General features: G+C 38.8%; 3 protein-coding genes across 4 annotated transcripts; 1 reads left to right on the top strand and 2 right to left on the bottom strand.

The window, feature by feature from the left end:
• Positions 1-8011: 8011 nt before the first annotated feature.
• CCN2 (cellular communication network factor 2) lies at positions 8012-11409 on the top strand. Its single transcript, XM_053459477.1, has 5 exons — positions 8012-8258; positions 8538-8757; positions 8996-9247; positions 9520-9731; positions 10032-11409. The coding sequence occupies exons 1-5, from the start codon at positions 8208-8210 to the stop codon at positions 10326-10328; spliced, it is 1032 nt and encodes a 343-aa protein (XP_053315452.1). The 5' UTR covers positions 8012-8207; the 3' UTR covers positions 10329-11409.
• A 29443-nt stretch (positions 11410-40852) lies between these two features.
• Positions 40853-86949, bottom strand: ENPP1 (ectonucleotide pyrophosphatase/phosphodiesterase 1). Of its 2 annotated transcripts, XM_053459693.1 has the most exons (26): positions 86797-86949; positions 72852-72924; positions 69748-69864; positions 64103-64228; positions 63701-63764; positions 61718-61815; positions 61125-61204; positions 59408-59527; positions 57741-57850; positions 57202-57267; positions 55446-55518; positions 54270-54378; positions 53337-53471; positions 52989-53020; positions 52143-52270; positions 49859-49928; positions 47849-47936; positions 47567-47739; positions 47115-47166; positions 45894-46045; positions 45104-45239; positions 43466-43537; positions 42857-42989; positions 41830-41846; positions 41690-41714; positions 40883-41082 (listed from the first exon to the last, which is right to left on the bottom strand). In XM_053459693.1, the coding sequence occupies exons 1-26, from the start codon at positions 86929-86931 to the stop codon at positions 41022-41024; spliced, it is 2445 nt and encodes an 814-aa protein (XP_053315668.1). In that variant the 5' UTR covers positions 86932-86949; the 3' UTR covers positions 40883-41021. The 2 variants fall into 2 exon arrangements, with proteins under 2 accessions (XP_053315667.1, XP_053315668.1); XM_053459692.1 differs by having other exon boundaries at positions 40853-41082; positions 41690-41846.
• Positions 86950-96350: 9401 nt separating this feature from the next.
• ENPP3 (ectonucleotide pyrophosphatase/phosphodiesterase 3) lies at positions 96351-140846 on the bottom strand. The gene is made up of 25 exons (XM_053459251.1): positions 140602-140846; positions 129566-129662; positions 127841-127963; positions 127000-127125; positions 126299-126359; positions 124174-124271; positions 122652-122731; positions 120014-120133; positions 118989-119098; positions 117158-117223; positions 117004-117076; positions 116434-116542; positions 114845-114973; positions 114473-114504; positions 112648-112775; positions 111330-111396; positions 108869-108956; positions 107490-107656; positions 107345-107393; positions 107107-107261; positions 104477-104612; positions 103794-103871; positions 103108-103240; positions 98012-98168; positions 96351-96581 (listed from the first exon to the last, which is right to left on the bottom strand). Exons 1-25 carry the CDS (start codon positions 140680-140682, stop codon positions 96408-96410), a joined length of 2637 nt encoding a protein of 878 aa, XP_053315226.1. The 5' UTR covers positions 140683-140846; the 3' UTR covers positions 96351-96407.
• Between the last annotated feature and the right edge of the window lie 3333 nt (positions 140847-144179).

The following is a 144179-nucleotide window of genomic DNA, read 5'->3' as shown; positions in this document are numbered from 1 at the left end:
AATAATCAAAGAATGTTATATTTGTAATAGATAGATAGATAGATACTAGAGCTACTGTGTGTATATATATATATATATATATATATATATATATATATATATATATATATATATATATATATATATATATATATATACTGTGCCTTTTTTATGTATTCTTTTGGTCCCTTTCTGACCCTGAAAATGATGACAGACTTCTTCACATATCATCTCAGTCATTACATTATCATACAAACTGTGGAGGGAAGATGGAGGACCTCCACTACAGAAGGTACATAATAACAAAGGAATAAGTCCAAAGCACAGTCCCAATTTAGGCTTAAACAGGAGGCTAATTGAGGCAATTCAAATAAATGGGCAGGGAAAATAAGGTTTAGGAGCAATTCTGCAAGCCAAGAATCAGTATCCAAGAAACAAGTATGAAATTGGGCAGCTGAATATTTAACAGGAAAAATGAGTACTTGACAGCAGTTTACCATCACACAAAGTCTTGCTTATTTATTTCGCTACAAAGCTATATCTTTAACAGACAGACCGGACATTATATATATATATATATATATATATATATATATATATATATATATATATATTGTAATCTTAGAAGTAGCTACCGTGCTTTTCTGAGTCAATATTCTAAGCACATAATAAGAAGCAGACAAGCAAACGTGGAGTGATGGTTAGACTGTATCGCTCTCATAATTGAAGTATATGTGTTTTTGGTTTATTAGTAAAAATAAAAAATCTAACATAGCAAATTGGAGACTGTGGTTCATACTCATGTAACCGTCCCCATTTAGCCATATACATTAGTTCAAACATGTTTCTGTATAATGTTCTTTCCTCCATGTATACTGAAATGGATCATAAATGTCCCAGTTGAATTATGACTCTCAGTAGGTAGCAGCTGTTTTCCTGGGGATCCCACGTGGATGGTAAGATCATTTGTGTGTAAATACATACCCTACTTTTAGAAATTGGCAATGAAGGGATGACATCAGTGTTCCAAAATAGATCACTGTAAAGCACCCTTAACTACAAGTGGCCTGGGCTAGGATGCAAGTTGTGCCTCGTGGGAAAATGGTGTTATATAAAAACGGAGCTTCTGCTGCAGTTTACATTTACCTCACATGATAGCTTGTGACATCACATGGAAATATTGTGTGTACTTTCAGGGGTGGTTTCTGCCTGCTTTGTCCCTTGGCAAACAAGTGAGCCTTTTGCGATAATTCCCAAAAGAGCATTATCATCCTTTGTCCAGCATTATTTCTGCTATCCTGTTAAAATAGAAATGTCAGTAATTTAGAAAAAAAGGAATTCCTCGATTGAGTATGTACTGCACTACAGTTCTGTTCTGTGGAGGCAATCATAGATATTGTATTTTCTGGGAGACCTTTTACTTACCAACAATGCACTCCTTACAACGCGCAGCAGTGGGAGTTCAACCAAAATGTATTTCATAGAAAGTTATGCCGTAAACTTAAAACAAAATTCCTTGTTATTTGGTACAATTGGGTTGTATTTATATTAGCAATATAACTGTCAAGTACTTAGGGATAACTCACCAAAAGAATAAATAAATTATTGTGTACGTTATCGGAAAGCTTGGCAGAACATGAATTGGGGATTTCATATGATGCGCATTAAACCGGTCTATTGGTTCTTATCTATCAGCAGAATATACTGTATGCTTCTGTACTAGTCTGGTTAATGCATAATCAGCCGCATTTAGAAATGGTCATTAAAATAAAAAACACTGATTTATGGTCCCATTTTTAAAAACTTCTTATAAAAAAATAAGCACATTTCTCCATATTTGACTATGTGAAGGTGTCATGTAGTAAGTGAAAAGGGCATAAAAACGACTAATGTGGCTTTTACTTGTGAAAAAGATTAAATTTTTATAATCTGACAATTACCAGCTTTAAATGTTATGTCTATCGTGATCCTTTTAATGCATTACCATACATGGCTGCCTAGACATGAAAGGGATTAGCTACTGTTTGTCATATCAACAATTACATCATTTCCAAATATAAAAATATGGTTCATGGCCACTGACTTAACATGTTATAGATCACATATTTTTATATATTATAGCCAAAGTCATATCATAAACATTTTGCATAAATAGTGGGTTATGGAAGAATGAAAAACAGTATATGTGATTGGTATATTTGGTTAAAAAACATCTTTACACAAGTGTAAGGCAGATCGGGCACTTTTCCCTAGTCCTACATTTCACAGATCAGAATGCTAAATAAAACTGTGATAGTGTTGGATGAATCAAATAATGAAGACATATTTTATACATTTTAACTTCCCTGCCCTTACGTTATTCATTCACTTTTGTTAAAATGCTGATTGTTTAAGGCAGTCTCCGAGTGAATTGATTAGACATGCCAGCTGTGTCACCTTCTGACACAGATCTCAGCATCCCGTTTGACAAACCGTTAAAGTAAATCTCTTCAAACCAATCATACTTTACATACTCTATGATCTAATTGTGTATAATTGCATGTTACATGTAATGCTTAATAACATACTAATTCCTTCATTCCCGGAAAATGTATACCTCATTTCAATGCCATCTTTCGTGCTCTCATCTTGTAACATTAACATTATTTCAGTAGAGTGTGCATATGCAGTTTAGTATTACCATATTTCGAGCACAAATTTAATTCAGGTAGCTGTTTCAACTCTTCCCAGACAAATATGTTTACTCAATTGACTTGATTTCTCAAAAATAGATCTTGGAAAAACACTCCCTCTAGTGGCAGCTGCAAGGTAATGCTTCTGTTTTTGTGTGTTTCTATTGAGTTGGAGAAATGAGCTGCTAGTTTGTCTAGGTATGTTATCACAACTGAATATAACTCCAGTAAACAAAGCATATTGTAAGATTTGGTTATCCCATGGAAGCACGACTACAAACACACACATAACCAAACATACACATAAATGCACACATAAAAGTCATTTAACTGTACCACAATTATAGTTATTTAGTCCTGTTTAGAAATTCTTAGTGTAGTTTTACTAAGTGAGCTAAAGCTGAGATTAGTGTATTCATCAGAAATGAGACAATAATCTGTGGGGAATCCCCATGTTTAGAATTATGCTCTTACATGGAGTATGGTTTTCACACCTACTTTTCTCATTCCTATGTCAAAAACTAAAGGTCAACAGGTAGTATTTCTCGACAAGACGTAAAAATAATATAATCATATGACAGTTTGGAGATCGATCCACAGTTGTTACTTTTCTCAGACATGTGTAAGTATACAGGAAGCTCAAACCCTGGATAGTCTCAGCCTTGCATAATAAGACTAGGTTCCCCATCTGCGTCACCGATTGTTACATCATATCTTCATTAACAAATTACCAATTTTTCTCAGATTCCAGGGTCTGGCATAGTCATTCACATAGCCAATACATCAAGATGCTAGAATCTGGGGAATGCAAAATAAGAAAAGTGACTCAACTGATGTTTATTTAAGTCACATATGTAACAAACAGGTCATAGCCATGCAAAAAAAATATATACAGTATATTGTGTTCTTTTATTTTAATGTTAACAGGCACCTTTTGATTCATTAAGAAAATGTGTTTCTATTAATTGATATAAATTTATTTTAAGTCAGTGGACCCACAGTGACAGCATTGCCCTCAAGATTTGTAGGCCATGGGGCAAGAAGAATATGCAGGGCTCTTTATACTTGCAATCGCTACGGGCCTCTGAACTTTGGGATATGATGTCTTTTCTTAGTGCTCCACTTCATTCCGACCTGGGGAGATCAGAAGCATGGCAAACAACAGTAAATAACGGCACTGCTGCACCCTCCTAAATGCATGGCTTGGTATGGGAAACCTGCTTTACAAAGGGAGGCCCTGTGTAGTGGCACAGACTTTCACATAGGTGGGTGTCAACACATATCCATCTAAGTCAAGGTTAGGAAGTGTTGTTTTAGGATCCTCACATTTTTTAAACATTACAAAAAAGTTGGCCACCAATATTATAATGCATTTTTATTGAGCGTGTAATAGCTTATCTTAACACAGACCTAATAGAGATTGCACAGAGGCCACACAGAAACGCCAGACAAAACTCACACTGAGAACACTAAAATAAATTTGCAGGTAATAAAATGAAAAAATATGAACACGAACAGAATCCAGGATCATTTGGTTTATATGAATGTAGAATAAGAGAAACTTTTGATTGGTCAAATATAAAAACAAGCCTGGTACTTGTAAACACTACATGAAAAAAAACATTCCTTCGGTGGAAAGGCATTGGTTTTGGATTCCCACTTTATGACTAAATATGCTTCTGTGGCTTTTAGCATTCGGTGAGTCAGACAGAGTCTGGAATGGATAAACAGACTACAATCTATCTCATTTATTTGTTATAATATTCTGTACATAAATATAGTGAACATACTGATAACAGTAACCAAATAGTAATCTTGTATGAATAGTAGCTATTAGGTTGGCTTATTAAAATAACAGAATATTGTTGGAGTCACTATACCAAATCACAGAGAGCATCTGGTTTATAAGTAGTATGATGGCCTTCTTAGGCCATGGTAGATCAAATGCCAGTGTTTGACTGCTCCCTTTAAGATTGACAATTTTCAACAGCTTCCTTAAATGTACACATGTTTAAAAGATATCTTAAACAGACTGGCTACTTCATTCACAATTACTGTTTACCGAGTGAATACATTACGTAACGTCTTAAACTTTACTGTCTTGTCTAAACTGATTATAGCCAGAGGAAGGGGACCCTATCCCTGGCAATCTATTTCACAGATGGCCAAGCAAAATGCTTTTGTGGTGCGTTCTCGGAAATGACCGTTTCAATGGGGCTGCTTAGGAAATATAATATAACTTTCTTAGCAAAACAAAGGTTAAAAGTATTCTGTTGGCATCTTTTGTTCTAAAGCAGTTTTTTAAATGATTATTGCATCCACATTCTAGAACTAGTAATTAAAGTCAAGAATTTTGAAGGTCATAAGTTGAGGTTTCATAAAAGCCAAGGCTGACCAACCTAATGCCGTGAATTTTTAAAGACAGTAGAAACATACCTGTTTTTGTCCCTTTGTCCTGTTGTCCCAGCCTTTGTTCCGTGTTTCATGATATATACGTATATATATATGTATATGCTTCCTTATATACACTGCTTCTTTTCTAACCTATGTTTAACATAGTCTTTTTACTGTCCGAGTCCTGTATTTGTTCTGTTATTTGTTATAGGTTTATGGATGCCTAGATGCAGTGTCCCTGGAAATTTGTTTCAGCTATAGCTAATCTCATACAGGTCCTTTCTCTGGTCATGTAAGACATGTTGGGAACATATTGACATACGGTATTAAAATAATAATAATGTTATAATAATTTGATTACCTTTCTCACGATGTTGCACATATTTTGATAGGGGCTTTGTGCACTGTAATGTAAGAGTAAACTCTCCCCTCCTTTTGTGTTTCGTCTCATAGACATATCAAACGCAAACATATCTATATGTTTGGGAACACTGAAGAGAATCCCATCATTTTTGCACATGGAAGCAGCCTGCATGTTTTGGTTTAAGGAAAATATTAACTGCACGGATAATATCCCTCACTGCTGTATTTCTTTAGCAAACCACAGAGGAAATTATCGGGGGGGGAAAAGAGAGGGAAAAAGTGCTGGTTGAAAGGACACTGCACAAAGGAATAAAATGTAAGGAGATGCTCCAAGGGGTTAGGTTTATCAGAAACCTGGAATAAAACACATAATATGCTTCTAGACTTTTGTGAAAGTCTAAAGAGGGCTAGAAATAGTATCTACTTTGTGAATGTTTGGGCTATCACCGAGATAAATAGCACAGTGTGCAAATCTCCATATAGGGCCAGACTTCCTCTGTCTGTGGATTGCGTACAGTTTTTGGCTTAGGTTTAGCATTCCTTAGGTATTTTTCTCTGGGAGCGTTTGATTTCCGCTTTGAGGGCTGGCACAGACCTTCAAATTGCTCTAATAAGAAAATGTCTGTGACTGAAAGTCGAAAATGTGCAAGATTCTTTCTCTAAGTACACAAACACTTCGAGTCTAGCCACTTTCCTGTAGTTTGTCCAGTTTTTTCGGTACAGTATGTCTGATACATGATCAAATGACTCGGAAAAATCAGGGGGGAAAAAAAACTTTAAAGGGAAGGAATGCAGCATAACTCCACCTGTACATTTTACAAGACTCGACTAAACTGTTGCGATTGAAGGAGATGTAAACGTACTGTATATAGCTGTGTAAACAAAAGGGAGCTGCCAAGTTAGCAAAATTCCTCATTTTACCAGAAAAATATGTGCTGGTGAAGGAATTCATTATATAAACACCTGCATGAAAGTCAGGAACATTTTTACCTAGGTCTTCTCATATGAATTACATGAAAAAAAAAGAGGGATTAAGAAACTGATTTTTAGACAGACGCACCCAGACATTTTTGTAAAGAATACAAAAATACACCCCTAAGGATATAGCCAATGTAATAGGACAGTTCTGTACATGAACAGACAAAGGACGGTCGAAACAAAGTTACATGTTCCACATCTAAGTTATGATCACATAGTAATTACTGCCAGATAAAATACGCCTGTAGAAAATACCATTACACCCATTAGGAACAAGTACAGGGTGTTCCCCCGGCTATTTTTTTCCAAAAATGTACGCGCTGCAGATTGGACACATAGCACAGAACTTTGTGCAGCAAGGGGTTAATGCCGTAGCTACAATTCACCATGATGGTTATGAAAAAATGAACAACTGGTCTAGCATATGACCCTCAGGACCCCACCCACCATGTCCTCTCTATGTAGATAACCCATGTACAAGGCTTGCCCCCTCCTCGTCTTCAGAACACCTGTTTATCAAGCAATTAATGGCCTGCAGCTACGCACCAGGGACACCCCTCCGTGACCTTAATGACTCTAACAACTGGATGACATCATATCTATTAGCTAATATTATGCAAGCTTCTAAGTATGCTCATTGGCATTCTCCTCCACACATCTATTATCCTTCCCCTAAATGTATTTATAGAAAAGCACGTGTGTTCACATTTTTAACCGTTTCAGGACACACTCTGTCTGTGTAAAACCATGAAAACTCTCCTGCTAAGATAAAGCAATAAAATCCTGCAGTATTAAACAATTACAAATGAAAAGATTTGAATCAGAATTGTTGCAAACCAATAAATTAAATACAAATAAACATATGCAAAATATTTCTGGTCATCTTTTTCCATTGATCAAGTATTGGCTATACTGTAACTGTCTATAGTATGTATATATTGTGTACATACATATAGTTTACAATGGCAGCGTTGCATTTCTCTAATTTGTAGCAAAACATTAGACATGCACATATAATGGTATAATTATAATTCATTTTGCTTACTTAATGTGCATCTACAATATATATATATATATATATATATATATATATATATATATACACACACACATATATATATATATGTATAGATATAAAGATGTATATATATATGGTATATATATATATATATATATATATATATATATATAATTGACATGTATCTACTTCCCTCTATGAAGTTTTTGAAATATTTTCTACATTGTGGTTAAATAGCACAGCAAGGTGTGTTAACGCGATTATTGAAACATAAAAGTCATGTCTGGAACAGAGTTAGCCATGCGAAAACAAGTCTGAAACCTCCTTTTCATATAAAATTATAGAACCCAGTGTGGAAATCATAAAAAGCAAAGACCAAATCCTATTTGATGGTTAGGATAGAGCTCCTTTTTGTGCTATGGAGTGTGCCAGTTTTTTTCAGACAGTTGGAATGTGGAGTGTCAAGGGGTCAGGATCAATCCGGTGTGAGCTGATGGGGCAGGAAGGTTTGCAGGAATGTTAGGAATGTCTTGCTTGTGTAGGACTCCATTCAGCTCATTGGCGAGTCTCAGCAGCCAGCAGCGTATATAAGGAGAAGCATCGCCTTCCTCTCTTCACACAACAACTCTTCGAGAACTCAATACTGGAACAAAATACAGCAAAGTACTGGGGGAAAAGGAAGAGGCTTGAAACTCTCTGAACTAAAGCGATCTAAGGCAAAAAGTCTGAAGAAACCTCGAAACGAGATCTACGACAGAAGTATATTTTTTTCACTTCTTTTGAAAAGCACGAACAACCGAACAATGTCTGCAGGAAAAGTGACAGCTGTTCTTCTTTTTGCTTTACTCTGCTGGGTAAGTTCAACTGTCATTTCTTTCTAAGCAAATAATAGTTTATATCTGGGCTGCTTAAAAACATTAAAGACTGATATATGTTATGCGGTAGAAGAATTCTGAGCAGGAATGTGAATTATTACAGAAATGTGTAATCTGATGACTGCAAATATCTAGAATATCCAGCAAATTCTGTTGCTTTAAAAGCTGAGTGTGGATGAAACGGGAAAGGCAGTCAGGTTGGGATCTCACGAGTGTAGCATTTACCCGTCTAAATGAATTATGATCTTTTACTTGCAGGTATCTGATGCCCAGGAGTGCAGTGGGGAATGCCAATGCCCACACAAAGTCCCTGAGTGTGACCCTGGAGTCAGTCTGGTGCAAGATGGCTGTGGATGCTGCAAAGTCTGCGCCAAGCAGCTGGGTGAGCTGTGCACAGAAAAAGATGTCTGCGACCCACACAAAGGACTCTTTTGTGACTTTGGTTCCAGAGTCAACAGAAAAATTGGAGTCTGCACTGGTAAGTTTATGAGTTTCTTAATTACATCTTACAATGAGAGACCCCCCAGTATAATATATATATTCACAAAAAAAGTTATAAAAAGTAACTGATAACTCGGCAATATGTTAAAGCATTAGTCTCAAAATGAATTAATTGGTTAGGTTTACTTACGATAGCGATTACATGTCTAGTCTAACATTGTAAAAACTTGCCTTGGTATATTGAACTAAATGCCTGTTCTGTATTCTTTTTATAGCTAGAGAAGGTGCCCCTTGTGTGTTCGGAGGAACAGTGTACAGGAGTGGAGAGTCTTTCCAGAGCAGCTGCAAATACCAGTGCACTTGCCTGGATGGGGGAGTGGGATGTGTTCCTCTCTGTAGCATGGATGTTCGTCTGCCCAGTCCTGACTGCCCCTTGCCACGAAGGGTAAAACTGCCCGGCAAATGCTGTGAAGAATGGGTGTGTGACCAGCCAGTGGAGAAAACCATGGTCGGACCTGCTCTGCCTGGTAAGTTATTTCATAAATATTTTTGTGTATTGTAATATGATATTATAATAAACTAAATCCGTGCTGTAGTAATCATGACATGCAGTGCAGCAATAGACCAGAGTTGAACTTTTATTTAGTATATAAAGTCTGCAGATAATTAACCCTTTGAATACCAAGTGAGTGCTGCTTCTCATGACATAGAGTGTAAAGTACATTAGCTTAGCTCCACATTAGTGTGGTTTTCGTTTTGTGAATAGTGATCTAACGTGTTGTTGTATTTTCCTCCCCAGCTTTTAGAATGGAAGAAACCTATGGTCCTGATCCTTCCCTGATGCGTGCCAATTGTCTGGTGCAGACTACTGAGTGGAGTGCTTGCTCAAAGACATGCGGTATGGGAATCTCTACTAGAGTGACAAACGACAACGAGCACTGCAGACTGGAGAAGCAGAACAGACTCTGTATGGTCAGACCTTGTGAGGCTGATCTAGAGGAAAACATTAAGGTATGTAAAATTTGTACTCTAGAGGGGATTTTGCCTAGATTGGTACAGAATTAGATTTGAAAAGAAACAGGTTAGGGTGACAATTTATATTTAGACTTGGTAATTTAAATAATATGCACAGGACATTAGTATAAGTGATCTTATAAAGCTATACAAGTTGTATGTAGATCAATTATTTGTACAAATTTGAGGGCCCAAGAAAAAAGAATGAAAAGAAACTTATATACAATGTTTGTTGGACATATTAGTTCCACTCAAGTCAAAACTGAAAAATAACCCATATTTGATTTTCCATTACAGAAAGGAAAAAAATGCATCCGTACTCCTAAGATCTCCAAACCAGTCAAGTTCGAATTTTCCGGCTGCACCAGTGTGAAAACATATAGAGCCAAGTTTTGCGGGGTGTGCACCGATGGTCGTTGCTGCACTCCCCACAGAACAGCCACACTCCCAGTGGAATTCAAGTGCCCTGATGGTGAGGTCATGAAGAAGAAGATGATGTTCATTAAGACATGTGCATGCCACTACAACTGTCCCGGGGACAATGACATCTTCGAGTCAATGTACTACAGAAAGATGTACGGCGATATGGCATAAAGCAGCAGAACCACACTTTAAAGACTCAGTAACTTGAAATGACTTTGCATCTCATCCCTAAACATAATTCTATAGCACAAGAACATATTTAAGATTGTTTAAAGGAAAGTCTTTTTTTCTAAGACTTAAATGTTGATTGACCCCAGCCGTTGGTTTGAAGAAAGAGAGACGAACCAGACTGTCGCAGGTGTGCTGGGTGCAATGTAAAGTCACCATTAACACGACAGCCCTGTTTGTAAGCAGTATTCACTGAGTGTGGTGATATATGTTGCACCCAGACATGCAACTGGAAATTAAAAGCTCTTAATATTTCTATATTTAGTATATGATGAACTGGCACTAAGTCAGTGAAAGCTGGAGTTTATACTCTGGCTAGCTTAAGGTTCTAAAACTAATTGTCCTTTTGGATAAGTTCCTTTCTAGCAACCTCTAAGTACAGTTGGGTGTAATTGAAACTATGTCTGTTACAAGACTGGAAAGCATGCAATTATGTCTTTTGCATGCTGTGAGCGTTCTTTTTATTGTTATTGTACATAGTGTATATATATTTTTGTACAGTTATCTAAATTAACTTAAATTCATTGTGTTCCTGTTTTTATCATTTTTATAATGCTTTAATATTTTGATGTTAACCTGTTTTTTTATTATTATTATTATTATTATTATTATTGTAAGTTTCCCATGCTAATTTGAGCATTGGCTCAAAGCATGAAACAGATGGAAATAATGATCAGTTACACGGGTGACTGGTCAGTTGACTCCATGATTGTGCCGTATGTTGGTGGGATATAGGCTGTGTTGGTTGCACTGAAAAAGATTGTATTTCTTTAACCATTTGAGAGCAAAATGGGTGAGCATATCAACATGTAAGGCACTCAAAGGGTTATCCAGTGCTGAATTCACAGATAAATGGCAATTCTGAAACTGATCAAAATATTCACTCGACGCATTTGTTTCCTTCTTTGACTGTGCCTGTTTTCTGTTTTTCAACATTTTGTTATGTGTTGAGACGTGTGACCAAATGGTACATGTTTGCACTTTCCTAGATGAAAAAAATAAAATATTTTATTTTTTATACAAACCATCTGTGTTATTTTCTCTTTCTCCCTGGATGCGAGCATAGTCTAGACTTTAGCAGCAAATGTTTTCAAATTAAACACAGGCACGTTATTGCCGTACTTTCACAAATCATGAGCCCAGACTATCATTTACATATACACAATGTATCACTGTTAAAGACAGCTCAAATATGCAGACTAGTACAACATAGACTATATGCAGAGCTGTTGTAGGGGTGAATGTGTTTTTCAATAGCTTTCACTTACTACAAAAAAAACCTTACATTAACATATAATTTGTAAAGCCTTTAAGAATATACGACTCTGGAAGTCAGATGGTTAAATCTTTATACCACACCTAATAAAAAAATGTGCACAGCCACTGCACATTTACTCCATAAATCACTGTCCATTCATGTTGCGCAAGTCACAAGGGAATACAATCATGGCTCAGGTCGTTTTCAACCTATGAAAAAATGCAGCTATCCAGAAAAACATTTTTAATTGTCCTTTTTAAATTGACCAATTATGTAGGTTTTACGTAAAACCCACTTTAAATTTCATCCAGGTATTCCCCTGGTACTTACACAGTAATAAGGCCAAACATTACTTTTTCTTTACCTTTTTATTCACAGGGCTTTTCAGTGATGAGCAAAACCTGCTACTGTAGCTGTTTGTAAAAAGTAATAATGTCTATATTTTTTCCTTCTTCATGTATATTTATCCATTTTCCAGTCAGATAGCAAAGCAATAAACCCCTTAAAAATGACAGTACATTTAAAATTAAACCACATTAATAGTGGATTTTATCCCAGTATGCTTTTCATGTCCCATATTATGACATGACCTATGTATGTATATTCCATATTGACATAAATATATAGCAACTTTGGTTTGACAATTGGGTTTTTTCTTGCATATAATGTGCAATCGCTTTTCAAACATACTCAAATAGGGAAAACTGTCACCCACAATCTTGCTGCTGTCTGAATTTTCTCAGTCTCTGTCCTTCAAATGACATGCCCTTCTTTATTGCAACTAAACTTCTCTCTTCTTATACGTTCGTGTTGTTTACCATATCTTCAAGATTGCGAGCAGGGCTCTCTCCACCTAATGTATCGGTTTGTCTTAGTCTGTCAATTCTTGTCTTGTCATACCCCTTGAATTTATGTATTGTATTAAGCACTGCGTTGGTGCTATATAAATAAAAGATAATAATAATAATAATATTGCTGTGTTGATTAACTGAGAAAAATTTCAAAAAATGACAAGTATACCTCTTACCCACGCCTACAAAAGCCTATGCTCTTTCATCCAAGTGACAAACCCGGATGGGGTGGATGCTCATATTATTAGACAAGCCCAATATATCAATGTAGATAGATGAATAACTGGTTTGGGTTCATTTTCTTAAACAATCGCTTCTCCCATGCAATATCTGTCATCCATATACTCATAAATCATGTATAATCCAATGGGTCTGTCTTATAAATGCGTGCAGGTTTTTCTCTATTGATTTGTTAATATGGGTCTTAGCAACTCATAGGTAAAATGGTCAAGAGCTTACTTCTAAATCCCATTTAATAATATTACTTAATTGTAATGTGCAGAGAGAGAGAGAGAGAGAGAGAGAGAAAGGAGGGAATGGAAGTAACATTATGAGAGATTTGGAATTAGAATGAAAAATACAACTCTATGTATATTGCATGTATCATATATTTTATGGCGCTGCCATGAATGGCAGTGATTATCTGTCTCTTATTCAAGTGAAAGGGTGGTAAACATTCCAAGCTCATTTCAGGGTAGCAGTACAGTATTGGAAGATAAAATCACCAGTGTAGTTTTCCAACTAAAGATAAACAAATGTTGGCAATCTCTGGTGAAAAGTTAATTTCACAGTTACTGAATTTACAAAAATGCAATGACTACTACCAAAGCACCATCTAGTGGTAGATGTGTAAAAATGACCACTTTGCTAAAATAACAACCATTTTAAAATTCTATTACACAAAAAATGGTCAGTTGCTATTATTCTGTATAAGCACAGGCATGTAGCTTCTCCAAGATTTAATAATATCAATTAGTCTTAAATTTACAATATGTGGTAATGATTTTAATTTAGGAAATAATATTACAGTTACAATAAAACACATGAGGTGTAGGTGGCTGACTAACTAAGTGTGTGCATATACAATCCAAACTTAACCATGGCCCATCTTATTTTACCACTTGGTCCATGACCACTGCACATTTTCCTCCTAAGTACCACTGCACATAATAATGGCAATCAGGGAAGTGGGAAGAATCTGTGGCCAGTTTTTTTTCTATGAGTGTTCTAATATATATATATATTTTCGTTTTTTCTGCCACTTTAATCCTTGATCAATTTTTCCATTACAATGGAAAATATAAACGTAAGTGCTGACTGATGCCACCAACAACATTATGTTTGTCTCTCTGTCTCAAGCATGTGGCAAGGGTCTGGATCTAGGCTAACATTTTTACGCTCAGTGAAAGAGCACCAAAGTGTCTAAAAATAAAAAAGCTGATGTCATACTGTCCAAAAATATTATATGTTAAATTAGTTAATGAGTCATTAAACCAGCAATATTATCTTTTTTTTTTTTTACAATAAGTTATCTGGCCTTCTTCCTTCACACACCTTAGGTCAGAATTATGCAAATGATATGGGCACAAAGTTCTGTTGAGTTGGCCCTAGAATAGTTGTGTGATTAAAACTTTTTTCTCGGAGTTTTCTGTATAAGGCCCTTCTAGCACTGGCAAACTTGAAGGTGCACTATTGTACTGACTGTAATGTTTTGGGTCATCTTTAGTCAAAAATAAACAAATTGCCTGCATCTATAAGTGAACAGGCGAACATGACAGGGAGTGCCAGGGCTTTCCCTCTGGTTTTAAGTTAATGTTCTAAATGTTAGACTACGCATTTCCGTCATGGTTTTTTTGTGACTGCCAAGGAACAAGTCACAAGTTATTATGGAAGATTTCAAATATTCATATGGCACTATTTGGATTTGACCGAGTATCCTTTAGCCATTATCAGGTATTATGATTCACAATTAAGACAAGGTAGGGTGGGGTCAAGACCTTGGGATTCAATAGACACAGTAACTGAGACAGGATCAAATGTAGTTCAAAGGTGACAGCCAGGTCAGCAACGGGAATCGACTGGACAGCACCAAGCCAAACCAGTAGATAGAACCATAGTCACAGGAACAGGCTTATTCAGGAACCAACAGACCATTCAATAAACTAGCAGGATCAACTCACCAATGTATATTCCAACAGGGCAAGGAGGAAGTGCAGGTCAGCAGTGCAACCAGGAGCTCCCTTTAAAAATAGTGATGTCAGCACCTTGCAAAATGCATGAACGTTACTGAGATACACAAGGAAGGCCTGGATTGGGGCCTACTTGTGATGTGGAGAAACAAAGTCCCCCCTGGTAAGTGAGAGAGAAAAACTTGAAGTAGACAAAGTGCATGAACATTTACAGCAGCCATGCAGGAGCATTCCTCAGGCCTATACCAGATTGTATGTGCTCCTTTGTAGATTTTGGTCTCCAGTATAGCTTGGATCTCTTATTCATATTCTGCAGCTATGGAAACTGGTCCTCGACGTACAGAGGATTTTTTAGAAGGATACAGACTAGAGACTTAAAAAGAGATATATGGAACATTCTGGGAATCCACAGGTTCTTGGGTATGGCAAGTTCATAAGAAATGTGACTAATGCATCTAAAGATGTAGATAGTCAAACTCTGTCCCTGGGTAAGTAGGTAGGTGCAGGCAGTCTCATTCTGTCTGGCTTAGTTTTCTGCTTTCTGTCGGTGGGTTGTTAAGCAGATTGTTCAGTTGACCATAAGGAAAGTAGATGGTAAGGATGAGCATCAAGGGCAGGTTATAGGAGTTATAGGATGCAGCCTTTAAACACAGAAAAAGGAAGAGGAGTCTTGCAGAAAGCAAGCAAATTCTGCAAACTGAAAAAGCTCAGACCTGATGGTCAGTTGTCCTGATGGTCATTCATAAAAGCTAGAAAATATTGTATTTTTTTAGGGAGTGTTTTTTTTGAAGATCATAGTCAGTTCTTGGGCAAAAGGAAGCATTTGAAGGGGAACAAGATGTATTGTATGTCATTTTGATTGATGCAGGGTCATAACTTCTTCCTGTTCTGCTAAAGGAGAAACCATCTTCCGGCCAGTGGAGCGGGTGGGGCAGAAGTCTGGGCCTCCCAGATATGTTGGTGGAGTGGTGGTCACTGCTGAGATAATACGATCATGAGGAACAATGGGTTTTTCCTCTTAGTAATCATTCAGCAAAAGGGATGCCCTTTCTTTTTTTTTAACTGCCTGCCAGGGGTTTAAATTCTTAGCCTCACTGATGTGCTGCCAATTTTTATGGTGCATGAGTATAGTGACTGGTAGTAGGGGCCTCTCCAGCAAATACCTCCATTGTTCTAATGTCAAGATTATCACCAATCATTCACAAGTACCCACATCATAGTTTTTGCTGCTGGTGAAAACGTCTTTACGGATCCACAAGGATGTAAAGGTCCTTTATAACGTTGGCCCTAGGGCTGAAACAACTAATCGATAAAATCGATAATAATCGATAATGAAAATCGTTGTCAACGAATTTCATCATCGATTAATCGGATCGATTTTTATTGATTATAAAAAGAGTTTTTTTCAGAGCAAATGCTCTGAAAAACTCCTCTCCTTATATAATCCGATCTCAAACAGAGATCGGATTATAACACCGGAATCCAGATCCCCCGCTACGCTGCAGGGGACCTGGATTCCTCTCACTGTCGGCCGGTCTCTCACTTCCGTCTCTCTCCCCCTCCCATCTGCCTCCTCCCCCCTCCCATACATCACTCTGCCTCTCTACCCGGCACCGTTACTGACATGCACTTTCCCTGTAGCTTCATAGAAGCCTCAGTGTAAGTGAAGGGCAGTAACGGAGTCTGTCTGTGCGATGCAGACCCCCACCGGCTGACAGAGAATCATCCTCTCTGATAGCCGGTGAGGGTCTGCATCGCACAGACAGACTCCGTTACTGCCCTTCACTTACACTGTGGGTTCTATGAAGCTGCAATGAAAGTGCCTTCAGTAACGGAGCTGGGTAGAGAGGCAGAGCGGTGTATGGGAGGGGGGAGGAGTCAGAGGGGTGTATGGGAGCCACCCTCCAATACACCACTCGGGCTCCTCCCCCTCTCATACGCCACTCTGCCTCTCTACCCGGCTCCCTGGTGTCTTGTCAGAAACGGAGGTTCACAGGAGGCAGAGTGAAGTATGGGAGGGGGGAGGAGGCAAAGTGATGTATGGGAGGGGGAGGAGCCAACGTGATGTATGGGAGGGGAGGAGCCAGAGTGGTGTATAGGAGGAGGCAGAGTGGAGTATGGGAGGGGGAGGAGCCAAAGTGATGTATGGGAGGGGAGGAGGCAGAGTGGTATATGGGAGGGGGAGGAGGCAAAGTGATGTATGGGAGGGGAGGAGCCAAAGTGATGTATGGGCGGGGGAGGAGGCAGAGTGGTGTATGGGAGGGGGGAGGAGGCAGAGTGGCGTATGAGAGGGGGAGGAGCCAGAGTGGTGTATGGGAGGGGGAGGAGCCAGAGTGGTGTATGGGAGGGGAGGAACCAGAGTGGTGTATGGGAGGGGGAGGAGCCAGAGTGGTGTATGGGAGGGGGAGGGGCCAGAGTGGTGTATGGGTGAGTTATAGTGGTGTATGGGGGGTATTATGAATTTTTAGGGCATATAGGGGGTATAAGGCATATGGATATTAGGCATATCAGGGGGGCATAAACATATCTGGGGGTAAAAGGTATATCAGGGGGCTCAGTGGCATATAGGGGGTATCAGGGGGGCATAAAACAAATCTGGGGCTAAAAGGTATATCGGGGGCTCAGTTGCATATCACTGGCATATAAGGAGTATAAGGCATATCAGGGGCACAGTGGCATATCAGGGGGCACAGTGGCATATCAGGGGGCACAGTGGAATCTGGCATATAAGAGGTATAAGGCATATATGGGGGCAGAGTGGCAAGCTGGGGGTCAGATGTGCATAACTGGGGGCAGTTTGGTAAATAAAAAAATTTAAACAAGGCTTTTTTCTCAGTTTTTACTAAATATGAAAAATAGTTAACATATGAATTAATATTTACTAATAACTTTGTATTAAAACCTAGTTTGAGAAGCACTGTGTTTGGGTTCTTGTAGCTTTTATTATTATGTCAGTAAAATAAGAAGGCCATTGCAATAAAGAGATGAAAGTGTAAATTGTACGTTTTTTATTGCAATTTTTCTTCAATTTAAAATAATGTATTTTTTTATCCGATTAATCGATTAATCGACAAAATAATCGGCCAACTAATCGATTATTAAAATAATCGTTAGTTGCAGCCCTAGTTGGCCCCCAATTTTAGAAAAGTCAACATCAAGGATAAAATGTTGGCTGGGATCTTGATGAATAAGCATTGGAGAGGTAGAATGTAGAGTTAAGGCAATTACTCTATTGTTTTTGTTGTCCAGTTGTCACAATCCGGTATTTTTTTGTTCTGTTAGGGAAGCAACTGCAAAAGTCCTGCATAAATTTTCGATAATAATTGGCAAAACCTAGGAATCATTGCAATTATTTAAATCTATTAAAGGATGGTCTAGACATTTGTTGGTTTTATCTCGAGGCACTAAACATACCCAAAAAAAGTCATTCTAGGGAACTAAAAATATCAAATTTTTCTAGTTTAGCAAACAGTTCATTATCTTGTAGGCGATGTAACACATTTTGCACATGCTCACAATGGGAATGGAGGTCATCCAGATACACTATGATGAACCAATGTAGTCTCTGTGTCTGAAACAGTCATTAAGGAGCTCTTGGAAACAGTCCAAAGGACATAAAGGAATACTTGTAATGTCCAGTACGAGTATTAAATGCTGTATTCAACTCATCTCTCTGGTGTATTTTAACAAGGTTGTATACTCCCAAGAGATCCAAATATGCAAAACTTTAGGTCCATCAAACAACTCTGGAATTAGATGTAAAGGGTAAGTATATTTTATTGCAAAAAGTTTCAAACCCAAGTAGTTGATACAAGCACAAAAGGTGCTGTCCTTCTTAGTTATTAAGGTTTTCTCAGTTTTCCTTTATGCACTGTTCCATGGCAGCAGTTTCGGGTGTTTGCAAGCGATACAAGGGATATACTCTACCACCAGGAGACATAGTTTCACGTAGCAGGTCTATAGGGCATTCATACTACCGATGTTGGGGTAAATTATCTGCTTCCTTCTTGCTTAACACATCCACACGATGTACGATAGGGCTCAGGAACCTTTGATATATATCAGTAGACACTATGGCAACTGGTACTCTAGGTATGGAGCGAATACTGCTGTTGAGGCACTGCCGGCTCCAGGCAATTATTTATTTGATGCACCACTCAATGCGAGCCAGATTTAGCACAACACTATTGGAGAGGAAAGGGAATTAATAATAACCTGCCTAAATCAACCGGACAAAAATGGTAAGGCGTAATTTTTTTAAAATGGATGCAGCTTTGATTTAGAAATCCATGACACCCTGTCAGTTCTTCACTATGAGGTGGAGGTGATACTTGGAGAGACTGAATTGGGTCGCCTGGCAAAGGAGGTGCAGTCAGTACAGCCGGGTCTGCAATGTGAAACAGTACCATGCCTATATAGCAGATAGAACCATGGCCAAAGGAACACAGCAAGTCAGGAACCAATAAAGGGCTAAAAATACTCACCAAGGTACTCCAACAAAGTGCAATGAGGAAGCGTAAGCCAGCAGCTAAAATAGTGAAATCCGTCAGGAAACAGGGTCAATCCAGGGTCAAGGAATCCTTTTAAGAGATGGTGGTGTCAGGGAGTGACTGTCTAGCAGCATAGTCACATGACTGAACCACTTGAGGAAGGCCTAGGCCGGTCTTCAGGCGACTGCCAAGGAAGCTGCATGATTGTGTTCTCCCCAACCTGGCCTGCTCATCAGTGCGCACCCAGGCACCATCAGAGCTGGTCTGGGGTGGATGGAGTACCCCCATTGGGCACACGAGCATCCGCCACTCCCTCCTTCACATCATCTGAGTAATCCAGGCCTTCCTCAAGTGATTCAGTCATGTGACTATGCTGCTAGACGGTTGGGGTTATCACAATCCCCCTCCAACCAGCCCAACATTAGGGAGTCCGAGGTGTGTCAATTCAGACCTTGGCTTCCGTTCTCCCTAACCACTACATGCCGGCAAATGATGCAGAGTGTCGGGATATGATGTCACCCCGGCACGCTGCATCAATAGCCAGCGCATAGTGATGAGGGAGGACTAAAGCAGAGGCCTGGAGTGACAGCCCTTGCACTCCCACCACAGGATGGAAGATAGAAGATGATGGAAGACAGAAGATGAGAAAAGTAAGAGATGGGGAGAAAGGGGTGTAAGGGCTGTGTATATGTGAGTGTAAGCTGGTGTGTGTAAGAGCTGTGTATGTGTTTGTTTGTAAGCTGGTGTGTGCGTATGGGCAGCGTGTGTTTGTAAGCTGGTGTGTATGGGCAGTGTGTGTGTGTGTGCATATGGGCAGTGTGTGTATGGGCAGTGTTTGTGTGTGTATGGGCAATGTGTGTGTATGGGCATTGTGTGTGTGTATATATGGGCAGTGTTTGTAAGCTGGTATGTGTATGGACAGTGTATGTGTAAGGGCAGTGCATGTATTTGTATGTTTGTAAACTGGTGTATATGTATCTGTGTGTTTATGGGCAGTTGTGTGTAAGGGCAGTGTATGCATATATACGTGTTAATGGACAGGTGTGTGTAAAGGCAACGTGTATGTGTATCTGTGTGTTTATGGACTGGTGTGTATAAGGGCAGTGTAAATAAAACAACCTGTGTAAAAAAAAATAGCTGGGGGCACAATTTTGATTGTTGCCTCAGGTGTAAAAGGAGCTAGCCACGGCTCTGCCTATTATGTCTACACCAAATGCCTCACTAGTTCAGAAATTCTAACATCAACTATTATATAATGTAAGAAGGGAAGGGCAAACAAGATTTGATAAAATCTGGTCTGTTAAGTGCCAAGAAGTGTAGATATACACTCATGTCATGAATGATCCCTACTCAGCTCATTATATGGCCTTCAAATTAATGTCCTTTATTACTTCCAGATGTAAAAGGGAATTCATTCTAATAGTGTTATTTCTAATTGTGTTATTTCAATGAAGGTGAAAATATCCTTGAAATTTTGATAAATATCCTAAAACATACAAACATAAAAGACCGAAGTTAAGTCTTCAAACGTTTTCCTAAAAAATTAGCCACAATAAATTATTTAAAACTAAGGGATTTGAACGTATTATAGTTGCTCTTTACATACAAAGGAAAGGATTTCATAAAAATACTGGGATCCTGACCTACTACCAGGACTAATAAACTAGTAAAATCTTGTGCATTCCTTGTAACGGTTTTGTATTATTACAAATGCATTAATAATGTACTGTCAGCTAAAAAGTATTGGCAAAGGACATTCCGTGTTCCTATTGAACACACCCTTTCCTTTAATGTTATACATTTCTCATTTTATTACATGTTCTATTTGTTTTATAGGGTGATTGCTGTAAATGTGGTTGCTGTAAATGTGGCTTCCCATAAAAAATATCTCCACAAAAGCATAGCGGGTATCACAAAAATATATATTTGCTCTTATAACCTAAAAAGTTAAGTGTAATGAGGCATTACGTAACTATATTTCAGGCAATAGGCACTTTTATCCACAAGGCTATTAGATGGATGGCAAAAAAGGCTTTTCTGGTCTAGGCCGGCTAGCCCAGCTAGGCCAAGGATGGCAGATACAGAGGAGGTGCCACCCCCTGCCTCATTAACATTCCTGTAGCACCACTGCTCAATGGGACAGTCAAAAGGGAGATCACTGATCTTCCCAACCAGCCTACTAACATATCTACCAACATTTCAAGTGGCGAAGGAGGGGCACCTTTGTTTCAGGGGCTGTGGTTATGGGGCAGGGCTTTACTAGGACTTTTTTACGGCTATATGACCTGTAGTTGTAAAGCACTTGGAAGAAGAACAATTTTTTTTTTACATTATTTAATTTCTAAACATTTTTTGCTGTTTCTATATACCTTACCGTAAGGTATGCAGGGCTGATGACATAGCCTTCATAGTTTACTTACCATGTCGTATGCTGGCATTCAAAAGAACGATCAGGGCACGGAATGGGGCCGCTGGTGATGCAACCATGGCTTAGGTCTAGAGCTGTGCCAAAGGTTAATACACCACCGGACGGCATAAGACAATGGCATGGCTTCCATTTCTGTCTTTGATTTAGGATAAGACAGGGATCCCCAACTTGTAGTTTTTAAGCTACTCCTAAAAAGTCAATTTGAAGCAAGAGTGTGTTGTCTGTATCTATTCTGTCACACCTAACCTACAGAAAGAAAAAAAAGTAAAATGCATAAAGCATAAAAGAATAAATTAAGTGGCTCTCAAAATCGTTCAAATAAAGTGCTCATTAAAGTTAAGTTCAGCGTCACATCCTTAATGATATTAATTCATTAAATTTTTATTCTATACATTTATGAACAGATAATCAGCTGTTTAGGGTTTCCATGGTGTAAAGGCCCCACTTGGAGGAAGTGGGAGGTGTGACACTCAAGCTCCTAATAGTTTTATATGCATACCTGGGAAATTCCTAAAGCAGGTTATCTGGAGCTCTCCCTCTTGTGAGGAGATGGCTTCTGAAGGGACAAGACTATTCAAGCACAAGGATGGAGCTAGCTATGTAAGGGGTGTGATTAGTCAATCAATGGGCAGGGGTAGCAGTTGACAAGGGCAGGCCTAGACGCAGATAATATGATTTTGAATTGGGAGGGGAGCGATATTTGGCTAAACTCAGCTTCCCCGCCTCAGGAAAAGAGGTGGGGTGACATTTGAGACCAAGGAATGCAATGCATTAGACTCCAGGAGAAACCCAGAGAGTCCCCAGGTGTGGTTGTACACTATATCACCAAAAGTATGTGGACATTAGATATTTGCACAGAGAGCAAAACCACTTCGGATTACATTTTGCCAATCATAGATTTTCCAAATATTATAGAAATTAAAAGAAGGTTCTCCCATAGTTAGGGCAGTCAAAGGAGGTGAAGCAGCAGCAGTAGTAGTAGAGCACTGGGGCTTGCCAGGCAGAAACTGGCACATCATAGGCACATACAGCCCCGTGGAGCAGGACTGGATTTTCCCAATATTATATAACTTTTTTTAAAAAAAAAATTCCCCCAGAGTAAGGTAAGTCAAAGAGGTTCAGCAGCAGCAATAGTAGTAAAGTACTGGGCCTGGGCAGTCAGACACTGGGAGATGATAGGCCCATGCAGCCCTGTGGAGCAGGACTGAATTTCACCAATATTATAATGCCTGGTTTTGTCGCTCATATTTATTTATCAATGAAGAATAATATATGAAACGATAGAAAGACAATAAAAAAATTAGGCTAGTGGCATAAATGGGCAACTGTCTTAATTAACTAAACTCTACTCAAGAACGGGGGAAAATGTCTGCTGTAGTTCCTTTAATACACTACAGTACTCACTACAGCTTCTCCAATCCACCCCACAACAGTATATGGTATTTTCTGCACTAAAATAAACTATTAATTAACTTGCAGTATGGTAGGTGAGCAATGAGCACTAATCTCAGCCTCTGCTAAGCTAACTCTCACTGCCACTGTCTCACACTCCAACTCTTATCAGTATGTAACTGCTACTGACAAGTTAAAATTGCGTCAACACACATTTATATCTAATGCTTGTCCCTTCCACTTGTAAATGCTGGCCAGAGTGAAAAAAGTAGGGAAAAACTCAAATCAATTACAGCCATAACAATCAATGAGACCATACTCACTTTTTTGGCTGCTTCTACCTATCAGTTACTGATGTGTACCCTGCCAGACACATTCCCTCCAATTTTATTTCATCAAGGAGCGCCAAAACGGCTTGTAATGGCACCGTTATGGCGGCTACACGTGGTAACAAATCTAATGAGTCCAAACTAATTTTCGGTACTTTTGCAAGTTAGTTTCTTCAGAGATTGCCCTAATTTTTTTTGATTCGTACAAACTTTATTTACCTGTTTCGTATGTGTTTGTACGAATCCAAAAAAAACGGGGGCACTCTCCGAAGAAACTAACTAAAACTAAATGCAAAAGTGCCGAAAATTAGTTTGAAATTTGATTTGTTGCCACGTGTAGCCGCCATTACGGTGCCATTACAAGCCATTTTGGCGCTCCTTGATGAGGTAAAATGGGAGGGACTGTGTGTGGCAGGGTACACATCAATAACACTTATGCACTAATGCACTAGTCTAGTGGACATGGCTCCTAATTATTGAATGTAGGTGTTTCAGCCACACCTATTGCTAACACGTGTATAAAATCTGCTTCCATTGTAAGCAGAAGCATCTAGAAGTAACAACAGCTCAGCCACAAAGTGGTAGCACATAAAAATCATGGTCTGTGGCTGTTTTTCAGGGGTTTGGGCTAGGCTCCTCAGTTACAGTGACAGAAAATGTTAGTGGTACAGAACACAAAGATATTTTAGACAATTGCTTGCTTCCAACTTTGTGGTACCTGTTGTGGTACCTGTTCGGGGAATGCCCGTTTCAGCATGACTGTCGGGGGGGGGCATATAGGGGGTATAAGGCATATCAGGGGGGCAGATTGGCAAATAGGGGGGATAAGCCTATCTGGGGAGCAGAGTGACATATCAGGGAGGCAGAGTGGCATTTAGGAGAGTATAAGGCATATGTGGGGGCAAAGTAGCAAGCCATGGGGCAGATGTGCATAACTGGGGGGCAGGTTGGCAAATAAATTTAAATACAAACAAAAAATGCATTTTCTCAATCATAGTTTTTATTAAATATGAAAAAATTGTTTATATGTGAATTAATATTTACTAATAAAACTTTTTTCCTATAGGGTAGTCTTATATTTACACTTTTTCTTTTTGTCTAAATTAATACTCAAATTTTGGGGGGTCGTCTTATAATCAAGCAAATACGGTAATTTTTCAGATTTCTAGTTTTTTATAGTTGACATACAGTTTACAAATTTGTGAAATAAATATTCTTGCAAACATTCATTTTTGTGTAGGGGGTACCACATACTGGATCTGGATCTGCCCAAGGTGCCAAATACTCTAGGTGCACCCCAGAACAGTGGTGCCTGTTATAGTAGGACCAATGAGATGTTATGGTAACACCCTGAGACTAAAGACACATGGGGGTAGGTTTAAGTTTGGGAGGGGTGCCTTGACAGATTCATGGGGAGACTCCTTCTCTGCTTGCCCAGTACCCTCTTAGGTCTAAGTCATTCTGTGTTCAGTAGGGGGCACAGGGTGACCAGTAAACACAGTCTGGTCTGCCCTTATGAGACCTACTTCTACTAGCCAGTTATGGGGACTCTACATGGCCAGAAGCACTCTGTGCGCCTGACTGGGATAAACAAAGAGAGTCTGTGGAACTCCTGAGCGGATTGGAACTTTTCCACAACCCGCTGGAACTTTAACCAGATCACTCCGGATCACGGCGCTTTGTGGACAGTCAAGAGCTTTCGGGTCACACTTGGCTTGTGGAGGAGCTACACAGGGAACCCCAGGAATTGTACCTTTTTTTGGCGCAGGGTTCAATTGCCCTGGACCTCCTCATTGGGTGCTTCTCCATCTGCACCCGGTAAATCTTTAAAGAGGTGTCGTTCAGGACTCCAACGCCCAATTAGAGGTAAACCACTTGTGTCTCTATTGACAGCCATGACTACCACTATCAGCAGAAGCAGGCATTCCTGACTTCCTGCCGACTAATCGTATAAAATGGCATGAGGAATCGCAAGATCAGACATTCCCTTCCAGAAGGCGCCAACTAGAAGGTCACTGGTGCACTTGTGTACAGGAGAGACCCGACTGCTCCCCCTGCTGGCTGATCATTTGCATCTTGGAGACCTGCTAACTGTGTAATCAGTGCAGGGGAGATTGGAGGGAAGAGAGTATGGAAAAAGTAAAAATATGTTTTTAAGACATTTAAACAAAAATAAAAAAAATTGAAGAAATAAACAAACAATACAGTGAGCTCAGTGATGTCATTGTGACATAAATAAGATCTATGAGAACTCCCTAAAGAACTCTCTATCCATATTGGGCTGATAACAGTGCAAATTAATTAAACACATCAAATTAAAAAAGTCCTGACATCCCAGCGCTACATGTAAAAAAGTATGTACCACCATTTATTAGCCCCAAACCCAAGAAGTGTTAAAAATACTACCCTAAAAAGTTACCAAAAACAATCACCGCAATTCCCCGGTGACCTGGGATTGTGCTAGACTTACATTTTTCGTCATAGTTAAGTCGTTCTTAGGCGGCTTTAATATGATTGTTTGCCAAATCTGCTTTTCATGCCAACAGATCATAAGACATCTGCAGCTTACAAATTCAGTTACGATTATAACTGAGTTTTCTTCTTAGTGTTTTTGGGGTCTATTCTCTAAAAGCAGATTTTGGATTTCAACTCACTGACTTCACAATACTTCATGAGTCCAACCCCAGTGAGCTTTTGCTGCAGAAATAACTTGGATGGCTCTTTATAACACAAACCAGAACTGATTTGAATTCTTCCAGAGGATACCAATAATCAAATCATGGCAATCGTCCCATAATTGTTTTTAACTGTTATTGTTTTATCCTGTTCTATATAAAATGTATGAGTATATGTCAGGTCCGGATCTGGTACATCAGGGAAATGCCGGGTGGGCCACTGGCTAACAGAACCATACACTCACATTCCAGTGGATAATTGGGTGCTGCAGTATGTGGCCAGCAGCTGGATATGCCCAGTAGCACGCCATGTGAGCATATAAGCAGAGCTTGCAGCAGTGTGTTGGTTGAAGTAATGGTCGAATTCTCCTCAGAAAGAGTTTCCTTTAATTAGATCATGCGCATAATCGAGACAAGGCACACAACACACAAAAGTCGAAGCGTTGTCTAATTACACATTTGGATTACATGGTTTATATAACCTCTTATCTACTTCTAATAGCATGCATCATTATGATTGGTTACTTTTCAAGCAGGTTACACCTCTTTAAGCTGCATAATTAAGAATGGCCTAGACTTGACCCTTTGCACATATATATATAGAACAACATAGAGTAGGCGTGTTGGCGGGAACTCGTCCATATATCATAGACTAGACATTCCCTGCTTTCTTATGTCTTTGTCAGCAATAATATTTACGATAACATAAACATTTTTCTAACACAGTGCATACCCAGCCGTCCACTGCACTTATGCCATCAGACGGCCCCAGTCCGGCTCTGGTATATATGGGCCACAGCTGTTTCACAACACACAGGATATTGTACATGATGTACAAAATATTCAAAGGTGCCAATTATGTTGACTATAACTGTAGTTAAAGTAAACTGAAGTGTCTGTTCAACCAGTGAATTATGCAAAGCCAGCTTTGTATCATGAAATATCTTCGTAATTTCCCTCTTCTCCCGGTTGCCTCTACTTAAATCAGGAAAGATACAACTCATGCTTAATAGCACTAACATTGAAGTTAGTGGGAGCTGAGCTCTCAATGAAATCAATGATATTCAACTAGCATACATGTAGAATTACATGTGCTACCTGCTTTTAGGGATATGAGGCAGAAGTTTCACTTTGTAACTTCGTTAATTTAAGAATGCAGGCACTAATTTGCGTGCAGCAAAACACATGGAGTCCATGCAATCTATGCAATCTCATTCTTTGTTGTCATCTACAGTAAACAATATATTTGTATGCAATAGGTTAATAGTAGATAAAGTACCAAAAGTATTCTTCTATATAGTACCAATGTATTGGTACAGATTTGCAGATGCAGTTAGTCAATATAACTTTTGCATGTGTATGAACTGAAGAATCACAAAAAAAGATTGAATACTGCAGAACCTGGCCCATTACATTGCCACTTTTAGTTGGAACCTACAATATAATATTTGTGATGATTATTAAGAAGCTGGGGTTGTTGTGATGGAACTATCTGAAAGTCAGTCACGTATGAGTTTTTTTGACACGTACACATTTATATATATTTTTTAATTGAAAAAAATCAGACACATGAACACTTGTGGACCACTAACCCTGTGACCCTCTATCAACTGGACCAATCAATGCAAGACACTAATTTCAATGAGTTTATGGGATTAATTTGCAATTGTTATTGTATTAGGAATAATACATAACAGTTTACATACAGGGATCAGAAATTTCCAGGTTCTTCCTCCTGTCAAGCCCCCATAAATAAATAGGAGTACATCTCCTATGATCATCATTGTGGCTAGATTACATTCCTGTGGTATAATTATGACCCCCATCCTATGTGTGTGATGTAAAGTATCTACATGGGCTTTGTGTGAAATCCAACTGGATGTAGAACCATTTATATTTAATAGATTTACTAAGGGACTCTGGGTTTTTGAGGATAATATTTCGTTTTTGTTACTTATTTCACTATTGAGTTTAGCATATATTGGAGAAATGCAGTGAATGTTTTATGGTCATTTGTATTGTTGTTGCATTTGTATTATTATATAATGCAATGTAAGATTGCCCCTACTTAAATTTAGGTTGGGGGTGCTATCACTAACCAACCTACCAGCCATTTGCCTGCTACACCTGGCAGCCATTATGTACCAGTGTTCATCTCAGAAATGTCATGGAGTACTTTGGGAAAAGAAAATTAAATGTAATTATAAATATGTTGTTTGGTTTGGTTTAACAAATTTGTCCAAAAATCATAGTTCATTACTTGTTTACTCTGTGGCAAGATGAAGGTTTAATCTGTCACTATTATAGCAATGAGCAAGAAAACAATATAGGATTATTACACAGCAAGTAAGAAGTGTGAAGTGCTTAATGGTTTGCTTACGCATTTTGATGAAAGCAGCAACTGTATTAGGCTTGCTATTTGGCTGTCGAAAGGTTAAAACCAGCTCAGACACAGCTTAACTTGTTCTGTAAGACTGGTATGTACTGACGTAAACATCGAAGAAGCTATATAACACTAACCTGAAACTTAATTCAGAAATAATCACGTCAACCCATGGGCAGGAATAGCTAACACTGAATTGAAATCTTATGCGCATAACTCTTAAGCAGTAAAACAGGACATAATATAGTGACTGTTGACTTGAATGGGGTCCAAAGACGTAAATGGGGCTCATTCAAGTCAATAAAGGATTCAATGGATGGTTCCTTTCTTTTGGCTGGAGCCTGAAAAGTGACTTCAGTGTTGCCCATAGTTAGACAGATAAGGTGATAGACAGTGATCTTCTGATGCTCCCAAAGGTTTATAAAATTATTTTTAACCTCCTCGTTCCACCCAGAATGGGATGGGGGTGAGGGGAAGGGTCAGGATCCTGCCTCAAATAGCGTAATTATTTATCATTAAATCTTACTGAGTATCAGGTGCAGGTTATACTTGAGCCATATAAACCACTGATTTTACCACCCCTTCCCACTACCACACAGAGACAAGGAGAAGGGGCGATCATCAACCCACTTTTTTACTATGGCGTTCTAGGGATCTCCAGTTTAATTTGTTTAACAATTTATTAGTCAAGACATATTTATATGGAGGGAGGAACTAGGGGGTTTTGTATGCCCCATTTGCATTTTCTTGGGTTCCTACCAAAAGTTCCAACTTGCGTTGGCAACAGATCAATTTGACTGCAACAGATCAATTTGAGTGTATGAGAGCGCTTTTTGCAGGTGTGAGTTGGCTTTAGTTAATGATTTTGAGTTTTGTCCAACTTGTACAAATTTGCTGCTCCATACTCACTTTTTTTGCCATTCGCGTGAATTTCCTGTTTATTGAACAGACAAACCTAATTAAAAGATTTACAAAATGAATCATGTATCTTATTTACACAATTTATACTTATTCACTATTTATTTACACAATTTAAACATCTTTACTGTATTGTGACTTTTGGGGCTACAGAAAAATGCAAATCAATTATGCACAGCAAACATGACTGCTTAGGCCCAGAATCCTATTTCTCAACCCCTTCTCCCAACCACAATAAATAAACACAGGAGCCATCAATATTGGTAAGGGAGTTGGCCACAGCTTTATTAACTCCCCATGCCAGTACAGCCATAAAATGACACACTAACCAATAATAGCCCACCAGTTATTAGACCTAAGCCCAACAACCAGTTCTAAAACCATTAACACCAATAGTTCTGGCCCAGCGTCTGTCATCAGCTGCCCGCTAAGCGCTCCTTCCCAAGCCTGTACAGGCACTGCATCTAGGTACCATCACTTCTCCACTGGTCAAAATGGGGAATTTTCCGCCCCTATGACTATAAAAACACAACAGTCATATTCCCCTTTTCCTAAAGTCCAGGGGGGCCTTTCTGAGCTCCTAGAAAAGATAAACTGAGGTATTTAAAATGTCACTTTTAAACAGGGACATGTGGGAGGTATGTATGTTTGTAAGGAGAGGAAAGGACCTTGAGGTTCCTGATATATAGATTCAGCCCTAGTAAAAATTAAACATGCAACTCCCACCATTCATGCCCCCCCTCCCACACACTTTAAAACTGCATAGCTTCTATAGTTAGGCAAACATTGACAGGGGTACAGCATAACTGTTATCATTATATACTGAAGCAGACATTGATGTGGTACAGCATAACACCTATCACTATATACTGAGGCAAACATTGACGGTGGTACAGCATAACACCTATCACTATACATTGAGCCAGACATTAACAATAATGCCGCATAACTATGACTATATACTAAGCCAAACATTGACGTGGTGTAGGCCTACCATATATAGTAGGGATGCACCAAAATGAAAATTCTGGACCGAAACAGAAAATTCAGCATTCACTTGGCTGAAAATGACACTCCCACCTTTAAAAACAAAAACAAAAAAAAACTTTTAGTAAAAGTAACACACCAAGATTAGACAAAAAAATCAATAACAATATAAATATATATATATATATACCGTATTGGCTCGAATATAGGCCGCACTTTTTTCCCCCACTTTAAGTTTTTAAAGTGGGGGTGCGGCCTATATTCGGGGTCTAGCGCCCGACGCCCGGGACATGCAGTCCCGGGCGCCGGGCAGGCAGCGGGGTTAAGATACAGATCCCCCGCAGTGGTGCAGGGGACCTGTATCCTACTGTCTGATACGCTCAGACAGCCTCCCCTGCCAGCACTTCCCACGGGGGGGGGGTGCCGGCACGGGAGGTTATCTAAGCGTTTTACCTCTGCCCACCCCCGACTTACCGGAGCAGACTCCCGGGTGTCTTGCGGGGCCGGCGGGAGACATTTACGCAATACGCAAATGCAACTTCCGGTAACGGTACCGGAAGTTGCATACGCGTATTGCGTAGATGTCCCTCGCCGGCCCCGCAAGACACCCGGGAGTCTGCTCCGGTAAGTCGAGGAGGGGGGGCAGAGGAGGACAGCGGCAGCGTATCGCGGGGAGGGAGGACAGCGGCAGCGTATCGCGGGGAGGGAGGACAGCGTCAGCGTATCTCGGGGAGGGAGGGCAGCGTATCTCGGGGAGGGAGGGCAGCGTATCTCGGGGAGGGAGGGCAGCGTATCTCGGGGAGGGAGGGCAGCGGATCTCGGGGAGGGAGGGCAGCGGATCTCGGGGAGGGAGGGCAGCGGATCGCGGGGAGGGAGGGCAGCGGATCGCGGGGAGGGAGGGCAGCGGCAGCGTATCGCGGGGAGGGAGGACAGCGGCAGCGTATCTCGGGGAGGGAGGACAGTGGCAGCATGTTTTTTTTGGTGCTTTTTTAAAGAAAAAAAACTTTTTCTTTAAAAAAGCACCAAACTTTTAGGGTGCGGCCTATATACGGGGGCGGCCTATATCCGAGCCAATACGGTATATATCTATATATGATTGTTAACAGCAATCACTATCCTACCATGCCCAGGCATACCCACATTCCAGCATGTACTGGCGCTGACTTAGCATGATAGAAGTATGATTGCTGTTAGCAATCTTATATATATATATATCAATATTGTTATTGAATTTTTCTGTCCAATTTTGGTGTGTTACTTACTGTGGTTAACACACCGAAATTGGACAAAAAAAAAATCAACTATATATATATATATATATATATGATTGTTAACAGCAATCACAATCCTATCATGCCCAGGCATACCCAGATTCTAGCATGTACTGGCTGACTTAGCATGATAGGAGTGTTATTACTAACAGCAATCACACTCCCATCATGCCCAGGCAGCCGGTACATGCTGGAACCTGTGCATGATAGGAATGTGATTACAGCCTCCCTATGCCACGCTATCCCCCCCACACACTTACATTCACAAACATTCAGCATAAACTACAGCATAACACCCATCACACTCACACACCAACTAATAAAACATCAAATCCCGACGCACAGCATCAGTTGCTGCTCGCATCGCAAGGGAGCAGGATCGGAGGTCTGCATCAACAGACCTCCCGCTTTCTTGATTGATTTTAAGCTAGTTAGAGGGAGATCCTTGATCTCCCCAACCGAGCCTGCTCCTCTTGCAGCCCCCCCCCCTTGCTGGGTACGCTACTGCACATGAGGCAACTCAATTCAGCACTGGTTAGTGTTGCACCATAGTCCAAAGTCCAGGTGAAGATCTATAACAATAAAGACAGGACTTACTGCACGCTGTTTCCAACTGCAAACAAAAAAAATACAATAAAAAAATCAATTCATGTTCAGTAACATACTCCAAGCAAAGTTTTGTTAAGCTTCTTGGAAGGTAAAGAGCAAAATTGGCAACAAGCTTGTGTTGTTTTTTTTTTTTTTTTACTTTTGCTGCAACAGGGTAGTATTTTGTATATGATTTTAGTTTTTTTGGGGAGGGGTACAGGGTTTTATGATTATTTTGTATAATTTTTTTACACTTTTTATTTTTACTGCAGAAAAACGGTTGCATGAGGTTTTAGTATATGCAAAAGTACATATATCTAAAAATAAATTTACATGACTGTTTAATTATGCTTATATAAGACATTTCTAGTATTTCTAGTTATTTACAGAGGAAGGTCAACAAGGGACATGGAAGACAATATGGCACTTGTTTAGATGATGCTGAAAAGAAGCCTAATATGAAGGATTGATGATAAAAAGCAGTGAAATGGCTCAATACTTGTGGAATGCAATTATGATTGGCAGCATCACACATGAATTGCATTTTGTAATTATTTACTTTGGAAGGGACATTGTACAAAAACCTGGAATGAGGTCATAGAGTCTGTGGAGAGGTTGGAAAACACAGGACTTATCTTAGTATAAATGTCACTGGTATTTCTAAAAGCCAGTGTTGATGAAATGCAAGGGGGGAAAACATAAAATATCCACTGGCATATGATAATGATTTAGATATTTTGGGCTATATATACACACAAGCAAAAACGTATTGTAACTATCAATGTAGATAAACGGTTTTATTTTAAAGTAGCACAGACAATTTCCATAGGGTTTTAATAGCAGTTTCTGGGTAGCTGGGCTGATTCTCGGGACCATACAGTTGGGAGCTGACAATTTAATTTAATTTGAGCAATTTTACCCCCCTTCGGAATTTCAGATGTCCAAATGGGGATGTTGGTCAAGATGCAGGTATCCTCACAAGTATTGGCTTCAGAGCATCAAAAGGAGGTCACTTGGAAATTGTAAAGGAGCTCTTGGCTGCAACAGCATAGACCTTCATTGAATGTACAACTCCCTGGGCTAGTTAGATGAGATTAGAAGATCTCTGCAATTGATCCTTGACACCTAGGGAAACCAGGACTGTTTGGAGGTATGTTTAACTGGAGTTCTTCTCACTAACATGTCACATTTTGAATAAATATGTTTACTATTTGAATAAAGGTGACATATTCAGAATAGGTTTAGCTCCTGAAGTAATGGTTTTAATAAGGCATGGGAAATTTTGGTTGCACCCATGCCTGAGTCACAAGAAAAGATTTGTGATAGCTATTAAGGGGCTAGTATTTGCCAAGTTTCAGGACTAATTTTTCTATGACGTTCCTAATTATGGTTTTACCATACCCAATGTAGTACAGTACCATAAATTTCTACTTAAGTAGATTAAGTATATGGAAACACTTTATTTACATTACATATAATGAAGAATATCACCCAGGTTTTTCACAGGTTGAAAAATAACTTAAAAGGCAGCGTCTGGAATCTGAAAGTACTTTGGCCAGAACAAGAACTGTGTGGAGAAACATGCCAGGATACATCCGTGTACATGACGTAGATACAGAAGCAGACGATACAATCATTGTAAGTGTAAACATTCAGGCTAAAAACTGACTGTTGGAAAAATCTACAAAGGAAAATAAATAACACAGGAGAATACAAATCAGGGGAAGTTTTTAGAAGCATGAAAATAATTTCTTGCTTGAAAATACACTCAACATGCCAAACGTGAAATCATTTTGCACAGACACCTCATTTATAAGAGGGGGTTACACTATGACTGTGTTTAGATTATTGATAATAGAGGGGGCAAACAAAATAAAAATACAGTGTTCGCGGTGGTGTAATTCCCAGTCCCTGGTACCATGAAATACAAGCCGCGGCATCTAAATTACATATTACAGTCACGTTGACACATCTTTAACTTTTATATATTTTTCAACAAAAATTCTGCAAAGCATGGGTAGGTTGGGGGCTATTTGAAAACAAAGTGCATGAGAGTTCCTAAAAACAAAGATAAGCATAATAGAAACATTGACAAAATAGCAATGTTAGTGATATCAAATGTATGTTGTGATGTAGAGACTTCTGGTTGATGGCACTGACAAAAACTGTCCCATCTGCAATATCTGTTTTTTTAAAAGAAAGGAATAAAAAAAGAGAACGGTAATGTCTGATTTATATGGAATGGAAAACCCCTGAAACATCAACTTCAATAAAAAAACAACAATAGACCTTTTAAAGACTAAGCAGAAAATAAGAAGGTAAAAGCGCTAAGAACAGTAAAAACAGCAATAAAATGTCCATATGTACACTTGGACAAAATAAAATGTCCTAAAATGCACTTTGGTGAAATCAAAGTCCTATAAATAGCAGCGGCCCACTCGCCAAGGTTTCCTCTTCTTGGCTTGATAAATAACTTGGAGGTCATAGGGGATAGTGGTTGCGCATAGACAAGAATAAAGTCACAGTAGTATAATATGCGGCTGGCACCGTGTGGTAAAGAGTTAAAGAATGGGTAGTCACATTTTTCGGGGACCTTAGCAATTAGTCCCACACTTGCATGGGCGATACAATCCTCGCCTGGGGATGTCTTTAACAGCAGTCCTGTGTCGATCTTTCTTTCGCTCTCAGGATAAGGTGCACATGAAAAGTTAAACAGAAATAGACATAGTGCTTTCTGTATTTGTAAAATAAATAAAACAACACTTTGAGGAATCCTATTTAGTAGGTGTAACGCATATGTGCTAATTTTATATTTTTACTGACCTTTTAACCAGAAAGCTGAAAATAAATAAGTTTTTTTAAAAACCATTATTTTCTGCTCCTGGTATCCTTCTAATCTTTTTAAACACGCACGTTCCAACATCTGACCTGCGACCACTATATCCTTGGTGGGGATCATTCCACCTACGCCAGAAGGTGTGAGCAATCCATTTATTGCTCAGCATATTGTGAGTACATAGTGAACCGTTTGCATTTGTTTTATTCATTTTACATATACAGAAAGCATTATGTCTATTTCTGTTTAACATTTCATGTGCACCTTATCCTGAGAACGAAAGAAAGAAAGAAAGAAAGAAAGAAAGAAAGAAAGAAAGAAAGAAAGAACGACACAGGACTGCTGTTAAAGACATCCCCAGACGAGGATTGTATCGGCTATGCAAGTATTGTGGGACTAATTGCTAAAGTCCCCGAAAAATGTGAGTACCCATTATTTAACTTTTTACCACACGGTGCCAGCCACATATTATACTACTGTGACTTTTTATTACTTTCTGTACTGTTTCTCATTTGAACATAGTCTGAAAATGCAATGATTTCACATGGTTTCTTGTAATGTTTGAATAATTTGGGCCCGATGTAAGTGAATAATACATGGTTTTGCAATTCAGGGAGCACTACTCACACAAAACAACAGAAATCACTATCCTTTTGGGTGCAATGACTAGCAATCAGTACAGTGGATCCACCTACTATGTAATCAAAGGGGAACCATAATTTAACATGCACTCCAAAATAGCACTAGTGTCATAGAAATTATATTAATTCATCATAAAGCTGAGCCCACATTATAAGTTAATAATCTTCTGTCCCCGTAGCTGAAACGCCATCAGCAACTGCCTGCTGGCACAGCAGGAGGAGCAAGGCAGAGGATCAAGACCAGTTGAGAAGATCATAAATCTCCCTCTAAGTGGCCCAAAATAAAAAGAACGTGAGAAGCACACTGGTTATTATTGCTGATCAGCACTGAAGCCTTGCGAACTGAGGCTGAGCAGTTTATGAACAGACCTTGCGCTTGCACCACAGAACCTAAGAAAGGTAAGGAAAGGAGAGAGATAATGAGGTGTATAGAGTAAGGGGAGAGATAGAGAAAAGAGGGATGAGAAAGAGGGGAGATAGTAAGAAGGGAAGATAATGAGTAAGATGCGAGATTGGGAAAAAGTGAAGAGAAAGAAGGGAGGAAAGATAGCGAAAGAAAAAAAGAGCTCCAGCCAGGTTACATGATTGTCCCCTTGAAGGGCTGGAGCTGCAGCCACATTCAGTCTTTGGGGCCGGTTATAACTTAACACACCTTATAAAATATTACCGGGTCATGGGATCAGAACCAGGACACAGACGCGCTCCATGAACGCACACAAATCCCCAGCAAAGACCTCCTAAACACCCTTACACAACGAAACACTTTGTGCAAACTGCCCCCAGACAACCTGACCCAGAGTTTCACGAAATTGTTTGTCTGCCCGGGGACAGGAGGTCCCTAGTCCCTAGAGCCTCCTAGTTGGCGACATAGGTAGGAAAATGATCTCCCATGCATAGGTTCACTGGTTTTAATCCTGAGGTTCCTGACATTCTACCTATTAATCATAAATAAACCAATCCCATTCCCGGGATCAAAAAATACCCTTACTATAACCCCACCCTAAAACATGACTTTTATTAATATGTTTATTAAAAGGTATAACCAAAAAAAGATTTTTAAAAACACCAGTATGTCCTACCATAAAAGGTATACGTCACAGTGACATAAGCTGTGTAACACTAATATTAGGTCATACATACTGTTGATGGCTGCAGTCCTAACAACAGAAATAATTCAATTATGACCAGTGACAGAGGTAAATTAAAAATCAGACAAGTAGCCCCCCTGACATGTTTCGCTCCTCAGAGCTTCATCAGAGGTCTGGGCTAATGGCTTACTCCCTTACTATTAATCATGTACCCTCCTACACACAGTCCCTTCGCCCTTTTTCCTTGACCAAAACAGGTGCAAACACGGGATTAAATTTTTTTTTATGTTTTGCCATTGATTTTGGTTTGTTTTATTTAAAGAGATTCGTACAAACACACAAAATTGGCAAATATCGGAAATAAACAAATACATGGACCAGGGCATATATGGGGTTAAATTGAAATAAAGGGACGAGAGCAAAAACTGGTCATTTAGCACAAACACGGTAAAAAAAACTATAGATATCAAATATTTCCAGTATTACTGGGGGGAATATTAAAATTACAAACGTATAGATTATATTTATAGTATTATAGTAATTATAGTATTTTTTTCTATAGTGACGCCTAGTGCTCCTATGTAGAAATCGGGGCCATGTTTATTAGTAATATGTTACTTATATACCTACCCCCTAGTGGACATTCTTGATTATTACTAAATCATAGAAGCCTTATATTTACAAATCACACCATGTAAAACATCTAGGTTCAATCTGAATGATCTCATTATTTTAATAAACTTGTCTTCTCTTTAATGAGAAGCTCCAGAGCAGATATAGAGAAGGTAAATTAAACATTTAAGGATCTACTAACACATTACATGGCTGCTTATCCAGAACAAGTGAATATCTGCAATGAAAAGTGAGAATGTATAAGGACCTGATTTTTTATATTTAAAGATCAGTAAAGCCACGTTTTCATCACAATAACTATTTCTCAGATCGCTATGGCACGTTGTATACTAAACAACCTGTGTATACAATGCAGGGTGCCAGTCCCAAGGTGTCATGACCAGGTGCAGGAAGAGCACAAGTAGCCTGTGCAACGGGGGTCCAACATATTAGGGAAGGCTTGTATGGTCAAACACATAGCCTCATGCTTCAGAATAGCATTTATACTAAAATATGTGCAAAGCATGTACGATGGCTTATGATGCTACTTGTATCCATAGAATGAAACATTAAAAACAAGATTTGCCCCTGAAGCCCAGATTACCCCATCAAGAAAAATTGTTCTTGGTGAGCATGCCTAACACGTATTTTATATTCTGATGATGTTAGATCCGAATGACATCCGGCTAATGCAGTATAATCCGATCGCATATGGTTGGTTATCTTTACAGAACTACTTGGGGGACAACCATTAAGTTTACTCTCACCTAAAGCAGAAACATAGAATTTAATAGCAGATAACATTTGGCACAACTAGTCTCCTGTTTTTGAAAGGGAAGGAAAAAATGATTTGATCCCCTGCTGATGTTGCATGTTTGCCCATTCAATTAGTAAAATGCAAATCAATTCATAAATTATTTGAAATGTCTTTGTCAGTGGGCAAATGTACAAAATTAGCAGGGGATCAAATAATTGTTCCTTCACTGTATATATTCACTGTATATATTTTCAGCCCTTGCACCATGCAAGCGCTATCTTTAGTCTCTGGGTGTTATTTCTTGCAATTGCCTTGTCCTGGGTCCTGCAGTGGTTTCCAGTTCCTTGCCTTGCCTCAGAGTTTGTCTTATCCTGCTGTACCACCGCCATTGCTTCCTGAACATCTGTGATAAAGAGCGGGGTGCCGCTTGAAACGCGTCAGATTTGGGGTTTCCTATGCACTTAGGTGTGAATTATGCTTTTTAATCATTTAGTAAATTAAATAAAGCTGGAAGTTTTTTTCAAGTGCTGGATCGATCCTTTTGGTTTTTTTTGTGTTCATTCCTGAACAGTGTACCAGACCTCTGCCTTGCTTTGAGGTACTGTGTACCAATTCTAAAACGGTTTTGACTACTCTGCTGAGCCATGCTGTTCTGCCTAGAGTCCAGTTTTGCCCATGAGGTGAATCCACTCTGTGGATAGAAATAGCTGGTCCTAGTGGCCATCCTGAATCTTGGGGCTAATCCTCTTGGCGACTGCGGCTGTCTAGGTGAACCTTCCATAGGGAGAAGTAGCTTGGGATGTGAAAAGGCAGAGTATGTTATCGGGGGCACTGTTATCTCCGTGACGACAGAAGAGAGGGACATGGAAGTAATTATTTCTGAGAACTTAAAGCCAAGCAGGTCGCTCTGTTGCTAAAGGCATTAATATTAAAAAGAGAGAGGTTGTTCAGCCAATTTATAGATCTCTGGTTTCACCTCACCTAGAGCATTGTGTACAGTTCTGGAGACGTCATCTACGGTTGGGTAATGAGTCCAGAAGAGGGCTACTAAAATGGCTGATGGCTTGCAGGATAAAAATTATCTTGAAAGACTAAGGGACCTCATAATGTATACTCTGGAAGAAGGAAGAGAAAGGGGTGTTTTCTTCAAAGGAGGAGATACGTTAAAATAAAGTCCTAATTTTAACCCCTTCAAGACCGGGATGTACCTGGTACTTCCTGGTCAAAGGTCACCGGCAGACCGGGACGTACCAGGTACGTCATGAATGATGCGCGATCCAGCATCGCTATGAACGCTGGGATCGCGAGGGGCGGCTGCTACTGACCGCTGGGTGTCCCAAGCGATCCGTAGCAGCCACTCCCCCTCAATTCCGTGCACGTGATCGCTTTGAAGCGAAACACGAGCACAGAATTTAAATATTTTCAAGGGAAGACCCAGTTTGCCAATGTCGGTCCTGAAGGGGTTAAACTAAAAGGTCAATTGTTTAGATGTAATGTAAGACCGTTTTCCTTTACTATGAGGGCGGTAGGTAAATGTAACCCAGCAAAAGTGTAAGCGGGTAATACAGTGAAGGAATTTAAGCATGCATTTATTAGACACAAAGCTATCCTTAATCTAAGACAAGAATATTAAAGATGGTCAAAATTGTATCAAATTCTACACGTCTATGTTCTAAAGTTTAGCTACCTCTCTCTCTGTGGCATTTTCAGATTTTTTAAGTTGCAGGTACTCATGCGCTCTTGCATTTCTTAGTGGATTTGCAAGTTGCATCATGAATGTAATTTTCTGAGGAATAGCTACTGCATGTCTGTTATCTTCATGCTATTCATATGATTAATCGCATCAACTGCAGAAGACAAAATGATTCCACTAGGATAAATATCAGTCACACTATGGGAAAAATCCAGCCTAGTTTATTTTAACCGTTACTTTTTTAGAAAACATGGTTAATTTAGGCATCACATAAACAAAAATTGTGGTGTTTTCTAGCAGACTGAAAAATATTTATAAGTTGGCTAGAACAGAAAAGGGAACGAAGCTGGACTGTTGACAGAGTTCCATTGGAAAAGAAAGTTCCCTCCAAGTTTACGGAGTAACTGGTAAAACTCCCTCAGCAAACAAATGTTTTAAAACTGTCTACGGAGCCAAACTATTTACTTACTGTGATGGCCAAAGAAACACATCTGTAATCAAATTTGTTGTATCTTTATTATCACTATTTTGTATTGATTTATATAGTGTGTTCATATCCTGCGGCAATGTACCATGAGCAAAACAAGACATTACAATTAGTACAACACATTACAAATCAACAACAAAAAATTAAGCAAAAACTTTATTAACACATTGAAAAACATCAATTCATTATTACATTTTAAAAAAAAAATAGGATAATTTCCTGTATAAAGAAAACAAAAATCGGTAAACAAAAAAAATGAAGCATTTACCCACAATATACTTTGATATTATTGAGGAATAGACTTCCATAAATTATACTGTATTGATATTGATCTTCACAGATGTCACTAAAACATTCTATTCCTTGTTTTATCAAGTATTCACTGTAAGAAACATATAAGTTTTGATAGTTCTAGACTTCCACCAGCCTGATGTTAATGCCAAGCGTTTCTTGCTATCTTGCATTAGAAATCTGATTTAATAACATCACGTCCATTCTAGAAAGTCAAACAGGTATTAGTCTATGCACTAGAATATGGAAGGCAACCAGTTGAGAGAAAAAAAATAGATAACTAGTTTTATTGTCTACTACCACTTCATTGTCGGCATACACTAAACAATTACTCTGTACAGCTTACCAATATATTTTAAACAATCTTTCCTTCATAAAGAATTAGGTAGAAATGTTTTGAGTTGTAAAATGTCAGCAACGGAATTCTTTGTATTATGAAAAAAACTAAGTCCAGTCAGAAGTTCGATATCTCTCACTCGAGCTGCATGGAAATAAAATAACTTTTCGACCCATAAGGATTCATCTTTGTCACTCTGAAAATATTAAACAAAAAACCTTGAGAATTTTACATTTTTTTAATATGCAACTATATATATATATATATATATATATATATATATATATATATACATATATACATATACCGTATATATATATATATATACCGTATATATATATATATATACATATATATATATATATATAAAAAGACAAATTTTCTGTGGTAAGAAACACATTAGATTAGTCCAAGGGTGTTCTCGAAGAGTTTTTTGTCAGGAAATATCTCCATCCATCCAGGATAGTGCTTGTTACTGTATAACCTCATATAGAATATTATAACCTTTAAAGAGTAGGTGCATGTTATACCCTGGTAAAAAAATAATATATGTATGCAAAGCTTTCCCGGAAGTGTAGTTCTAAATCAAGCTTCCATACTATACATTGGTGCTAATTCACCCGCATTTCTTTTTACATACCAGCAGTTTAAACTTTCAGGATCATCAATAAGTAAGACTGCACTAAAGAACAAATCACTTAATATCCATAGATTACTAATCAGTCGATCTGTCTATGGACGGTGCATATCTGTTGATTCTTTCGGTGCAAACAGAAACCCCATTCCAAAACCACATAGCTCACCTCACAACTTTCGCTGTTGTCTTCCCTGTGTGGGACAACAAATGATAGGACTTCAAGTGGACCTTTGCATTCCAAAGGAGTTTGAGAAATGTTTTTGCAACTTGTGATTATGATGAAATAATGAGTCGGAATATACACACCACTGTCAGTTGTTGCTCTGGAAAAACAAGCAAGTGTTGGATGTAATTCCATGTTTTATTATTTTACTGTACACAAATATACTATTTGTCCATAAATTGACCTATGTAATTATGGGGATTAAGCAAAGCTAAACTAGAAGGCTTGTTAGCACCCACTATGTGATTATAGAGTTTACTGTGAAAGATTCTGCACCCAATAAAATGTAAAAAATAAAATGAAGAAAAAGTTGTGTATTTTCCAAAAGCCAGTATCCATTATTTCACAATCAGTCCGCCAACTTAATGGTCGTATAGAAGATATGTATCAGTGAGCACCATTTATCATCATCGCTATTCATGTCAGATTAGTTACTCTTTACACCCATATCTTAAAACTTCCTAATTGATCTGTGAGACATTTCAAATATAATCCCTTTAAAAGCCCATCACAAATAATTATTTTTTAGTGGTCCGCTAATGGTGGCAACCAAATGGTTCTAGTAATGGTTTTTATGAAAACCATGATACACCTCAGGAGGTAATTAAGTCTCATCTGTTCCAAAAGGGATTTCAATTGTGATATACTGTAGATACCAGTCAGAAAAGCATAACTTGCAATGCTCAGACATCCTTAAACCCGAGTAGTCTTTAAAGGTGTCAACTGTAGACTATGTAACTATGGTATCTATGCATATTCACTATATATATATATATATATATATATATATACCTTTAGATATATGGGCATGCTTATACTTATGAGTAACTAGAATAGTCCATATCTACAATGAATATGTCCTCCAGTGTATTCACTATATGGAGACATATATTTGCTATATTTAAATACAGTATCTAACATTTATGTTGCCCATTCTAGGTGTGTCACTTTTTTTCATATAAACCCTACTGTATTCGCCTCCTTTTAATAAGCAAGGTATCTTCCCATAGTACTTGCACCTAACAAATATAAGTGCTTCAAGTCTTTGAGAAAACAAAATAAATGGGACAGAAGACAAGAATGTTAAACAAATAAAAAAAATAAACTTACTGTGAAATCTGTTCTCCAGAGTCAGCAAGACCATCAAAATCATAATCGAATATGGGGCCACTTATAACCTGTATACCATTTTTCTTTTTGGCATACTTCCTTAAGAGAACAGTGTGTACATAATTCCATATTACTGTAAGTTAAAGAACGTTAAACAACATTAGTATTGCCAGTGAAAGGTATACAAAATCATTTATTTTAAATGCAAGTCAGCCTGTGCCAATAGGGCAGAGATGTTCCTGCTGCTACAAGAAAGTAACAATGTATGTTATAGTGGGCACAGCTTCCAAGGACATACTGGTACATCCTAAGAGGAGCAAAGAGGTTAACAGGTGCTGGTCCACCTTTATTTTTAGCAGATCTCCCAACAGCTTATTTGTATGAAAATATAAATACCGGTAACTTTACATGAATAATTTCTGTCTATCCAGCATTAATTGGAATTAAATTTCTAATGCTGCAATTAGTTCCAAAATTGTTTTATTTTGAAAAGTAGGTTCATCTGCAACAGCATCTTTAAAATAAATGCATATTCAATGTTTAATTATGACAGTACATATATTTTCATTATATATGTAAATATAGAGATCAAGGATTAAATACACCTACCTTTAAATGCAGGATACATTGGAACAATATTGCTAGTGACACGACCAGCATAAGAGTTATTTCTAGAAGACACTTTGGGAGATAAAATCAGGTTATTACACTTGCTATTTATCCCAACCACCCCTTAATCAACATAAGCCACCCTTCAAAAAAAGAAAAAAACTGTGCATTGGCAGTGATGAAAAAATGCCATGTTGTACTGAAAAGGGCCAGCATTTTGTAAAAGACAGTTTTCATTCCTAATGCTATGGTCAGTTATCTAATACTCTACACACACATACCTCCCAACATTTCAAAATGTCAAAGAGGGACACTTTTTTTTCTTTTAATCACTCTCGTGGAACTCATCAATACAATTGCACTTTACAATGCCGCACTTGCATCGGTTCTTAAATCTCGCTACATTTTTGTCAGCACAGTCACGCATATAAAAAATAAAGAACACATCGAATTCCCATGAGGCTCAACCAGACATACTACTTCCATGATGCTGGCTGAGCATCATGGGAAGTGCAGTTAACAGTAGATGTTAGCTGTGGACACCTGCTCAGCCAGTCAGGTGTCCACATGACTAGGCATCTTGGGAGTTTAAATTCACAACTAACACCTGTCATAGCATCTGCTGTTAACTACAGTTCACATGAGGCTCAGCCAGACATACTGCTTCCATGATGCTGGCTGAGCATCATGGTTAGTGGAGTCAACAGTAAAGCTGCAGATGCTAGCTGTGAACTACAATCCCTATGATTCTCAGCCAGCCAGTTGTCCACCATAATGCTGACTGTGGAATAATGCTGAGTGGAAGAGTAGTCAACAACAGCAGAGATTTTTATTAAATAAAAAAAAAAGGCTAATGTTAGCCTCATTCCCAGGACCCTTATACACTGCCTTTACACACACCTGCCCATAAACACACATATACACATACACTGTTTTTACACACACACATATACATACACTGCCCTTACACACACATATATACATACACTGCCCTTACACACCTGTCCATACACACACATACCCTGCCCTTACACACACATATACACATACACTGCCCTGACACACTCCCCACCATACACATTGCCTTTACACACACCTGCCCATAAACATACATATACACGAACAGTGCCCTTACACACATACATATACACTTTAATTACACACACCTGCATATAAACACACACATATACACATACACTGTCCTTACACACACATAAACATATACTGCCCTTACACACAACTGCCTTTACACACACAGCTGTAAGTACACACAGCTTACAAATACCTATACTGCTCTTACACACACCTGTCCATACACACACAAGCTTACAAACACATACATTCATATACACTGCCATTACACCCCTTTCTCCCCATCTCTTACCTCTTCCACCATCCACCATCCTTCATTCTTCATCCTCCATCCTGTGGTGGGAGCGCGAGGCCTGACACTTCAGACGCTTTATTGCTCCCTCATCACTATGCGCCGGCTATTGCTGCAGAGCGCAGGGATAACGTCATATCCCCGTGCTCTGCATTATTTGCCTGAAGTGACAGACCTCGCCCTCCCTAATGTTGAGCCGACTAGAGGGAGATTGTGAAATTTAACAGATACATACACACTATGAGTTTACTTACCAAAAGGGAAAAGAAATCCATATTTCAGAGAATAATGGCTCTTGTAATAATGACAACTTTGACTATAAACAGATGGGATCCGTATATCGACAAAAATACATGAAGTCTCATTTTCCACAGACTTGGCTGAATAGTCCTAGAAGTATTGAAAAAACTAAATTAGAAGAATAAAAACATACATTAGCCATAATAAGTATAGTTGAAATTTCCCATGGTAACATCACAATACAAAATGGCCCAAGACTGGATGTAAAAAACAGTGGTTCATATTATTTGCATAAAGTATTTAATAAATAAAGGAAAACTATATCTTAAGATCAAGAAAAAGTAGTCACTTAAACTAAACTCAGATTTTTATAGACTTTAAAAAAAAATAAACGCTTGTTCCTGTATATCCAGATCATCATGTATGATACTTTTAAAGTAAACAAATTATGAGGAAGACGTTAATGATAGAGAGTTCAGAATCCAACAGGGAAAGTAGACTGGATACACCAAATTATAATTAATATCTATTTATCTTTCATAAAAATAGTATTTATGCCAAGCGTTCCATGAGAAACTGGGCATGTGACCTCAAAGCTGAAAGAGCAGTTAATGAAATGGATTACAAGATTGGTTAATAACAATGAGCCCTAAGCACATTTACTGTGTAATACAGTGGTGCTTTATGATCGTGAATGTTTTAAATCCCTTTAAAAACTCTTGAAATGGGATATGTATTACACTACTTTAAATACATGGTATTATTCTAAAATTATAAAATTACATAAAATTCATTGATACTTACATTTTTTCCTAATGTATATGCGTTCCACAGTGGCATATGAGTATCGAAGCTGTACCCGCTGATGTACTGGTCATGGTAAAGGATGCAATAGCTGCTATTCTGTAAAACTCTTGGCCTTCCAAACGGCAGGTTCTGTTTTGCTGTTTCAGCTTCTACATAGAATACAATGTAATAAATACAAACCATGTTTTTCAATGACTGAGTGGGAACTTAGAGGGAAAATGGTGTTTGCTAGCAAAGTACTGGAGGGCTCTCAAATTGTATAGTTTTAATATTAGAAGCTGATATACTTGGCAGCTATGAAAAATCAGTTACAACATACCTATTGTACCCCAATCAATGTCTGTATGACTACTGTGTTTTTATGTGACAGCACTTATTGTACCTCTGGTTTGTTAAATATCAATGGATAGAACTAAATCAATAGAACTAAATATTTCTTAGTTATATAAGCAAAAGTATTCAACGATCAGCCATAACTTTATGACAGGTGAAGTGAATAACACTGATAATCTTGTTTTCATGGCACCTGTCTGTGAGTGGGATACATTAGGCAGCAAGTGAACATTTTGTCCTCAAAGTTGATGTGTAAAGCAGGAAAATGGGCAAGAAAGGATCTTTAAGCGGAAATTATGATGGCTGGAGGACCGGGTCAGAGCATCTTCAAAACTGCAGCTCTTATGGGGTGTTCCCGGTCAAAAGTGGTCCAAGGAAGGAAAAGCAGTTTGTTGCGTAGACCAGTCAGGGTGCCCATGCTGACCCCTGTCCACTGCCGAAAGCACCTACAATGGGCACATGAGCATAAGAACTGGACCACAGAGCAATGGAAGAAGGTGGCCTGTTCTGATGAATCACATTTTCTTTTACATCACATGGATGGCCATCACATGGATGGCCATCACATGGATGTGCACCGCTTACCTGGAGAACACATGGCACCAGGATGTATCTATGGAGGCCCCCTTGCAACTTACAGGACCTAAAGTACCTGTTGCAGATCTGGCACCAGCACACCTTCAGAGGTCTAGTGGAGTCCATGCCTAGACAGGTCAGGGCTGCTTTGGCAACAAAAGGGGGGACCTAGGCAGGTGGTCATAATGCTATGGCTGATCGATGATTCATGCATTTGACATACTTTTCCATACTAATGTGCTTACACCATTATTAAAGTGAAGCAGATGAGAATTTTCATTAACCACATCTATTCATAACAGCATTTACCTTCCAAAGAAGTAAGGATTATTTGTTTCTTAAACCCATCAACTGTCAGATCCTAAAATTAAATAAATATGTGAACATGAGTAACTGAATATGATATATCAATTGGCATTTACTCCACAATAACCCTGTATGATGTCAGGTTTATTAAGCAAGTTCTGAAGGCTTATGATTCATAATGACACTGGGTTAGTGGAGTTAAGCAGGTCTATGAAATCACGCCTGAGCTTCCCAATCAAACCTAAAGACAGGCAAATTATTATTTAATTCACATCATATTTAAAAAAGTGGACATGCAAAAAAGATTATGCAAGAAACAGTCAGCCATCTTCTACTTAATGGAACCAAATGGCTGTGATTTGTTTTCACCACTTAGAAAAAAGTTTTTTCCACAGCAAAAAAAATGGGACTCAAAGCTCAGAAAGAAAAAAAAAAACTAAATTCGATATACTTACAGATGAATCACAAGAGCAGCCAAGGCCATTATCCTGTCCACTCTTAATAAGTGGACACTGCAGGGGATCTGATACCTCTCTGGGCAAGGATGGCTTATAAACAGGTTGTTTCAAGATATGGTTAAGGCTGCCATGTGTTCCATTATTAGGTGCAGGTACAAGGCCCAATAAGTCTAGAAGATTACGAAACAATAATAATATTAGGGATTTGGAAAGCACGTAACATGGAAGGCGCAACTAGATCGCCATAAGAAAAAGACAAAACCCACACAAAACTCTTACCACACATTACGTTATAGATTTCTATATTTTCAAAAGGTTCAACTTCTGTTTTAGTCTTGAATGCAGGCCCATAGCCAATAAAAAGTGCCTGTAATAACAATAGTACATAATATAACACATATTTACGTCATTTTTGATGTCTTCTAAAGTGTAAGCCTATGGGCGCAAGCCCTTCTCACCCTCACAAGATGGATTTTTATTAATTTTTTTTTTTAATTTGCCAGGCTTTTTTTCTTTGTTTTATTTTGAGGAGTCAAAACTTTGCGTATTAATGCCAGATATGCCTTAAAAAGGTAAGTGCTCCTTTTTTTCTTGTTACAGGTGGCACCCTTTGGCAACCTCATGGCCATACCTGGGAACTGCCCTTGCGGGGCGCCGCACTGACTTCGGCGGTCAGTCCCACTGACATCGAGGGATGGTCCTAAATTGGCAGGGAGTGGGGCCTGTCATGATGTGGGAAATTTTTTTCTATCCTGTTAAGTCCTGTTAGGACCTACCTTTACATCCCAATTGTGTCAAGAAGCCTATTGACAGCATCACTGGATTTCTGTCTATGGATGGTGTGTAACTTGCCACGAGCGCTGGTACACCATCATTCAAGGAATGCCAGATCACGTGATCAAGCATTCGCTTCCGATAGTTGACACTCACCAGAAGCTCACTTGGGAAAAGAAGAGCCTCAGAAGGGCTTCTCTAGACTCTACTGGGCGCTCCCATTGCTCCCCCTGCTGCCTAATTACAATTACCGTATTTACTCGATTATAAGATGACCCTGATTATAAGACGACCCCCCAAAATCTGAATATTAATTTAGGGAAAAAAAAGGAAAAAGCCTGAATATAAGACGACCCTATAGGAAAAAAAGATACCAGTAAATGTTAATTCATGTAAACTATTTTTTTTAATAAAAGCTATGATTGAGAAAAATATTTTGTTTTTAGTTTCATTTTGTTTTCCAACCTGCTCGCCCAGTTATGCCTATCTGCCCCCACTCTGCCCCAGAAATGCCTTATACTCCCTATATGCCACTGTGCCTCATGATATGCCTTTTAACCCTCTAAATGCCACTGTGCCCCATGATATGCCTTTTGACCCCCTATGTGCCACTCTGCCTCCAGAAATGCCTTATACCCCTATATGCCACTCGTGTAGGCAACTTCCGCTGCAGCCGGAAGGAGGTGCGGTTAGCAGAGGGGGTTGTCTGCGTCCATCGCTCAGACCTTCCCCGGCTGTCAGAGATCAGGGTGGGGAACCCTGATCTCTGATAGCCGGTGAAGGTCTGAGCGATGGACGGGGACGGGAGGATCCAGGTCCCCTGCAGCGTGCGGGGGATCTGGATCTTAGTCTCATAGTCAGACCTATTTGAGGTCTGATTATAAGACGAGGGGTATTTTTCGGGAAAAACCCTTGTCTTATAATCGAGCAAATACTGTATTTTAATCAAGCCCTGGCGGCTGATCACATTTTGATCAGCACAAACAAATCAGGAGAGAGAGAAAAATGTTTCTCCTTCTTTCAAAAAAATAAGAAACAGATAAAAATTTAAATGTAAATGAAATAAGTAAAAAAAAAGTCCCTTAACACTATATGTAAAAAGAAAATCACTACTTCCAAACTTGTTAAGTCAATAGTATTAAACAAAATATGTAATACAGAGTGATATGTAAAGCATGGATGTGGTAGTGTGGCCTAGAAAAAATCCAGATCAAATACCCATTGATGTGGAAGACAGGGAGTGTTTGAATAAGGTCACTGCTGCTAAAGGTGCCGTAAACAGATTTTGATTCTTATTTAGCTATTGCTTTTTCACATGGGGTTTATGGTGCTTTTATAAATGTGACTTAAGTATCAAATGTAAGCATTGTTTATTCACTTTATTCCCTTTTTTCTAATAGGTTCTGGCTAAAGAGCTAATGTGAACACTATGAGAGTCGTTTATGACAAAACATCTGTATATTAACATAAATAGTGCTAACATTGTGGAAACCATATAAAGCTTATAGAACATACTTGCATGCTTTGAAAACGATTATCTGATCCGTGAAATCCACCATTGCAGTATTTTGCTTCACCTTTTGACCTATATATTACAAAATCATAGAAAACAAAGTTTTTTCCCCAAATACATACCAAAAACATTTGGTTAACAAAAGTACACCTTAGGTGGTATACATTAAATAATAGGTGTTAAGCCTACAGGATGACCTCTCGTTGTTCTGTAATCTCTGAATAAAGAGTACTAATAATAATTTCACCACATCATTTCACAACCACTTTGTGGGGAAAACACAGACTCTTTACCTAAAGCCAATGTTCTAAAGTCAAACATAAGATATTGATCTCAGAGAAGAAGCTTGTTATAGCCTTCTATTGAATACGATTTGGTCATATGCGATTTCAAGACCTCACAGGTCCCTTCTTCATTATTCTTATTACATTTGATAGGGGACCACCAAAATCTTCTAAGCTTACAGTATGTGACTACTTCTTATTATATAAATATGTTGACTCACCGAAATGCTTTACAAAACAGCTCTTCTCTTAAATTAAAATCAGTATTTGGCTTAAACCAAAAAGTAGGGTTCCAAATAATTCTAGCATACAATGATTTAGAAAGGTGAAGAAAAGCTGTGTTTTGTGCCAACACTGGGGTCTTCGGAGAGAATTTGCAGATTATGGTTTCAACTAATTTACTTGACTTTCTAATATAAAGGCCTAACCCAGTGAAACAGGAAAAGCTTGACTGGCAATGTATAACGCCTACTTTAACCAGACAAAAATATAGAGTTTGTACTGTTAGCCATAGAAACACAGGAAGAAATCAAGTTTATATGTTTATTTGCTAACTGAATATTAGAGTGCAAACTTTCGAGACCTCTCAGGTCTTTTTGTTGTCTTCCTCTGTAGGTGCCAGAACGTATTCACATTTCTAGTGGGGGTAGGTTTTTTGGACACATCCCTGTTCTGTAAACAGATTGACAAACAAATCTACCTAAAAAACTTAAGATACAACCACATCTATTCTGATACTGCAGACAAAAACAACTTATAGTAAGGAGTGCCCTGAGCAAAAACACATCAAAGTCCCTCTTCTGTTCCTACAAAGAAGGTATAAAACTTGCCCACACATTTACAACACAGACAAGATCCCTATACCAAACTCACATCATAGGGTCACTTGCAAATCATCCAATGTACACGTTATCATGTGCAACATTTCCTTATGTGGGTGAAAGAGGCCAACCATTAAATAAAAAAAATAATTTACACCTCCAATATCAATAACAAGAGGACATAAACATCGGTGACAGGACATTTCTCAATGCCAAAATGGACACAGCGTCAGAGACATCAGACTGACTGTTTTAATGGGACTATCCCAAACTCAGAGGGAGAGGAAAATATGGGAAATTACACTATTGCTCAAATTCAATAGCTTAAATGATGGCTTCAAATGTGATTTAGAATTTATTTCCACTATCACATTGTAGACCACCCTGCAAACCAGAGCCCAAGACAACCTGGCCCCAGTATAAGAGTGAACACCTTCTGACATCTCCAAGGAAAAGGCTGTAATCTACACTTCAATTATACCACCACTGACTGATCAAGGAACTTCAATTTGATGTGTTTGTGTATTTGAGAAAGATACTTTTTCACATTTATTTTGTATAATATGCATGAAGGAGAAACCTGAGGTCTCAAAAGCTTCCACTGTAAATCTACTCAGTTAGCCAATCAACTAACTATACTATGTTATTATTTCTTTAAAGCCTCCTCATCAATTGAATTACGCATTATACAGGGCTAACTCAGTCCTTCTTGCTAGTGAAGGAGTTAAAGGGGTTGAAATCACCGTACTGCTGCAATCAATATATTGAATATAGTCTTATGTGTATTTGCAAACTGTTTTCATAACAGGTCACTATGCTTTCAGTCCCGTAGATTTCAGTCTGTTCATTCCTAAAAGGTGTTGCTGAACTTTAGTATTTTTTCCTGTTTTAATTGTTTCACCCAAAGAACAGATGATCTGGCAAATCAAATATAAGCTAATTTTTAGTAGACCATGAACAGTGGGCACCAACAAGACAAAAAAACAATTGTTTCATAAGGAGATAATCATGAATTGTCTGTTTTTTTAGTTAAAGGTAATGTTTGCTGATCCAGAAACATTGAGAATATGGAAGAAAACAATCACTACTAATGGTTAAAAGATTTAGCCTGACAAATGACTTGGTAATAAGATTCTCACCATATGGTGCCAAGTAGAGAACCACGAGTTTATGTTACTTACAGAGCCACCTGCCATTTTGGTTCGGTGTAAATGTGAAGAGTTTCAATCCGGTCATTCTTGGCATAGTGAAAGCGTTTTGGCAAATGATGCTTAAGAAATGCTTTGAAAGGCTGGTCATTCCACCCGCACTAAAGGACGAAGAAAAAATAGTGATATATAGCATTAACGTGTATTTGTTGTAATGGTTCAGGCACAAATGTGTTAAAACATTTATTTGTTTAGTAAAATACATAAAATAAAAAATATTTACAAACATAATGTACAAAACATATATGAATTAGGTGTCCATAAAAGTCCAAAATATTTATCAATAAAGGGAAGTAAAAGTTAACATTAAAAGGAAACCATTGACTAACTTAACCTTGAGCACCATGCATTAAAGCTTTTTTTGGTTTTATAATATTTGATTTGTTATACAACTTTAAAGGTGCTATTGCAGTTAGACAAAGCTGCCCTGGTGGTTTAATTCATATTTAAAAACAAACTCTTTACGATATTCATATCAGTAACCTGCTTGTATGATATGAGAACCAAGCATTCTATGGAAAATATGAATAAGACTAAACTTTAAATGATTATTTCTGGCTGAGGTTTGGGAACTAAACAACACTAGGAATGATCTTTCTAACACTTCATTTAGCTATGAATATGTTACATACATTTTAGACCACTTTGCCTACACAATAATATCACTATTATAATTTTTACTCCGCCAAAACAAACATTTGTCAAGGCCAATTGACCTTCAAGCTGTGGTTTAAATATGACAGGAGTTAATGCGTTGACATAATACACCATTAGTAACCTCCAAGGGATGGAGGAAAACCAATTAGATTTTTCATTTACCGTAAGATTCCTAGCAACACCTTCGTAGTCAACTGGAAAAGCCACACGTGATAAATTAAAAACCTGAAGTTTAAGAAATGTAGTTAATGCAAAGTTTGACAACCAGCTATATTTCATTAAATATACACTGTATACTGGTGTCATATTTAAAACCCAAACTAGCATTATTATAATGTGAGATAATGTTGCACTGTTAGAATAGATCATTAATACATATGGTCTATATCTTATTGTGATTAAGTTGAAAAGTGAAACACTCAAGATGCAGAATAAGATTTTACACAGTTGTTTCTTACATCAAAATACATTCTAAAATGTCTGTCAATAATTTGCTAGGTATATACATACAAGTGAAATACTCATCTGGCAGGTTAGTAGGTCTCAGGCGGGCAGCTGGACCGGCAATCACTATGTATTCTTTGGATGGCTTAAGATACGACGGTTGAAGAAACACAACATTTTCACAACGGGATTCTTCCATGCCTGAAGAAAACATTGGTTACATGCAATAAACATGCACACAGGGTGAAGAAAACGGTAGTCCAGTGGCTAATTCTGGCCTAGGCTGGCAAGGCCAAGATGGCAGCTGCTCAAAGAACAGGTTACAAGAGAGATATTTGTACACAAATGCTGTGAGTCGTAGGAGTGGACAAGCAATGGTTCCTTTTAGGATGCAGGTTGTGAGTATTAGGAGTATATAATGGGATATGTGTTTTTTAAAACATCAATATGTAGGGGCAGCCAGGCAGAATGCAGTAGGGCTTTCTGGAGAATAGGTACAGGAGGGGCAACATCCTGGATATGCGAATGGAAAGCAGCATCAACGGATGGAGCAAGACCCAAATCATGGGACATAGCAGGCACAGTTGTATAAAATATAGGGATATATATATATATATATTCTCAAATATATATAGAAAACCAGTGGAGGGACTGGCACAGTGGGTATGCAGATAAAGAGTGGGGAGAGGGGGAAAAGTATCCAGGTCAGATATTGAAATAGAATTAATTAGTATTTAGCAGGACAAATTCAATATACATAGGTCGTTGTCAGAATAGAGGTGGTACTGGAATCCAAAAGAAAAGATTAGTCGTCCAATATAGGAGACAGAGAAGAACAGACACCCCACAACTGAATCCTAATGCACGCCAAAAGAGAGGTAGGAGTGAAGAACAAGCATCAGAGAAGGAGACAGGTACCGTGACAGACGTAGGATCTGTATGCATGCATAAAAAAAAAGGAAAGGTGCTACAGATAAAATATTCATTTAAATGTATTACCATGATCTGACACAAGGAGGATGTTAATACATCTGTCTAGTTGCATCTGCTTTAGGCCATCCATTAACATTCCAACTATGCGTTCTACATTCATTAGTGCTTTTATCACCTTTTGCAAAAAGACACAGAAGTATAAAATACTTATTTTAACAATAAACTTAAAATAATATACATTATTACACACATCTATCTTAGCCAGTGTGGAGGACCTTTACGATATTAACTTTTAAATAGTACACATACTAGTATGCAAAGCACTCACTGGATTGAAGCTGTCGTCAAGAAGTCTAAAAAATGAAATGAGTCACAAATTGGGTGATTCTGGCGCCCTAAATGTGAGCCTCAGGTTCAAACCAATAAGTGTTTCCAGGCATGTATATCATCTTTCATACAAACATATTAGACATGATCTATCATAGCTAACCTCTGCTAATTTAAATGGGAACTTTCATGAAAATTTTAATATTTTACTTTAAGCACATAGTGATGTACATAGGGATGTAGATTAGCACTGAAGGACACTTTGTTTTATTTCATTTTATTTCAATAAGCTTCCTTTATCTGCACACCTGGAGGCTGATTTTGTTGTACTTGTAGCTCAATCACTACAATTAGCTCAATATTTATGGTAATGAAAATGAAGTTGTTCTTCCATAGGCTTTTTTGGGAGATTAAGGCTATCTATTCTACTGTTTACCACAAGGCAGTATGAAAAGGAACCAGAGTTTTCACCTAGTAGAGTGGGGTGATACAGAGATACCGGACATGCAAATGGATAATATGCAGCTATCTGCATTATCTAAAACACTAGAACTGCTAAAAAAAATAATACTTAAGAGGGGTGGATTGCTATAGTTAACAGAGAAAAAAGTCACATAAAAATGACATAAGTATTTCTTTAAACTGTTATCTGAGAACTGAGAAACTGAAAGAGATCTAGCCCCAGTGTATTCTGTCAAGTTAATCACAATCCTCAAAAGAAAACACTAGTCATCTCTGTTGCTCACTCAGGTTTTGTAATACTCAAACTCCTACTGCTTACTCAACTTTGCATTATCTGAGATCAGATGCTCAATTCATCTATACGTGTACATTTTCAGAAATACATGTGAAGTAACGAATGACTAAATGATTGAAGTTGGCATAAAAAAATGTTACAATCCTCCAAATGCTTACCTCACTACTCACTGGACCATGGCCATGCCCCGAGGAATCAGGTTCTTCTAAATACAGAGTGTAAAAGTGTGGTCTAAATCAAACGCACCAAGAATGACACACACTTGTCAATCATTTTGCATTAACATATTACATCACACTAGCATCAAGGATTCCCATAAACGGTTTCCACTTCAAGAAGTCAAAGTAATATTGTGCAAGCAACGCTCTCCATCTCAAAGTAAAAGGCATCTTTTCTATCTTAGTTGCCTTTGCATTATGAGAAGTGAAGCTATACTTGTAGGCCCTTGCAGAAGAAACACACAAGGAGAGCCCTTTCTAATCAATAATAACAACTTCAATTAGTTATAATATTTCAAAACACAATTTTGTGAATAAACCCCTTTAATAAGATAGGCTTAAGTAGTGAAATCTCTGGACTAGTTTGTACTTTGCAACACTAGATATTTACTGTGCAACATACTAAATCAATATCAATAGAACAATCAACAGGTACAATATTATACATAACAAATAGTAAACATAGGTAATGATATTGATTGTCATCTATTTCACAATAGTACTCTATTCTTGAACCAGTTGCCCATTATATCAGTAATTAAACTGCTAATAAGGAATTCAGTATAGACCTGCGCCTGTTAGATAATAGAGGAAACATAAGCGTGTCCGTTCCAGGTGCACTCAAGTGAGTTCAATTGGTGATAGCGCTATTGAAAGCACTGGGCTGAGAGATCGGAATTAAGTTGATAAAAAATACAGTTTTAATTACAATGTACTGTATATATAAAATAATACATAAAATAGTGTATAAACATGAACTAGTGTCTTTTATATCAACCTAATTCTGATCTCACAGCCCACTACTTTCGATAGCGCCATCACCAATTTGTCTCCATCAGTAATCAAACTGTCCGCTCATAATACATGGAAAAAATCCACTAAGAAAAGGATAAACAATTATTGTATCCGTGACAGATGCTTTTTAAATAAACATACGCTTTGCATTATATGTTTTTCCTTATACTGACTGGAAAAGCCATATGACATAGCATTCTATTGTATACAGCATTTCCAATGAACAAACATATGCCTCATGTTACGGTTTTGTACTATTTTGCTTATCAAAGAGCAAACAGATTCGTAAAAGCTTTTGCACCTGGTTTAGATTCCCTTCTGACCTTTACCCAGTAAAACACGGCGCATGGAGACCATTTCTGCACATACAATAAAACACTTATCTACATGGAAGGGTTTTCCATCGCCTTTACCCCCTCATAGCTTTTGTTCAGTACAAGCTATAACTGATTATTTAAAAATCTTGAGGGGTCTTAAGGGAGTCACGCTTTTTTTCATAAAAATAATTGTTCTAATTTTGAAAATAGAACATTTAGCAACAAAATATATATTTTTTAAACAATTGATGTCTCCTCAAAGACATATGTGCCCGTGGACAGATATATTCTGAATCGATCCCAGTTGTACACACACACACACTAGGTGCACATGTATGCCTGTGCACACGTGTGGCAGAACATGCATGACTAGCTACCCAACAATCTGAACTAGATCACAGACTAAGTAAAGTTTAACAAAGGGTGTTTTCAATTCCAAAATGTGTTTACCGTGGATATTTACCATCACCTTTCATTATGAAGCAGGGCATGGTGCTAGGTAAGCATGTTTAGAGGTGGAAAGCATTTCTTTTAAAATTATGGTTCCATACTACATTTTAACATATTGTTAAATATATTTTTACCTTTCATTTTCAGGCAGCCGCAGCCATTTAAGAATAGTCATGACCCTATATTCAAATGGAATGGACCTATAGAAAGATTTGGAGTTATTACATATTCAAAATCATTGCCATGATACAGACGGCATTCAACAGCTTACATATGTTGAACTTCAGTAGTTTAAAAGTAATGTGTGACAGTGTTTTGTGGCCATACTATTTTGCTGCTACGTGTATTTGTGTCAACAAAAATAACAGATCTTCATTTATTTAAGTTGAATCATGGATACAATGTCCAACCACAAAAACTCACACCGATTACGTTTTTATTAATCTGCCCTTAACATACAAAACTTTTTCTATTATGTCAATTATATTAGCTTTCTGAATCTACAAAAATGTACACAAAGGGTTCTAACTCATATTATTATAACAACCCCCACCGACTGTTCCGGAAGTACACCTCTCATGCTGGATGAGCAACAACAGATGGAAGGACACGTGTTGCCCACCACTGACATAGGAACTATATCCACAAAGCAGAGTGTCAAATATATAGTTACCCATTATAAAGCTTATAGTAATTTGGATAGGATCCATTAATCTTCACGTCAGACCCAGGCCAGAAAAACGTGGCTGTCTTTAATCCTTGATTCATTGCAGTTATCCATAGCTGTAAAGATACAATTAAATGTTACTTCATTTTAGGAAACTAAGCAGCCAATAATGTGAGTTACCATTCATCTCTAAACAATCAATTAGTGATGTAGGTGTTTTATTTGATACCTTAAACTTAAGCACTCAGCATCCAAAACAGTATATTGTCACTGTAAAAAACTAAAAAAGTTTTTATTGGATACTCAAACCAAATGGAGAGTTTTGATGTGATACATTTGTCAGATTATGACATATACAGCCAAAACATGGGCCAAAAAAAGCAAGCAAATAAAAAAAATAGCACATGAATATACTCTTGTGTAAAGATGAACCCTGCAAAGACTCCTCAATCCCAAATGAACCAGCTCAAGTGCAATAACCATTTTGGATGTAGGTTACCATACCAGTTACTGGCAACGTTCCATGGCTATAGTGGGTTAGCTTCCTCGAGGTTGATAGAATAAAGGTATTTCCAGCCAGGAATAACACAAAAAGCACCAGCTTCTGAACACTGGAACCAACATCCACAATAACATAAAACTAAATAATCTATGCTGTCTGCACCCTGATGCATTTTAACAGAGCACACCTGAGTTCCGGTGCTTCAGCTCTTTCACTTCACTATACACAACAGTGTACTCAGTACTGATAATAGTTTAAAAAGGTGCTTTGATTTTTATTGTATGGGATAAGACTAAATTAGGGTGTGGGGATCCAGATAGAAGGTCCCCATTTTATGATTGTTACAAAATCTGGGCAACGTGGGTAGCAAATACATATTTATATTTTTGCTGTAAATGCCATGCACTGGAGGGGTTAATTCCCCAAAGTACTTTTGTAGAATGTGCCAATATATTTAACCCTTAAAATACTTTTGTAGAATGTGCCAATATATTTAACCCTTAAAATACTGTCCCCAAGCATTCTATTTGGCTCAGGTGAGAATACCTAATGTGCCCTTATTAATTTATAATGAATATAATCACACATCCAGTATTTAACAGTACAAGGAGTTAAGGATATTAATATATTATACATATTGCTGTTAACTGAGGTGTCCTGATGGATATTATATTTTCACAGTAAAAGCATAATATTTGTTTGTTTTATGGAAAAAAAAATCACTGTTTGTTTTGAAGTCTCCCCGTTATATTGTTTATGGTTAAACTTTAAATAAATTAAAATAAAAACATGATTGGGGAAAAACCTGGCTCCTACGTTTTTTGGCTGGCTCCCAAGTGTATGGACCCCTGCATTATAAAACACAAACTGCCCAAAGAGCTTGGCTTGCCCTGCACCATGTATAGTTAAATCAGTGATTTCTCCAGTCTCTACCTGGGCCTGCTCAAAGGTCCACACTAGAGAAACTTGCTAGTATTAGCAGTGAAACAGATGAAACCACAACTTTCCTGCTAGTTTTGGTACATATGCTGCGGATGCCACAAATATTTTAGGAAGCAATCAGAAAGTTTACATTAAGGGTACTTGATATTATGCATACTTAATAGCCAAAGGGGTAAGGTACATGATGTAATGATGTTTTTTTTGTTTTGTTTTTTTTAAATACACTTACCGGTTCTCCTAGGTACCATGAAGGATTAGATTTCTCTATGTTACGCAATGTAAAAAGGGCATTTCTCTTGGGATCATACATTTTATTGTCAATTAGACCGTGGGATTCAGGATAAAGGCCCTGCAAAATGGATTTCACATTAATGCAATGCATTTACTAAAATTAATTCTATTATTAATACATAATTCTCTAAAATAAAGATATGAGAACTTCTTTATTAGGTGCATAGAAGCAGTGTATTTTTGATTTGCCCATTGACACATGCAGGTACCATGCGAGGTTTCCTATGTGTTTTAAACTAGAATAATCACCTCAATTAATGCCTTAAATCTGCTCCAGAGAACTCAGCACACCAGTGGCACCTGGGATCCTGCAGAGATCACTGGTGAGTAAACTATGAAGTTCAGCAGATGTATGAACCCAGGGCATTTTCTGTACAATTTACTGGAGGTGTATACCACACACTTCCATACAGAGCTTAACTTTGCAACAAATTTAATATTTTGGACCCAGGGAAGTATCCAGGTTGCTGTTTCCATGAAGGTGAGCCATGAGTAACTAATTGCCAGTGTAGATGTAGTGAGTTAACTCAGAAGTTGCTCAACTTTTGATGTGATTTAATTGTAGAAGCCGTGCTTTCTCTTTGAGATATGAAGAAAAGGTAGACGGTGACTGTGTGATTTAATGGTGACAGAGACTGAACTCTTCAAGGAGATGTGGGAGCCAAATGGTCAACCCATATCCCCACCAAAAAGAAGAGTCTTTGGGGACTGTGGCATATCCAGTGTGTGTATGTTCTGCGTGCATAAACTCAATCAAGCCTTCCCTTTACCATTGCTGGTATCATAAAAATGTTTCCACCACCAACCAGCCACAGGCCAGGGTGAGAAATATAAAGGGTGCAATAAAAGGGTACAAGAATCCATGATGCACTTACCAGCCCTATCACAATGTGTCTATGTAACCCTCGCCCATAACACATGTGTGAGTGCGCAGGTGGATCTAACATGAGGCTCTATTAAGAAACTGCGGGCTTCCTGGATACTCAGCCTTAAGACCAGAAGATTAAGCTTTCCCTTTCTCACACATTTTTTTTCTGTTTCTCCATGAAGCCTGGAGTACTTCTCCTATATAACTGAGGAGTAATGCTCCTCAGTTGTCCGTTGAAAAAAAGGTAAACGGAGCTCCAGTGGTAAGGCCACAGTGGCAACCGGGTCCCCAATCTTCCTTTTGAGGCACTAAACTCACCATCTCCCACCAGCCATGGGCCAAGAAATATTAATGTTAGGGTTAGATAAAAAAAAATGTGCAGAAAAGAGTCTGCTTACCAACTCAAAGGTGAAGTGGACCCAGAGGACCAAACCAGGGGGCACCTAAAGGAATACCTCATGTTTTCTGTGCTTACTCAACCTTAAGGCCAGACAAGCAAGCGTTCCCTCTTTCACATGTACTTATAAAATCCTTGGAGTGCTCTGAGCAATTTCACAGAGCATGGTTCTTACACTACTAAGATGCCATCCTGACCCTCCTTTACCTCTTAACCCCCCTTGCCTCTCCCTATAGGATCTTTTAATTTTACCCTGATGGTTTACTGCTTTGCATATATATGTCCCATGGGTACATGGTTGAAAGTTCAGGAACTTGTTGGGAAATTTGTCTTTTCACAAACAGGTACATAAAGAAATTTGAAAGGTATTCTAACAAAAATAAAACTTACTGTTACTATACTGTAGTGATTGGGAAATGTTTTTGATGGATATACAGGCCTTAATGCACGGGTATATGTTCCGCATTTTCCTGCAAAATAAACCAAAGTATTAATTTTATTATTAAAACACTATAAATCCATGTAAACCATGACAGAACAGACTAGAAAAAAAAAACGAGTGAGATGATTTGTTATTTGAACTCAAGGGACGGCTATCCCTTTTGTTTTGGTTGTATATTGCTAAAGTGCATTTTAGCAATAGCCATTGTCTTAAAAGGAGGGTCTAGTCCCAAAATTACTACTTTCCATAAATGAAGACACGATATAGGTATTATATCCATTTAAGTAAAATATATATTTTCATTCTAAGTAGTAGAACAAGAAGATTCTGCCACATGAGTGAATAAAGTATTTAAAAAAATGTGTAACATTCAATTTATGGCAAAGTAAATATGTCCCTGAGTAATAACATTAATAATATCTCCAGAATTATTCAACTGGTTTAAAAATAACAAAAGAAATTATTGTCCAGATAAGCATTTACATCCTACGGAATATTAGGTCTTTACTATACTCATGACATACAAGTATGCACTACTCACGCAGTTTGCTAATGACAGGAAGGAGTCCCTCCCATGTATGTAAGTATTCTGCCCTGAAGCCATCCAGCGAGAACAGGAGCACGGGGGGCTTTGAGAACCTGAAGAACATTAGAGATAAGAGTACTTTTATAGGACAACAAGGGATGATGATAGGTCAGCATTTTAATAGACAATATCTGTAATAATTAGAAAAATGTAAAAAACATATACAACATAATATGTTAAGGACTTGGCAACCTTCGGTTAGAAAGTATATAAAGCCAGTTAAATGAGTAGACATGACAATTTTACTACGGGATCAGTGAAATCCAAACAATGTTTTACAAGAGCATCACTTACCCAGCAGCTGCCGGTTGACATTGGGAGCATACGTTCAAGCACCCTAATGCATTTTTCGGTGGTTGCTGGATTCAAAATCAAATCCACTGCCAAGTCCTCTAAACCCCTGATTCGAGCTATATCACTGAAAACAACTATAACTCTTTCATGGCCTAAGTTATTTTTGTACCCTAAAGTATAGAGTCTTTTTATCAGGATCCTCCTTCACATGCTAAGGCTACACATACTTATTATGATATGTTGTTTCTTCAGGGCAACTTGGACCATAATCATACATAACACAATAAGTAGTTGGACTAATAATTATATATATATATATATATATATATATATATATATATATATATATATATATATATATATATATATATATAAAATCAGGACACATTTCTTATAATTTTTACCTAGGACTTAATAGTGATCCTGCTTTGCATACCCCATGGATCTCTCTAGAAACTAGAGGTTCTCTCTGATTTATGTTTGTTTTTTGCCATTTATGAAGAAATACATTTTCTTTCATTTACTCTCCTCCTCTCTGATTACACAATGATTAGGAAGCAGGGCTTTGCAGCCCTGTTTTCCTGACCACACTTTTATTATTAGCTTAAGGGTTCAAAGTACACGGACAGTCCTTCCTTTGGTATACGAACACGTAAAAGAATCCCAGCACTCCAAACAGCTTCCAATCCTTATGTTACTTTATTCAGAGAAAGCAAAAAAAAAAAAAAAAGCAACGTTTTGGCCAAACAGGGCCTTTGTCAAGCTAAGGCCCTGTTTGGCCAAAATGTTGCTTTTTTGTTTTGCTTTCTCTGAATAAAGTAACCTAAGGATTGGAAGCTGTTTGGGACCTTCCTGGGAGTTGAGTGCTGGCATACATGATTCCCTACTTTTGTTGGCTAATCACGTGTGTGTATGTGAAGGTATGTTACTGTGTATCTGTAAGTGTTACAGTATGTGTTTCATTGCATATGTGTGTTTATATGTTTGTGTGTGTGTGTTTGTGTGTAGAAGGGGCTAAATCTTGCAGCTTCTTTGTTCACGCCACTGTGTGGTATCAGCACTGACACAGCAGGAAGGGAATACCCAAACCTTTGTATGGTCTTTTAAATCATTGTAAGTTTAATGACGCTTTCACCTAGCTCCATTACACTGAATCTGTCGGCACAGAGCCATCACACACCAGGCCAGACTGTCATGAGATCTCTGTGCCAATGCAAAATAGAAGATACGTAGTACTTTTTCATGATGTAATAGAAAAGAAAATAATAAGAAAATGGAATACTAAAACATTGTATTATAATCTGCAATCCCCACAGATAACCCAAAGACCTCAACTGAAACTATTTTAAGAAGAAAATATATTTTTTAACAGTGGTAGTATGACTAAATGTCCTAGACCTCACCGACTTCTGTGCGACTTGCAGAAGCACACACAATGAACCACATTAGGGGGGGGTTTTCTTGCGAAAGTTGGGCTGGTTGATTTTTATATACTGATAATAGGAAAAGTATGCTTTTATAGTTACTCCAGCTCCTTAGATTTATTACAATTATGCACTAAATTGAGGTTTGGGTCTTGCAGCTTTGGAAAATGACTGACCCCATTGACTTTACTACTTTATTCTTATATATGCCTATACTGACCCTGGTGGACATTGTGGTGTTACAATATCTTCACATACGTCCACATTCACCCAACTTTGGTTTCCTGGAAGACAAAGGAACAAGGAATTATATATATATTATTAGGAGGTTTCATAGGTTTTCACTGGAAAAATTACACCCATAAAGGCTTCTAAAAGTAAAAAAAAAATGTATGAATAAAAGTACACTTTAATACCACCCCACACTTTTACTTAAACTGCAGATGGTGTAAATGGAAATTATATAATAACTCTCTCTACATTAAATCACCATAATAAATATGCTGTCTAGCAAAATGTCCTGAGCTTCTCTGCTAGTAAATGGAAAGGAAAATGCTGAAAACTCAAGTAATCCGTTTTGGTTACATATTAAGCATTAAAACACAGAAAAGCTTTAGTTTACCTCTACAAAGAGAGTCATAATTAACACAGCAGTCCTGCATTTCTTTGCAATCATCTGAACAAGAGCACAGACTCCCTGCTAATCTTTTCTCGCCACATCTTAGCTTGTCACACATCCAAGTACGACCTGGAATAAAACAGTATGTTATATAAAGATTATCTAGGAATTACATGGTAGCAGTTTTTAGCAAAGGGAAGAATTAAAACAAGAGTTTTACTGAGAGGGCAACCTATGTTGAACGTTTACATTTTCTCGGGAGATGAGAAGGACCCACCACCTACCAAGCATTTGTGCACTCTTCCCACAAAATGTATAGAACGGGGAATAGTGACCATAACATGGTTTCCTTTGAGATTAATTCCAAAAAGGGTAACTACTCTGCCAAAACACTTAATTTTAGAAGGACAAACTCTGACAGGCCAAGGTCAACTATGGAATGTATAGACTGGGATGGATTGTTCTCTGGACTAAACACAGAGGACAAATGGAATACTTGTAAGCACAGATTGCAAAATTATACATCCCAATATATACCTATGGGGAATAAATACAAATGAAGCAAATCAAAACCAATGTGGTTTACCAGGAAATAAGAAATAAACTATTGGCATTTAAGCACTATAAAAGCAAGGGATCAGTAGTATCATTTATGGCATACAAAGATGCCAACAAAGCCTGCAAAAAGGCGATTAAAATGACTAAATTGGAAAATGAGAAACTAATTGCCAAGGAGAATGTTGGTCCTTTATTATCTGAAACCGGAAACTTGGTTAGTGAGGACAGAGAGAAAGCCGACATCTTAAATACGTTTTTTTTCTTCTGTTTATACCAAGGAAGAACCAATGACTGAGCCCCTGCTGGCTAATTTTAAGGAGCCATTACAGCCAACATGGGATTGGCTGACGCAAGAAAAAGTGCTCAACCAATTAAATACTGTTAAGGTAGACAAGGCCCCTGGACCGGATGGTATACACCCAAGGGTACTTAAGTTGCTATCTTGATCCATAATCCAATTAGAAGAAGTCAACATGGATTTATGAAAGACAGGTCTTGTCAAACCAACCTATAAGCATTCTATGAAGAAGTTAGTAAAAATATAGATCTGGAGTGCCTCAGGGGTCTGTCCTATGTCCTCTTATTTTTCATTTATTTATAAACGATCTCCCAGGCTGCATTGAGAGCCATGTCACAGTTTTTGCTGATGACACAAAATTAGGCAGGGTAATTCGGGCCAATCTGGATGTCCAGTTGTTCTTATCCAACTACTCCTCTGGCAATTACTAATGTCTGCCATTTCTCCTTCTCTTACAGGTATGACTCACACCTTTTGCCTGAACCCCTCATTTCCTGCTGTTACCCCTGTTTTCCACCCGGTATGACTCACACCTTTTGCCTGAACCCCTCATTTCCTGCAGTTACCCCTGTTTTCCACCCAGTATGTCTTTATCCTGCATGTTTCCATATCTTGCTGCTCTCGAAGGGTTACATTTGGTGCAGTGGCGTTGGCAGGGGGGGCCAGAGGGGGCCATGGCCCCCCCTACATCATGCTGTGCCCCCCGGTGTGCCCCCCCAATTGAAACGCCGTCTTTTTTTTTTTTTTTATAGACCCGGAGGAGAGAGTGAGAGGCGCCGAGCGGTTGCTGAGGAATAAGTTCTCAGCAACCGTTCGGCGCCTCTCACTCTTCTCCGCGACCGCGAGGCCTCTGCCTTGTTTGCAGTGCCCGCATCTCAAGCCGAGCGCCGGTATATGTCATCATATCCGGCGCCCAGCAGTGAAGCCGGCAGAACAAGGAAGACAGAGACCTCGCAATCTCACCGCTGGACAAGCCCAAGGTAAGTGGACTTTAAAAGCGGGGGGTAGAAAGTTAAGAGGGGGTTAGAGAGTCAGAAGAGGTAGATAGGAAATGAGAAGGGGTAGATTGGGAGGGAGAGGGGATAGATTGGGAGGGAGAAGGGGTAGATGGGATAGATTGGGAGGGAGAGGGGGTAGATGGGATAGATTGGGAGGGAGAGGGGGGTAGATGGGATAGATTGGGAGGGAGAGGGGGGTAGATGGGATATATTGGGAGGGAGAGGGGGGTAGATGGGATAGATTGGGAGGGAGAGGGGGTAGATGGGATAGATTGGGAGGGAGAAGGGGTAGATGGGATAGATTGGGAGGGAGAGGGGGTAGATGGGATAGATTGGGAGGGAGAGGGGGGTAGATGGGATAGATTGGGAGGGAGAGGGGGGTAGATGGGATATATTGGGAGGGAGAGGGGGGTAGATGGGATAGATTGGGAGGGAGAGGGGATAGATAGGATAGATTGGGAGGGAGAGGGGGTACATAGGAAAGATTGGGAGGCAGATGTGGTAGATAGGGAGGCAGATGTGGTAGATAGGGAGGCAGATGTGGTAGATGGGGAGGGAGAGGGGGTAGATAGGATAGATTGGGAGGGAGAGGGAGTAGATAGGATAGATTGGGAGGGAGAGGGAGTAGATAGGATAGATTGGGAGGGAGAGGGAGTAGATAGGATAGATTGGGAGGGAGAGGAGGTAGATAGGATAGATTGGGAGGGAGAGGTGTTTATGGGACAAACATGGCGTACGTTCAGCTGTTTGGGGACAAAGTTGACACAATGTGTAATTTGGGTGCTGGTCAGGTTCTATGTGGGCAGTGTGGACACCAGGGCTGGCTTTGGGGTGTGTGACCAGTGATCTATGCCTGTAATTTAGGGGGTTTTATCTATACCTTTAATGCAGAGTTTATATGCAATTTCCAATTGATTTATATCTGCAAAGCTGGGTTTTGTGTCATTCTGTTCACCTGTATCGGCTATATTTCCATACATTATTTATGTTTACCTGCAAATATAGGATTTGCATGTCTTATTCAGTTGATCAATACCTGGAGAGCTGTTTCCGTGTGTTGTTTATTTGATCTATACCTTCAGTGCTGAGTGTACATGTGATTTCCAGTTGATATATACCTGCAATGCTGGGTTTGTGTGTTCTGTTGGTTTATACCTGCAATGCTATGTTTCCATACATTATTTATGTATACCTGCAAATACAAGTTTTTTTTTTTATCTCATTCAGTTGCATATGCTGTTTCCATGTGTTGTTTATTTGATCTATACCTGAACTACAGGGTGTAAGTAAAAGAGCGGTATGGTTTAGTGAATGAGGGGATAAAGGGACTCTGGGGATGATTACAGGGGAGAGGACCTCTCAATGTAACGGTGCAGGACTGACTCTCACGGTCTTCCCCTAATCTGCAGTCAGTGTGGGAAATATTTTTTTTTTTTAGTATGGTAGCGGAGGGAGTGATTGCATGCAAGGAAGCGTTGAGCGGGGCCCAAGGAAATGCTTGGGTAGGGTCCAATTTTTTTTAATATAAAATATATTGGCAGCAGGGGCTAATATTTATTTATATACTGGCAACAGGGTCTAATATTAATATATATTGGCTGCAGGGGCTAATATTAATATATATAGGAAGCAGGGACTAATACTATATATATCGGAAGCAGGGTCTAATATTAATATATATCGGCAGCAGGGTCCAATATTAATATATATCAGCAGCAGGGGCTAATATTAATATATATCGACAGCAGGGGCTAATATATATTGGCAGCAGGAGCTAATATAAACATATATTGGCAGCAGGGGCTAATATTAATATTTATTGGCAGCAGGGTCTAGTATTTATATTCATATTGGCAGCAGGGTCTAGTATTTATATATATATATCGGCAGCAGGGGCTAATATTAATATATATTGGCTGCAGGGGCTAATTTTATATATATATTGGCTGCAGGGACTAATAATATATATTGGCAGTAGGGGCTAATATTAATATATACTGGTAGCAGGGTCAAATATTAATATATATCGGCAGCAGGGTATAATTTTTATGTATATCGGCAGCAGGGTATAATAGAAGTATATATCCGCAGCAGGGGCTAATATCAATATATATCCGCAGCAGGGGTTAATATTAATATATATCAGAAGCAGGGTGTAATATTTCTATATATCGGCAGCAGGTTCTAATATTTATATATATTGTCAGCAGGGGCTAATATTAAAGAATGAGAAATAACCAGTTTAGCTATTATTTTGAAATCATATTTCAATCACGGTCTTTACTTCAAAGGGATGAGTGCATATTATGTAGTTAAAAATGCACGTCTAACGTGTGTGTGTATATATATATATATATATATATATATATATATATACACCGTTTTTTTATTTGCCCCCCTACTTTTGTCCCTGGCCCCCCATGTGCCCCCCCTAAATATGAAAGCTGGAGACGCCACTGATTTGGTGCCCTCTAGTCTAGCTTAATTGCATTTGTTAGCCAAGGTGTGAAACATCTGCCTCCTGTATGCAATCACCTTATCTGACCACTTGTGAGGCAGCCCTATACATTCCTAGGTCTCACTTGGAAACAAGCTTGCTTGGAAATGTAGCTGCTGTGGCCACTTCCCCAGTGGACTCTTCATAAGTGGGCAGTTAAGAGTTACACTGGAGTTAAACTGGAGGGAAACGACATACTTGCGCCGCACCCCTCCTGTGAAATCCTCTTCCCCGTTCCATTCAGACTTTCTGACTCATACGCAACTTTCAAAACCTCTCTGGAAACCCACCTGTTCAGGGATGCATACAACATTCCTTCCCAGTACTCGCAAACATCATCATAATCAAGCCATCAACAGCTTCAACACATCGTCGGAATCAGATCAATTCATCTCCATCCAAGCAGTCCTCTCCTGTTGTCTCACTTCCCCCTCAACCACCGACTAGATTGTAAGCTCGCAAGAGCAGGGCCCTCCTCTCCTTTGCGCCATTTTGTTATTGTATGTGTTTTTGCATGTGAAATTGTTCTACTGACTGTAACAGCGCTGCGGAATCTGCCGGCACCTTATAAATAAATGTAATGTTTCTTCTTTGCAGGAGGTTTTAGACAGAGTTAGGGACTGGCTGTGCAAGTGGCAGATGAGGTTCAACAAAGATAAATGCAAAGTTATGCATCATGGTAAAAATAATAAAATTGCAACCTATACTATAAATGGAATATCCTTGGGGAAAACTACCAATGAGAAGTATTTAGGAATAATGGTAGACAATAGACTTGACAGCAGTGCGCAATGCCAGCAAGCAGCTGCAAGGGCCCGGAACAGGCCTCCCAGTGCGTATTCCGTGTTGAGCAAGCGTGTTCATTGCTGCAGTTCAGAAAGACGTACTACAGACCTCACAAGGTGTATCCATTAAAGCAAAAGTTTACAGGTGGGTTGTACGATTCTCCTAGACTCTGCATTATAAATGGTAAAACTCAATGAGCTCCTTCTGAAAAGTGAAAGGCTGCATTCCCTGCATAATGCATAGTTAAATTGCATAACATGTACATTACAAATAACCAGATTTTTTTTCCTTGCAGGAGAAGCTCACTCCTGTTGATTTTTTAAAATGCATTGTGATCATGTAAACATTTGCTTCATTTGCAAATGTCTTGTTTGGTAAATACAACTCTCACAAGGAAGAAAGGTCTAATCATTAATGCATTCTTGAAAATATTAATGGTGGCCTGTACTGAAAATGTAAAAGTTATTTATTTCCTTTGAAATGCCATTACCATAGAGTGTCTTTTTCTTACCTGGCTGTATGCAGACATCCTGATAATCTAAACAGCAGTTTCCAAGCTCCACACAACCAACATCACAACGGCAGCTTCCAAATTTTCTTTCAAAACATCGATTTTTGCAACTGTTTACTAGAATTGTAATAATGCTTGTTAATATGCATACTAACAAAACAGTTACATGTCTAAACATCAATTGAAATGGGAACTTTTATAAGTACAAATGATTTAATGAATATGCTTTTTTAAAATGTATTTTATTTTAGTAGTGTTGGTGGTTGAACATCATGGTGGTCCAGTGGTGATTTCCATTTAAAAAAGCCCACAAGCCTGTTCAGTCTGCGATGTCACTCACCAGCACAAGAGCCATTGTTTCTCGCATGACGTGTACCACAACATTGTGTGAGGCACCAAAAGTGAGGTCTAATGTACAACAACTTATGCACATTTCTAACAGGGTTGTGCTAACCTTCTAGAGGACAGCAGGTTAGCCTCTTCCTAAAAGAACCAGGTTTACCTGCCTAATGTGCTTTGTTACATTACTCCAAATATCCTGTAACTCATTACTGTCGGTGGTTACAATCTGCAACTGCTGTAAGTCCATCAATTGACTTGAGCAATAACCATACCTGGGAACTCTCCGGGTTTGAATCCTCCGGGTCGTGGGAGCGGGATCTGTGCACACGCCCTGCTTCCCGCCCATTTTCCCTTGAAATAGGGGTGTTTCCAGCAGATGTCAGCAGGAACACCCCTAACGTCAGATGGACCTCCTCCTGATGACAGGGGACCTCCCTTAGATGTCAGCGGGACCGCCCACGGACATCAGTGGGACCGCCCACCGACATCAGTGGGCAGTCCTGGCCGCGTCCCACAAGGGAAGGCTCCAGGTTAGCCTGAGGCCAAAAGTTCCCAGGTATTGCAAATTTGCAAAATGTTGTCATCTTATGATAGCTGCTTGGTCCTCAATTGCTTCAATGGTGTATGGCCTCACCATGTATGATGATGCTATTTAGAATATTGGAGCATCAGAGGAAAAATCTTCATCCACATATCAGTCTGATCCTGTCTAAAAGGGCAGAACTAAAATGTGAGGCAAATTTTCTTCTACATGAGGGGACCAACAACCCCAGGTGTACGTTTCAGCCTTCATTGGCCTTGTCAATGGGGTATGGCAGGTATCTTTATTTGGGGCATGGAAGCTGTGTTTAGCCATTCCCCTTTCCACACCCTATTCCCCTTCTACTCCCAGAACATTTGAAGCTATCTGGAACTAGCCATGCACATGTCTATGGGTGCCCTTGAGTATAGTTATCCTATTTTTTTGCAATGGCACTCCTTCTAAAGAGGGACAGCTCCAGGTACCCTACCATTGGATGTTCCCAGGTATGGAGATTATTTTGGAGACTTAATGAGATTTTAAGTGTTTTAAAGGCACACTAAAGCCATCTTGTGCACTTTAATGTATACTATATAATAAAGCCTGCTGTATCTCAGAAACAGTGGACTGGATGATAATTCTAACATGATAACATTTGGAGTATGAACTGTTTCACTTGAGGGTATCAAGCAACCCAGAGTGAGAAATAATTTTGACTTTGACTACCTTTTCAGCTGACATAAAATTGTCTATGATTTAATACTAGTTGGGACAAATATATTCCAACCTCACTTAAAGTCAGAGTTTTGTTTATGCTCATTGCAAAACTTAAATGTACTGAAAAATGAGGGTGCCAAATCGGCACGTATCCATGCTACTGTAAACAGCAGTGTCGTCAGTCACATGTTCTGTATCATTTAGATTTCCAGACATTTGCAATAATGCACTGCATGTACAGTGGTGAAAAAAAGTATACCCTCATTCTGGCTTTATTTTTGTTGAAAAAATCATGACAAAATGTAATATGTGCTGTTGTTCATCTGAGGTTTTAATTTCCTAATTTTTAGACCTGTAAAGGAACAGATGACTAGCCTAAGGGCAAACCGCGGTATAATGCCAGTAAAATTTGCTCTTCCTTTTGAAAACAATGCAGTGACATACTGCCTTACTCAGTTAGTTACCCAAGTCTGTCTTATTATAGAGATGAAAACAGAAATAATTTTTTCCCAGTGCAAATTCATGTAGGTATTCACGAGAATCCACTGATTTAAATTTGCGCTCACCTCAAGTTACTTGTCTTGCGTGGAAACATTCAGCCAAAAGCACCAACGCTTATCAGTATGCACATGCTTGCTATTCTTACCACCAGCCAGTGTCATCGCTGGTTTGATCAAGAGCTCCAAGGAGGTCTAGCACGATCTCCAAAGTGAATGCACAGAAAGCACTACTGGCTTCTTCTAAAGGTGAGTAGCTTTATTTTTTTATTTACAAGTCAAGAATTTTAAAAGTACTTAATATACATTCTTCATTGGCAGTGCTGTATGAAATGCTAGACTTGCTGTCTCAAAACAATATTTTTAATGCAGGCTGATATTACTCTAATCTAGTAGGCATACCGGGAAAATTTCACTTTCCTGGGGCTGCCTTACACATGCTAGCGGCAATCCGCTAGCAGCAGGCTGTCAGGACCACGGCCGCAACAATCAGGGCCATCAGGCAGCCTCCGGTCCGGCATGTACTTTAGCATTACTCCCCGACCGCAAAGCAAGTTGCTTGATTGGTTTGCAGTCACTGTCAGCTCCTAGTGGGAGGTGAATAAAGTTTTTCTCTTATTGCTCCTCCCCTCTTCCTGTTGCAGCCCGCGGACAGCCTTTCCACTCCCTCATCTTTTCTGAGGTTATTTTTGGGTCGCGTCTTAATGACCAAAGACAAATGTGGGTCCTGAGGATACACGGGTTGAGAACCAGTTTTACAGCAGTAGGACTTCCACCAGACTTAAGCGAATATGCCACTGGCTGCTAGCACTAATTTTGCCAGAAAGGCCATGTAATACCTGTTTGTAGAAGATACATTAAACTTTGCTATATAAACACTTATCATATTTTACTATAATTCACTGGTGAAAATATGAAAATATCAACTTCTCAGTAATTTGTCTTTATATGCTACATTTTATTAATTTTAAGGCGCAAAACATAGTCGTGGAAAATGCGAGATTAATGTAAATAGCATTTTTGTTTACCTTCTTTTGAACAGCTTGGTTTAAGTCCGAATATACAGCCAAGGATTGCAGTTAACAAGCACACACAGATAACCTAAATTGAATAAAGGCAGATAGTGAGGATTTGCATGTAGTCATTACACAGATTACTAAAATAAATTTATGTTAAAGGCAGCGTCTTATGGCAAAATAATTACTTTTCTTTGCTCCTTAAATACAGTACTGTATACAGTTATGAAGTTTAGCATTGATTTTCTTTTATTTTGTCCCAATAAACCTTGCAGACCAAGATGTTGCCATTGTTGTCAGTCATGCAATAACTTGAGTTACACTCCATGCTCAATCACCACACTGAGCTGTTTTTTTATGGCAATGCTAATAAAGCCCACTACAGAGACCTCCGTAGCCTTTAATTAGTCAGAGGGTCACACCGGTACTGCCTGAACACATACTCATGACAAAGATGCAGCTGTCTGAACATACTATATTTACTTTGTAGAAGAGGAGGAGAGGAGGTACCCCAGGTCAAGGAGAGGTCCTGAAAAGAGGATTCTTGAGAACCAATTGAGGCATTACCTGCCAGAACCTGTGTATGCCAACTGATGGAATTCTGGCTTAGCTCAGTCTGGCAGGGCATCTTAAATTAGTGGATGTTTAGGCTGGTGAGTATGGGCCAATGAAGTATAGGACAGATGGAAGTTAGGCTTTTATTACATTATTTAAAAAAAAAAAAAATTTAAGTGGTAGGTTCAGCCTCCAATTCTGTAACAGACTTGTTTGATTCGTACTAGCCGCAGCAGAAATGAGCTTGTCTCCCCCAGTGCCCATCTCTTCCCAGGCAGCAAAGCCTGAACCCCTATTTTTCTCCCTGTCTTGTAAAATGGATCTAACAAACACAAGACCTCAACATATTTGTGTGTTTCTGTAAAGGAAGCCTATCCTTATAACAACCTGAAACCTCAAATGTTGTTGTTTTCCTCGCAGGAAATTTCTGGGGAAGGAAACCCATAATTTCTTTGCCATCCGCTAATCTCTGGGTAGAACGTTACTTTATATAAACTGCCAGAGTTTAAAATGGAACACAACAAATCTGTATAGATGGATGCCAATCCAGAATAAACAATTAATAACTAGCGCGGATATGATAATGTTATATAAATATGTACAGGGCCCATACAAAGGGTTCTCTAAAGACCTGTTCATTAATAGAACATTACAAAGGACAAGAGGTCACCCGCTAAGACGTGAAGAAAGGAGATTTAGTCTACGACAGTGAAGGGGATTTTTTTACAGTAAGGACAATAAAAGTATGGAATTCACTGCCTGAAGAGGTGCTGCTAGCAAATACATTAGATGCCTTTAAAAGGGGCCTGGATACTTTTCTAATGAAAGTGGGGGTGCGCAATTTGTATCGCCCGCCGCCCGGGACATGCAGTTCCGGGCGCTGGGCAGGTGATCCTCCTCTCTGACAGCCGGTGGACTTCTGCATGATGCGCGTAGACAACCTTCTGGTGCTCCCCGGGGGAAGTGGCCAGCAGTGGCAGAGGTTGTCTACGCGCATTGCGCAGACGTCCACCGGCTGCCCCCGCTAGACACCAGGGAGTCTGGGGATGCATTGGTAAGTCGTGGGGGGGGGGGGTTGGGTGGCATATCTCAGGAGCATAGTGGCATATCTAGGAAGCAGAGAAGCATATTGGGGGACATAAAGCATATCTGGGGGGTGGAATGGCATATCTAGGGGGCAGAGTGGCATATCTATAAGTAAGGTGCATTATGAATTAAGGGGGGGGTCCTTAAAATGGCTTTTTCCATATTTCTGTTAGATAGATACCAAAAATGTTAAAATACACGTATCCATGTTTATTAGATAAAATACTGGTTTACCATACCACTAATGTGTATTTTTTCTTTTAAAATATTTTTTTCTTTAAAATAGCACCAAACTTTAAGGGTGCGGCCTATAATCGGGTGCGGCCTATAATCAAGCCAATACGGTATATATATATATATATATATATATATATATATATATATATATATATATATATCATTGTCCAGTTCCACTCCAGCACTGCAGTCTTCAAAACTGCATCACCTACCTTCACAAATAACACGCTTTGTATCTGAATCCAGTCTCACGTTATTTAAAAGTTTCAATGACTGACCCCAGCTATAAACTGATTTTCAGGATTACGCTCATGTTACTGCCAAAAACAAAGTGCAGTTCTAGGAAATGTAGTCAGAATGCCACAACAGCAGTCATTTATGTTAGACACAGCATAGGTCTTGCACGTTAACCCTTTTGCTATGGGGAAAAACAGAAACATCATGGCAATATCTCATTTTACCACTATAATATTCTCAAACAGCAACATGTAAAAAGTTCATTATGTATATAAACAAATATATATTTCTTAGCTTTTTATATTGAAAAAAAAAAAATTTTAAAGAGGGAAAAACACAGTTTATGCCTCTTTTCACTTTGATCCCCACTGCTGCTGATAACACATTGATCAGTAGGCAGGGCTCCATTGCGCTCCACTTCTGAGTGCCTGTGATCAGCAACAGGGAAGCTCATCCCCTGTGAACTTCTGGGAACCTTTTCATTTTCAATCTTTCCAGTAAAAAATGCCAGAATTTCCGCTACATGGAATCGGTCAGTATGACCCTAGTGATGTCAGGTATTTTCCAAGACTTTTAAAAGGAGTATTATACCTACTTAGTGTCACAGTACATGTTTTCAATGCACATAAAGATGTATTATTCAGCCTGAAAAAATATATTGACTAGAGTTATATTAAATATATCCACTGAAGCAGAAGTTGGAAAATTCCCTCCCTTAGCAGCTGTAGGAGTAGAGAGCACACTGGCTACGGATAAAATTATAACGTTGCCTTCTCCTACATTATACTTCATTTGTTTGAAGAAGAATAATAATAATCTTAGCAAACAAATAGATGTTTCTGTTTGAACATTAAGAACTTTTTTTGAAAATGTAAATAATTGTATTGTTAAAAAGGTAATAGGTAGCTAAGTGATACAAAAAGCTAAGAAGGTGATGCGTCCCCCTTTAAAAAAAGGCAAAAAATGTATCACATGTCCTTCTTTAACAACATATAATAAACCTGAACACTGGCTACATGAAAGATCTTGCTACAGTTTTTATATTTTATACCCATGCTCCAAGCGTTTTATTTAATGAGTAATTTCACATTCCTAACACATGTGTAATATCCCCTAATTTGTATTTTGCATTTCAAGACAATGACCAATGATGGATTCATTCTCACATTATTTTTTTAACAGGCAAATTCTGCCTTTTAGTAGAGCAGCAAACTACAAAATGATTATTTTTTTGTCTAGTAATCCAGATGCCAACAGAGATGTCACTTCTACATAAAACTATATTTTTTTTTTTTTTTTTATTTTTTTTTTTTAATTTACTTTATTATATCACATATGTAAACAAACAAACATAAGTAATATACAAAAGTGTGGCACCGTGGCTCATTTCTATAACAGCACACTGTACAAATATAGGTACTATATTAAGCTAGAAAAGTCACGGTCACACTTAATGGCTATAAAAAAGGCCTAAATAATTAAATGGTCTTTAGGCCTCTCAATCACATCAACATACACACCAATCATTCCCAGAAGGAGCTCAAAATTCATAATATTTCAATCTAATACACTTCTGTTACTAATATTCTTATTTATTCTTAATAATTCTATTTTTATAAATTTATGTAGTAGGATATTTATTTAACCAGGGTTTCCAAATCTTCTTAAACTTATGCATTCTCTGTTGTGTTTGAAAAAAACCTTTTTCCATTAAATGCTGATACTTTATTTGATTAATAACAGAGTCAATAGATATTGTAGTTATTTGTTGCCACTGCCTCGCTATACTTATCTTCATTGCCATAAGGCACTGTATTACTAGGGATCTTTGATTAACTGTTAAGTTAGTCATACCTAAATGCAATAATGCTTTATCTGGTGTCAAATTAATATCATTTCCAATAATTGTAGATATTAATACAGATAGATCCTTCCACGATTCTACAATACATATACAGTCCCACCATATGTGTCTAAAGGTTCCTTGTTCTTTATTACATCTCCAACATAGTGGAGAATATTTTTGGTGGTATTTAGCTAATTTAATCGGAACCAAGTACCATCGAAACATAATTTTATAATGTGTTTCAATAATATTTAGACAATGGAAAATTTTATTTATTTCCAATAAACTATTTATCCATTGAGTTTTGTCTGGTTGAATATTGAGGTCCTGGTACCACATATACATTGCATTAATACGAATTGGAGACTCCATTTCTTCGATCAGTAAGTAGCACCTCTTTAGGCACCTGGGAATTAATTCAAGGGAGAATAGTTCATTAAACTGAGAACATATTTTAGGTGTATTACCAGAGTATAGATTTGACCTTATGTAATATCCAATTCTTATTACGTTATAAAATTCGGTATCATCAATGTTAAACTCGTCACAGAGTTGTTGGAGCGGTTTTAGATCCTTCAGGAATAATATATCTTTTATACGTTTATTTCTAAATCCACTCCAATTTCTAAGACTCAAATGAGGGATATTAACTTGAAGTATCTCTAATGGGGCTAAGGGTGTGATTTTATTTTTCATACCTATACCACGTTTAAATGCGTTCCAGAATTCCATTGTACTCTTAATTGTAATAGGGAGATCTTTAGTCACTTTGATTGATCTATCATGGCATTGCCATAAAAGGCATTCTAAGTTAGTCATTCCAATTATTTCTTGTTCTATTTGGAACCATGTTTCATTGTGACTATATTTATATTGTAATTTTAAAGTGTGAGTTAACATACTGGCTTGTACATATCTCCCCAGATTTGGGACATTAAAACCTCCATTTCTTTTACTCGCATATAGGATTTTTTTTGAGATTCTAGGTTTTTTCTCCGCCCATATAAATCTTTCTATATTCTGTTGAAATAATTGTATCCAAGGCATAGGGAGCCTAACTGGTATCATCTTAAGTATGTACAGCCATTTAGGGATTATATACGATCTAACTATATTCATTCTCCCTAACCAAGATACAAATAGTCCCTTCCAATCCGAAATATGCTTCAGTAATTCATCTCGTAATTTATTATAGTTAATCTCAATAATATTACAAATTTTAGTTGGAATTATAATTCCTAAATATTCTATTTTATCAACTCCCCAGACAAAGTCATATTCTTCCTCCAATTGAGTTCTAATAGGTTCTGAAATATCTACCATCGTAACTTGAGTCTTGGTTGTATTAAGTTTATAATTGGATAATCTACCAAAGGTTAGAATTTCTCCCATTAGTATTTTTAGAGTATTCAGTGGATCGTATAGAGAGATCAAGACATCATCTGCATAAAGACTAATTTTATTTTCCATATCACCTATTTTAATTCCCTGTATATCTATATGATTCCTAATTCTGGTTGCAAGAGATTCAATTGTAAGTATATATAATAGGGGTGCTAGGGGGCAACCTTGCCTAGTACCATTATAGATACTAAACCATTGCGAGTTAAATCCCTGGCCTATCACTCTTGCAGTAGGTTTTGTATAAAGAGACATAACTGAATCTATAAACCCTTCTCCAAAACCAAATTTCCACAGAGACTCTTCCATAAAGCTCCAATTGACTCTATCGAACGCCTTTTCGGCGTCGAGGGCAAGGAAAACAGCTGGAACTTTATTTGATGTTACATATTCTACTATATCTATAATTTTACGAGTATTATCATTTGACTGTCTTCCTTTCACAAACCCGGTCTGGTCTCTATGTATTAACTGTGGGATTACAGTCTTCAAACGTTCAGCAAGAATAGCTGAGTATATTTTCGTGTCTGTGTTAATAAGAGATATCGGTCTATAATTAGATATTAATGTGCTATCTTTTCCGGGTTTTAAGATCGGGATAATAGATGCCTCTAGCATACCATTTGGAAAACATTTGTTAGACTTTATTTCATTGAAAGTATTAGTTAATTGAGGTACTATTTGTTTTATAAGTTTTTTATAAAATAAGGCTGTAAATCCGTCCGGTCCGGGCGCTTTATTGTTCTTTAATGCCTTTATTGCTCTATGCACTTCATTTTCTTTAAATTGCGCGTCTAAAAATTCCATTTGATTCTCAAATATTTTTGGTAGTCTAATAGATGAAAGATATTCCCTAATAATGTCTCTATCATGGATCTGATTAGGTATGTTATATAAAGATGAGTAAAAGGAAGCAAAAACCCGGGCAATCTCCTCAGGACTATATACATAATTATTTCCATCTTTAATTTTTAATATTCTAGCTCTTAAATTGCGTCTCTTTAGTTGATTTGAAAGCATTTTATCTGCTCTATTCCCTACATAATAAAATTTTTGCTTCATTTTAGTTATATTATAATTAGCTTTAGAGATAAGCTCTTCTTTAATTTCTTTTTCAATTTTTTCCATATTCATTATAGATACGTTATCAGGAGATTCCTTACATTTTCTTTTTAAGTTGTTTAGAGATATATACAGATCTGATAATTTATTCTTATTTTTAGTTCTTAATTGTGCAGTCTTTTGGATTATTAGCCCTCTCATCACACATTTATAAGCCCCCCAGACATTTCCTAGGCTCACTTCATCAGTCAGATTTTCTAGAAAATATTGTTCAGACTTCTGTAACAAATATTCACATGACTCTTTAGATGAAAAAAATGTATCTGCTAGTCTCCAAGGTCGGGGACTCGGTCTATATTTCTTATTAATTTCTAAACAGACAGAATCATGGTCCGACCAAACAATATTATTTATAGTAATATTTTTACAATCTTTCAATGTTTCAGCATTGGTCAATATTATATCTATCCTTGAGAAGCATTTGTGTCTATAGGAGAAAAAGGAAAAATCTATATCATTTGGTCGGATAGTCCTCCATACATCATATAATTGAAATTTTCCTAATATATCTCTTAGCGCTCTTGAGAGCGTATCTTGTTTGTAGTTATTCGTTTGATTTTTACTTCTCCTATCTATTTCAGGGTCTATTACACAGTTAAAATCACCCAAGCATAAAAAAGTGCCTTGTATATATTTTTGTATTGTCTGTAGAGTACCATTAATAAAGTGAGTCTGCTTTGAATTAGGTGCATAAATATTAAGTATAGAAAATAACCTATCATCCAATTTACATACAATAAAGGCAAATCTAGCTTCCGTATCCTTATGTGTGTAGATAGTCTCAACCTTAATATTGTTAGATACAATTATAGCGACCCCTCTTTTCTTTTTATGAGATAAGGAAGAAAATTCTATCAATGAAAATCTTTTATTAGTTAACCTATGTATATCCTTGTTAACCATATGTGTTTCTTGTAAACAGCAGATATCAATATGTTCATTAATCAAATAATTATATAGAGAATGCCTCTTTTGTGGGGAATTAAGTCCCTGTACGTTTAACGTAATAATCTTCATCAAATCCTTCATAGATAGTAACTACATATCTCTCTTACAAAAGAATTAAGGCTCCACAATCTATATTTCTTCCATTCATACACATTCATACCACCCAGACATTCATTAGTAGACTTCAAAGTACTATGTAATAATCGAAGATATAAACTTATATCCTCCGATATCATAGTACGTCTATTTACAGATGAGGATTCGGCGCGAGTGGAGTAGAGAAAAAAGAAGAAGAAAGAAAAAAAAAAAAAAAAAAAAAAAAAAAAAAAAAAAAAAACTATCTATTACTAAAGAATTAATAAAATTATCTCTTAATACAGTGTCCTTTTGTGATACTATCTATCAGTGTTAAAAAAGAAATTGATAAAATTATCTTAATCAATAATAATTCATTATATATTTGTGATTATAATACTATCAGTGTTAAGAAAAAAATTTAATAAAATTATCTTAATCAATAATAATTCATTATATATTTGTGTTTAACATGTGCATAATTATATTTAATAAATATTTCTAACATGATCCAATGATATGATCCACTAAGGTCAATTCATCAATTTCACCAACAGATACATAAACTAAAAAAAAAAAAAAAAAAATTTTACACTATCCCTGTAGTGCTGTCTACCAGTGTTAATAAAAAATTAATAAAATTATCTCTTATGTGTTCAGTGCTAATTAATATATGCTTGTGTTTAATTATATAAGATACACTTTAACATGTGCATAATTATATTTAATGATAATAAAATTATAAAAAAAAAAAAAAAAAAAAAATTAAAAAAATAAAAAAAAAATTTAATACTATATACTTGTGATGCTATCTATCAGTGTTAATAAAAAATTAATAAGGTTGTCTTAATCAATAATAATTCATTATGTATTTATGTTTTTGTATATATAAATATATGTGTTTTAACATGTGCATAATTATCCAATGTTATGACACTAAGGTCAATTCAGTGTTAATAAAAAATTAATGAGGTTATCCTAATCAATAATAATTCATTATGTATTTGTGTTTTTGTATATATAAATATATGTGTTTTAACATGTGCATAATTATCCAATGATATGACACTAAGGTCAATTCACCATAGTGTTAATCTGTGTGTGCGTTATCAATATATATGTATTACTATATATACTATATATATTGCTGTCTTTATATAAAAAAAAAAAAAAAAAAAAAAAAAAAAAAAAAAAAAAAAAAAAAAAAAAAAAAAAAATATATATATATAAATTGTCATTATTACTACCCATGCTTAATGCCTATTTTGAGTTATCGATTAGCCATTGCCTTGCTTCTTCCATAGATGTCAGCCTAATTTCCTGATTATCTAGTCTTATAATCAGTTTAACTGGAAAGCCCCATTTATATCTAATATTTCTATCCCTCAGGGTTTTAGTTATTTCTTGAAAAGTTCTTCTTTTTTGCCTAGTAGCCATTGAGAGATCCTGAAAAAAAATAATATGTTTAAATTTTTCTAGTTTTGGGGTATAGACATTTGAAATGTTCAAAATTCTTTGACGCATATAGAACGAGGAAAATCGTATGATAATATCTCTTGGCTTTGATTCCGGAATATTTTTTGGTTTTGCGCATCTATATACTTGTTCCATAGCGATTTCCTTATCAAAGTCTAGTATTCCCATATCATTAAATAGTTCTTTCAGAAAGAGTCTTATTTGATCTGATTTTATCTCTTCTGTTATTCCTCTCAATCTCAGATTTTTTTTGCGGGATCTTTCTTCAGTCTCATTAAACTTTTGTTCTAGCATAGATATCTGGTTTTCTTTTTTTTTAAGTTCTTCCCTTACAGTTCTTATTTCATATTCTAAATGATCAGATTTTTGTTCGAATAATTTGAAGTTATCTTCAAGTTTTTTAAATTCATTTTTCCATTCATTATTTAATTTCATTATCTCTTCTTTAAATGAATTTAATTGAGTTTCCATGCAGTGTTGAAGATAATCTCTGGTAATCATTTGAGATTTTTGTGAACTTGGGCTGAGAGATTGTCTATGTGAATCATCTATGGTAATATCTGGTAGGTATAGTGACTCCTCCATGTTTTTAGGGGGCTGTGGGGAGAACAATGTGTTGATCTTTTTTTCTTTTTTTGGATCAAAATCGCGTTTTTCCTTTCTTTTATATCTTGCATCATCTTTTTTAGAAGCCATTTTGATTGTTAATTATCGTTTAGCCAAATAGTTCCACTTGTTCCACTTATTCCAATTGTAAGCTTCAAGTAGTATGGTATATAAAGTGTATGTTATCACTTAGACAATAAAATCCAATGCAATTCAACTTTAAGACTTCAGTTAGATTACATTCTCTCTGTTGGATTTACGTCCTCATTGTGCAACTTAAGGCTTTAGAAAATTATGGCGTGTATTATCGCTTAGTCATTAAGGTCCCATGCAGTCTCTCTGGTATTGCTTTAAGGCTTCAAGCAATATATTCGTTAAAGTCCCATACAGTCTCTTTGCTATGATGATCTTAAGCTTCAAAAGCTACAATTGTTATGCAACTTTAAAACTTTAAGGCTTCAATCAATATAGCATTTATAGTGATTCAATCAATAAATTCCAATGCAGTCTCTCTGCTACATTTACATTCTCATTATTCGCTTTTAAGGCTTCAGTGAGTATACCATATAAAAGAAAAAAAAATTAATTCTTAATTCAAATCTTCAGCCTATTTTGCTATTGTCTCCAGCCCGATGCAGATCAACCAAACTTCCAGCGAATCAGAATACTGTTCCCCCTCTTGTCTTTCCCGTCTCCACTGTAAATTCAGCTGGTGACAGATAGTTTTTTTTTTTCAGGAGCCACCACACAATTAACCGGCACATAACCGGCTATCATACCGCCATAGCAAACTGTCTACCGTGTCAGCGTTCTCAGCAGACTCCCGTGTCAGCGTTCTCGGCAGGCTTCCGTATCAGCGTTCTCAGCAGGCTTTCAAGTCGGCGTTTTTCGGCTTTCTCTGCGTTCTCGGCATTCTCGGCGTTCTCGGCGTTCTCAACGCTCTCGGGCAGCCGCGTGGTCACCTACTCCACTCCACCTCGCCCGTACCTCCTACGCACCTCCTCTACGTGTGTATCACGTCATCACCCCGGGACCGGCCACCCCAAAACTATATTTTTTTAAAAAAAAATATTCACTAATGGGAGTGTTGTGGTATCAACTCACTCACTTCACTACTTATTATGAAGGGCCAAACTCTTTTGACAACTCTCCGTTTAGTGCATAGACTCTTAAGGGGAGGCTGTGGGCTGCTAGAGAGTTGATATCACTATATATATGTATTATCCAGGACATAAGCCAGATGACAAAAGACTGATACCTTTATTGAAACCAGTTTTGGAACTGCCTTTAAGATTCATGGTCAACATTTTGAATCCTTATGTCTTGAAAAAGAAATCCAGAAATGTTTCAGGAAATGCATCATTTTGTAGTCTGAGTTTTTCTATTTATTGGTAAAGTACGAAGCGTGCTGTCAAAATATTTGAGGATGCACAACAGTTCACAATTTCTCTCCCAACCAGAGTAACCAATAGATATATTTTTAGCCTTCAGCCACAAAACCACATTTTCTCTTGATGATAGTGCTTTTGTTTTAACTAACCACTGAAGTCGGAAGGAAACATGAGGAACACCGTGGGCCATACCAGAGGTTTGTGTGGGTGTCGGGGTGCCAAATAGACAAAATAGACATTAACATAACCACACAAAGTCAATGCACGGGCATTTCTTGCCTAAAAAACAGTGCTTTGTGATGATAGGTAAATATAAACAAAGTCAGTATGTTTTTATCGGGGCTGAGTGTTTTGATTTGGTTTCCTAAACCCAAAGTGAACCCAAGATCAAGTACCTTGGTCCTAACAACTTGGAAGGACCATGCATAGGTAAATGCAGAATGCATTCAAACCTCAACCCCTCAAAAAGTCAGCTTCATTTTCATGTGAATTAAAGTAAATGCATGCAGTTAGAAAAAGAGACTTCTGTCCCATTTAAGTCTTCCTCTGACTGCCTCTACTGAAATTGCCAAGCATTAACATGTAAACTTCCCCTATGCTATGTGAAAACTGAGTCCTGGGAAAAAATGAATATATATATATATATTTATTTTTAATGTACGTATTCATCATATTCATGATATTTGTTAAAATATGTGTAAACACACCACTACAACATAGTTTACCATTGTTTTTAGCAGGTATAATGCAGAAGCTGATTTAATGTCCATTTGTATGCTGTGTGAATGACAAATGCAAGTACTCCTTATACACACGTCCTTTTGAATAAACAGTAAATCAGACCAGAGCATCCGAACTATCTTGAATTTTCATAGTGAGTCCTGGTGTTCACTAAAATATGGATGCGAAATGTTTATCCTGTTCAGCAAACACATAATAAGGTATAGCTAGTGTCTCTTTAAGACGTTGATAGGTAATTTGTTTTGATAAGTAACAGAGATAGTGTAGCTCTTGGGGGGAAAAAGTTTTATCAAAATGTCTATCATTAGAGAATACCGCTATGTTCTGTTTAACTGTCCCTTAAAGGGGAACTCGTTACAACCTGCCCAAAGTGTTTTTTTTAGTAAAGCTAAAATACTCTGAGGCATCTTTCCTCATGACCTAGAAGCCTTCTGAAACCCAGAACACTGCAGAGATGATGTTGCAAGCAACATAGTGTGCGTCATTATTGCGGAAGTACGGAGGTCTAGTATTGCTAAAAAGGGGCGTCTAGCATTATCGGAGGTCTAGAGAGAGAAAGACTGTAAAGACTGAAGAAGTAGCAGCCTGTCATTTATGCTGAAAAATAAAAAAGTCCATAAAGTTCAACCTTGCTGTTGATCCAGAAGAAGGCAAAAAAAAAAAGGAAGCATTTTCCAATTGCTCCCAAAAAATGTTTTTAAGTCACTGGATAAGCAAGCTATAATTAATTGTACTTATAACCAATTATATTTTTATAATATATTTGCTAAAAATATATCTAGTACATGTTTTAAGATATCAGTTGAACTAAATTCCACATATTTATTGTGTTTCATTACTTTGAAGAAGACAGTAAACAGATCCTAAAATATTTTTAATAATGGTAAAGGCACGTCTGCACGTTGAGGTTATTATTAAATTTATCAGGTATGCAATGGGTATGTGCGTTGGACTATAGTTCATGATGCCTGTTTTCAGCCTGCTATTGATACTTAGGAATTATATGCTGATGCCCCTTGATATGGAAGAATTTAGGGAAAACTTGTGTTTGGTTTATTTGAATTATGTTCTTGGAAGTCTTTCCCCTCACCATAAGAAAACAATTCCATTGTCCCCTGGAGTCTTTATCTGGATTTTATCACTCTGTCCCTGGAATCCCCAGATGGTTTGGTGTCACTTATTTGCCTTTAGCTATCAATTCCAAAAACCTCTTTTATTCCATAAACCTGTACTCATTTTATATATATATATATATATATATATATATATATATATATATATATATATATATATATATATATATATATATATATATATATACACACACACATATATTCACAGCTTGTGGCCTATATCAATCCAACCTGCGTTCATGCATCTGCACATATAAACATGAGTTCATACGAGTGAACTCTCCAAACCTCACCCAGAGTTGTATACCCAGTAGCAACATAATAATGCAGAACAATAGCTTTGACCTTGTACAAGGTTCAGACCGCACAACTGAATTGTATGTAAGTGTAAAAAAAAAAGGGTGACCTGTTTACCAATTCAATTCTTTCAAGCATCTCCTTGCTCTGTGATACATTGATACAAAAATATTAAATATAAAAATATCACCACTATTCTTTATCTTTTTAGAAATTGCAACATTTGAGTAAGCAATCCCTTGGAAACAAGTGAATTATAAGTAACATATAACTGAATAAAAACACATGGAAAACTTTCACTTTTCAGTTCTTGATCTGCTGTCAACTAAATCTGCTAAGATCCTTATAGTAACATAACTGCTTGCGGCTGAGAGCTTGTGCTTACTCACCTTTAGTAATAGGATCAGCAATCTGCCATGTGAGTTTTTTAAAGTGCACTATTATCACAGTCATGAAATTAATCAAAATGGCAAAACACTCCTGAAATAGTACACCCCCCCCAAAAAAAAATAAAAAAAAATCAATAACAGTTTCAGAACTAATTTGAATAGCAAAGGGCAGCTCTCAAAGTCCAGTCTATCCAGGAAGAAATACATCAGCCGAATGAAGCTGCACAGTCATTCCTTTAATGAATGTAGTGTCAGAAGCTGCACCATATGGAAGATCAGAAACTAATCTGGATTAGACCCTAACAGTAAAGCACGTTATCCCAAGCGCTTTATTGCTGTATGCTACACAAAGCCCATGTGACTGTAAGCAATGAAGGCAATTCTCTGCTCACAGGATAATGAAGGAGATCCTCTTACCAAAGACACGACCTTCCACTTGCCAGATTTCTTCTCTTTTGTGTTTTGAGCTGCCCTTGTGGGTTCCTCTGAGATATCCAAAGCATTCAGCATGGGCTCTGCCTGCATCTCTGTGGCCCCATTCCTTCCCTCCATGCTGTACTCTGTTACTAAATGATCAGAGCAGGCAGGCAGGCAGGCACTTTCCCCTGTTACAGCCTTTTGTCACGCCTGCTTCCTGGAGTAGCGCCATACGCATGTTTCACTATACACTCTGACTTCATATCACACTCCCAAGCAAGGAACGCATCCCCCATCATTCACTCACTCACTCAGCTGTTATAAGTAGCAGTAATTAAAAAATTCTTCTTTATTGTTTTGTTAGCATCTGCAAATATACTGCATTCCACTTTTCCCATTTATGATTCATATCAAAAGGTGGTTAGAAATCTTCATACACCATGCACAGCAATCTAACCTTACAGGGACACTCCAGCCATCATTTGCACTTTAATGCATATAATAGCTGCTTGGTACTTTTAAATGTTCATGGTGTTCCTTTTGCAAATGCATGGGGGATTGGTCAGAATGCCCCCCATATGCATTTGCACTGTACTCCAGCTATTTTACATGCTGGAAATGACTGATTATATCTTACTGCAGTAATATCAGCGGTGGCCACAGTTGCTTAATGTAAAAGTACATTCAACAGACTTCCGATGTTTGAGAGCTGCGAGACATTTTGCTGCAATAATATAATATATAAATATATATATATATAAATATTATATATATAAATATTAAGAAATACATGTACATAATATTATTTCTTCATTTATACAGTTTAGAAACTACATATATGAATAAATAATATAAACGGTTATTTATTAGTTTCAATAATCTCACTTACTCTCCCGCTCTCTTATACTCTCTCTCATACACTCACTCGTTCTCTTACTGACACTCTCTCATGCTCTCACTTTTACTCACGCTCTTGCACATTCTCTCACTCATTCCTACTAATGCTCTCTTACACTCAATTTCCCTCCCACACTCTTACTCATGCTTTCTTACACTCTCACTCTATCACACTTACTCTTATGCTCTCTGACTCTCTCAAGCTTTTATTCACTCCTACTCAAGTTCTCTCCCACTCACTCTCTCAAGCTCTCACTCACTCCTACTCATGCTCGCTCACAATCTCACTCATTCTCTCAATTACTCCTACTCATGCTCTCTCTCACACTCACTCTTACTCTTTTACACTCACATTCTCTCCCACACTCACTCACACTTACTCATGCTTTCTTACACTCTCACTCTATCACACTCACTCTTCAGGTCTTCCAGAACGCTTCCTCGAAAGGGTGAAGGTTCTGTGCAACCCTCTCCCCTAAATGGGGAAACAGGGGAGAGGCTGTCCACATGGTGTGTGCCATCGCTCCCCCCTTTTGCAGAGGTATTCAAAGAGGCCAGAGTAATACAGACAGATTTGCAGAGATGGGCAGGTGCAGAAATGCTTCTCTTTCTCCTCAACTTCATCTACAATATTCTGGATTTATGGAGTAGTTCCGCAAAACGGGAGGAGCCACTGTGCACACCACGTGGACAGGCTCTCCTTCCTCCAAAAGGGGCAGAGGGTGTGCCCAAAGGGTTTGTTCTTTTCAGGATGCTTTGGAAGGCCTAGTCAAAGGAGCTGATACCAGGAGGAAGTGGACAAGGAAAGAAGACAGAAGAACAAGACAAGGCAGGAGAAGAAGCAGAGCTGCAGAAAAGGAGACAGGCACATGGAAGCAGTCAAGGAAGAAGTATAGGGGACATTGATAGAGAGCGTGAGAGAGAGTGAGAGTGAAATTGCATGGTCGTACTGACAAGTGGTATGTCTGAGGTGTGAGAGAGCTGGTATGAAAATACCGCATTGGCTCGGATATAGGCCGCCCCCGTATATAGGCCACACCCTAAAAGTTTGGTGCTTTTTTAAAGAAAACGTTTTTTTCTTTAAAAAAGCACCACATAAACATGCTGCCACTCTGTCCTCCCCCCCCGAGATATGCTGCCACTCTGTCCCTCCCCCCCGACATATGCTGCCACTCTGTCCCCCCCCGAGATATGCTGCCACTCTGTCCCCCCCCAACCTATGCTGCCACTCTGTCGTCCCCCCCGACTTACCAGAGCGGACTCCCGGGTGTCTTGCGGGGCCGGAGGGGGACATCCATGCACATCGTGTATACAACTCCCGGTGCCAGCACTCAGCGGAAGTGCCGGCACCGGAAGTTGTATACGCGTATAGCGTAGATGTCTTCCGCCGGCCCTGCAAGACACCCGGGAGTCTGCTCTGGTAAGTCGGGGGGGGGGATGTAAAATGCATCATGCGGACGTTCACCGGCAGCGGCGCATCGCCGCTGCCGGTGAACGTCCACGCGATGCGCTTAGACAACCTCCCGTGCCGGCACTCCCCCGTGGGAAGTGCTGGCAGGGGAGGCTGTCTGAGCGTATCAGACAGTAGGATACAGGTCCCCTGCACCGCTGCGGGGGATCTGTATCCTGACCCCGCTGCCTGCCCGGCGCCCGGGACCGCATGTCCCGGGCGTCGGGCGCTAGACCCCGAATATAGGCCGCACCCCCACTTTAAAGACATAAAGTGGGGGAAAAAAGTGCGGCCTATATTCGGGCCAATACGGTATGTTGGTCTGATGCACATTACATTTGAATGAGCTGCAGACAGCTCACGACCTGCAGTTTGGAGGGGTGTCAGGGACATTAAACTGCCCCTTTAATTTTCAAGTGAAATTAGGAGGTTTCATACACCATACACTGCAATCTTACCCTAACAGATAAATGTAATATCTTGTGAAATGTCTAAATACTTGCAGCTGGAAAGCTTCACAGAATTCATTTACTAAATGTTCTGCCATCATATTATAAACTGACTAGACTTTTAAAATGGAATTTAAGAACATTTTCTAATTCTTTATTTATATTATCTAAACAGGCTGCAAGCAAACGAGTACACATTTTGGAATAGTGAAAATTACATGCATCCATCATAAAGAAATGTAATTACATATACACTTAAATTTGAGATATAAATATAACTTTAATCGTTTTACTACATTCAGTATCGCTGATGTTATTTTTAATGTATTAGATAAATTGTCTGATGAGGATTCCTAAAATTCCATTGATGATGCTTAAATAGCTTTTGAAATGCAATTTACATTTTGACTTAAGAGAGCTTTAATGGACAAATACAAATTTCAGAAGTCTCAGCCACATGGACTGTCCCTTGAAAACAGGAGCATCTGGTATCCCACCATACTATGCAATATGAAGGACCAATTCAGCTTTTCCTGGGCTGGAAACTCAAAGCTCTGTAATTCTACTCTTTATCCCTTTGGTACCGTAAATACTGGATTTGTTTGTCATTTTTATCAAATGTTGGTTTAATTCATGCTATAATGGTCTCCTATGCTTCAAGTTTTTTGATAAATGTAAAATAATGCACTTGGGACCTAAAAATCCTAGGGCAAAATATAGCATTGGCTATGGCAGTGACAACAGAAGAGAGGGACTTGGGAGTAATCATTTCTGAGGACTTAAAGGTAAGCAGGCAATGCAATAAAGTGACTGAAAAAGCAAGCAGTGTTCTGGTTACGCAGTTCTAAAAATTTCTCAAATTTGTCACCTGCCACATTTCAGTTATTTAAAGAAAAGGCAGCAAGATTTTGTTTTACTTTTAAAAAAGTTATATATTTTGTTTACATTTCAAAATGTTCAGGACTGCTAAAGTGCCAAAATGTGATATGGACCCCAAAAAAGAATTTGCGAAAAATCCACATTTGAAAACTCTAAAAGGACACATCCTGATTTTTGTCTTGTAAGGTCTTAAAACCATGAGACACCTATACATATGGGGTATTTTTGAAATTTTAGCCCCAAAACAACCCTACAAACCTATGCATGGGTGGTATCACTATAAATATAGAAAAATAGAAACACAGCTACAGCTGTGCTTAAAAGTTTTCATACCGTGGCAGAAATTGTGAAATGTTGGTATTGATTTAGAAAATATGACTGATCATGCAAAACAGGGACGTAGAAAAGGTGAGGCAGTCGTGTGTAAGGGCAGTGTATGTGTATATGTGTATTAATGGGCAGGTGTGTGTATGGGCAGTTGTGTGTAAGGACAGTGTTTGTGTATATGCGTGTTAATGGACAGGTGTGTGTAAAGGCCACGTGTATGTGTATCTGTGTGTTTATGGACTGGTGTGTGTAAGGGAAGTGTAAATAAAACAACCTGTGTAAAAAAATAGCTGGGTGGCACAATTTCCCATTCTTGCCTCGGGTACAAAACGAGCTAGCTACGGCTCTGATGCAAAAAACAGTCTTTTATTTAAGGCTAGTAATCATATGAAGCCATTTATGTTTAAATAGTTGTTTGGCTCCTTTTAAAATCATAATGATAATTACTACTCCCCCGCGCTCCCCTCACTAAATATGCTCAGTCGCGACGACTCACTACACTCCTCTGGTGACAGGTAGGGATGGTTGACGCATTACGTTTTGGGTCCATGTTTTTCACCCCCTTTTTTTTTTGGCCCTTCTCTATCCTCGGTGGCGGCAGGTCCTTACTCTGTTGCATTTGTCCTCCTTTTACATTCTTATTTTTACCGTCTCACCTCTTTGATGTATTCATATTTATCCGGAGCAACTAATTGTGGAGCTGTTTTCTGGTTCTGTTATGTATGTTTATTTTCCTTTTTCGGCTCCGTTTATTTGATGTATGCAGAATGCGTTGTCACCTTACCTCTGCTGGTTTTTCCACGATTCTCTGCCTCTTGTGGCCGGGCTGGATTGACCAAGCCAATTCTAGGTAGACCAAGAAAGATTTCAGACATAACTGCCAGAGGAATTGTCCTGGATACAAAAAAAAACCTCACAGGTAACCTCAGGAGAAATACAGGTTGCTCTGGAAAAAGATGGTGTGGTTTGTTCAAGTAGCACAATATGATGATTTCAATAAAAATGAGCTGCTTTTGTCAGAAATAAGTCTGATTACAATATGCCCAACAACACCTTGACACCCCTCACAGCTTCAGGCGCACTGTAATTTGCAGTGACAAGACCAAAAGAGAACTTTATGGTCACAACTATATTTGGAGAGTGGTCAACAAGGTCTATAGCGAAAAGAATACCATTCCCACTGTGAAGCACGTCGGTGGCTCACTGATGTTTTGGGGATGTGTGAGCTCTAAAGGCACAGGACATCTTGTGAAAATTGATGAATGCAGCATGTTATCAGAAAATACTGGCAATTTACATTCTTCCGCATGAAAGCTGCGCATGGGACTCACTTGGACTTTCCAGCATGACAATGACCCTAAGCACAAGGCCAAGTTGACCCTCCAGTGGTTACAGCAGAAAAAGATGCAGGTTCTGGAGTGGCCATCACCGTCACCTGACCGTAATATCATCGAGCCACTCTGGGGAGATCTCAAATGTGCGGTTCATACAAGATGACCAAAGTCTTTGCATGACATGGAGGCATTTTGTCATGATGAAGGGGCAGCTATACCACCTGCATGAATTTGGGGCCTCATAGACTACTATTACCAAAGACTGCTTGATAGTCATTGATGCTAAATGGGCAATACACAGTATTAAGAAATAAGGGTATGCAGACTTTTTTATAGGGGGTCATTTCTTTTTTTCTATGTTGCCATGTTTTATGATTGTGCCATTCTGTTGTAACCTACAGTTGCATGCCCCCCAACTGTCCCGATTTGGGCGGGGCAGTCCCGATTTTGGGACTCTGTCCCGCTGTCCTGCCTATCCCTACCTCTGTCCCGATTTGCATGGGCGGAGGAAGGGTGAGGCGAGAGCGGTACTTACCTCGGGCGCAGCTGTGAGGGGGCGCATAGCCGCTCGATTTAAGAAAAAAATTTGGTGTAGGATATTTTTATTATTTTTCTTATCTGTGTTTTGTGATTTATTGTGTTGATTTTATTTGCTGGCTGTATCATACTGTCTGCAATACTTTTTTGACTTTTAGTTTATTTTTTTTTACTTTTTCAATGTATTTTAACTTTTCTTCGGCTCTTGATTATTAGTTTCTATCCAATCAGCATTACTCACTATAGATAGAGAATCGCATTCATTGGGATGCAAGACTGCCAGTGTGGAGGAGCATGGATGACAGTCCCCTTCAACGGTTCACAGGCTGCTGCTAGATAACTTTTACATTTTTACTTTTTATTATTTTTATTTTTTACATTACTGACTTTTTTTACTCACTATCACGTTTATTGGGAATGCAAGGCACCCATTCATAACGGAAGCCTCTGCGTTAATGATTTCTGAGTACTGCCAGGTAGGGGTGTACACAGGCACACACACTGCTACTTATGAAGATATGGAATGTTTTTATGGATTAAACCCAGGGCCGGCCCTACAATTTGCCGCCCCAAGCGGTTTTTTTTTTTTTGAAGCGGGAGGAGAGAGAGAGAGAGGGGTGCCGAGTGGTTTTCGCTAACCCGCTCGGCGCCCCTCTCTCTCTCCTCTGCGGCGAGTCTCCCTGTTCGGTCTCAGTGCCGGCTTGTAATGCAGAGCGCCGGAAGTGACGTGAATTTCCGGCGCTCACCATTACAAGCCGGCACCGTGGCAGAGCAGGGAGACTCGCCGCAGGACTGTTTAAAGGTAAGTACCGGGGGGGGAGGTAGATAATGGTGTCGGCGAAGTTTAAAATGCCGCAAGCCCCCCCCTGGCGTCGGCGGCGGGGGGGCGGCATTTTAAACTTCGCCCCAGGCGGCGTTAAGTCTTCGGCCGGCCCTGATTAAACCATGACTCCCCTTTTCCATATTTGATGCAGCCATACAAATTATGCGTTGCTTTGTTCAGGACAAGTATGACCTTCATTTAAAGTTAGAGGAATACATAAAAATTATAACTAACATATTGATTTCTTCTGCACAGTATGTGCCACTGCTGAACAATGATTTATGTTTGGCTACATTCCCTGATTACATTAATACCTCACATACATAGATTTTTTCATATTTTGGAGGACCACATCCAACCCTTACATTTTATCCTATTTGTTTTTTATATAGATATATTTCTGGCTAAAATGGTGTTGACTTTTTTTTAATATTTATTTTTTGTCCCGTGTAAGTCTTTTCTGGACTTGAGTCTCTTGGAATAGGTCTGCATTCCCCATGTGGCACACTATGCACTAGCCTTGTCTTGCAGGAAGCAAGTAGGTATTTAGAATAGTTTTGCCTACGTCTATGATCCACCAAGTTTCATCTATGGCCTATTGGTTGCATTATTACACAACTCCTAAAATAAATAGTTTATTCATCCATATGATGACATTTCCCAGCTGTTGAAATGCATCAATTCAGTAGAGAAAAACAAATTATGTATGGATTCGTGTCAAGTTTATAAGCATTGCATTGTGAGCAATCTAAATTCAAAGATTTAAATAACTTCACATAGCAAGCAGTTTAGCAAATTCATTGGCAGAGACTGTGGACACAGACATATTGCAGATGTGGCTCTGGGAACGATATCAACGAATAATAGACTTCTTCTGTACCTCAGATGGAATGTTATGGGGCAATTAATGTTTCATTTTACCTAACACTGATCTATACACAAAACTTTGAGTAATGTACGGTAAATTAAATAACTGACAGTTTGGGTGCAGTTGGTTTAAATTCGAGTTAATGGTCACATGTCAACACATTTCCCAAGCACCAAAGGGTGCTGTAGGGCACTCCTTGTCAATGGATAGAGGAAATATTATTTAGAGAAGTTGCTAAAGGTGTACCACTTGCATGTATCATAATAATTTACTAAACATAAATAGGGAAAGTGTGTAAGTGAGTGTGAATTCATGCATGTATGCGTCTGAGCACGTATAATGGACTTAGCTGCTTAAATAGCCATGAAGGGATTGGGTGATAAGAATCAGGTGAGTAACCTTGGTGACAGAGGAGTAAAGGCGAGGGGAGGTAGGAAAAAGGTGAGGAAAAGAGAAAGAGGAGGGGTGATAAAGAGAAAAGATATAAAAAAGGAGATAAAGAAAAGAGTGAGATAAAGAAAAGAGGGAGAGAGAACAATGGAGAGATAAAGGAAAAAAAGTAAAGAAAGAGCTAAGGGAGAGCAGAGATAAAAACAAATTAATGACATGATGAGAAAGGGGAGAATCAAGATGACACTTGAGTCTCTCAGAGGAGACCACTGTGGCTTCAATCTTAGTGCAGGGTAAGTCGTTATGTACATATTATAGAGTTCAAATGCGATGTCTAAAGCAGATAGACTTGGTTGCATATTTCACAGAGGTTCACTGCTGGAAATCAAGAGATCAAAATTTTGTTTATTTAAACAATGTTTTGAAACTATATATATATATATATATATATACACACGGTATATATATGTACAGTGTGCATAGTGATCACTCCCAAAGCGGACTCCAATCTGCTGTGGGCTCTAGCCCCGGATCATGGTTAAAGGGGATTCCAAGATACTTTTGGCATAGTCCACAAGTGACTTTTCTTCCTCTCTCTTGGTATATATTAAATTAAAACATTATATATTATATTAAAACAACATTATATATTACATTAAAACAACACAAAACGTTTAATGGAGGTAGCATGAAGCCCCATTACTTTGTTGTTAATGATTGCCCCTTTGGGTCTCTCTAGAAGACTCTGGATGCTCTGGAGAGGACACCTGTTACAAATTCACAAAAACATTTAAAATAATCCTTGTTTATAGTGATGTTACATTGCATAAGACTCTGCTACACATCCTTTCATGATAGATTCCTTACATGAAATACACGAGTAGCAGGCTACCCGATTTCCAGTTTAGTGGCCGAGATTTTTATGTTATTGAGCTATCAGAATATTCTTGTAGTGGGTTTCACAAAACATCATATTTATTTAAAAAAATTGTTAGCATGCAGAAGACATTGCTATGCAAAGTATTAGAATAAAAAATATCTCATATATTATAAATCAAGCTGGGAAAGATACTTTATAATCTGTTCCACATATGTACTGATAAGCATAAAAACGTAAAATATGAGGACAGATAAGAGCCATTTGGTCTATCCAGTTTGCATATTTGTTCTACTCTTTCTACTCTTTGGTTTTTATAAACCAACCTATTAGTTGGATAAGAAATACTTCTTATCACATTGATGCCTCTATAAAACTATATTTTAACATTTTTCCTACTTTGAAATGTGATTTTGTCCTGTGCATGGTTTAATCTGTTTTTCATTCTTAACATGTTAAGCATTACCTTATTTCCTACTGTTTTTGAGTGGTGCTGTCTGTCCCACCACACAGCCCTATATCTTGAGGTCCCTGAAACAACCATTATTGCCAGTAGTGGCAATAATGGATAGAGATCTGGCTTGTACTCCATCTCTGCTGATTCCAGCATTTAAGATTAAACATAGATTCCAAGAATTATAACATTTTTAAAAAGCCCCACATTCTGTTTCTGTATTCCTAAGAATAAGAATATTTATCATACAAAAACAAAAATTACATCCCTTATTCAGTTTTTAGTATTTTAATTTCTAGCCTCCTTACAATACACGGTACCAATGCTTAGTTGATGACAGTCTCAAAAGTTGGCAAAAATGTTTTAAGCTGCAAGAGTTCTGTGATGGGTTGACTCCTGTCATGGTAGAAGTCCAGTCCTGTCAGTAACTCCACATCTCTGACCCGTGCAGCATGAGCACGAAGTCGTTCTTCAACCCATTCTGATTCTGGTTTACCATCCTAAAATATAATATGAGGTATAACCTTGTTAGGAGGCATGAAACAGCAGGGAGAGTCAAGTCTTACATATAAGGGTGGTCAGTAGTAACTAAAATTGAACTTACCTTCAAAAGAATTAAAAAAATCTTTCTGACAAAGACAGGGATTTTTTCAACATATAGGAAACTCTGAGAAACATCATTCCTGGCAGTTACCCAGCGCACTTAAGTTTAGGGAGTTAGCAGCGGTGGTTATATGCTTCTCTAAATAGCAGAGTTTTTAGTGGACATTTAAAGTTAGAGTAAGTAGAAGATGGTCTAATAGAACAGGGTAGGGAATTTCAGAGTACAGCGCATCATAAATCCTGGGCAATGGAGTGGGAAGCGGTAATAATGGTAGAACAAGATTCAATTCATGACAAGAGCAAAGATGGCATTTAGGAGGGTATTTGGACTTTAACTTTAATTCAGGAGGCTATGGGGAGCCTTTGTAGGGACTGGCATGCAGTGATGCAGCACGTGAAGAGCAACTAGATCAGATAAGTCTGCAGTAGTGTTTAAAATGGATGGGATATCACAAGGGAATTGGTTAGTATTTTGGTGGGTTACTTGACATGAGAGGTTAAAGAGAGAGCAGGGTCAATGCGGGCACCAAGGCAGAAAACTTGGTTGGTTTGGTAGATTCTCAATATTCATGGAGATATCAGGAATTGTGGATAATGGAGATGGGAGGTTTAACAAGATACTCAGCTTTGGAGATGTCAAGTTTCAGATAGTGGGATGTCATCCAATATCCAATTACAGAAAAAGTTGCGCTCTCAGATATTTTTTTGATCATTTGTAAAATTAAAGGCTCAGACAATACAGAAAGTATGTCTGGGGAAAAATAATGAATATAATTTAATTTAATGTTCCTAGGATGTGTTTGTTTTTTTAATAAAGATAGTTACATCATTGCTGTCAAGGTCTGTGTACGATATTGACCACCGTCTAACCAAGGTTCAGGAAAATATGAATAATTTTTACTTCCACAAAAAAGGGCCTAATGTCAGATTGCCAAAGATTTGTGGTAAGGACCTAGTGAATCACTGACTGCCATATTTATTAATAAACCACACCTACATAGTTACATAATGATGATGCCAACTGCCTTTTTTTCTCTTTGAGCAATACCACTTGTTCATAACTCATTTGTGTTCCATTTATAGTTAGAATATTATAGCACACTGCGACCCAAAAACACTTAATTGTAAAAAGGTATGTTTTAATCTCACTGTTATTTGATGGCTTCAAACACCAGAGTATTTGTCATTGTACAGTTCAATATATGGTCCAAAATAAAGTTAATGACACAAAGAAACCATACATATAAAATCTGAATATGTCCAGCTGTAGCAGACTACTATGTAATTTTTCACAGAACTAATATTATTAAATAGCACATGTACTTACTGCACAGCTCTCACTGTTATCTGCTCGGTGGGGAATGATGAATGAAAGGACATCAAGAGTTGCAGGGCAATTGAGAGGATTGATTCCCGTATCATTGCAGCTGGTCAGCACCATAAAGTAGTGTGTTGGGACTGGAATCAGAGTGCCTTGGACATGTCTAGGGGAGCAAAAGAGGAAGATATGCCTAAATCCCTATAACATTATATACAAGAATATGCATAGAATAGTTTAGAAAAAAAACAAAAGTGTTAAAAATCCTTGTGTATTCCTAGCAGCGCTCCTTCATGTAGGGCAATAAAAACTTACCCTCCCAATAGCCCTTTTAGTGAAATAATGCCAACAAAAGAAATCTGGAAAATAATAAAACTTTATTGGGAGGGACAAAATAGGAAGTCCCAAAGAGCAGCAACATGAACTTTAATTGAGGCAGGAGACAACTCCAGAAGCCTGAGTGGAGGAACTTGAGGTACATTACTAAGACACCACCATTCCAAGAAGATCTTCCAAATGGTGACATACATCTTCCTCATGACTAGTTTGCTTCTTTCTAATAGAAAGCAGTTCTGGATGGTCCGGAAGACATCAACAGAAGATTTGCAAACCATATCATCCTCGGCGAACTGGGGGCAACCAGGATGGCATCTGCATGGTCTGCCCTTATCTTCTTTATTACTCTGGGCAGTAGTGGAATTCACTCTATTGGCCAGTCTAGATTACCTGGCCAATTTTGGATGAAGGCATCCAAGGCCAGGGGACCTCTTTCAGAAGAGAGGAAGAAAAAGGCTTCTGTCTTTCTGTTTGTTATAGACGACATGAAGTCTATGTCTAGTAGGCTAAAATGAGAGGCAGTCTCTTGAGAAAATCCCTGGCTCAATTCTCCTAGGTCAATAGGATGCCTGCTTAAATAGCCCACTTGAAGACTTTGAGAACCCTAAATGTGCCCAACAGCAGAGATTGTTTTCTGCCAAGGCGAAAATGCGAGCCACTAAGTTACCCCAGAGGGGACTCCTTGGGCCCCCCTGTCTGTTTAGATAAGCCACCACAGTATGGTTCTCTGATAGGGATAGAAACCCTTAAGTTAAGTGGACCTGTAATGAACCCAGAGTCCGAGTAGAAAAGTCTATAGAAGACTGGTCAAGGCCCAAAAAACTGAATTCTTGAAGGAAGACGTTAGATCCAGTACCATGTACTACCATGATATGTCTGAGGGAGCATGATGGACTTCTCATCACTTCTTCCTGAAGATGGGGTATCTTTTCTTATGGAAGAAAATACATCTGTATTGAGGTATCCACTACTGGGCATTTAGAGGGTTAAAAGGCATATCATGGGGCACAGTGGCATATAGGGGGTTTAAGGCATTTATGGGACAGAGTGACAAGCCTGGGGGCTGATGTGCATAACTGGGGGGCAGGTTGGAAAATAAAAGGAATTAAAAACAAAATATTTTTTTCAATCATAGCTTTTATTAAAAAAAAATAGTTTACATGAATTAACATTTACTGGTAAAACTTTTTTCCTATTGGGTCGTCTTATATTCAGGCTTATTCTTTTTTCTCCCTAAATTAATATTCAGATTTTGGGGGGGTCGTCTTAAAATCGAGCAAATACTGTAATTTGAACCCCTCATCTCCTGCTGTTACCTCTGTTTTCCACCTGGTATGTCTGTATCCTGCCTGTCTCCATACCCTGCTGCCAAGGCCGGCCGAAGACTTAACGCCGCCTGGGGCGAAGTTTAAAATGCCGCCCCCCCCGCCGACGCTGGGGGGGGGCGTCATTTTAAATTTTGCCGACGCCATAATCTACCCCCCCGGTACTTACCTTTAAACAGTCCTGCGGCGAGTCTCCCTGCTCTGCCACGGTGCCGGCTTGTAATGCTGAGCGACGGAAATTGACGTCACTTCCGGCGCTCTGCATTAAAAGCCGGCACCGAGACCGAACAGGGAGACTCGCCGCAGAGGAGAGAGAGAGGGGCGCCGAGCGGGTAAGCGAAAACCACTCGGTGCCCCTCTCTCTCCTCAGCTTAAAAAAAAAACAAAAAAAGAGCTTGGGGCAAAGTGCCGCCCCTTCTAAAGTGCCGCCTGGGGCAATTGCCCCAGTCGGCTCCATTGTAGGGCCGGCCCTGCCTGCTGCTCTCAAAGGGTTAAATTTGGTGCCCTCTAGTCTAGCTTAATTGCGATTGTAAGCCAAGGTGTGAAACATCTGCCTCCTGTAGGCAATCACCTTATCTGAACACTTAATGAGGCAGCCCTATACATTCCTAGGCCTCACTTGGAAATGTAGCTGCTGTGGCCTTATCCCCAGTGGACTCCTCGTAAGTGGGTAGTTAAGAGTTACACTGGAGTTAAACTGGAGGGAAATTACATAGAAAGTATCATTGCAGATAGCAGGTAACCCACATAAGCACTTGCTTGCTTCAGCTCCATCCTTACTATGAACCCATACATGTTACCATGTCCTCTTCCCACAAATCTTACAATTACTGCAGCCTCTGCACCCCTTGACAACCCCTCCACAATCCACATATCTCCATCCCGTCTGCTATCACCCCACCTTAGCTCATATGCCATTCTCAAGTGAAGGCATCCAATGCCCACTTATCACAATCCAATTTGTTATCTGTCTGTATCCTACTCCTGTGCTCAGATGACACCTTGCAATCTAACACAAACTACCGCAATCCCTCCAATCTTAAATCAATCCACTGAACCCCAGCACCCCTTTCTCCTGTGCCCTCTGGAATGCACACTCTGTGCAACAAACTAACTGCTGTCCATGACCTTTTCATCTCTAACCACCTTAGTCTTCTAGCACTCACCAAAACATGGCTGACATCCTCAGACACCGCCTGGGAGGTGGTGTTGGCATTCTCCTCTATCCTCGTTGCACCTTTCAATGTCTACCACCAATTCTCTCTCTCTCTCGTCTTTTGAAGTACACACCGTCCGTCTTTTCTCTGTGCTCTTTGCGTTGCAGTAATTGACTTTCCTCCTGGCCCCACCACACATTTCTTTGATCACTTTGCTGCTTGGCTTTCCCACTTTCTTTCGTCCACCATCCCTACACTAATCCTAGGGGACTTCAATATACCTATTGATGACCCATCCTCACCTGCCGCTTCCAAACTACTTTAACTCTCCTCCTCTCTCGGACTCTCACAATGGACTAACTCCCGGATGCACTGTGGCACTCATCAAATCGATCTAGTGTTCTCCCACCTTTGTTCCGCAGCTTACAGATACACTACGGCCATTCCTCTCAAGTATACCCTCCTCCTCCTCCTATCCTGACACAGCTACAGCTCAGTATAACCATACACTAGCCTCAGCCCTATATATGGTGCCCCTGTAACTGTACGCAATCCCCCATGCCGTCCACCTCAGCTATGGCATTCCACACAGACGCGCTTCCTTCAAAGGTGTTCACGTACCGCGGAGCGCCTGTGGAGGAAGTCTCGTTCACCTGAAGAACTTCATTCACTACAAATTCATGCTCCGTTCCTATGCATCGGCCCTCCATCTCTCTAAACAACCATATTTCATTTCATTAATCTCCTCTTTTTTCCCATAATCCTAAAGGTCTATTCTCCACTTTTAACACCCTTCTCAGGCAAACAGCACCTCCCTTCCCCTCCAACTTCTCTGCCCAAGAGCTTGCCACCTACTTCAAAAACAAAATTGACGCCATCAGGGACAACATCCTCCCCCATAGTGTCAATCACATGGTACCTCAACCTCCCTCCTCACCTCAATCCATCCTCACCTGCTTCAGCCCAGTTATACCCTTTGAGGTTACCAAGGTCCTGTTATCCTCCCACCTCACTACCTTTCCCCTCGACCCTGCACCTTCACATCTCCTACCCCCCCTCTAGTGTCCTTACCCCAACCCTAACCCACATCTTTAATCTCCTTTTCCTCTGGTGTATTTCAATCCTCATTCAAACATGCCATCATCTCCCCCATTCCCTTGATCCCACATTGATGAACTCATGTCTTTTTTCAGCCTTTTTTCAGTTATATAACTATATAACTAAACTAACTTCCAGTTTCACTTCTCCCACTAGCTTCCAAACTGCTGGAACGATTAACCTACAATCAACTAACAAACTTTCTGTCTTCAAACTCTCTACTTGACCCTCTACAATCCGGTTTCCATCCACAGCATTCACTAAAATTGCACTCACTAAAATTACTAATGACCTCCTCTCAGCTAAAACAAAAGGCCAATTCTCACTGGTTATTCTCTTGGACCTCTCAGCAGCCTTTGACACAGTTGACCACCCCCTCCTCCTACAAACCCTCCATGCTCATGGCATCCATGGCACGGCTCTTTCATGGCTTAAATCCTACCTTTCTAACCATACTTTTAGTGTCTCATTCACTGGAACTTGCTCCTCTCCCCTACCACTATCTATTGATGTTCTTCAAGGCTCAGTTCTTGGGCCTCTGCTATTCTCCATCTACACTTCTTCCCTCGGACAACTTATTTCTTCCTTTGGTTTCCAGTACCACCTATATGCAGATGACACCCTAATCTATATTTCTGCTCCTGACCTTTCCCCCTCTCTTCTAACTCGCCTTACTGTCTATCAGGAATTGCATCATGGATGGCGTCGGGTTACCTAAAGCTCAACATCGCTAAGACCAAACTCAGGGTAATCCCGCCATCTGCTCTATCCACCTTTCCTGATATCTCTATTACCGCTGACAACTCCACTATCCAACCAACAGACCAGGTTCTGCTCTCTCCTTCATCCCTCACATCGAGTCCCTCACCAAATCCTGCTGCCTCCACCTGAAAAACATCTCCCAAATCCGCCCTTTCCCCACACAAGCAACCACCAAGTTACTAATCAACTCCCTTGTGTCTTATGAAGCAATGAGTCCCATATGAGTAATGTTTGAAACTGTGCCATTTGGATGTCTAACAAGTTATAGATCCAAACAAAAAATACTTATCTTCTTTCACCCAAGCGTCACAAAGAGGACCATGCAATACAATGGCATGCAGAAAAATTCTGGTATGGAGCAGAAGTGGTATAGAGAGACAGACAGACAGACAGACAGATATATAGATAGATAATACTTTTTACTCACAGTTTAATTTCATCAAGTGCATCAACATGCCCATCATAATTGTAATCAAAGACTGGACCACTGACCACATTCAAACCGTTTCTTTCTGAAGCATATTTCACCAGAAGTACATTATGTAAATAGTCCCATATTTCTAGGGGAAAACAATTATTTATTATTGTGTAGTCACCTACCATATGTAGCAGTGACAAAATGGACTCCACTTAACATCAAGCCATATTTGTAGAATGCACTGGGAATGCAGCAGTTGGAGCGTATTATTATCATACAAATAAATCATGCTTACAATAATTCTATAACACAATTTGCTGCCCCTTCTCAAAGCATATGTTTTATTTTAGATCTGAATGGATGTGTATCTGAATACACCATTGCACACATTTAAGCAATTATAGTGTGACCACAAGGTAATATTGCAAAAAATAAGAATGCTATGATGAATAAACCTTGTACTATATTTCCAAACTTAAGATACCAAAACTATTGTATTTTGGTCAAATGTGGTGCTTTTCTTTTTTATATGTTATATGTTATATGTTAATCATACCAAATATGTTGGACTAAGTGGTATCAAACTGAAGCCATACCTGTCCTTGAAAAAATGATGTATAGTTTGTTTGGGTGCTGTAAAATCTAAAGGGATGAATCATAGCAAAAAACATGAAAAAAGCTCTAAGTATACTTACTTTTGAATTCTTGGTACATGGGGACCATGTTACTTGTGATTAAAGAATCATATTGTTCAATCTCACTCTTGTTAAAATCTGTAATGTAATCAAATGAATGTACGTTAATGAAAAAAGAAAAAAATCAACTGGACACAATACAATAGACCCAGACCGGGCATCTGGCACAATGGGCAAATGCATGTGGGCTGCTGACCGACAAGTGCCACACACACCTGATCCAGTGGCCGATCGAGTGCAGCCTGCAGCTGCATATGCTCTGCAGCATACATGAGCATAAAAATGCGACATCCGGCCACGCATATTACGCCATCAGCTGCGCTTACATCATCAGCCTGCACTATGCAACATTTCATAAGTAAATGAATAATTAGTAACAAAACTGTTAAAAAAAGCTAGCAGGGCCCTTTGAAGATGTACTCCTATATAAGATATTGTTAGTTATAGTGAACCATGCTTAGAACAGGGTAATTATTCATGCCATTTATGACAGTACATTATCGGTCAGAATTTTCATTCTTAAAAAGAAGCATGTTTCTTTTAAATATGACCAAAGAGTAGTATGTCTGCTTCCAGTCCACAACTGGCAGAGCGGTTGTTTTGTATTAAGTTTGGCCATATCGCTCAGCCACATCCAGATGATTAAAGCTTTTACAAATATCTATTTAAAGACATGTACTGACTGGGAGGATGGAGGAAACCATGAGTAATGTTCATATCTGGCTTGTAGTCGGAGCATTTCTGGCTTTTTGCTTCAGGGATTCTAGCATCAGGCCGCAGACATTCACCAAGTGTGGGTGGGAGAGTTGACGTTTCTCCCTGGTAAGGGAAAAGGACAGAAGGAAGGAAGTATTATTGGTGCACACATCATCCTCTCTGGTAATACAGTTTATCATCTGATCTTTTCCATTTCAATTCTACACCAAAATATGAGTAAGGGAAGGTGGGTCAGAATTACGTTGTTTCTTCCATAAAAGTCCAATATATTCAATTGGTAGAATTCAAAAAAGCCAGTCAATGTCAAGCAGAATGCAATACATAGAAACTTTGCAATGTTTACTTTTATTTGCTATTCCACTGAAAAAAAGTGGAAATCCTGTTTTTTCAAAGTAAAAACAAAACAAAGAAAGTAGAAAACAGACTATAAAAAATAAAGAGACCTAAAATTACTTCAGGGTCTTTTTTAATTACTGTGAAGAAAAAAAATAATAAAAATTATTTCGGCTTAGACAGGAGCATCATTGTGAAGCATGAGATTCATTAAGCAGAAGAGGTAGAAACAAGGTGACCAACATCAGAGTCAGCATGGCCAAAGAAGCCTCAGAAGAGCCCGAGCAAAATTCATCTGGCGGAAATGGCCTTGTGAAGGGGTAGGGATGTCTACGTGTAGGAGCATGGCTAGTCTCAGACTGTTTTTAGTGGGTGGAAAGCAGGGGGGAAATGGGCATTCCCAAACACCACTCTCCTACCCAGAGAAAGGAAAACCTTATCTGGAGACCAAGCTTTAAACTTGGTGAGCCTCCAGCCAAAACAGATAAAGGTTTTCAACATTCCAATTCCATTATCATGTGCATCATACCGAAGGCCATTCAGGCAGATCTCAAAACAAATTCTGTGGCATTCAAGCCGAGAGCAAAAGATACTTGTCTGAAAACCCAATGCTTTCAATGCAACCCAAGATTGAAAGTGAACTCTGTAGAAACCCTGTATGGCATACTGCCCCACAAAAAAAATAAAATACTACTTGGAGAATAATGCTTAGACCATCTGAGCTTTAATTACGAATGTTTACTATAACCGGACACATCTTGGTCACTAAGTTCACTATTGTTATCATTACTCTACCAAAGGTGAGCTCTGGCATGGGTATCCCTTGTCAAGTTACATTAAATAGTAAAATAAAAGCTACAAAAACAGGCCCACATAGATAAAGCTGTTTACAGTTAGGGTTTTAGCTTCTCAAACTAAAGCGTGGGAATTGCTTACAAACTGAACCAACACACAGCTGTACCAACCATAATGAGAACAGCTGTTGCAAAAAAAACATTTGGCAGGATGCAGGAATCTCAAACTCAGTAATTGTCAAGGTGCCAATTGTTTCTGTTACAGAGGTACATTGGCTTTCCAATACACTTCAGACTGAGTAAGCTCCTTAATCATGTCCCACAGTAGGTGAATACCTTATCTGCCAATATAAAAAATGTTAAATGCCAACCCCCAGCTTGGATGCTACTTAGTACATATTGAATAGAGCCAATAAATGATCGACACTTTTCCAATATACTGTATTGAAAGTTGCCTAGATATTGCATGAGTTGTTAATATTTACTCTCCTGTATTTTAATAGCCCTACAGAATTAGCTGGAAGCCTTAAATAAAATGTAATCTAATATACTGCAACTAGCATATGTGCCCATCATTGAAATTGCATGGCCAAAAATATCTTTCCCCTTTTCTCTCCCCTCCCCATCTCTTCTCTGTTTTCCCTGTTCTCTATTTTCTTCTCAGAAATATATTTCTTCTCAGTGCAGCAGTGTCTTCACTGCAACTTGCACTCTCTATACAAGCTGCCACTCTGCTGCCAACCATGGTGTCAGGTAATGTGTATTATGCGACCTGTGCTGAGTATAGGGGAGGCGGATCAGAGAAGAGTGGTGGATCAGAGAAAAGGAAGAGTGTCAGAGCAGAAATGGGGCAGGAAGCGGCTGGGAGCAGCAGAGAGGGAGCTAGAAGGGGCACTTGAGGGCTGGGTAAATCAGAGGGAAGGTGGAAGGGCAGGTGACAGAAGATGCAGCACTAAGGGGCAGTTCAGAGTAAAAGGGGACTGAAAGAGCTAGGAGGATCAGTGAGAAGGGGCCAGAGCAGAGGGGGTAGGAAGGAATGGGTCAAATAAAAGGGTGCAGAGGATAGCTGTAAGCCTGGGTCAGAGCAGAAGTTGGCTGGAAGTGGTGGGTAGAATAGAAGAGGGTGGGCCAAAGCAGAGGGGACGGGTCAGAGTAGAAGAAGTGAGCCAGAGTAGGGGACAGGTCAAAGTACTGGGAGAATGAAAGGGATGGGAGAACCAGAGTGGAGCTGGAGGAGCAGACCAGAAGCTGGAGAAGCAGGAAAGACCAGAGAGTACAAGAAGGGACTGGGAAGATAGAAGGGGAGATGGAGATGCTAGGAAGAGACTACAGGGAGCAGTTTACAGCAGAGGTAAGAGTAACATTACTACCTTACACTGAATGGAAATGCAATAAAATATATTGGAAACACATTAGCATTATATAGTCAATCCATTTGCCAAATATTTTAATTGATCATTAGAACTTACCTGGTTTTGTACATTATAAGCACTCCATAGTGGCATCAATATATCGTGACTATAACCACTCACAAAGCCCTCCTGGTAAAGGACACAGTAAGTACTATTTTCCTGTAAGTTTCTGGGTCTCCCATAAGGCAAATTAATTTGCTCAGCCTGATTTACTAAAAAATAAAGGGAGCAAAGATAGTAGTTATTGTCAATGCAGTATAACACATACTTAATATCACATAAATTGGGCACTTACTGCTTTCTCCACTGAGGTTTAACCTTTGGTTCAAGATTTCTTCATCTCCCTAAAAATATTTTTGAATTGTTAGTTTGATGGTTTCAATTATAGAGAAAACATTATTCCACATTATTCTATTGAAATTATACATAGTTTTGCTTACAGAGTAATTACAAGAACAACCTAAATTGGAGGCAGGTTGTGATAAAGGGCAGGTTAATGGGTTTGATTTCTCTGCCGGAAAAGATGGAGTGTAAAACGGTCTAGTCAACAAATGGTTCAAGCTGCCATGGGTCCCGTTGTTTGGAGCTGGGTGAATTTGTAATAAGTCTGTTTAAAAATAAGATACAGCAGTCAAAAACATGCATGTATAATTTATACACATCTATCTGCCCCAAAAAATTAACGGTCAGTTTTCAGGCCTTCTCATATACTGTATACACATAACATTTCAGTATTTTGTTGTGTATATTCTAGGCATCAAAAAACCCCAACATAAGGACATCGCAAAAAAAACCAACCAAAACGCTTGTAATAAGCACTCTAAAGACATTAGCCGTTTTGATAAGTCCTGAACAGTTCTGGGTGAACGTTTGAATAATTACATCATCAAACAAGTGAATGTCTCTGCTCTGAGTTCAGCACCTTATAGAAGGATTCCTACTAGTGGCGTAACTACAGGGGTAGCAACTGTGACAGGGCCTGTCCCTCTAGGTGACCACTTGTTCCTGTCTTCTCGTGCTGATTCAAAATTGTTTAGACAGGGCCCTTTTGAACTGGAGTGGGCCACTTGAGATCAGAAGGGTCCTTTCTAAACAATTTTGAACCAGCACTGGCACACAGGAATGCAGTGGGGTAACCTGACATCACGTGACCCTGAACTGAAACTGAGGCTTCTTGTACAGTGGTCATGCAGCACAACCAAAGCTGCAGGAGAGTTAAGGGGATGAAGGAGGGAGGAGTTATGTATGTGAGCATGAATGTCTGTGTATTAGTGTGTGGGAGCACGAATGTCTGTGCATTAGTGTGCAGGAGTGTGAATTTCTTGTGTATTAGTGTGTGGGAGCATAATTGTCTTGTGTATTAGTGTGTGGGGGCATGATTGTCTATGTATAAGTGCGTGGGAGCATGCATGTGTATTAGTGTGTTAGTGAGTCTGAGTAAGTTTGTGTAAGTGTGTTTACATACGTGTGCCAGAGTGGCACTCATAAGCTGGCACATGTTGCTTGGTGAAGTTGAGGGGGCACCCGGGCAATTTCTTTACCAGGGCCTGTGGTTCTAGTTACAGCCCCTGATTTCTATTTTGCCTTAATGTCCATATCTGGGAACTGTCTAGCATAGCACTCCAGGTGTCCAGCCATGGGAAGTTGCCAGGTATGCCTGTTGCATCCATTTTATTTTAGAATCACATCCTTATATAGTTTACATATGTAGGTTTATATATATATATATATATATATATATATATATATATATATATATATAGCAACTGATACAATAGTCCAGTCAGCAGGGACATATGAGTTGCACCACAGGACTTACCACACATTAAATTATAGATTTCAATATTGTCAAAAGGTTCCACCTCTACTCCTCTTTTAAATCCTGGCCCATGTCCAATAAAAATTGCCTATAAAACAATTATATAAAGTGTGTTAGCTACACTCATACATAGAATGGATATTTTATGATGCAATAGACCTCAAAATGAGCCTGCATTTTATGCATGTAGTAACACAAGAGTGATGGTGAAAAAATTCTATTCTTTTTCCACAAAAGGCTGACATGCTTTTCTTCAGCTCATAGAATAACTAATTGTATTGTTTGCAGGAAACTTCACGCCGATATGTTCTATTGGCGTTTCAAACTTGTACTTAATCCAAGGCCTTGAAAAATTACATAGATAAAGCAAGAATGAAGTAGGAGCAAAACACAGGAAAGCTCTGAAGACGAAATGCAGGGAATTCGCAATGGCTGCATCAGTTGACCAGGAATTACGTCTGGTTAGGATTGTTGGAACACGGGATCTCTGCTGGAGATGCCATTGAAATGAATGTAGTGGCGATGATGTACAGGTTGCCACCGAGGATCTGAGCGCAGATGTGGCTTTTGTGGGAGGTGCACGGATGGAGTCCGTGGTGGGGAAACTCAACATTGCGTGTAGGATCCTCCCGATGGGGAGAGTTTTTTTAGTCTGCAGTTGTCAATCTTCACCTGTGAGGTCATATCTCCTCACCATTTTATCCATATCACCAGAGCGCAAAGGCAACATCTAAGGGAATGGGATGAGTTTTTGAGGGACTACAATGGCCAGTTGTCACGTTTAAGGATTAAATTCCCAGCACAAAGAGCATGAGCAGAGGCAGAAGCCAACAGATATAAGAGAAGACCAGGTTAGCAGCAAGATAGTTAATGTCAGAAACCAAAATGAAATACAGCTCTAGGAACAAGCCGGGTCAAACTAAAAAAATCAGCAGACTGGCTGTATTGTCGCCATGACGTCACACGTGCGCATCTTTATTTACAAATAGTAAAAAATTATAAAAATGATACAGTTCAGTAACATAGTCACAAAGCAAGGCAGGTGCCAAAGGGAGTAATCAGACAAGCCAGAGTAAGGAAGCCAGAAGAGTATCCAGGAGAGGGAAGTCAGCCAAGCTAGGGTCACACACAAGAATACAGGATTCAATAAGGGATCACACTTGGAGGTCAGAAACCATGCAAGGGCAGGGAAGTACTGAACCTTTGTAGCTAAATACCCAGAGCACAGCAGGAAATGGGTTAGCTAATTAACAGCTAATCAGATAAGATTGTGATCTGTTAACAGAGCAAAACCAACAAGCAATGAGTAGAGTGGAGAAGGGTGGAAACCCTGACACTAATTCTGCAGGTGTGGGAAATCTGTGTCCAGCATGGTTATGGACATTGGGCTGTGCAGAGACCTCCAATAGATTAAGACGTTGGTGGCAGCATGCGTCTGGGAGGCATATAGTTCTGGAAAGGGATAGGCACAAACATTGCTCATGATGTTCTATGGAACTTCACAAACCTTGCCACGGACACTGGTGTCCTTGTACGGACACTTTGCCTATACCTGGTCTGGTTCTTCCTGGGCAGACCCATGTTGTTGCAGCTAATTGGCTGGGGAAGTTAATGTGGAGTGCCATGGCTTGGCTGGTGGTGTTGCAGCCAATTGCTCAGGCCCAGGTTGGTTGTGATGTCTGAGTTTAATGAGGGGTGGGTCATGGGTAGGGGACCCTGGTTTATGTTTGTTACCTTACATACTTAAATTTGTCAATAAATTCTGTGGCCATTTCTTTCAAAATGTAACTAACGTATCTTTAAAATGAGAAGGATGAGGATGGCAAGCAGGACATTGAAAAAATTGCCTCAGGATTGCTTTTTTTATTTAGGGACACTAGCTTTTTGGAAGCACTATGTGAAGCAAGCACAAGAGAATAAGAATAAGCAAGCCAAACTTACCACTACCTAGGACTACAAACAGCTTAATCTGTCATGGCCCCCTCATTGGCTCTTGTAGCTCGCTACCAAGGACTTGGAACCCACAACACGCTATCCGAACTTGGCCCATGCTGGGATTGGGATCTTAATGAACCCTTTACAGGGATTGGACACCTTTGTGGACTTTGGGGCCGTTAAGTTTGTATTGGGACCGAGGACACATGTTAGTGGCCCTCCTACCACCATATACTCTTTCAAAAACTGTATGAATGCGTGGCATTAACGTTGTGGTGGAGTATAGCCAAATTGCTAGGTGCAGCCTGTGAGGTTTATCTAAGCCATTATTAGTGAGGTCCTTATAAACACACCTTTCTGTTTTATGCTTAAAAAAATCAGAAGCCTTTCACAAATTTGTTTTACTTTAATTTGTACTACTTCAGTTTATTGTCATCTGTTTAGGAACATTTTCAAAACTTTTTTTGAGTAACATTCCCTTTAAATATTCCCAATAGGTAGTTATCCCATCATGATTGTTATTTACCTCCATGCTTTTGAACTCGTTGTCATAGCCATGGTTTCCTCCTCCACAGAAAGTGTATTTGTTATCCCTATTGAAAAATAAAACAATTATTTGCCTTCAATTTAATTTTTTATTCACTGGACTGCAAAATCTATTTAAAAACAAAACAAAAAGTATGCTTACATGACAGTCTTGCCAAGATCATTTTTAAATTAATAAGTCACTAGTGCGGTCTAATAAATCACTAGTGAGTCTAACTTTATAGCCACTCACACCAACGTGACCTTGAGTAAAGTCAAATTCAAAGGAATGGCTCTTTGTGTGGCGAAACTGGTTTATCCTGGACTGGAAGAATGCGGTGCTTTGTAGTCAGATGATCATATAGACTCTAGTAAGGGCATATATGCATATGGTAGGTAAGTAGTATGAGCAAGTATACGTGATTCAGGGAATTAATGAGTATCTGTGAATGATTAGTATAAGTGAATGAATGAACATGAATGAGTGAATAAATGAGAGTGTGTGTGTGTGTGATAGCATAGATGTGTAAGTGTGTGGGGGTGAATAACATAATCACACTCCTATCATGCCCAGGCAGCTAGTACATGCTAGAACCAGAGCATGATAGGAGTGTGATTGCTGTTATATATATAATATTGGTATTATTTTTTTTGTCCAATTTTGGTGTGTTAACCACACTTTTATTAAAAGCAAGCAACACACCAAAATTGGACAGAAAAATTCAATAACACTATTAATATAGCAATAACAGCAATCACACACAGATTCCAACATGTACTGGCTGACTTTGCATGATAGGAGTGTGATTGCTGTTAACAATTATATATATATATTTATAACTTCAGTGTGTTACTTTTAATAAAAGTGTTGTGTTTTTTTTTGTTTTTTTTTTAAAGGTGGGGGGGTCATTTTTGGTTTTGGCCAAGTGAATACTGAATTTACAGTTTCGGTTCAGAAATTTCATTTCGGTACATCCCTATTTGTAGAACACAACAGGTAAGTTCTCATGAATCCTGACATCATGTGTTTTTAGGGGAGTAGTGGGGAGTGCAAGATGAAGGACTTATCCTTAACTATAACTACACCCACCTAAGCTCTATCCTTTCTGCCCCCTCCGCTTAATTTTCCACCAACAAAGTTTATTAAAGAAAACACAGCTATTTATTGTTTCTGTCATGATGTTGTAAATGCTAAGCTTCATTTGTTTTCATTAAACTACTACATCTTTTGGTGTCAACAATATTGTTCTGTTACCTAAAAATGTAATTTAGCACATACAGTCAGAAGAATAACTAAATATAAGAATATCAAAACATACTTAACAACCAGCCACTGTCTGTCCACATAGAGGTGAACCTTATCAATGCGGATATGATTAGCATAGTGGAATCGTTTAGGCAGGTCCGATTTTATATAAGGCTTGAAGTGCTGAACAGGTTTTCTGCACTGAATAAACATATAAAAATAATGTTAGATGTTAATATAATTAGGTTGTTGAGGCACTTTACTAAAGGGCATATGTCACAGTCCTCTTCTCTCTTCCTCTACCCTTACAAAGGCAATTAGGACCACCCTAGAGGGACAAGCAAATTTATAAAAAGAGACAAAACTACTGGGTACGAACAATCAGGCACATCTTGAGAACAGGAAGTTAAAACAGATGCTAGCATTGTTTATGCACATGGTAGATTTCTAATACACACATGTTGTACCATGTACTGTTCATGCATAATGCTTGAACCTTTTCTTACAATTATTCATGTTATTGTTGCTATTGTACATAGTTAAAGTTAAGGGAAAAACATGCTTCTCTTTATTCTAATAGTGCTATGTAATCTACTGGCACCATTTAAATAGAATGTAATATCTTGTGTGAAAATGTACTTAATATATATTAATATATATTATCATCATTATTTTTAAATGGTGTCCAAACAAAGTTACAGCATAGGAGATGGTATTAAGTATTTTGTATATTAACATAATGATCCTTCAGAATACTTTTGTCAGTGTGGTGCCCCCTAGTGAAACCTCCTTCTATTGTGCTTAAATAGAAAAGAAGATGAGATGTTACACCTTATGCACCCTCCATGCTCACACAGAATACATATATCAGCTATAAAGTAAGTCAAATTCTACTTCTCATTATTTAGAATATGTTATATTATCTACCAGAGCCATTTCCCTTTCATAACAGGATTAAGCGTCACTAGAGAAGGGCACAAGCACAAGCAATAGTGTGATATTTATCTCATTTATATTATGTTTATATATTTGTTGCCAACTTTATTAGGGTGAGAAGTGCAGACAGTATTTTGTTTTTTGTAATAGTATGATATTGTTTACGCTTTATTTTATGTGCATTGGATTACGTTTGTTATTTTATTTATAAAAAAGCGTAAACAATATCACACTATTGCTTGTGCCCTCTTTTTTTCTCTAGTAATGCTTAATCCGGTTATGAAAGGGAAATGAGAGATACGTACAAACTTTCATCACTATTGTGAGTGCAACTAACACAACATAATTAATACTGAATTGTCCGAACAGTCTACACTGTTGATGTTTTCCTTTTTTTTTTTTTTTGCTTTTCTTACATGAAATTGATTCCATGTATACTAGTACTGGCATGTTAATAAATATACCTATTTGTATCAGACCCTTCCGTGCAAGATCTTCTTTTGTTTTTCAGCAGTTTTGTTATTTGTTATTTTGATCTTTGGCACTGGCTCCTGTCTTCTATGGTAAATCGAGTTGAATTTGGGGTACAAGACTCCAACAGTTTGAGCTGCAATGAAGTTGCATACCTATTCCCAAGCAACCCCCTAAAGTACAGCACATGCTTATTTCAGACAGAGCATGTGACTTCATTTCAGCTCACACAGGAAGGCGTCTGGCTGGTGTGCTGACAAGGCAATCACTCTAACCAAAGCATGAGGGAAAGGGAACATAGCTGTGCTTGCCTAGCAGACAAAGAACAGACCTTCATTTGAAGAGGAATGATGATCAGCTTATTGCAGAAAAAAAGATCACTGCATTGCTTGATCAGCACTCACATCCAAGCACACCCTTTAAATTCCCCATCAGTGGAGGCCCAGAACAACTGCACATATTTCAAACATTCCAATATAATATTAACTTACAGTTAAATTTTTCACAATTCCATCAGAATCAACTGTCAAGAAAAAAGAGCAATCATTGATCAGTATATATGCATAATTTTAGTTATGTTACCTACAAACCTACGGAAAAAAATATTTTCAACCGTCGTGTATGTATGTTTGTATGTTTCCCAGTATGTTATTCATCCCTTCCGAATTGGCTGATCACTTAACAGCTTATTTTATTACATATAGCTTTGCTATTTTGGGACATTAAAACATCATAAATAATAATAACACAACATAAAGGCATTTGATTCAAATTCTTTTTTATTTTTTGGTGTTTTGTGTTTGAATGTGTGTATTAGCTGGTTTACACTAGATAGTATATCAAATACAGAATAGCATACTTACAGGTAAAATATTCTTCTGGGACATTATATGAACGAATCCTTCCTGCTGGCCCATCATATAGGTAGAAATTTACTTTTTCAAAGTAGTCAGTCATATACTCTAATTTCTCACAGTATGTTTTTTCCATTCCTAAAGATGACACAATGAAATGTATTTGTAAAAGGGGATCGTGCAACTGCGCATACGAAACCCTTCCAAGAGATCCCAAATGTCCATATAACACCTGTGTGCACATCTGATCCATATATTGTAACGGACATGCTTACTAACAAGCCAATTCTTGGTCTACGATTTACTTTCAGTAACAAAGGGATGCATACACATTGATAAACCAAATGTGGCTCACTCTTTATGCATTGAAACAGTTATAATTTGGCAACCTGAGGATCACACGTAGATGGCTACATAATCACATTTTAATGCTACATATCTCTATTAATCAGTAGAAGGTATACTACCACGATGTCAAATATAATCAGTTCATCATCTGAAAAGATTGTGCAGGCAGTCCTCATTTTACACTGACCCTATATTCCCTTCTTATATTACTTTACCACACAGTGTTATTATGAATGTGCTCAGCAAAATATACAATGTTGCCATGTTGGTTAAACCTTTCTTTGGGGGGGGGCATTAATCTGTTTAGATATTTAATAGACATGTCACTGCGAGAATTGTTGGTCATGCTGGGTAGATCCAAACTTGATGCATTATCATTGCATGCTGTCCCACCAAAATTAAGAGTTTTCGTGTGATATCTGTCCTAGCAAGTAGGTGTGTAAAGGTTGGTAAAAGTATCATTATACTATTAGAGTGAGTGAGTGAGTGAGAGAGCGCAAGCTTAAATATATACGTATAGTAAAATGTATCTTTGCACATATAGTTTTAATGACTGGCATATATATGTTCAAAAGAGCCTATCCAAGTGACTTAAATGGTGACAATCAGATGGTTCTACTAATGGATCCATGTAAAAAAACACTACTTGTGAGGATGTAAACATATTCTGATTTAAGTCACCTTCTTCAAGCAGGGATTTCAACTGTCATATACAAGTAAGAAAATAGCCTAGTCTCTTTTTCTCTTGATCCCTTGTGAGGCCATGTATTCTACGAGACCGAAGGTATGTTGAGAAAGAAATTAGCAAAACTGAATGCTAACGCAGAATGACAGGAAAAAATAGTGGGACTTGAGATGCACTTTTTTTTTCTGAGGATCCCTTCCTCACATCAGAAAGAGGGTACAAGGAACCCCTTGGATACAATTGCTAATTTAGCTCTCCCTTCACAGTCTCTGATTTACATCCATTTATAAATTGTTTTTTATGTATAATCACTTATTCATTTAGTACCTGGTGGAGGAAAAAGGAAAGACTAAAAAGAAAAGAAAGATGAAAAAGGCCTGCATGAGCTATGAACTCCATTCACATTTCAGTGAAAGTTTGTGGGAGAATGTGTGTACTTGTTGTAGTTGTTGTCCTTCGCAAGCAATCAGGTGATTTTCAAGCAAATCTCTCTCGTAATAGTTGTACAAGTTGTTTGTTCATATATTCATACCCCCTTTGTTTTCTACAATATGGGATTACATACCATGATCTGCAAGGACAATCAGGTTCACACAGTTATGAAGATTCCTTTGTTTCAGTCCATCCAACAACATCCCCATGGTTTTATCAGCAAGTAACAAAGAATTAATTACCTAAATGCCAAGAAACACATGTTATAATGAAAAGCAGCAAGTAAAGAAAGATCATTTATAGACATCACAGAAAAAAGATAGTTGCCAAACACATTTTATCACCTTTTGCTATGTAATAGTATCAATTTGGACTTAGATGTTGTGGATAACCATGACTCTGTCTTTTACATCAAAAAAGTAACCATGAAAGTAAGTAACACTGTGGGAAACTCCTGTCAAGCCACACACAGCTTTGATTTTGACAGAATATTGATCTTTTTGTGGGGCCAAATCTCCAATCCAGAGGTGTCGATTGATCTTATACACACAAATTACCCTCTGACCACATGAGGCAGAAGAATAGAACAAACAAAGACAGCTAAACTGTATATCATTAATGCAAAATGAACACATCAAAAAACATTCTACTAGAATGCAGTATTTGGACATCCATTTTGTATGCAAACAAAATTTGAACTTACACCACCGCTGACTGGTCCATACGAATGTCCTGACTTGTCTGGCTCCTCAATGTACAGTGTATAGAAATCAGGCCTGAATCATAGAAAATCAATTTGTTTTTGTATCAATGCATGTACACTGTACAAATGCTCAGCTGATTAATGTAAAACATACCTCTCATTTTTTGGGAGGTCAAGCCACTTTAGTATAGAAGATACACGTTCCTCATATGGAACAGAGCTGAAAAAAATAAAATGGAACAGTATAAAATTAAAGTAAAATCACATGAATCTCATGTGTGATTAACATAATTATGGCAGTTTTAATAAATATGAAAAAAGTGTTTAGCCTGTCCAAAGTGATTTTATCATATCATATCATAGCGGGTCCTCTGTTGCCATGTTTGGCCCCCTTGAAACCTCGTCCTCTCCTTCACTATGCCATACCTCGCCTTTCGTTCTTCTTGTAGACATACAGTATAAGACACAGAAACCCTGTCTGTGAAGTTATAGTGTAAATAAATACCGGTAATACATGGAAACATATTATTGCAGGTATAGATCAACTGAAAATCAGAAACTCAGCATTGAAGATATAGATCAAAGAAATAATGCATGGAAACCCTAAATTGCAGGCATAGATCACAGGTTGCCCACCCCAAAGACACGCCCTGGAATCTAGATTGCTCACAAAGGACTTTCCAAGCACCTAGATTGGACACATAAGACTTGCCATCTTTGCTCCCTACTTATATATCCATTCTACCACACATTTATAGATACATATTCATTCACACATTCTCATTTTGATAAATCCTGCCATGCAGTTGCAAGGTAGAAAAATGTTAATTTCAAGGGGATACTTAACTAAGCTACATATTAAAACTTCATGTGATGGCTGGAGTGTCCATTTATCATCAAGCAACTCAGGCCTACTGCAATAGTAAAATCCACCTGTCCATATAATTAAACCTGAATCTACTCCAATATCCCAAAGAAAAAGGTGTGAAATCACAGCTGCCAGCCCATAGTAATGACTAGTGTTGGACTATGTCACGTTAACCCTTTAAAGCCTTGGACTCATGGTGATATGTTTGAGTTGGGGAGAAGAGCACTGTTGCATTTCTGGGGAGGCTCCTTACCAGCCTGCCCAGTCCTTTCTTTCTTATGTTTAAATAACCCTGTGCTCATTGAGGGGGCACAGGGTGACCGAGAAACCCCATCTGGTCTGCCGTAACCAGACTTCCATGGAACCGCGGCGATGCCCGCCGACAACTGGAACAATGTTGCTACAGACGCCTTTTGCCCCAACATGTCACTCTTTTGAGGATGCATTAAGCTTGTGGTGGCCAACACTTGGTGGTTACAGAGAGGGAGCTCATTTGGGAACCCTTTAGGACCGGGGTTTACTCAGCCGCGGATATAGAACTCTGGCCCAGCTACCACGCGGGCTATTCCAAGGGTAGTTTCCGACACTGACGCTCAGGGTTCCAAAATCGGATCACATTGGTTTTTGGAACATAACAACCTCGGACCCTGAGCTCTCCATTGGAATTGACACCGCTCCCTCAGGATCACCCCGAAATAGTCGCTCTTTTTCGGCTAAGCGTTGCTGGCCACAGAACTGTATGGAGGTGCCGGGCTGTTTGGCAAGATTATACCCCTAAGCCTATCATGTTTTGTGCAATAATATCTGTGCTGTCATCAATAAACTCAGTCCTGTTTTCACCTCAATGAACTCAGTCCTGTTTTCAACCTTCGGCTAGACACAGTGTGAGCACAGTTCCATTGGATTGCGGCCCTGTTTCATCTAGTCAGTGCTAGACTCGCTGAAAGGGTTAACGGCAAAGTCTCGGATCATAGGAAGCACGATTTGGCAGGTGTACCCTGACGGGGTACAGTTCGCCCCGTCACACCATCAATTGCAACCATTAAATCTACTACAATGCTGGTTTCTTAAAGTGCATTTTGCAAGACATTTTTGTATAACATTGAATGAAACCTACCCATTATACAGTCTGTAAAGGTTGGGGAAAGATCCATTTACAGCAACATCTGACCCAGGCCAAAAGAAAGTACCAGCTTTGAGTCCTTGATACATTGCAGTCAGCCAAATCTGCACACAATGGAAAAACATATGTAAAATTTACATGGAATAAACAGAGGTCTTTGTGGAGAATACCATTGTCTATAGCAAGCAATTCTCTGTAATAGTAATAATATAGCAGACAACACCAGCTACATTAAAAGTGCTATTCTACTTATATAAAACATTACTTGCTCTATCTCTTTTTTATTTTAGTTGTTCCTCTGAAGGTTTAATCACGTAAAAACAAATGTGGATTTCTCTCTTTCTGTAACAAAAATATGAAGGAAGCAAAATTTTTATTATTTTTTTATGTCAATATTCAACAGTACCATAAATTATGTTTCTAAGACTAAATTTAGTTACCAAGCTATTTCATTCAGGCAATTGGGTGGAACATCATTTTAAGCTACAATTACCTACTGTTAAGTTCATCTCATCAGTAAACGAAATATGACTTCAGTTTTTGCAAACAGAACACTATAAAATCAGACTAAAACCCACATAACGCATTAAACTTTTTTTTAACCCTTAGGAAAACAATAAAAAAACCCTTACTTACCGTAATTCAAATTAATGTACGTGGGATAGTTAATCAGGGAAAATAAACCCTTTACTTACTTGCTCAGGCTATTTTTACCTTGTCCCTGGCCTTCTCTATAGAAGCCAGTTTCCAAACCTACAGGAGCCAGCCGTGTCTAAAAAACATAGCCGTGTCTTCACTTAGAAGAGAGCATCCAATTGCATGATGTGGACATGACTGGTTCCTGTACGGCCAGAGACTGGCTTCTTCAGAGAAGACCAGGGACAAGGTGGCAGTGAGAACTGGCAGGTAAGTACAAGGGTAAAATGACATAACAAGTGATGCTAATAAAAAAACACTGGTGGTAGTTCCTTATAAAGAATACATACAAATAATGTGGTACATTACATTAGAAAACATACCGGCTGTCCTTGCCACCATGAAGCATTAAATTTATCATTTCCAGAAAGGGAGAAAAACCTGTTCATGTTGACATCATACATGCTATTGTCAATAATACCATTGGACTCTGGATACAAACCCTAAGAAAGAATATGGAAATAGAAATGCATCAGTATGTTTTTGTAAAATATGCAAACTTCTTTATGTAAAGCATTTGTGCAATCTTGCTAGTAGATTAAGAAATTGGTTTGAATATTGTCTTTAAATACATGAATACGTATAAGAGATGCAACCTATATATTACAACTAATGGCAAGTTAGTGAACAGTGGCATATTTGGGCTTACTTTGCTTTCAAAAATTAGCTGTGTAAGCAACATACTTATCATTCATGCTCCCCTAGGACAGTACCTTCAGCCACTTCCTACACAGCTATCAACCTTACTCTGAGCATTGGGACAGTTTAAGGAGGTCATGCTGGGTTGGCACACTCCTTCCCAGTGTAAATGGGCCAGTTGAAGAGATCTCCCTTGTAGCTCACCCACTAGGCAATGGTACACGAAGGAGCCCGGTTGCCAAACATGGCAGCGTGTTGCCTTAGACCTAGCTGTACCAAAATATGCCAAAGTATACATCTTTTTTTCTAATCTTTACTTGAATCATCTCAGAACATCTATAATATTAGTTGCTGAAAACAACTTTATAAGGTTAGCACAACAGAAGACATTGAGAGGAATCCATTAAACAAGGGCAATCACACAGTTTGCAATCTGACCCATTAATTGTGCAGTCGTGAAGTTTTACAAACAAAGACATTTTGTTTAGTAAGAACTAATATGTGTCATGTCATGTGGCTGGCACAAATACCCAACAGGTTTTTTTTAGGTTAGGTGTTTTGATTAGCAGTGTTTTTAGTTTGGGCAATGCTCTCAGGGCCTACCCCTGGATCGCAATCCTCTCTACTGAGCACCAGGATTCTATGTCCTATCCTGACATTCTACCTCAGATGGACACGCAGCTGGTTACAGCTACCTCCCCCATTTTAGGCCTAGTTTACACTACTGGCCTTGATTTGATCTCTGGTCATTATATCTCACTGCTTTTTACTTTTGTACTTTACTGCAATATTATAAAATAAGAACATAAAAAATAAACAACAACATTCTGAAAACATTTTGTAGAAGGCAGTCCATGCACTATCCTTAGTTTAACCACCAATTCACATGGATGCCTGTTTAGTATGAAGTCACTGTCCTAATCAGTTCATCATGAGTATGATCTGTTGAACTCAATTCAGGAATACTCTTAAGGAAAATTCTATAGAATTCTACAGTCACAAGTAGATTTTGTGAATACAAGCTGAAAAACTGGCTTTAACTCAGCGTCCCAGCTCCATGCAACCGCTCATCAATTTGGCACATTGTTTAGATCATGCCATTAAACCTACCAAATGTTTGCACTCTGTTATGAAGACCTTAACAAAACACACAGTGTAGGATAGGTTAATTACACAATATAGCACTGAAGAGGTTAAGCACACACATGGAAATGTTGCACTTCAGCACTGAAGTGGCTAACTACTTATGGGAAGATTACATTTCAGCAAAAGGTTAACCACACACACACACACACACTCACACACACACACACACATGCACATGAGGGGGGTGCATTGAAAAGTTTAGCTAGACAGGGTAAACTGCAGGTCTAGATTAGGGCACGGCAGCACTACTCCAATTCTTGGAATACAGGTCAGAAATTCTGTGTATCCCTGCCTGAAAAAGAGTAGTTCATTTTTTGCTTAAAGTAGGATATCGAAAATACTGGGGCCTGTTTTTTTCCCTCAAAGACTGAGTTCTGCAGCTCTGGGTTAGGATTGTTGATATGCTTCAGGAATACTTTTTTCATTAATTACAATGTATCTGTTATACTGTATTTGTCAATAAACACCAGCAATATCAGCTTCTGCAGTTAGATGACCCCCAGCTGTGTCCTTGATTCTGCTAGGGTATCCAAAGAACAACTGGCATGCTACAATATCCAAGCAGACCAAATACTGTCCAGTTGGCACTGGTGCTTGCTTGATGCTTGCTTGATGCTTAAAAAGGACTCTCCAAGTTACCAGGCAGCCTCCTGAGTTATGAATGCATATTACTTTGTAAGGACTATCATATGCATTCAATTAAACCACAAAACTAATAAAGAACTTACTTTAGGGAGAAGCCATACCTTCAGAACTGAAGAAGAACGAGCCCTCCATGATCTGAAGTTTCATGGTCTGATGGGCTGCTTGAAGGAAAGTGCTCCCATTCAAATCTCAAATCAATCCCATTAACCTCCAAAGAAAAAGGCTCTCCAAGCCAGAGCTAGAAGTGACTGGAGTATCTCTTGCACAGCAAATAGCTGGTGGTGGGTCAAATGCATTACGGTAGATTCTACATGACACCTCCCCCTCATGCCAATTTAATGAGACCACTCAGGTATCATGTGAAGGGTTCAGTGTCCTTTTAAAGAATACATTATTCTTGTTTTCAACCAGATGTGCATTGTGGAATGATAGAAACTGACAGCTGTCATTTCACTTGATCTGTTTCTTTGTTGAAGTGTTTATATCCCTATTAAACACAAACCAAATAATTAATTTGGAATTCAGACTTACAGTAACAATGGTGTAGTGGTTAGGGAAGGTTTTGGTTGGATACACTGCTCTCATATACTTAGAATGAGTTCCACAATTCTCTGTAAACATAAAATAAATAGTTAATAAGGAAACAACCACATATTGCTAAACAATCAACAGAAGGTCTAGCAGTGACATGACCCATGATACAAATTTTCTGCCACACTCACACTTTTTTCTTCTGGATTAGAGGACAATGCAAGATTTTACTTAAGATTACATAATTAAGGCCTAGTTACAGTATTATTATTTTCACATGTATTCACATCATAGAGTGATAAGAGTGACAAATTATTATCTATAATAATCGGTAAAGTGTATCTGTGCATGCCTCCCCAAATGGCTACCTATGCCTGAGTAATAACTTAAGAAATATTTATTTACACAATATATACATATATATATAAGCATTATTTAAAAAACTTATCTACAGACACCAGACAAGCTAGAAGGCTTGTCTTTTCCCTCAGAAATCTCATGGTGCTGCCACAACCACAAGGGATTGTGGGTAGGCACATGCAAATAATGTAAACAATGATCACCTTTTGCCTCTATATAGTAATTGCCAGCTGTACAAGACAGCCTTTAGACAAAACTCGGGTAAGAGGTGCAATAGCCAGATCACCACTCATGGACAGCTGTTTTGTCCTTAATGGGACTCGTCAGCATGAGGTTGTGATACTGACTTAATACTTGAGGCTTGTGGAAGCACCAGAAATACCAATAACAAAAGTTATGGTGGGTAGAGGTGATGGAAAACCCTTCCACTTAAAATTAAGGGGGTAGTAGAAGCATTATTAAACACTCATCTACAGACACCAGACAAGCCAGAAGGCTTCTACTACCCCCTATACATTTTCTGTTGCTTAAAGACACAATATTGAGACCGATGTGTATGAGTGTATCAGCATTTTACATTTATGTTGTGGGTTATTAAACAGGGATGCTTGGGAGGTATACCCCCAATACAGCAAGTCTGCAAAACCTTGACTCAGGTCCTGTCTTAATTCCAGAAGACCCAGGCACCTAGACTGGGGAGGGTGCATCTGGGGGGGTTCACACAAGAACTATGAGCCTACATTGGTATTCTGAATATAGAAAGGAAAAGGCATGGATTGTGTGAAGGGGTAAAAGACAAAGAAGGCTCCAGTGAGCATGAAGGAAAAAGTGGCAGAATGTCTTAGCATGACACAAATGTATATATTTTTAATAAATGAATCAAAGTTTCCAGAGCTCATAATCTTCTGGCTCTCCTACCAATTAAACCATGGCTCCAACCTCCACACAACAAGGGACATCTGCACCATTTCTGTAGACTAGGCAGATGTCTAGAATGCTGGCCCGGTGAGAGATGCTAAGACTATGCTATTTCTCTTTCCTTGAGCACTTATGTGAATACAGGAGACCACTCAAAACACATAATCATGAGTGTGAACAATAGCTTCCTCGTTGAAAGAAAACAATCCATGTTAGGTAAAAATAACAAAAAAGAGCTACTCACTTAGTTTTTCAATGTTTGGCATTAAATAACTCCATGTTTGCAAATACTCTGCACGAAATCCATCCAGTGAAAAAAGGATAACAGGTGGGATATCAAAACTATAAAAACACAAGCAAGTCAGTATTTGTAGTTCAGCAAGGGAAACTGAACAGACACATTGACAGAATATTGTTATCAGTGTTTAATATTGACACCTGTAGAGAGATTATAAGACTTGGATACACTGCTTGACTGGTATGTGGATCAGATGAAAAACAAAAATATACCAAGTTCTCAATACAAATAAACAATAAATTATTTAACATATATTTGTCATTTGCAAGACCTATCTATATGTGCGTGTGTGTGTAATGGCTTACAATGTGGGATCCAGATGAATAATAATATACTTCAAATATGGTAATACCAAATATTATACAGAATCACAACTATCTAGTAACACAATATTGATGAATTAAACTTCAGGCAGTGAAGTTTATCACAGACATAGCTCAAAGTGAGGATTAATTATCGCGATAAGGTTTTAACATTTTTGGTATCTATTATGCAGTTAGTCAGCATAGGTTATATACAAACAGAAATTTGGAAAACCAATAGCCATTTTAAGCCCCCCCCCCTTAATTCATAATGCACCTTACTTATAGATATGCCACTCTGCCCCCAGATTTGCCACTCTGCCCCCCAGATATGCTTTATGTCCCCTGATATGGCACTTTGCCCCCCAGATATGCTTTATATCCCCCTGATATGCCACTCTGTTCCACTGAAATGCCCCTCTGCCCCCTCTGATATGCTTTATGCCCCTAGATATGCCACTCTACCCCTAGATATACCACTCTGCTGCCTCTCCTGATATGCTTTATGCCCCCCTCGAAATGCCACTCTGCCCCCCCGACTTACCAATGCATCACCAGACTCTGCATGTCCCGGGCGTCGATAGACAGCACCCCAATTAAAGACTTAAAGTGTGTGTGGGGGGGTGCGGCCTATATGTGCGGGCCAATACGGTATATGTGTGTGTATATATATATATATATATATATATATATATATATATCAGGTCCCATCCAGGCTGCGGAGCTGCATGTTTTTAGTTTCCCTTGTCTTGCAACTGTTCTCCCTTCGCTGTAATCCATTCCTGGATTTCCTTATGCTTTGTACTGTGCTTCTGACTCCTTGATTCCTTGATTATAAGATGTGCCCCACCCATTATGTTTGTCTCAGTCTGCATCTACAGGTATGTCTCTCTGATATGTGTTTAGTTTGTTTAATACTTCAGTAGGCAGGTTTTGGGTTAGGACCCACCGAATATTGGAGTACTTTAGCGTACTGGTGGGCTAAGCATACTATGGCCATAAGATGTGACTAAATCTCTACTTGTTATCATATAGTCCTAGGCTAGTCTTGTATTTATGTGTGTAGCCTGTCCCTGTAACCTGTATTCCTCATTCTGCAATTCCATCTTTGGGCGCTCTGGGTCATTACAGTCATCTGTATGGACCCAGTTACGTGACAATATATACATATTCTTGTGTGTGTGCATGTGTATCTCTGTGTGTGTGTAATTGTGTAAGTGGGGTGAGATGGAATGTGTATTAGTGAGTATGAATAAGTGTGTGTAATTTGTGTGTGTCTACATATGTTGTTTACATATGTATGTTGGAAGGGGGGGCAAGGGGCAAAGAAGGCACAGACCAGTTGTGTGGGGGCAATGAAGGCACAGACCAGCTGTTGAAGTTGGGGGGCCCGGGGAAATTTTTCACACCAGAGTCCTGTGGTTTCTAGTTTGACATGATATATCAATCAATCATTTGTTTTAGTATGGTGATTGGTAAAGGTCAGTGTGTTTTGGATGGAATTATTCATTGCCCACAGAGCTTGTTGGAGTATGCTACATGACAAATCTGCTTTGATGAAAGTTGCCAGTCTGCCCAGGCATGACGCTACAGAAGGCATCAAAGTTATTTAATACTGCCAACATCTCAGACGTTTCCTCTTGGCAAATGACTTATGCACACACTGTGAGTAAGACATTGTGCAAGGTTCCACTGAACAGGAAACTATTTGATGCAAACACTCATAAACTACTAATCTTAGTCCATTAAAAAAAACAAAAACAACTTACCCTTCAGGGCACTGGGGATTTGTACTTGTTGGACACTCGTCTACTGCCCAGGGTGTGTCGCCTATAAACCATAGTGCAGAATAATACTGATACAGGATTCAAATAAGGTCATGTTTAAGTCAAACCAGTTTTGTTTACAAATCCTTTGTTTCCTACGTAATTTACAAAGACATGTAAATTGTTCTCCTGAACTCAAATATACCCATTCCTTTTTAAAACATAGTTTATTTTCTTGTTGAAAGCAACACGTTCAGCAGGGCCTCTTGATCCAGTCTGCCTGCACTGCTCTGGCTGCCAATCTCTGACAGAAGGGGCATTACCTTTAACACCTTCTAGTTTAAAAGGGACTTTACTCCCTCACACATCATCCCAATCACACCTATTACACATCATAATTTACTCCCCATCATTGGAAATTACTGTGTATTTTGTCTGTAAAGCTTTGCTGTTTCACTAACATGAGCTTAAAATGGCAGGTTGAGGTGGCTGTAAGTGGTCAGTCTGCTGTGATACATAGAAGGAATCACAGGGTGGTTTCTAGGAAACTGTAGTATTTCAATAAACACAATTTTTAAGTGACAAACAATGGCTAAATGATGGCGCACATGTCTGGCGATATTTTATGAGCCCCCCAAAGTGAAACAGCACCTTTACATATAAATTATGTGACTAATAACTTCTATTAAATATGTAATTTTTACCTTTGCAAACTTCTTTGTAATTAGTACAACAATCTCCTTTTTCCAAGCAGTCGTCTGAACATGAGCAATGGCTGCCTAGTATCCTCTTCTCAGCACATCGAACTCTGCTGCAAGTCCATACCTCCTCTACGAATCAAATGCCCTTTAGTTAAACCGTAGTAAATAAGGCAGGTAAAACAACCCTACTGTGACCTTACCCTTTCTCCATATTGGTAGAATATGGAGAAAGGGTAGAAACCTGGGGGGATGACTTCAACAAATAAGATCTTAGCCACAACCAGAGTAAACATTCTGGATTTAGGTGATTCTTCATAAAGTCTTCAGTTTGTTTTGGTAATAAACCAAGACATTGAAGTCAATCTTTGTAAGGATCAGTTTGACAGACATTGCAAACTAATTGAAAAGTTTGAGGAGTACCTTTATTAACATAGCAACCAACTGAACAGTATGTTGATAGGACCATTCCATTGATTGCTTTGGTAATAGTAGGACTTTTGAGACTCTGCACCACAGACATTTTCAAAGCATAACTCTGCACCACAATTACCTAGTACGGATAAGAAGCGTTTTACATAATTAAAATGAGTTAATCTATGTGCTAGAGTGTAAGGAAAATTTTAATGAACCATAGTTGATGAGCCAAGTTCATCTTGATGGTTCAAGCTAAAAAATCTCATCCTTTCACTGCACCATCTAAATCTATTGCGGGTACCATCAGCTCTGACATGGATGTATAGGACACAATATGAATTCTCAATTCGGATACCACTGCCATTGCTTTCACAAGAAGACTGAATAAATCTTATAGCAGAAACTCAATATAAAACTAGTCTATACTTACTTGGTTTAATGCAAAGGTCGTCATAATCAAAGCAGCAGTTTCCTTGCTCTATGCATTGTTGATCACAGCGACAATCACCATCTTTCCCAGAATATGCATCATAGCATCTGTTCCTGCATGTTACTAACAGAGCAAAGGATAATGTATATATTAAAAGTCATACTTCACTTTTTAAAAGATTTACTATCTTTCTCTATATCAGATATACAATTTAGATCTCCCGCTATAATTAATATCCCTTTTGAAAAATTTTCAATTACTTCCATAGATTTATTTATAAATCTTGTTGATCCCTCAGAAGGAGAAGCAGAATGTATGTGAGGGAATAAGTATGAGAAATGTATGAAGAGTATTACGGGATTTAATTTTGATACCATCTCGATAATGTAATATATTGTATTCTTTGTATACTCTTTAATACTTTATGAATGAAGTTGATTTTTTGTCTGTTTTAATGTTCTTAAATGAAATATTTAATAAAGAATGAATTTAAAAAAAAAAAAAGTCATACTTCACGTGGCCTAAACATTATTTGCACTAGTATATTTACCCCTTAAGGACTAAGGATGTTTGCAGAGCCCAGAATCATTGAGGAAAGGGTTAATATGCTGTTTTTTCAGTTATTAGCGGTCATTTTTTCCTCTCCCATTTAGTGTAGCCACACAAGTTATATATTGTTTTTTTTCAGGTACTATTTTTTTATCATATCATCTAATTTCCTATAAAAAAAATATGATGAAAAAAAAAAAACACTCATCTTAAAAAGCTAGATTCTACTATTGCCCTACTATTGATTTTAGAAATCCCCAATGTTTTTTTTTTTAATTTTTTCTGCAAGTTATTAGGTAATAGGTACAAGTAGCCTTTTGCTACTTTAAAAAACATTTTTTTCCAAATCTGGTTATTCTGCCCCATGTGCTATTTCAGGTATCTTTGAAGGAGGCCAATGCAATTTACCCCATCAAACCATATATATATAGACACCCCAATGTATTTAAAATGCTGGTATTTTAACCATTTTCATGTACTTATTTTACCACCAGCCTTTGTCAAAATTTGTGGTAGTACTATTTTTATTTTTTTTCACACAAATTGTACTGGTATATGTCAAATAACACCCTACAGTGAGTACAGTTGTTTGGGGGCTAAAAGGCCACATTTGGGAGATGTGTTTTTTCCATTTTGGTCAGTCTGTGCCTATGCCCTATCTTTGAACCAAGCCATTCCAATTTACACCATCAAACCATTCATTTATTTTAAAGTAGACACCTCTTGGGTATTTGAAATGCTTTTTTTTTTACTTTTTCCATGTCCAATTTTTGGAAAGATAAAGTGCTAATTTTAGCACTTGCTCATAATAATAACCTTTTATTTTTTTTTATTATTTTTTGACTTTTTTTACATTTTGCTTGAACTGGATGGTTCCCCTGGTGGTGACATCACTGCATAATTATTTCTAAATGTCACCACATTTTATTTTATTTTTAGCTATTTTTATTTTTTGTCCATTATTTTTTACCCCTCTCGGTAGCGGTCCTGGGGTGGGTGTTTGGTGTGGCTGAATGCCTCGCTATGGAGACGTCTCAAAGACACCATTGAAGCTTAGGAGGTGATCGTTGGTCGCCTTTTTTTTATTGCACATATTAAATCATACTGTAATTCAAAGAAAAAAAGAGAGGAAAAGTATTCAAGATATTTTGATCGACCATTAATGGCAATATTTACCTAAAGCTGGTACAGGAACATCTTGAACTGTATCCTTTCTTAACCCCAGTCCTAGTCCTAATCCAAGTGACATGACTACCAGGGCAACAAAAAGCACCTGAAACATGAGGGAACACACATGTATATATAGTCAACTAAACAACTACTTATAATTGGACACATTACATAACACGTATTAGCATTGTTAAAGTACAATGATGGGATCCATTTTGTGTCAACTTAAAAATCCAGGCTAATGCAACTACATGTCATGGAAATGTCACTCTAAGCTTTTTGATGGTACTCCTTATTGAATATTCAGACCATTAAATGGTAACTAATATGTTAATCCATAATATTGAATTATAACATAGCTATATATAGTAACAGTACATTGTATTACATCTAAACCTATGGCAATCTAGTTTTAGACTGACTTCTTGCCCCAACATTTCTATTCCTTTCAAATACATTTCCCTCTTGTACCTTGTTGAATCACTTCATGGAGTTAAAGGTGTGACAGAATGACCTGTCATACAGGGCCCCCAAGGTACTCAGAGATGGCTCCAATCTGGCTGCCAAACAAAGATAGCAGATAGGTAGGGACTCCATTAATAGGATTGCTGCCAGGTGAATTGAAGGTTGGGTTGTATACATGTATCTGTTTATCTATGTTAATGCAATTCTGCATGCTGACTGGTGCTGGAAGTGATTTTGGAGACAATAGGAGGATACAGCTGGGTGATCTCTGGGAGTGACTACAGCTCTCTTGGTGAACCTGTTACAAAAGGTTACCACTCCCTCTGTTTTTTCTCACATCCAAGCTCTACATGGTGAGATTATTTAGAGTTTCCTGATTTTTTAACCTTTTTAACAATTCATTGTTTAAGTAGCTTTCTCTAAACTCTCTCTCCAGAATGTCAATATTGTCCTGAAGATTTGGTCTCCAAAACATTACACAATAATCTAGATGGGGTCTGACAAGACATCTGTAATGTGGCATAACTAATACCCTTTTCCTACTAAAACTGTATCTAGCTATAAATAACGGAAGGCTCCGTGCCCTGGGGGCCAGCTTCCTCCTTACATACTATGGGTCCTGGCCTTGGAAGGGGTTCTGTTTTTGGGGAGGTGGGTACAGGGGATCCATTGGGACTACTACTTCCCCCTGGTACAGAGTGCCACATTTCTGCAATTACTCTAAAAACTGTGGAGCTTGGGCAATGATTTGGGGCACCTGCATTTTGGGAGTGTGTTTATCTGAGGTGTGTTACTCTCCATCGGGTCAGGACTTATAGGACAGAGACCTCCATGGCCAGTATTTGCACAAAGATGTGATATCCGGCAGGTTTCAGTCAGGGAACTGCTCGTGTTTACCTATCTTTCCTACAGACTACAATAGCGACCTTTACTGGGCTGAGGTGGGCAGAGTACAAATACTGAGCCATGTGCAAAGGAGGACTATGTGTGATTTGCTGTGACTATTGTATGTAAATTACCCCCTTGTACTGTTTAAACACTGGTGTGTTTTTAATAAAGCTTGGAGTGGACTGCTGTAATAACTCACTTTTCAGGACAGTATACGCATTGGACATGCCAAGCTAATGCAGCTTCCTGTAGCGGCATTCCCCTCTTCTCTACAACGCTGGTTCTGTCTGGCGCTGTCTATCACAAGTCAGGAGATGCGTTCAAACAGATCTCCCAAACAGCTAATAGCGGGGAGTGGGGGAAACGATCAAATTCACATGGGAGCATTTTTCAGAACCTCACCATGCATTTGCAAGGGGGATGCAATGTCAATTTAAAAGGATAACTCAGCTATCTTTTGCATTATATATACTCATTTCACCATTTTCAATAAAAAAGATAGCGTTCACTTCTCTCTTCTAACATATGCATTTTCCTTCAAGTGACAAAATTATGTAACCCAAAAAATTAAGGACTATACACCTTTCACAAGACAAAAACCCGTTAGAAACAGTGAATTAATTTTCCCTGTTACTTCCCGGTAGCAGGCGCTAAGAGATAGCTCCACCTATCCAGTAAATACAAAAAGGTCAATTAAGGAAAACCAAATGTTATTATGAAGAGACAAACAAACTGCTATCGGGAAGTGACGAGGAAGACAAATTGTCAAGTAAGAATTCATTGTTTCTATGTCACTCCAGGTAGCAGACATTAGTAGATATAACAAATCTACAGAGTGTGCTCTGAAACCACAGCTTGCAACACTAACATTTGGCATCTTCAGTAAACAAGGTCTTTAGCCAATAATGCTTGATGATGGTATGGTCATTCTTCCAAATTGCTGCTCTGCAGGTCTGGTCCATGGAAACCCAGGCTGTCTCCACCTAAAACGTTGAGACAGGACTAGTGGAGTAAGCTCTAAGTGCCTGGGGAGGTTCTTTCCCAACACCCTTGTAAGTTTCTGAAATAGCCAGCACTATCCAATGCACAATGTGCATATTTAGAATAACTGGTGAAAGACACTCATGAAACCCCAGCTGTAAAAAGTCCAGAATCTGGTTAACAGAGATGTCATCTGGCTGAATCTGCCTGACCCAACACCAAGCACTGAAGCTTTTCCATATCTTGCCATAACGCAGGTAGGTAACCTTCTTTCTGCTTTGCATCATATTCAACTTGCTGGATTTGGATGAAATATCGGTCCCTGCTGCAGCAGGTCCAGCGTAACTTCCAATGTAATGGGTCTGGTCACTAACAGATGAATCAGCTCTGATTACCAATTCCTCTTGAGCTAATATGACAGGTAGAGGAGGAAACACGTAGCCCACTCTAAAGCTCCACTTCGAGAAAAAGCATCCAGAGCCAAGGACTGACGGAGAAGAAAATGATCAATCTTTCTGTTGACTGCCATGAGGTTTATGTCTGGCATACCTTAAACCTTGGAGATCTGCAGGAAGGTATACTCCATTCCCAGGGCAGACACTTTGCTGATGTAAACCGCTGACAGAGGAGAAACAAACATTCACTTCAGCCCATCTACCTATGGGAGGAACAAGGTCTACAAACTGTAAACTTCTTGTACCTCTGTCTGTTCAGATAGGCCAGTACAGTGGCATTGACGGAAAGTACTTTTATCACCTTCTCGTGATGTCTGACATGCTAGGACCATAGAGCTCCCCAAACTGTGAGAAGTTCCAGGAGAATGATGTGAAGCGGACCCAGGGTGACCAATGACTCTGCAGAAAAACACATTCCAGGGAGGCTCACCAGCCATAGCATCTGTCAGGACTCGGGTGATCAGGTTGGGTAGGAGCCCATGCGCAGGGAATACTTGGGGTTCAGTCTGTAACCCACGGTGCATGATTATGCAAACAAAGACACCACCAGCAGAAATCCAGGTAATGCAGTGTATTTTATGTATAACAGGACCAGCAAATAAGGGTAATACATTCTAAGCAAGAAACCGGACGTATGGCAAAATAAAATACTGGTAATAAGTCTTTTGGCAGGGAGCCCACTTGGAAGGGCACGAAAGGCACACAGCCTGCTTGGAAGGGTACGAAAGGCACACAGCCCGCTTGGAAGGGTACGAAAGGCACACAGCCCGCTTGGAAGGACACAAAGCAGGGAGTCCACTTGGAAGGACACAAAACAGGGAGTCCACTTGGAAGGACACAAAACAGGGAGTCCACTTGGAAGGACACAAAACAGGGAGTCCACTTGGAAGGACACAAAACAGGGAGTCCACTTGGAAGGACACAAAACAGGGAGTCCACTTGGAAGGACACAAAACAGGGAGTCCACTTGGAAGGACACAAAGCAGGGAGTCCACTTGGAAGGACACAAAGCAGGGAGTCCACTTGGAAGGACACAAAGCAGGGAGTCCACTTGGAAGGGCACAAAGCAGGGAGTCCACTTCGAAGGACACAAAGCAAGGAGTCCACTTGGAAGGACACAAAGCAGGGAGTCCACTTGGAAGGACACAAAGCAGGGAGTCCACTTGGAAGGACACAAAGCAGGGAGTCCACTTGGAAGGACACAAAGCAGGAAGTCCACTTGGAAGGACACAAAGCAGGGAGTCCACTTGGAAGGACACAAAGCAGGTAGTCCACTTGATCAGGACACAAAGCAGGGAACCAGGAACAGTACAGGTGCAGAGCCACAGCAGGAAGGTCCATGGACTTCAATACAAAGGCCCTGAGTGAAGGGCAGAGCAGGTTCATAAAGGCAGGGTAATCCAGGTAACAAGGCCCAGCTGGATGTATGGACTAGGGACAAGGCACACCTGATCCTAGTAATGAGTTCTGAGTGCTCCAAAGGGCAGAGGGTGACCACTAGTGGTAGCAGATTTAAATGCCACAGGTATGAAAAAGCCATGGTTCAGGCAGCGAAAAAGTAGTTCCTGACAGCATCTGTGGAAATAGTTGACAAGATAGATCCAGTCCACTGAAAGCCTTGTTCTAGTCTTCTTCTTTGTAGCCACAATCTCAGAAAGTACAACCTTCTTCTCCATGGAGGAAGCTGACCTGTCCCAAACCTTTACTACAAAAACACCGGTGATGTCTCATGTGCGAAAGTGCTTGGAGTAGAAGCTGTCTGACAGAAGTCATCAGCCTTAATAGTCTTCTAAGTAGCCTCAGGCTGCGCTTGTGATTGCTTAAAACAAAGGATCTGAAGGGTTCTAAAGAGCTTCCAGCCAGGAGCCAGTCGTCCAAGTAAGGGATAACGCTGAAGCTCTAGTTGCCATTCATACAGATTTCATAGCTGCATTGCAAATGAAATCTGCGGCTCCCCTGACATTAGAAAGGGACTTGACAATTTCTCCCTCTCTGGCACCCCAAATCACTGGCACCAAACTACCACATACTGTACTCTCTTGTAGGATTATTCTACAATTTTAGGAGGACCCACAAACCCCTCTACAACTCAGATTACTTGATTATTAAATAGGGTCTGTTGTGAAGACAGTGTTGGATTATTGGATTGAGAAAAATGTCCCTGCTTTTTCCTATCAAAAACAGAAAAGGGAAAGAGAACTTTACTATGAGTGATCAGTCACAATTCAAAATAAGGAAAAAAGAGACAAATTATTCTGTTCTGGGAACCTTACATCATGAAGGTGTAGACTAAAAATACACACAGTTCTATTCACAGTGGATGACTTTGTACTTGCTAGGAGGGGCCTGCACTTTAAAAGCTTTTTTTTTGCAAAATCTTGACATCTGAGGACATGATATCTATATGCTGGATGATTTCCTTGGGTATATGTCATATGTGTGTTTCAAGTCTTGATGCCTTTGAGAATATTCCAAGCTATTATATTATGTTTTGGTTATGATTTGTTTTATTGTTTGTTTATGGCATGGATTTGTGGGTATCTAAATATATCAATAAAACTATTATGTAAGCTCCTATCCAATACCACTTAAACAGTTTCCTTTCCAATAGGACGTACCTGTATGTCCCTAAAGCTTGAGTCAAGAAGCCCATAAGGACATACAGGTACGTTCTGACTTTGTTGCATCGACAGACTGGACTCTTCTCTGTCGGCAGAAGCGTAAGCCATATCACAATATTGAGCATTCCCTTTTGGTTGGTGTTATTATTGAAACCCACCAGAAGTTCATATGAGGAGCAAATGCTCTTAATCTGGCCCTGCCTCCAGTGTGCTTCAGCCAGTTTAAATCCAGCTTGTACGCACTGTGCTCCAGCCTTGTGCAGTTTTATTTGGTTGTTATAAAACTGTGTGTCCACTGCTTTTTCAATTATCGCCAAATTAACCCTGTATTAATATGCATTATAAAGATAAAAGGCCATATTTTCTGAAAAATGCGTGGGGCCCATGTACACATACACTTCTGATAAAGTGGCCCACTGCAGAAAAAAACCTGGACACCCCTGCCATAGTATTTGCTGGATGTGCAACAATACCCTGCATTGTGGAATGTACATGTTCATTTCAGCAACACCACAAATTTGAAGTGTTCATGCTTTTTCTTCTATTTTTGTGTCTATCCAGTTCAAGCACAATGTGGACACAGGGAAGTGTGTGGTTCTCCACAAGGCCTCACCCTCTCCATATTGGATAAAACAAATAAATAATTTGCAAAAAAAGACACAGAGAAGGTCTGAAATACAATAGCAGATTTGAAAAGTTGTAGGATTTGCTCACAAGTAAACTGAAAAACTGTGCAGTTAAAAACATATACTGTACTGTACAACATCACCATTACGCACACAGACATGTTGGGGCATATTGCTTCAAACAATTGCAGGGCTCATTGAGAAATTAAGATAAATAAATACGACACCCATTTATTAGGAAATACCTCACGATATGACAATTATTTATATATTTTAATGCATATGACAAAAATACTGTGAAAAACTTATTTCAGGGCTTGGCACATCCCAAGGGCAAGGTATCCTAGTGACTCCTAGCCTCACAATATTACAAGAGCGTTATTTTAGTTTGTATGACAAACATACAGCAATAGACTTATTCGGGGGCTTGACAAATCCCAGCAGCAAGGTATCCATGAGCGGCTCTGGCTCCTAAATGCTACACAAATGTGTTCCATTCCCTTAATTATAAGTGCAGATCATACTGACTGTTACTTAGTCGGGTATATGTGGGTAAGAATATATGTATGCACTCCTGTGAACTTTCTAAATGGCTGAACCCTATATTAAGTCTTTACTACAGGCTCAATTCTAGTGTCTTGCGGAAGATAACCGCCAAAATCTTCAAATAATACTCCCTACTTTTGAAGCCGTGAATAGAGTGACCAGTATTTACTCAGGGATTTCAGCTATGAATTATCAGAAAAGCATTTATAAAACAGACACTCCATTGATTATATGCTCCAAAGAGAGAGAGAGAAAAGAGAATAGGGAAATAGGTAAATGCTAATGAGAAAGGGGAGCGATAAAGATAAATGAAAGGGAAGATGGGGAGGACAGATGTAGACTGTGAAAAAGGGAGCATATAACGTGGAACAGGAGACAGGGGATAATGAGAAAGGGAGACATAACAGAGATAGGAAAAATGGCAGGGGTAATGAGAAAGGGGAGAGACAGTGAGTTTTGAAAGTGTGTGTATGTTAGAGCAAGCAGGACTGGCAAAAGCCACCAAGGTCAGACAGGCCGGGTCAGCAACAGGACAAGTTCAGAGTATACCAAAATCAGGAGACATGAGCAGGTGAAAAACAAACCTAGTCAGTAACAGTTCCCTTCCCCGTTCCGTCAGACTCTCTACCTCGTACGCAACTTTCATAACCTCTCTGAAAACCCACCTGTTGAGGAAAGCGTACAACATTCCTTCCCATTACTCCCAACCATCATAATCAAGCCATCTGAACAATCAACAGCTTCAACACATCATTGGAACCAGATCAACTCATCCCTATCCAAGTCCTCTCCTATTGTCTCACTTCCCCCTCACTGTTGTACGCTTTCCTCAACACCGACTAGATTGTAAGCTCGCAAGAGCAGGGCCCTCCTCTCCTTTGCACCAGTTTGTTATTGTGTTATATGTGTTTTTGTATACGCTGCGGAATTTGCCGGCGCCTTATAAATAAATGTAATGTAATGTAGTCCCTTAGCAGAGAGGAGCTTCCATAGGGGAATTAAATGAACCATCTTGGAGAACCGAGTAAGGATGGTGGTAAATGAATGCGAGGAAGGTAGGTCAACTACGAAATCCGTTGATATATGTGTCCATGGTTGCTTAGGAATGGGTAATGGTACTAATTGCCCAGGAGGTAATCTATGAGGTATCTTGGTGGTGGCACGGTTAAAAGGCATATCATGGGGCAGAGTGGCATACAGGGGGTTAAAAGGTATTTCTGGAGGTGTATATATATATATATATATATATATATATATATATAAACTGCTAACAGCAATCACACTCCTATCAAGCCAAGGCAGCCAGTACATGCTGGAACCTGAGGATGATAGGAGTGTGAGTACAGCCTCCCTATGCCATGCTACCACCACCCTTACACATCCATACTAACACACACTCATTCACAAACCTTTAAATACTCATTCATTCCATTAATCACACACACACACACACACACACACACCTTACCTGAACTGCAGATCTCTCACTCGAAGACTTCTGCAGGGTCCCGGCTGTGAGTGCAACTTCTCTGGCCCCGCCCCCAGAGGAAGGAGGGGGGAGGCAGAGTTATGTGACACTCTTCTAGCTTCCTATTCTCCTGCTGCTCGCGACCAAAGCACCGGTAAGTAGCATGGCCCCAGCGGACATTTTGAGGTCTGATTAGAAGACGACCTCGATTATAAGACGAGGGGTATTTTTCAGAGCATTTGCTCTGAAAAAAACCTCGTCTTATAATCGAGCAAATACGGTAATACCCCTGGCTTCACCAGAATCAATGACGGCCTGAGCAGAGATGGACCTATCCCAAATGGTGAGAGAGATAGGTACTGTCATCCTGGAAACTTGTATATTAGAGGAGCAGCAGATAAACCTAGAGCAGGTCCCCTGATCCTCTCTAGGTGTTGTAGTTTCCAGCTTCTTGGGACAGGCACAAGCAAAATGGCCCTTATGACCACAATACAAACACAGTCCTTGTCAACGGCCAACGGCCTTCTCTTCCTCTGACAGTTTAGTAGAACCAATCTGCATGGGTTCTTCGGACGAAGGAGTGGACTTAGGAGGGGTGAATCGAGGAGCCAGACGAGGAAGGGGTCTCCTTAGGCGTTTACGTTGAGTCTGCCATTCTTGGAGCCGTGGATCAACGCAGTTGACAAGGGTGATTAATTGCTCCAGGTCAAGGGGAAAATCACGGGTAGTCAATTCGTCCTTCAGGCGTTCTGATTGGCGTTCCATTGGTAAATGAGGCCACTAATGTTTCAATATTCTATGCAACCTCAGCAGCCAGGGTCCGGAATTCAATAGCATAGTCTGACAAGCTACGGGAGCCCGAGCGGATAGCAAAGAGACTGGACGATGCAGTTTTGACTGGGGTGTGTATATGGACAGTGCATATGTGTGTGTATGGGCAGTGTATATTAGACTCATGCATTCAGACTTGTACAAACTTGTACGAATCTCTGATAACGAGGGAGATCCCTGACAAAACTGCCAAAAACGGATTGGGAAAGTGCAGACATTTTCTTAGGATTCATCCATTCGTTGCCACCCCCCATGACAAGTTGTTTTGGCACCATTACAAGCTTTTTGGGCGATCTTTGATGAGGTAAAGTGGGAAGGGACTGTGTGTGTAAGCCAAAAAAAACCTTGTTGATGGTTGTGGCTGTAATTGATGGGTCATACAAACTGTAAATGCAATTTACCCCATGAAACCATATATTTTTTAAAAACTAAACAACTCAAGTTATTTCAAATGCTGGTATTTTAACCCTTTCCCTGCACTAATTCTACTACCATCCTTTGTCAAACTTTGTGGCAGTAATTTATTTTATGTTTTGTATCACACAAATTGCACTTCAGGTGTGAATTTACGGCCCCTGGGGGGTTGTATGAATATCCAAAAATGAAGAGAGACTCCCAATTAAACAAAATAGGAAAACATCAAGAAATCAAGAAAAAGCAGAGCAGCAGGAAAGGAGATAGGGACACAGAAGAAGGTGGGGAGATACTGAGAGAGTGGGAGAGAAAGTAAGAGAGAGTGAATGAGGGTGTGACAACATATGTAATTTCTGAATTGAAAAACCCCTCTGAATTTTATCTGAACTGAATTGCGATGCTGCGTAGATAACGGGAACGGAAATCCGTAGGTTCGCTGTCAGGAGTTGAAAGTCCACAAGAGCGACTCTATTGGTTGCCGGCAGGTGCCTCCTCTATCATCAACCAATTGGTTGCAGGCGACCAATAGAGTCACTCACACGGACCATGGTCTCCCTGCTCCAAGAGTTAAAGGTCCATACGAGCAATCAGGAAACCAGATAATTAAGTGAATAATAGGCTAAGTTTAGCTGCTGCACTTTCCCCATCCATTGGACTTTGGCAAGGCGAGAGGCATATCTGATTCGCCCACTACAAACTAAAGGTCTAGCAGATTATTATGTTCTTAAAATGTCCTGCACTGGTAAGACAATAAGTTGTTTTGTCTCCCAGGAATTGTGTGTCATTATCTGACAGCTTGCAACCTCTTCTAATCATCTTGACCAAATAAACACGCCCTTTGGATTGCACTAATCTTAAAATGAACATAACACATTCCTATCAAATGTCTATTCTGTGGGAAAGTACAACTATAAAAATAAGTTTTCCCTGTAATTAAAACCTTCTATGCCCACCATCTTTGCTAATCAGTTTAGGGTTCAATGTTCAGGTAAACCATTTTAGACAACTGTGACAACGAAATATTCCGTACATGCTTAAATCTCCTCACAGTAATAACTTCTACTCTGCTGAAAGGACACAATGCAAGTTGGAGTTCCACTTTACTTAAATAATTAATATGATGGCAGACAACCATAAGTTTTTTATTTTGTTTAAAGTATTTTATAATATACTTTGTACTTACTCTGTTTCTATGAAATTACACACTAACCAGATAAAATGGGCTCAAAATAAACGGTCTCCTTAACCATTTGTCTCCAAGCCATGCAGTTTCGAAGCAATATCCATATTTTTGTTTCTTTTACGTTTGGCAGTAAGTATATATATATATATATATATATATATATATATACCGGTATATATTTACTCACAAAGTCCATTGCACACCATTCCAAGTTTCCCAAGCCTGGTGCTAGTAACCAGTAGTTTCCATATAAAGCACTTTCAAAAGATGGTCAGCACTCCAGGTCTTTAAATTACCAATTTCTCTTTATTCAAACAAAGTCGACGTTTCAGTCATTACTGACTTTCCTCAGGACATGTCCTGAGGAAAGTCAGTAATGACTGAAACGTCGACTTTGTTATATATATATATATAAATATGGAAGGGGAGAGAGTTAAAGAGAGACCTGCAATGAGCATGTATCTTTCAAACAACTGGAGTGTTTGTTCTGTAACAGAGCCAAAATACAGATACAAAAGTAGTACAACTGTATGGATTACTTATCAAAAAGTGAGAAACACTCACCACGGAGAGTATTTTGTATTTGTCCAGCTTTTTTTTCCTTTTAGGTTCACATTGCTCTAAGGTCAGCGTGGATGATTCCATTCTTGAGAAGTTTGTTGTTTTCTGACAACTTCCTAAAATCTTGGCAAGTGTTCCAGTAAGGCTGTATGGTTTTAAAAGGTAACCAAAGGTACTTTTTGTTTCCTCTTAAATAATCCCTACCTCTAATGGGAGCGGTTACATGCGAGGGACACATGGAAGACTCAAGTGTCACAAACAGATCAAAGGCTAAATTACTTTATCTGTATTCTTGGCATGGCTGTAAAAGTGATTTAGCAGGTTGCAATTTCTATGGAATAAAGCTAAAGTACATATGAAGACAATGAAGTTGAGTGAAAATATAACCTGTTTTGCTTATCCTCTTCTTATGTATACAATACTGACTTGTTCAATTCATGGTGACATGAAATGAGGCTATGCACAGAGAACCCATCCATACTCCAGCATAGTTACACTCAATGTTTAATCATTAAAAGCTGCAGTTTATGTGTAATAATTTAAACAGACAATATAAACCAGGCATGGTAGCAAGCAGCTTTACAACAGTTAAAATGAAATGTTAACTATAATGTTCCTCAGGATAGCACTTATTACCACCTAAGCTCTGGGGAAGTTGTAGTTCCATCCAAAGAGCTCCAACACTATTACCTACACACAGATATACACAACATCACTCACCCTGTAACATTTTACTTCCAACAATATTACAATTAAAATGTTTTGAGATTAAAAACAATTGGCATTAGAACTAAGGTCGGACTGGGTTCATTTGCATATGGGAAATCGTGTGCGCAATTCTGAATGTGATGGAAGCCACATCAGTTTATGACTTGATTGTTAAAGTCCGATGGACTTATAAAATAAGGTGCTGTGTACGGTAATGTAATTTAGCATTGACAAAAACCTGGTTCTATCTCATCCTTCCTTTATTGACACATTTGCATTTGATAATTTGGGTGACTTCCCTGCTTAATCACTGATCAAATACTTCATGGCAGTGTTCATTCATAGACATTTATTAGAGTGTCCTACCGGGTGATTAACATTGAATCATTATATTTACCACAGCCAACTGTTTTCGATTAAATTGGGCTATGGTAACAAAGCCTTAACCCCTGGAGTGCCAGTTACATGGGAGATAAGTAGATTGCAAAGTGGGTTCTGGTGGCTAAATATGTATCTCCTACATAGCAGAATTCCTAGGAGTGTGCCGAGTTTAGGAGTATTGTACAAGTGTACAAATTTCACTTTATATTAACTCCCACATCATAAAGATATGTGCTGCAAAGACAACGCCACACATCTCACTTCGTGAGTAAAAATAAAAGTTACACAAAATAGTGAATAAAAAACCACCCTGGTGTCTGTGCACAGAAAATAGGTACACTTCCCTTGGGTACAGAGTTTTACAATTTTCCAATAGTATCATCCAATAGTTGGGTACATAAGAAACAAACCAAAAGAAAAAGGAATAGTGTGGCATTTTTAATTTATATAACACATACACAGTAGAAGATTGATATAAATGGACCTTTAGGTAGAGGCAACTTGTTGTCGTCATATAAGCTGGTGCTCCCTTGTGGTGCAATGTTGTTACTGCATGAAGAGGGTTTAGCTCTAATCCAGTTAAGAAGGGATTCTTATCCAGTTAAAGAAAGAAGATAGCACACAAACAAGACAAAATAAAATGAATACATATTTTAATTCCAATAAAGTATATAATATATGCTTACATAAAAGATTCAGTCAGTTTTAATGGCTCAGAACTGCTCCCAGCAATGTCCTCTGATGTTAGCAGTACCAGGATTGTTGCTTCCTCTCTTGCAAATTCTCTCATGAAGCCGATGGACCGCTGTTCAGGACTCTGTGCCTTGGGCTCCTGTATGGGCCTGGGGGACAGCCTCCTCCCTACAAACTATGGGCCCTGGCCTTGGAAAGGGTTCTTTTTTTGGGGAGGTGGGTACAGGGGGGTCCATTATGACTACTTCTTCCCCCTGTTACAGAGTACCACGTTTTCCAAGTACCAGAGGCTCTAAAGACTGTGGAGCTCAGGCACAGATTTGGAGCACTTGCATTTTGGGAAGTATATTTTTTATTTTTGGGTTTATATGTGGTTTTACTCTCCATCGAGTCAGGACTTACAGGACAGAGAGCTTCATGGCCAGTATTTGCACCAAGATGTGATATCCAGCAGGTTTCAACCAGAAGTCAGGGAACCGCCCGTGTTTACCATCCTCCCCACAGACTATAATTGCGACCCCCTACCGGGCTGAGGTGGGCTGAGTGCAAATACTGAGCAGTCTGCATCAAGGAGGACCTGATGGGGAACTTTATGTGGTTTGGTGTGTCAGCTTCGGCTAGCCACAGTGCCAACGCAGTTCCGGTGCAGCAGACAAGTTCTACAGAAGTAAAATCCCTTGTCTTATCTAGAAAAATGTTTTACAGCAACTGGCCCAATGTGGTTCTTTACTAGACTCCTCACAATATGTTTATACCAATGGGGGGCAGATGATTCGCTGGATTCTTTAGGGTTCTGTTGTGTTAGAGGTTGTTGCCTATAGTTCTTCAGGGGTGTGAAAATTTAAAAAAAAAATACTACTTGTCCAAGGGACTAAAATGGTAGCCCAGTCTACTTGTCTCTCATGACAATCTATTTGTCCTAATACAAAAAATATTAATCCAAACTGTACTTAAATAAGGTCTATCTTATACCCGCTGATATGTCACTCTGCCCCCCAGATATGCCACTCTAACCCCCCAGACTTACCAATGCATCCCCAGAATTGTCCCCTGTGCTCCAGACTCCCTGGTGTCCAGTGGGGGCAGCCGGTGCACATTTGCGCCATGCGTGTAGACAATGTCTGCTGCTGCCCGGCACCGCTGGGGGTTCTATGACCAAGCACCGGAAGGTCATGTCCCAGAGGAAGTGCCAGGCAACAGCGGAGGTTGTCTACGCGCATCACACAGACATCCATGGGCTGCCAGACAGGAAGCTATAAGTCCCCTCTTAGCCCTGCCCCTTGCCCGTTCAAGGGCTAAATGTTGGGGGGGGGACACTTGATGATATGAATTGCGCATCCCTGTTCTTACTTTTTGGAGGAAAGTGTTTACTGACTCCTTATTATATACCTTTCCAAAAATAATTATCTTTTCTTTCCTGCTTTTTGATCATCTTGAGTCAAATTGCTACAATTTCTCCTTACGCGTTAAAATCAATACTGTAGTTGGTGGTTTGTTTGATACCCCATTGATTATTATTGAGGAATCCAAGAAATTTCTCTAGATGTTCAGTTGGGCCATCCCACACAAAAAATAGGTCATCAATGTACCTTTTGTACATGACCAAGTTAGATTTTCAGTTACGTTGTCCATATATAAGATCGTCCTCTGAGTGGGCCATAAATAGGTTGGCATAGCTCGGGACGAATTTTGTACCCATTGCCGTCCCTTATTTCTGTAAATAGAAATTATTCTCATACCAAAATTAATTATGTTTTAATATAAATTCCATTCCATTGTTATCATCTTCTGCAATACCG

This window comes from Spea bombifrons, chromosome 3 (genome assembly GCF_027358695.1).
Source record: "Spea bombifrons isolate aSpeBom1 chromosome 3, aSpeBom1.2.pri, whole genome shotgun sequence".
Lineage (NCBI taxonomy): Eukaryota > Metazoa > Chordata > Amphibia > Anura > Pelobatidae > Spea > Spea bombifrons.
This window is presented reverse-complemented; position numbering and strand designations above follow the sequence as displayed.

Coding starts and splice junctions, on each gene's coding strand:
- CCN2 (XM_053459477.1), top strand. CDS start 8,208: ATGTCTGCAGGAAAAGTGACAGCTGTTCTTCTTTTTGCTTTACTCTGC. Junction 8,259..8,537: donor TTTTTGCTTTACTCTGCTGG/GTAAGTTCAACT, acceptor TTTTACTTGCAG/GTATCTGATGCCCAGGAGTG. Junction 8,758..8,995: donor AAAAATTGGAGTCTGCACTG/GTAAGTTTATGA, acceptor TTCTTTTTATAG/CTAGAGAAGGTGCCCCTTGT.
- ENPP1 (XM_053459692.1), bottom strand. CDS start 86,931: ATGGAGGGAAGGAATGGGGCCACAGAGATGCAGGCAGAGCCCATGCTG. Junction 55,519..57,201: donor CGGCTGCCTGAAAATGAAAG/GTAAAAATATAT, acceptor CGTTTGATTTAG/ACCACACTTTTACACTCTGT. Junction 54,379..55,445: donor ATGGTCCAGTGAGTAGTGAG/GTAAGCATTTGG, acceptor TTTTTGCAAAAG/GTGATAAAAGCACTAATGAA.
- ENPP3 (XM_053459251.1), bottom strand. CDS start 140,682: ATGGAATCATCCACGCTGACCTTAGAGCAATGTGAACCTAAAAGGAAA. Junction 127,126..127,840: donor CGACCTTTGCATTAAACCAA/GTAAGTATAGAC, acceptor TTTGATTCGTAG/AGGAGGTATGGACTTGCAGC. Junction 116,543..117,003: donor ATGGACCAGTCAGCGGTGGT/GTAAGTTCAAAT, acceptor CTTGGCATTTAG/GTAATTAATTCTTTGTTACT.